General features: G+C 44.1%; 4 protein-coding genes and 1 pseudogene across 4 annotated transcripts in view; 1 reads left to right on the top strand and 4 right to left on the bottom strand.

Annotated features, from left to right (window-relative positions):
• The first annotated feature begins 563 nt into the window (after positions 1-563).
• LOC120059118 (probable glutamate receptor) lies at positions 564-7,474 on the top strand. Its single transcript, XM_039007934.1, has 10 exons — positions 564-2,115; positions 2,292-2,377; positions 4,110-4,141; positions 4,269-4,448; positions 4,635-4,858; positions 4,971-5,068; positions 5,204-5,421; positions 5,595-5,814; positions 6,011-6,255; positions 6,373-7,474. Exons 2-10 carry the CDS (start codon positions 2,308-2,310, stop codon positions 6,475-6,477), a joined length of 1,392 nt encoding a protein of 463 aa, XP_038863862.1. The 5' UTR covers positions 564-2,115; positions 2,292-2,307; the 3' UTR covers positions 6,478-7,474.
• Positions 7,475-7,787: 313 nt separating this feature from the next.
• On the bottom strand, positions 7,788-34,889 carry LOC120020401 (annotated as a pseudogene).
• On the bottom strand, positions 33,912-88,680 carry LOC120059126 (ski oncogene-like). The gene is made up of 7 exons (XM_039007948.1): positions 87,498-88,680; positions 38,209-38,322; positions 37,594-37,697; positions 37,121-37,389; positions 35,880-36,163; positions 35,496-35,726; positions 33,912-35,350 (listed from the first exon to the last, which is right to left on the bottom strand). The coding sequence occupies exons 1-7, from the start codon at positions 88,395-88,397 to the stop codon at positions 35,156-35,158; spliced, it is 2,097 nt and encodes a 698-aa protein (XP_038863876.1). The 5' UTR covers positions 88,398-88,680; the 3' UTR covers positions 33,912-35,155.
• Positions 88,681-92,444: 3,764 nt separating this feature from the next.
• On the bottom strand, positions 92,445-105,507 carry LOC120024452 (transmembrane protein 51-like). The gene is made up of 3 exons (XM_038968701.1): positions 105,299-105,507; positions 95,237-95,713; positions 92,445-94,203 (listed from the first exon to the last, which is right to left on the bottom strand). The coding sequence occupies exons 2-3, from the start codon at positions 95,620-95,622 to the stop codon at positions 93,780-93,782; spliced, it is 810 nt and encodes a 269-aa protein (XP_038824629.1). The 5' UTR covers positions 95,623-95,713; positions 105,299-105,507; the 3' UTR covers positions 92,445-93,779.
• Positions 105,508-116,207: 10,700 nt separating this feature from the next.
• The window catches only part of LOC120024459 (kazrin-like), a 160,710-nt gene continuing 132,738 nt past the window's right edge, over positions 116,208-144,179 (bottom strand). Inside the window, exons 4-9 of the mRNA XM_038968711.1 lie at positions 136,992-137,189; positions 121,240-121,376; positions 118,781-118,951; positions 117,439-117,619; positions 116,698-116,831; positions 116,208-116,381 (exon numbers count right to left, since the gene is read on the bottom strand). Of these exons, the coding sequence (XP_038824639.1) occupies positions 116,208-116,381; positions 116,698-116,831; positions 117,439-117,619; positions 118,781-118,951; positions 121,240-121,376; positions 136,992-137,189 (995 nt within the window). The remainder of the gene's footprint in view (positions 116,382-116,697; positions 116,832-117,438; positions 117,620-118,780; positions 118,952-121,239; positions 121,377-136,991; positions 137,190-144,179) is intronic.

Raw genomic sequence — 144,179 nt, forward strand, 5'->3', positions numbered from 1 at the left:
CAGTAACTGAATACCCTGATGCCTGTCTGCCTGCTTTATATAGCATGTCACGAACACGTGACTCACCTTCTGTAGGACCGAACCATTTTCGTGAATGTGGTGGTTGTACCTAATAAACTGGTCACTGAGTGTATAAATACACATCATTGGTGCCAGTCTGCAGCAAGTTTGTGCAAGACAAGAGGCTCACTTGAACGTGTGCATTACATTCTATTTCTGGACAAAATAGCCACACAGCAAAAAATATTTGGCCTACTGATTTTACTAGTCATCTGCAATCTCAAACAAATGATGTGTTTTTCTGATATGCGATTAATTTATCTAAAAGTAATTTGGTATTACACTACAAGATTTTAGAACCTGCGAACCTTACACTCGAGAGTACATCTCGGCATCCAATCACGGCTCGAGACCATTGCACACGTATTTTTCTTACCAATCAACTGCTCGTATTATTTTCTATTTTTTGCTTACAGCTGAACATAAGACATAGTTGGGTTGCGGGGCGCTAAATACCAAACCGAGTATCCCGACTGTCAGCCATTTTATCCGTTCAACAACATTTGCAGTCAACACTATTATTGTGAACTGATACGCAACCGATAAAAACAATGGCAACAGCACAACCGGGGCACTATAGCCAGGTTAACACTGCACAACTGTACACTTGCAATATCGGCTAGATTGCCGCAATATGTGCGTCCTCGTATGTGTACGCAGGCTACAGACCCTTCAGTATAACTAGGTTAGCGCAAAATAGCTTGCACATAACTAGCTCGACATGACGAACGCCACATCTTATGAAGCAAAAACAAACAAATCAGCCAAAATGTCGGAAGTGTTTACCTTGTTTAACGTGATCCTATGGTATGCGCGAGCCAGAGAAAGGTAATATTAGGTAGCTAATGTTGAAATACGACCGAAACGGACCTCCTAATAACAAGCTATGGCATTGCTAGCCGGTAATTTCAGGGGCGACAGCGTCATCTTCAGCACTTCAGTCCTCCATGGTGACTTCAGACAAATGCTCAAACTCGACCTGGTTACATATCTGTGATTTAGACTTTTTCAACTGGAAATACATACACTAATTGTTACATAAAATTATGTAAGATGTGTCAGGTTGATGTAGCTAGCTAGATATTCAGTCAAGATGGCTTGAAAAATACGCCCCTTTGGGGGGAAAAAAACTAGCACAGCCAATTGTGCGTCCTATTTTTGCCGCGTACACAACGCGCATTCGATTATGATTGGCCAACACAGAAAACCCATTGCATCGAGTTGTAACGGGAGCACATATTAGCGCAAATCGTTGAGAAAAGCTCATCGACCTTTCTTGCGCGCCTTAACTTCATTATCGACGCACAACAGTATTTCACACCTGTTACGTCCAGTACAGTGCTGCTTAGAAGTTGTATTCCTTTTGATACGTTGGTTACGGTTTAAAAAAATAGGTGAACCACGTGCATAATGTAGGCTATGCCTGTATGCATAGCCTTTTTCTGCATAGCCTTTTTCTGCATAGTTACTTAACTTGTCACAATTTATTGCATATACAAAAAAATTGATATTGATTAATGAAGGGGCAACATATCTGCAGCCAAGAGTTAGACATGTAAGAGGAATAGCGCCATGCAAGTGACCTAGCCAGTTCCCTTTGCTGTTTACACTACACACATTCCCACCCCCTTTCGTTTGTCAATGTTTTTTTTAAAACCTTTTCTTTATTATTTGTTCAGGAGCCTATAGCCTTGCTCTGTAAACAGGTGTGAACCTGGGGCTGACTTCAAACCAGTTACAAGCCATTTGGCAGATTATAAGATTTTTTCTCAATTATAACAGCCTGTGATACAGGCTTGGATATGGGTGATTCTGTGTTTGAATCTACCAAACATATTATTAAGTGACACATTCACAGGACAAACTCTTTGTCTGTCCCCCACCCCCCTTTAAAATCTCTTTCTCCACCCACAAAAAAGTCCATTGGCTGTTTTAGCAACTATGTTGTGTTGGGATGAATATTTCTCATCATCATTTGCTCTAGTTCATCAGGATCAGTTTATAGTTGGAAGGTTCAACACAGCAGACTCAATTTACAGCTAACAATCCTGTCAGGTATGGAGATATTTTTCATTTGTTTATTGTCATAGATTTAATATGTCCATGTTTCATACCTAGGGCATTTTTTGTCAGCTGTTCAATTGTATTCCTTAATTTGTTCCCTGAGTTTTTTTGTTCTCTGAATTTAATAGTTTGTAATATCAATCACATTGATTGTTTTACATCATTAGGATCAAAGGTGAAACCATGAGGGTGCTGGAGGGTGTTGTAGTGTGCACCGTGGTGCTTCTACTGTCCCTAGGGAGCTGTGCTGCAGGTAATGCAATGTTTAATAACATACATCCTACTGTGCTTAGAAACCTAGTGAGTGGTTTGCCTGTTTGTCTGTCACTTAAGCAAACAAAATTGTGTAAAACAGGAATCTTGACATGCATGGGATTCACCGTAACCTTGTCCCAGATCTGTTTGTGCTCTTACCAATGCTGTTATTGTCTGGCGGTACAGCAAAAACATTATATTGTTAATAACCTCTAAAGAGCTGGAGCAGAACATTGCGGATTTGTTTGGTATGACAATGAGTGACAAGGAGTTGGCATCAGGGGCGGACATAGCGATTTGGGGACCCATTTCAAAATTCTGTTGATGGGCCCCCTAACACCCAAAGGAGACATTTCCCCCATAACTGTACTGCTTGATTATTATTATCCCACAATTAAAAATGAAATGTATAAGGCCTATAAAGATGTTGAGTGAGTGGCTCACTGACATTTGTGTGAAAAATATATAACCAAAATAGTCCAAAATCAGTCAGTGTGGGCACCTTGGGCAGCTGGGGTCCATTTAATTAGAAACCTATGAAACATAGCTAATAGCTAAGTCCACCTATTGTTGGCATGATGACACAAACAAACTGGGACTCTGGCTAAATTCATGTGAAAATGACATACTATATCTGTACTTTAGATGTTTTTCTTTAGCCGTTTGACCAGTCGTTGCACTTGTATCCCTGTCTGGTGGCAGTGTGACAGTGGATATGCTCATTTTGGTGCCAGACTCCTCATGTCCTCTCTGCTTGACATGGTATAGTTTCTCAGGCCTTGACGAGTCATAAATGGGGAGACTGTCAGCTGGGCATGGCATCAAAGTGAGGGGCCGCATCCTGTCTGGCACACACACGCACCATACCCCACTCTGATAGAAAAAGAAGAGAGCCAGCTGACATGATCACAAAAATCCTTGTGTTTAAGTGTAGCCAAATAGTGACAGGGCCATTGAGAGCTTGTATGTGTGTCATATTTTGAATAGGAGGAGCTGATGTGTGTGTCAGGATCGCCCTATGGTATTGATGGAGCCCTGAGGCCTTAGCCTGAATCAAGGCTTTTGATACTCTTTGACTGCCCTCCCACCCCATTGTGATGGCTTGAATTAACTCACTAACTGGTTTATGGCTGTAAATAGATCTTGGGGGTTTTCAACATTTTCAAGAGGGAAAAGAGAGTTGCCAGATCTCTGGGATGCCGGAAACCAGTGGTGATGAGTAAGAAGGCATCAATGCACCCCCACATTCACCCTCACTATCTGCAAAGGGGTCACTGGCTTAGGGTATAAGGCCTAAAGAAGGCCACAACACAAAGAGCTCTTTGATTCAGCCTGCTAAATTGTGAAGGCACTCCAATTGCACTCAGAGTGAAAGAAAAACTCAGTGATGTTAAACCAGTGGGACTGGAAAGACGCTTTGGCAATATCTCAATGCCGATGGAGAAGTTCTGCTATAGCCTGCTGCCCGGTTCCCTCTCCTCTGTCTCTTCAATGTGTCAGCATGTATGTTGTTGTCCTCATGTGTATATGCCTTTATTCAATTGACATGATGTATTGATGCATTGATGCTCTTAGAAAGCACTCAAAATGTTCCACTGTTGGAGATGCTGCGAATCCTAATTGATTTAACTAAAGATGTAATTGGACATGTTCAAATACAACTTCATTTGGATGTGGGTGCTCTGAATCAAGATAACCTCTATATTTTACTATATTTTTTCCTTTATCAGTGCGACCAGACTTGACAATCACTACAATAAAGGTAGTAAGATACCTGTTTCTGACACTATACTTTATTGCTTGAAAGCATTTTATACTCAAATTCAAGACATTCGCTGCTGTATAAATATGATTACATCAGAATGGTTCCTTTGTGTCCCATCTTTCAGCAAGATCCATACACCATGTCCAAAGGCTCTCAGCTGGAAGGGTACTGCATGGACCTGCTGTCTGAACTGGCCAAGAAACTGAGCTTCAAATACAATGTGCACCTGGTGAAAGATGGGTCCTATGGCAGGCAGGATGAGAGTGGGGCCTGGAACGGGATGATCGGTGAGGTGGTGAGAGGGGTGAGTAAAGCTAGCATTTTCATACATAAGTGATTATAGTACAACAAAAATCTACTCACACATCTGCTTATGATAGATACTGTACAGATGTGACTATAACCATGTGTGATGTTATTAATGCAGATAAAAAGCAAATGTATAATGTACTAGTCCATAAAATATTAATATATATTCTTATCCCTATAGGAGGCAGACCTGGCGATTGCTCCTCTGACCCTTACTGCTGCCCGGGAGAAGGCTGTGGGGATGACCAAACCCTTCATGCAGACAGGCATCAGTATTCTCCTGAGGAAAGACATCTCAGAAGAGGCTGGCTTCTTTGACTTCCTTACCCCCTTCTCAGTAGATACCTGGGTGGGGATCCTCGCTGCGTACCTGGGGACTGCTGTCTGCTTCTGTGTAGTAGCCAGGTGAGTTGTTATTGTGATGAACTTTCGTCAGAAAATACATTTATCGTGTGCCTGACGGGAGCCTTTTACAAGTAGAATTTAAAGACGGTTACACAAAACTTTTTCAACACAGACTCAGTCCGTGTGAGTGGAGTCAACCCCAGACTGAGAAAAACAGCTTCACTCTCAGCCACAGTCTGTGGTACACTGCTGGAGCCCTCACTTTACAGGGTAACTAACAGGGATTTAACCAGGCATTTCAACCAATAGCTTACCCACAGCAGTACAACATAAGAGCTTAGGAGGAGCTCTATATGGGTCTGTGGTTTGGTGTTCTGATTTAGTATTCCTTTATCTTATTTTCAGGTGCCGGTCCACACCCCAAAGCTTTATCAGGACGCATTATCTGCTGCACCTGGTGGTTGTTTGGTCTGGTACTCTTGGGCTGCTATTTCTCCAACATCAGCACCTCTCAGGGCTCAGACTCCAATTCACTGATGGTGAAAGGGTTTGAGGACCTGGCCAACCAGCAAGGGATTGAGTATGGGACCCTGTCTGGCTCCTCTACGCTTGCGTACTTCAAGGTGAGGCCAGTGTACCCCGCCACACCCGGCCCTCCTATATCCCTCTTTTTCCCTTCACTCTTTACCATCAAAGGATTAGGCTCACGTGTCAGTGTCTCAGTTCTGTCAGTTCTCTCAGCAGCATACTGACTTTCTCTTCCTCCTGTCTGTGGTTTTTCTTTTCCTTGGTGTAGAACTCTAATAACCCAACCTACCGCAAGATCTATGAGCACATGGAAAGAACCAAGAGTTTTGTGTCGTCAATGGATGAGGGTGTTCGCCGGGCAAAGGAGGGCAACTTTGCCTTCATTGGAGAGTCCGTGTCACTGGACTTGGCGGTGGCACGTCACTGTGAGCTGATCCGTGTCCATGAGGTCATCGGCATGAGAGGGTACAGCATTGCATGCACCCTGGGTGAGCCATGTAGTCTAGGCTGATAGTGAGATCTCATGCAACACATTTTGACTGAAACTTTTAAAAACTGTTCCTGTAATCAAAATAGCAAGGCACCCAGATACTCATGCGATCCACATATTGGCTTATGGCTGATTTTACGACCTTATGACAACAAGCCAGCTGACTTGCAAATGGTACTGTTTGTGTCATTCAGGTTCTCCCATGCTGAAGAACCTGAGCGTGGCCATCCTGCAGCTCAGTGAGGCGGGAGAGTTGTCCTACCTGCGCAGTAAGTGGTGGGCCAGCAGCTGCATGGCAGACCCAGCCAAGGCCTCCTCCCTGCAGCCCCACAGCCTGAAGGGCATGTTTCTGGTGCTGGCCCTGGGCCTGGGACTGGGGGTGCTGCTGGCTGTCCTGGAGCTCACCGCCAAGTCCCGGAGCGGTGCTGGGGAGCAGAGGGTGAGCTAGTCACTGCTGGTTTAACACTGGTGCATTGTGTGAATATTTCATATGAATGGATAAGCAGATTTCCTGGTCAAGATCTCTCTAAACATCCATACAATTTGCTCCCCACAGAAATCATGTTGCACAGTGTTGTCTGAAGAACTGAGTCAGCGTTTCAGGGGTACCACCACCAATGAGAAGAGAAGTGAGGAAACCACAGACAAAGAAAAAGCATGAGGAGACATGATAGTATATGATAATATATACAGCCTGACAAAGCAAATGTCTCCATGCAGGTCTTGACATGAGTCATGGCTTGTATACTTCTTTTCATTTTCAATACTATCTACCACAGTGAGACAGAGTATATCAGAAAGGCTTCCAGACTGTTATATGATATATGTTTATTAACAGAGTGATACATAACATAGTGAAGTCAATTAACAATACTACTGAAGTACTATGTTTAAAAATAATTATATGATAGCAGAGCATTTTACCGAGAAAACCAACATGTATATTTACTGTTACAAAACATGTAATGTGTACTGATTTATAAATATTTAAGGGGAGTGCAAAAAAGAAATTAAACATGAAGATCCAAGTCAAGTCATCTGTAAATTATGAAAAATGATCCGTTTCAAAGAGTTTACATTTCAGTACTTTGGTTCGGAACAAATACTGAGAACAACAGATTACTGCTATTAATTGTATGATGCAGTAAATTTGTTTCAAAGTAGATTATACATTTACATATTGTAGATACTAAGTAAACCTAACTGTTTTTGTACAATTGGCAGCACACATTTTGCGCATTCCTTTCGAAACTATAAAACTTAGTTACATTTTTTGTTTATTATAGAACTCAACATAAATAAAAAAGCATTATGTCATAGAATGATGTTGATGTAAAAGTTACGGCACATCTTTCAATAAAACCAGTCTAATAATGAATATATGTTCCATTCTGTTTCAATCAGAACTATTTACCACTTGGTAATACATTCTATTTACAATACATGCATCTTGATGTAAAATCAAAATACCCACATCAAAAAGTAGGTGATTACATTATACTAATAAACTTGTTTGGGCTCCTGTAATGATCCTGCGTGTGTAGCTGACAGTACAGACCACGGTGGTACATTTTGTTCCATGTATCTAGAATCTAGATACATGCAAGGTAATGCTATATGTTTAGAGTGTATTTCATACTCTTATGTTTAATCCAATGCTGCTCACTGCTGTGATTCTTGTAATTGCTGACTACTACCACATGGAGTAAATAAAATACATCAAATAACATTATCATTCCAGGTCATCAATCAACATCGATTTTGTACTGTCGAATGATCTGAGCATACAGGTACAGATTTCTACTAAACACATTGTGACTCATTCAAAACAATACATCTTTAACACTGGCATGCTCTCTAGCTGGGATACAATAAAACAATCTAATAAGATTCACTCTTACCATCAAAAAAGAGTGGTGAACTACAGCGCATCTCCCTTATCTTCTGGTTGAAGAGGGAGTTTGTCTGGCTCTACAGGGTGCCCACTTCTCTCTGCTCACCGACTGGCACACAGGAGGGCAGGGGCTCCAGACTCAGACTGTCTATACTGCCACCACTGCTGGAGTCACTGTCAGATAGGCAGAGGCCATTGGGTACAGGCTTCACCTGGTGGCCATAGCTGCCATGGTTATGGGGGGGAGGAGGGTTCTGGGGGGGGGGGGGGGGGGGAGTCTGAAGCTGCCAGTGCACAGCAGCCCTGCGGTTAACCGCCGGGGAGAGTGGCGAGGCGTGCGGCTTCCGTGCAACACTGCGAGAGTGGGCCTTGATCCTTAATGTACTGCAGGGGAATTGGCTGGCTGGGGTCTCCAGGGTCCGTCTGACTCTGACAGGGGAGGATAGGAATACCTGTGTAAGAGTGCTGTTCATTGACTACAGCTCAGAATTCAACACCATAGTACCCTCCAAGCTCATCATCAAGCTGGAGGCCCTGGGTGTCAACCTCGCCCTGTGCAATTGGGTCCTGGACTTTCTGACGGGCCGCTCCCAGGTGGTGAAGGTAAGTAACAACATCTCCACTTCGCTGACCCTCAACACTGGGGCCCCACAAGGGTGCATGCTCAGCCCCCTCCTGTGCTCCCTGTTCACCCATGACTGTGTGGCCATGCACGCCTCCAACTCAATCATGAAGTTTGGAAATGACACAACAGTAATGGGCTTGATTACCAACAATGACAAGACAGCCTACAGGGAGGAGGTGAAGGCCCTCGGAGTGTGGTATCAGGAAAACAACCTCTCACTCAACGTCAACAAAACAAAGGAGATGATCGTGGACTTCAGCAGAGGTAGCACCCCCTATCCACATCGAAGGGACAGCAGTGGAGAAGGTGGACAGTTTTAAGTTCCTCGGCGTACACATCACAGACAAACTGAAATGGTCCACTCACACAGACAGTGTGGTGAAGAAGTCGCAACAGCGCCTCTTCAACCTCAGGAGGCTGAAGAAATTTGGCTTGTTACCCAAAACCCTGACAAACTTTTACAGATGCACAATTGAGAGCATCCTGTCAGACTGTATCACAGCCTGGTACGGCAACTGCACCGCCCTCAAACGCAAGGCTCTCCAGAGGGTGGTGCAGTATGCACAACGCATCACCGGGGGCAAACTACCTGCCCTCCATGACACCTACAGCACCCGATGTCACAGGAAGGCCAAAAAGATCATCAAGTATATGAACCACCCGACTGTTCACACTGCTACCATCCAGAAGGCGAGGTCAGTACAGGTGCATCAAAGCTGGGACCGGGAGACTGAAAAACAGCTTCTATCTTAAGGCCATCAGACTGCTAAACAGCAATCACTAACTCAGAGAGGCTGCTGCCTACATTGAGACCCAATCACTGGCCACTTGAGGCACATGGGCTACTAACATCTTACTACACAACATATACTTAGTATTACTTTCTTAGCTACAGTATACATATCTCCCTGGCATATTACATAATTTATGCAGAAGCATACAATACATTTTTGGACTCACCTTGTTGTGCTGTACTCATTTGAAAAGGAAGGTGGTGCGGTGGTCCTTCGTGGGTAAATTTTGTCATCAAAGTCTTGCATTCTCTGGATTTATGGTATTTTCAAAACAACTGGAAACTGAAAAAAATAAGGTTGAATTATGATGACGTCATTGATTTTCAGGTCGTAGCTCTAGAAAGAGGTCAGATTTACAATTCCGAGTTGGCTGACCGTTAAAATCTTATTTTCCCAGTCGCAGCTCATTAATTCCCGACTTCCCAGTTGTCTTGAATTCACTGGTCAAGTTTTTGCAGTTCCGAGTTAATAGTTGTTTTGAGCGCAGCACAAATAATTTTTCATTGACAGTTTTTCCAATGTTGAATGTTTATCATTTTAAACTTTTTAAATGCGAATGACTCTATTTTAGCCCTTGGCAACGCAGACGCTCGTTGACGCGAGTGAGCAGTGTGGGTGCAATAATTGAATAACATAGATTCCTACATTTATTTTGCGACGCGAGCGGTGTGGTCAGCCTATGACGCAGATAACGCTGCAAGTACTGCCTCTCCCATCTCCTCATTGGTTTATAGAAGCAGATACCCACGTGCCATCTCCTCATTGGTTATACCCACGTGAGTGATTGAAAGACGAACTGTTGCCGGTCGTCGTGGTAATACTATGAAAGTTTAGATGCCAATCACCATATAAGTTCAACGATGAAAAGGCCTGGAAGGAGGAGAGATGACTAGAAATGATTCAGTTGACCGTTTTATGTGTGGATTAATTGTCGGGGGACAATAAGAGGACCTTATGCATTTCAGGTAAAATAACAACCTAATGTTTATATCCCAGGACAAATTACATAGCAACAGCAAGCTAGCTAAATAGGACAAATTAGCTAGCAAGTGCAAGCTAAATTGCCATAAATGTTTCATGCTTTTCGACCTATCCCCAAATTAATGTCGTTGGTTCAGAGTTTGTTTTGATATTTTAACCTGTGTGTCGTGGTCACGATTGGTGTAGGGGGTCAAAATATATTTATGTACGATGGCGCACAATGGCCCATGTGTGCATGTGTGCAGCCGGTTTGGGTTCTGTGTCAGAAATAGAACTGATTTCTATTTTAGACCTTGGCAACGCAGACCCTCGTTGGCGCGCGCGAGCAGTGTGGGTGCAATAATTGAATAACATACATCTCTAAATTTATTTTGCAACGCTCGTGCAAGCAACGCGAGCGGTGTGGTCAGCCTATTAGGGGCAGTTTTCTCTAAATGTATTACCCTGACGGAAAAAATAACATAAGCGTTTAGACATTCATATAATGCTTTTAACCTTATGTCTGTCAAATGATCCATAAAGACCCTAGGTACGTCTATGTATGAGTTGTTTAAGTTGCACCTTATTATTTTCCCAGTATTTACTTTATCAAATCTCTAGTACTCGATTATACACACATACCATTTATCATTCTTTTTTTGTTCATGTCTTCACAGAATCAATATATAACGTACGAAATCTTAGGTACTCACATTAATGAATCACTCCGTTTCCAACAACTCCTCATCCATACACTCCCAGCGGAAACCAAAAACGTTTGTTTCTCGGACGCTGCCCTATGGGAATAATTCTCAACGGTTCTCTAGTCTTCCAGAAATTATAGAATAACATCTAGCATTAATAAATGGATCACTAGTCACTATTGTCACGCCCTGACCTTAGAGATCTTTTTTATGTCTTTATTTTGGTTGGTCAGGGCGTGAGTTTGGGTGGGCATTCTATGTCTGGTGGTCTATGTTGTCCTTGTTTTGTATTTCTATGTGTTTGGCCTGGTTTGGTTCCCAATCAGAGGCAGCTGTATATCGTTGTCTCTGATTGAGAACCATACTTAGGTAGCCTGTTCCCACCTGTGTTTGTGGGTAGTTATTTTCAGTTTAGTGTGTGTCGTCACCTTACAGAACTGTTCGTTTGTCGTTTTTGTTGTTTTGTTCAGTGTTCAGTTGATTGATTAAAATATGAACACTTACCACGCTGCACCTTGGTCCTCTTCTCCTTCTCCTGACGACAATCGTTACAGGAGGCAGCCAGAGCGGAGCGGCAACACTATGAGGAATTGGCTCGAGGTAACGGGCATGAGAGGCAGCCCCAGAATTTTTTGGGGGGAGGCACACGGGGAGATTGGCGGGCTCAGGTAGGAGACCTGAGCCAACTCCCCGTGCTTACCGTGGCGAGAGAGTGACTGGGCAGGCACCGTGTTATGCGGTGAAGCGCACCGTGTCCCCAGTGCGCACGCATAGCCGGTGCGCTACATCACAGCTCCTCGAATCGGCCGGGCTAGAGTGGGCATCGAGCCAGGAGGGATGATGCCGGCTCAGCGCATCTGGTCTCCAGTGCGTCTCCTCGGCCCGGGGTATACTGCACCAGCCCTACGCACGGTGTCCCCGGTTCGCCAGCACAGCCCAGTGCGGCCTGTTCCAACTCCAAGCACTTGCCGGGCTACAGGGGGGATCCAGCCAGGACGAGTTGTGCTAGCTCTGCGCTCGAGACCGCCAGTGCGCCTCCACGGTCCAGTGCATCCGGTGCCTCGGCCAAGGACAAGGCCTCCTGCATGTCTCCCCTGCCTGGTGAGTTCTGTGCCTATGCTAAGCCCTAACCCTCCTGCATGTCTCCCCAGCCTGGTGAGTCCTGTGCCTTCTCCCAGAGCCAGGCCTCCTGTGTGTCTCTCCATTCCAGTGATGATCCATGGCAAGAAGCCTCCAGTAATGATCCATGGCACGAAGCCTCCAGTGGTGATCCATGGCATGAAGCCTCCAGTGATGATCCATGGCAAGAAGCCTCCAGTAATGATCCATGGCACGAAGCCTCCAGTGATGATCCATGGACGAAGCCTCCAGTGATGATCAATGGCAAGAAGCCTCCAGTGGTGATCCATGGCACGAAGCCTCCAGTGATGATCCATGGCAAGAAGCCTCCAGTGATGATCCATGGCACGAAGCCTCCTGTGATGATCCATGGCACGAAGCCTCCAGTGATGATCCATGGCACGATGCCTACAGTGATGATCCATGGCACGAAGCCTCCAGTGATGATCCATGGCACGAAGCCTACAGTGATGATCCATGGCACAAAGCCTCCTGTGATGATCCATGGCACAAAGCCTCCAGTGATGATCCATGGCAAGAAGCCTCCAGTGATGATCCATGGCATGAAGCCTCCTGTGATGATCCATGGCAAGAAGCCTCCTGTGATGATCCGTGGCACGAAGCCTCCAGTGATGATCCATGGCACGAAGCCTCCAGTGATGATCCGTGGCACGAAGCCTCCAGTGATGATCCATGGCACGAAGCCTCCAGTGAGGATCCGTGGCACGAAGCCTCCAGTGAGGATCCGTTGCACGAAACCTCCAGTGAGGAGTTGTGGCACGAGGCCTCCAACGAAGGACGTTAGCCCGGAGCCTCCAGCGTCGCCCTCTAGTCCGGAGCCTCCAGTGACGCCCTCTAGTCCGGAGCCTCCAGCGTCGCCCTCTAGTTCCGGAGCCTCCAGCGTAGTCCTCTAGTCCAGAGCCTCCAGCGACGCCCTCTAGTCCGGAGCCTCCTGCGACGCCCTCTAGTCCGGAGCCTCCAGCGACGCCCTCTAGTCCGGAGCCTCCAGCGACGGGCTTTAGTCAGGAGCAGCCAGAGTCTCCCTCCTGTCCGGAGCAGCCAGAGTCTCCCTCCTGTCCGGAGCAGCCAGAGTCTCCCTCCTGTCCGGAGCAGCCAGGGTCTCCCTCCTGTCCGGAGCAGCCAGTCTCCCTCCTGTCCGGAGCAGCCAGAGTCGCCCTCCTGTCCGGAGCAGCCAGAGTCGCCCTCCTGTCCGGGGCCCGCTGCGAGGGTCCCCGGTCCGGGGTCGGCGGTAAGGGTCCCCGCTCCAGAGGCGCCACATAAGTGGGCCAAGACTAAGGTCCACGTCCCGCACCAGAGCCGCCACCGCGGTGAAATGCCCACCCAGACCCCCCCCCCCCCCCCCCCCCATAGGTTCAGGTTTTGCGGTCGGAGTCCTCACCTTTGGGGGGGGGTACTGTCATGCCCTGACCTTAGAGATCCTTTTTATGTCTCTATTTTGGTTGGTCAGAGCGTGAGTTAGGTGGGCATTCTATGTCTGGTGTTGTCCTATGTTGTCCTTGTTTTGTATTTCTATGTGTTTGGCCTGGTATGATTCCCAATCAGAGGCAGCTGTATATCGTTGTCTCTGACTGAGAACCATACTTAGGTAGCCTGTTCCCACCTGTGTTTGTGGGTAGTTATTTTCTGTTTAGTGTGTGTCGTCACCTTACAGAACTGTTCGTTTGTCGTTTTTGTTGTTTTGTTCAGTGTTCAGTTGATTGATTAAAATATGAACACTTACCACGCTGCACCTTGGTCCTCTTCTCCTTCTCCCGACGACATTTGTTACAACTATATACAATGCAATCTAAATAATTCCACTTTAATAATGTTCACATATCTTACATTACTCATATCACATGTATATACTGTATTTTATATAATCTATTGCACCTTGCCTATGCCGCTTGGCCATAGCTCATCCATATACTTACATTAACATATTCTCATTCTCCCCTTTAGATTTGTGTGTATTAGGTAGTTGTTGGGGAATTGTTAGATTACTTGTTATGTCACGTTCGTTCTCCTCCTCGTCTGAGGAGGTGCATGGATCGGACCAATACGCAGAGTGATATGAATACATCTTCTTTTATTAGAGACGAAGACGAAACTAACAATATACAAACTAATACAAAAACAATAAACCACGAACGTGAAGCTACAAACGAAAGTGCACACACAGCTACTAACGTTAGACATAGACAATTACCCACAATCACCTAAAGCCTATGGCTGCCTTAAATATGGCTCCCAATCAGAGACAACAATAAACAGCTGTCTCTGATTGAGAACCAAACCAGGCAACCATAGACTTTCCTTAACCTCTCTACTGAACACAACCCCATACACTATACACAACCCCCTAAACAATACAAAACCCCCTAAACTAGACAAAACACACAAACATCCCATGTCACACCCTGACCTAACTAAACTAATAAAGAAAATCAATATAACAGAGGCCAGGGTGTGACAGTACCCCCCCCAAAGGTGCGGACTCCGGCCGCAAAACCTGACACAGAAGGGGAGGGTCCGGGTGGGCCTTCCTATGGCGGCGGCTCGGGTGCGGGACGTGGACCCCCCTCCACCATAGTCCCTACCCGCTCTGGCGGATCCTGGCTGGCTGACGGCTCTGGCGGATCCTGGCTGGCTGACGGCTCTGGCGGATCCTGGCTGGCTGACGGCTCTGGCTGCTCATGGCTGGCGACTCTGGCTGCTCATGGCTGGCTGGCGACTCTGGCTGCTCATGGCTGGCTGGCGACTCTGGCTGCTCATGGCTGGCTGGCGACTCTGGCTGCTCATGGCTGGCTGGCGACTCTGGCTGCTCATGGCTGGCTGGCGACTCTGGCTGCTCATGGCTGGCTGGCGACTCTGGCTGCTCATGGCTGGCTGGCGACTCTGGCTGCTCATGGCTGGCTGGCGTAGTATAGACCAGATCCTGCTCCCATTGCCATAAATCCTGTGTATGTTCCTGCTGCCGCTTGACACGCTGCTTGGTCCCGTTCTGGTGGGTAATTCTGTCACGTTCGTTCTCCTCCTCGTCTGAGGAGGTGCATGGATCGGACCAATACGCAGAGTGATATGAATACATCTTCTTTTATTAGAGACGAAGACGAAACGAACAATATACAAACTAATACAAAAACAATAAACCACGAACGTGAAGCTACAAACGAAAGTGCACACACAGCTACTAACGTTAGACATAGACAATTACCCACAATCACCTAAAGCCTATGGCTGCCTTAAATATGGCTCCCAATCAGAAACAACAATAAACAGCTGTCTCTGATTGAGAACCAAACCAGGCAACCATAGACTTTCCTTAACCTCTCTACTGAACACAACCCCATACACTATACACAACCCCCTAAACAATACAAAACCCCCTAAACTAGACAAAACACACAAACATCCCATGTCACACCCTGACCTAACTAAACTAATAAAGAAAATCAATATAACAGAGGCCAGGGTGTGACATGTTAGATATTACTGCACTGTCGGAACTAGAAGCACAAGCATTTCGCTACACTCACATTAACATCTGCTAACCATGTGTATGTGACAAATAAAATTTGATTTGATTTGGTAGGTGTTGGGTCTGGAGAATGACCTCGGGGTGAAACTGGGACTGGGCCTGGGGCTGAGGCAAGGACTGAGGTTGGTGGTGGAGCTGGGGATGGGGCTGGAGCTGTGTGTGGTGTTGGGGCTGATTCAGATGTTCTGACAGCCTGGGCTGCAGGTTCACTGATAAGCTTTATCAATGGTTTTCCTGTTCTGTCCTCAATCTCAGGTGGGTCAGGCCACTCAGGCTCAAAAGCATGGAAAGACTCAGGCTGGTCCTCCAGATCTGGTCAGGCTGCCTGAAATGGCTGCATTTGGCTCACTGGTTCTGGACTCTGTGGCTGAGATGACTGGAAAACATATTCCGGCTCTGGGCTTGTTGCTGTGATGCACGCGATGGACGCCCCAGAGTTGGAGGGTGGATGACATGCAGACGAAGAGGCCCTTCCTTTTCCTCTCCTTCGGAGAATCACCCTGGATTTCCTCCTCCAGAATTTGCGCCCTGTGAGCTCGCTTTAGTGGTTCACTCTGAGCCCCTCTGTGGAGGTAGTCTATGCTTGCAGGCGTCAGCAACATGCTGCAGTTCCCGCTGCTGTAACGGCTGTCGTAGTCGTTCTCCTCCTCAGACGAGGAGGAGCATGGATCGGACCAAGATGCGGATTGGTAAGTATTCATTATTTAATGGAGAAACAACAAACACTACAAAATACAAAAACCAACAAACGTGACTAACCCGAAACAGTCCTGTGTGGCCCAAACACTGACACAGGAACAAACACCCACAAAACACAAGTGAAACCCTGGCTGCCTTAGTATGATTCTCAATCAGGGACAACGATTGACAGCTGTCTCTGATTGAGAATCATACCAGGCCGAACACAAAATCCCAACATAGAAAATCAAACCTAGACCAACCCACCCAACTCACGCCCTGACCAACTAAAACAAATACATGACAAAGGAAAACAGGTCAGGAACGTGACAGCTGCTCTCCTGGTATCCACACTTGATATGCTGACGATCCAAATGTCTTCTGTCTGATGAAGTAGAGACTTGATTACTTCATGAAATAATATCTCCAGCTACCTTACCTGGCATCATGCTGATGAAGGCTATGGTCCTCTGTCCAATAATCATGGTCAAAAACCTAGAAAGGCACCAGTGCAATCTGTGATGTGTGAAGGGTGAAGACCAGGGTCTCCTCCCACATGGGGTTGAACCCTGCAATGGCACAGGGAAAGAACAAGACGATTAACCTCAATTGCATTTCCACAACATTTTACGTGCTTTTCATTCAACAGAAATGTAATAGAACATCAAAATGCTTACTTGAATGAGCATCTTCTTCAAATAAAATACAGAAAATAAATAGCTGTTGAAATAGAGCCCTTTCCTGCAGTCAAATGATGCAGTTGCCTCATGGGTGGAATGTTATTCATATTTGTTATAATTTCATAATTAATAAACATAAATTTAGTCTAAACGCCAAAAATCCAGTGTCTCTATGTCAAACAGTTTTGTTATACAGTATTTCAGTCTTCTGTTATGTACTGTATATAAAGTGTAATATTGGGATGCAAACTTAAAATTGAATACATTTCAACTCTATATCTGACATGGTAGAGGTGTCTACATTTTTTAAGCCCATAACCATGTGTGTGTGATATATACTTTTGTTTCAAAGTAAATTTGTTTAAGACTATCACACACCGTGTGACCCTGATTTAGCCCTCTGCATTAAAAGGTTGGTCAGGTCAATGCTCATCAACATCATCCAACACCCTTGTCTGCTGCTTACAGCAATCAATAGGCAGACCAATAATCTCCACCTCTACAAAAGGATCAATCATCTACAACAACAACAACAAAGAAGAACCATCTTCACATACAACACACGAGTGACAAGACTAAATGCCTTGTAGTATCCTTGGGCTCCCGAGTGGGGCAGCGGTCTAAGGCACTGCATTTCAGTGCTAGAGGTGTCACTACAGATACCCTTGTTCAAATCCAGGTTGTATCACAACCGGCTGTGATTGGGAGTCCCATAGGGTGGTGCACAATTGGCCCAGCGTCGTCTGGGTTTGGACGGTGTAGGCTGTCATTGTAAATAAGAATTTGTTCTTAACTGACTTGCCTGGTAAAATAAAGGTTCAATAAAAAAAAGAGGTCAATTGAGGTTGTCAGATAGGTCTCACCTCCCCTCAATCCACCAGCAGCTGCTGCCCACTGATGATCTTCAGCACCAGCTGAGTCTTCTTTTGTCCTGGCAGAGGGTCCTCCACTGTAGGGTTAAAGAAACCTGGGCAACACAGAAGGTAACATTCAGCCAGCAAACTCTTAGCTCAAGAAGCAGCTGCTGTATATTTCTAGTGTTAAACTTTATAATCAGTTTGGTCATATGCTTTAATTAAGCGATAAGGCACGAGGAGGTGTGGTTTATGGCCAATATACCACGGCTAAGGACTGTTCTTAGCACGACGCAACACGGAGTGCCTGGATACAGCCCTTAGCCGTGGTATATTGGCCATATATCACAAACCCCGGAGGTGCCTTATTGCTATTATAAACTGGTTACCAACGTAATTAGAGCAGTAAAAAGAAAAGTTTTGTCATACCCGTGGTATATGGCCTGATATACCACGGCTGTATTCCGGGCTCGAACCACCCAGTTTATAAGTACAATTATAAACTGGGTGGTTTGAGCCCTGAATGTTGATTGGCTAAAAGCCGTGGTATATCAGACCGTATACCATGGGTATGACAATTATTTTATTTTTTTACTGTTTTAATTACGTTGGTAACCAGTTTATAATAGCAATAAGGCTCCTCAGGGGTTTGTGGTATTTAAGTGATAATGCCCTCGAAGCCGGTGTTTGGAGGATAAATTGGCAAACGTGCCAATATATCCTCCAAACAGCGGCTTCGAGGGCATTATCACTTTTATACAACAGGTTACGAACATATTCAAATAATGATTGACAGATTTTAAGTAAAAACATTAATCTGATGAATTTATTCATACTATTTCATCCTTCCACAAGATATAGTCCCGAAACAAATCTAGGGTTGCTACCCAAGCCGGCTGGTCGTTTGTTCTATTGGTTCGGTTGCCAGAGATGCGACCCAGTCGTTCAGTCTTTTTGTTCTGTATCTATGGACGCGACCCAGTCGTTTGTTCTAAATGTTCCATTGGCATACTGGCTGGCAACGTTCTTATCCCTTGCTTGCCAGCTAGCCAACTACGGCTAATTTACAGTCACGTCAAACAGTGGAGACAGAATAACAACAGTAGCTGCATTTTTTCCCCCGGTGTTGACCTTTTCTGCCTGCCCTGACCCTGAGCCTGCCGTCCTGTACCTTTGCCCCACCTATCTGGATTACTGACCTCTGCCTACCCTGACCCTGATCCTGCCCTTGACCTGTCTTTTGCCTGCCCCTGTTGGATTAATAAACTGGTGTTACTTCGATGTTGTCTGCATCTGGGTCTTACCTGAAACGTGATACTCGTCCCTACCCCTACATGTTCATTACTATGGGACAGCTGGAGAACGAATTTGAATATTAAAACAATATTGCAAATGTCGGAGAGACAGACAGCAAGGTTGATAGAAATCTCCGCTGATGAAAAGTAAATGAAAAGAAATGTGAGATAATGTCTACATGCTTATTATAATGGAGATCTTCATAACTTCCCTGCCTTGGCTGATGAGAGAGTGGATTGCGCAGTCAGATGGAACAGAGTAAATAGGCATTTTAACATCATAGATTTAGCCGGTGGTAACTTGTGGAATAGACCCTGGCTGGAATTGTCAGCCTGTGTAAAAGAGGCGAAGTCAGGTGCAGGAGAGTAGCGTGATGTAAACAGGCGCACTTTATTAAAGTTCCAAAACGAGAGCACAACATAAATCAAATGCGCTCAAAAACACGGAACATAACAAAAGTAAAGCGCGTAAAAAGACACCACAGCAACATGAAACAATTACACACAAAACATGATGGGAAACAGAGGGTTAAATACAAGTAGCTTAATTGGGGAAATGAAAACCAGGTGTGTATGGAAACAAGACAAGACAAAGGGATATATGAAAAATGGAGCGGCGATGGCTAGAAAGCCGGTGACGTCGATCGCCAAACGCCACCCGAACAAGGAGAGGAGCCGACTTCAGCGGAAGTCGTGACAGGAATGAGCTTTTAACCAATCAGCATTCAGGATTAGACCCACCCGTGGTACAAATGGCCAATATACCATGGCTAAGGGCTGTATCTAGGAACTCTGCTTTACATTGTGCCTAAGAACAGCCGTTAGCCGTGGTATATTGGCCATATACCACACCCCCTTTGGCCTTATTGCGTAACTATATGGCCTCAACTATACAGCTAGTGGCAGCTACCTGTGTTTTCTAATAGTACCCACCTCTATTCATAAGGGGCTTCAGCAAGTATCCACATTTGCCATTGTTTGAGAACTTGGCTCTGTTCAGTTCAAGCATGCGTCCCTCTGTTTGGTAATTCAGTGCAACTGAAAATATAAGATAAGATAAACCACAGGAAATACATTTTGGAGTATGAACAAGGCAGTGCGTTTAGATGTTTGCCTCTAAACTGCCTTGTTGAATGCCTGCAAAAAGCAAAGCACTTTTAAGGTATTGTATGAGCAGGGTCTCTTATCCATATGACATCATGTGTTCCAGGAAGGCTGTGGGTTGGCGTTGCTGGAGTCCACACGGTATCAGTTGTCTCTGGTTGAAGCGCACCAAATGAGCTGGCTTCAGAGCCATGATCTGGTTCACAATGCTCTCATTGAGGGAAGACACTTGCCAACTGGTCATATACTGTACACTGCCAACCAGAAAACACATGTGTGTAGGTTCACACCCACTGACAACCAGGAGGTAGAAAGACTCCCATGCTGAGAGAACTTGTGATATCGCTGTGCATGTTGAATGAGGAATAAATTATTTTGTCTGAAAATGGATACTCCTCCCCACCTTGTGTTTCAATGTCATGGACCCAGTCAGCCTTGGTGTACTTAACGAGGTCAAACAGGACTCGGGATAACCTCATTGTCTTCCCTTTCCTGAGGGCGAATAGGGGATGGGCAGACATAGCTGGATGCAGGGGTCAATCTAACACACCATTTTCAAAGTTAAAGTAAATGGTTTGATAATAGTATGTCACATTTGATTGGATTTACTTGTTGTTGTACACAATTTTGTTGTTGTACACATTACCTTCTTTTCCCCCCTCTAAATGCAATATATGAACAGTCAGCGTTTAGTGCAACAAGGGTCTTCCAGAAGGGGACATTTGTATTCTAACCAGAGCATGGAAAGATGTTAGAGCAGTAGAACACTGCCAGGGAATCACACAGGAGAGCAGATGTAGGCTGTAGAGGTTTTGTACCTGTGGACAATATGTAAGAAAGGTACTATCTTGTCCCTTAAGGTAAACTATTTGCTCTTTTAAGGTACGAACTGCAACGGTACAATTATGTACCTATAAATAATGGTACAATGGATACACCTTACAGGGCACCACTATAGTGACAAGTGTTTGTACCCCTTAAAACCTTTACTTAATACCCATCCCGGATCCGGGATCCTCCTCATCAAAAAAGCTGACTAGCATAGCCTAGCCTAACGGGACAGGGATATCATATAATATAATTTAATGAAATCACAAGTCCAATACAGCAAATGAAAGATAAACATCTTGTGAATCCAACCATAATTTCCGATTTTTTAAATGTTTTACAGCGAAAACACAATATGTATTTCTATTAGCTAACCACAATAGCCAAACACACAACCGCATATTTTCACCATGTTTCCACCGCATAGGTAGCTTTCACAAAACTGACAAAATAGCGATAAAATTAGTCACTAACCAAGAAACAACTTCATCAGATGACAGTCTTATAACATGTTATACAATACATTTATGTTTTGTTCGAAAATGTGCATATTTGAGGTATAAATCATAGTTTTACATTGCAGCCACAATCACAAATAACACCAAAGCAGCCAGAATAATTACAGAGAGCAACGTGAAATACATAAATACTCATCATAAAACATTTATGAAAACTACATGGTGTACAGCAAATGAAAGATAAACATCTTGTGAATCCAGCCAATATTTCAGATTTTTTAAGTGTTTTACAGCGAAAACACAATATATATTTCTATTAGCTCACTACAGTAGCCAAACACACAACGCAATTTACTCCCCGCAAAAATAGCTTGCACAAAACTGACAAAATAGAGATAAAATTCATCACTAACCTTGAACAAATTCATCAGATGACAGTCTTATAACATCATGTTATACAATACAATTATGTTTTGTTCGAAAATGTGCATATTTAGAGCTACAAATCCTGATTATACATTGTGAATACGTAGCATCGATTCACCAGAATCTCCGGAGATATTTTGGACACTCACCTAATCTGACCAAAGAACTCATCATAAACTTTACATAAAAATACTTGTTGTATGGCAAATGAAAGATACACTGGTTCTTAATGCAACCGCCGTGTTAGATTTTTAAAAATAACTTTACCATAACATACAGCTTGCGTTATTGCGAGACAGCGCTCACCAAAACGGCGGAGAATAGGACTCAACATTTTACACAGAAATACGAAATAACATCATAAATGTTTTCTTACTTTTGCTGAGCTTCCATCAGAATGTTGTACAAGGAGTCCTTGGTCCAGAATAAATCGTTGTTTGGTTATAGAATGTCCATTTCTTCTGTCGAATTCGCGCCACAATGCTAGCCAAGGTTGCTAACATTCCCATCCTCTCTTGACGCAAAGAACGGAAAACTCCAAAAGTCCCAATAAACGTTGAATAAACTGATAAAACTCGGTTGAAAAAAACTACTTTATGATGTTATTATCATATGTATGAAATAAAATCAGAGCCGGAGATATTCGCCGTGTAAACCGAACGCTTTTCAGAAGACAGTGTCGAGCTCCGCCGCGCGCCTTCTAAGACAAAGAAAATTCCGGACCTGTCACTCCAAAAGCTCTTGTTCGGCCTCAGATCAAGCTAGACACCCCATTCCGCGTATGAAGTGCATGCATATCGATAAATAAAAGCCAGGTGAATAGGCAGGCCCTGAAACAGAGCCTCGTTTTCAGATTTTTCACTTTCTGTATGGAAGTTTGCTGCAAAATGAGTTCTGTTTTACTCACAGATATAATTCAAACAGTTTTAGAACCTTGAGAGTGTTTTCTATCCAATAGTAATAATAATATGCATATTGTACGATCTAGAACAGAGTACGAGGCCGTTTCATTTGGGAACGATTTTTTCCAAAGTGAAAACAGCGCCCCCCTATTGACAAGAAGTTTTTAAGTACAATTCTGTACCTTTTTTTCTGAGAGTGAATGATGATAATGACTACATTTACACACTAGTAAAGGTGGTGAAGGGAGTTTGTGATTTGCATTTGTGCTGGTGAGGAAAGAATAATTTGCATGCTGGAGGGAATGGTGAAGAGGAGAGATGTTAATTTGCATAAACATGATTGGAAAGCGTGGTGTGGTGAAGCGAAGACTGGGTGGGGAGGGAGGGAGTTGTATGAGAGAATCAGCTGACCTTGCGTTTGAAGCTGCCCATGATATACCTGCGTTTCTTGGGTTTGGGCTCATCTGCAGTACCAGCTGTGTTGCCCTGAAATAGTAAAACATATTCCAGATTCTAGACGGCCTGACGACTTAAACTGAATTAATGCTCTATGTTCGCTGCATACTTCAGTCTGAGACTGCCATCATTGATGTCGTTTGTGATGACATCAAAATGGGCTGTTGTACAAAACAAAGTCATCAGCAATTGGACTATCTCTAACCATTCAAAGTATCAAAGCCAATGACACGTTTTCAAAATGCGCTTTACCCAAGCATGTTCTGGCTCTGGCCCAACCCATCGGTTTCTGGGACCAATCAGAACTGTTAGAATGTGTCTGAATTCTAGAAATCGTCTGGGAGGTAATCAGATCCAGACTCATTGCGGAGAAGAAACTAATGTATGTGGGCATGGCGGAGCGTTTGGCTGGAGCAAGGACTTTGGGTAGCCAAGCAAGACTCCCTGCAGAAACAATCAGCCACCAACTATCAGCTATCAGCCATCTGCTATCTCACTGTCTGATGGAATACCCAATGGCTTCAGCATCATCTTATGACAGAGCACCTGATAGTATCATGTGGTATAAGACATAGCTACTTTATTAGTCCATGCCAGATGGGAGGGGATCTGTCCCAGCCAGATCCCCCCCATACACTGCAAAACAGCAATCAACTGAAAAAGTTCCAGAAATTGGGCTATTATGCCACCTAGAGGGACTTAAGGAACACAACAAATGTCCTGGGATATTTTTACTCTAAACATGTATATTTTGCCCTCAGTCTATTTTAGCCTAAACAGTAGTAACAGTCTTACATCTGTGTTCATCTGGATGTCATCTTCATTCTCATCTTCCTCTTCCCCACTGTCTTCATCCGACACATCCCCTACCTCTGCATCACCGTCAATGTTAGCTGGGAGCTTCTTTCCCTACCTTATTATTTCAACAGAAGATGTTCAGTAATGTTATATTTATTGTGGTAACATTTCATGATTTGGAAATTATCGCTATAAAAATGACTGAGTGCTTCCATTGGTTGAACAACAAATTGACAAAGAAAAGATGGCTCTACCTTGACTAGAACTTTCCTTTTCAGGAGCTCTGGGGAGGGCAGCTTTCTGAATTCATTCATATTGACCGTAGACAGGTCCACCTTGTCCTGGAGTACCTCCATCAGAGACTCAGCCATCTTCTTCTGCTGGGGCACTGTGCAATGGTTCTCTATGGATAGGATAACTGGGTACCTGGGGATGTATGACACAACCATAGAGATAGATACTCTAGTGTTTTAGCATGCAGTGCCATTGAGGACTTTCACAATTTTTAAGTAGTCAACTGGGTTGGACTTCCTATGGGTTAAGGAAGGATCACATAATTCCATCCAGGTCATCAGGAGTGATCAGCCAATGAATTATACTTTTGAGCAAACATTCCACATCTGGAGGTGGCAGTAAATCGCCAACCTTTGCTTTATACCTGTTCAAACAACACACTCTACGTGGCAGTGTACATCCGTTCAGTTTGTTTACCAACTCATAAAAGTAGTAGAAGACGAAAATGAACTACTTCAAAATGGAGATGGCCTCAATGGTGCTGCACATGCTCTCACATACGCCAGAACGGGACAGATACAATGGTGCTCCACATGCTCTCACATACGCCAGAACGGGACAGATACAATGTTGCATCCTCTAACTATCTCTAAGGTCTCAACATATTGGAATATAAAGTGAGTTGCCCATGAATGGTTTGCTATTGCTATCTAAACCTGGGCTGGATATGGTGACAAAATGAAGGTACTTACTGATTCTTTGTAAAGGCATATTTGTTATTGGTTTCAATGAAGTCTTTGAGGAGGATCTTGGATGTCAGTGTGTAGCCATGATAAATAATAGATTCCCTGTCTGGTCCATCCAAGCAGTCCACTGAGAGACACGGTGAGTGAGTGAGTGATCGGGTGATCGAGTGAGAGATCAAGTGAGTGATGAGGATGGTATGTACTAGTAAGAGAACAGCACTGCAATGTTTTCAGTGGGGAGGCAGTTAAAGGGTCAGGATAGTGCCTAAGCTTACCTTACACACAGCGACAGCCAGCCTGGAGCACGTTGGCATACATGTCTACCCTGGACTCAGACAGAAGGTGTGGTGGGACGAGGCTATGAAGTAGTTACACAAGGGCTGGGTCATGTCCTGGTGCACATGATGGTGGTCTGGGTTAAAGATATCCCCTGCAGGTTGGTGAAACCTTATGCAAGAATTGTGACGCGTGACCTTTCTGTCATTGACATTCTGTTTTGTATTTTGATATTTCTGTGGGCTGTGATACTTAAGTTACAAGTGCTTGTGTCATGAAAATCATTACCATCGATGCCCAGAACTATATTCTGTAGGGTTTGAGCACATTGCTCAAACTGACCCATTATCTCCAGACAATAATCTATGGTGACACCCACCATCTACCACACAGAAAAAGAAGAAAAGAAAAGAGAGAGCAATAATGACTGAAGAATGTAAAAAATATCTTACATATTCTGCTTTAATTCAGTTTTACCTTCTGTTCAATTTCCATGAACCAGACAAGGTCATCTGCACGTAGACATCATCTTATAGAAGGTGCAGAATTCTTCAAACGCTAACAAACACTGGTTATCGTCTGTGTCTGCTCCCTGAAAATGGAAAGAAAATGTTAATGTTTAGGTTTAGGGTTAGGGTTTAGGATTAGGTTTAGGGTGAGAAGAGTTGGGTTTAGGGTTAGGGTTAGGGTAAGAAGAGTTTGGTTTAGGGTTAGGGTTAGGGTAAGAAGAGTTTGGTTTAGGGTTAGGGTTAGGGTAAGAAGAGTTGGGTTTAGGGTTAGGGTTAGGGTAAGAAGAGTTGGGTTTAGGGTTAGGGTTAGGGTTAGACTGGGACAGTGCTTTTGCTGCTGGTTAGATTTATGTCACTGTTTGTCTAAGATAAACACAGAAAACAAATCCTCTAAAGAACACAACTACTAATACACATTCTACTTGCACAGCCACTGACTGACACAAAACAACACTGTGTTTGACATGAGGAGTTAAGATAGACAGAAGACAGGTAATGTAATGGAACACACTGCACTCAAAGTGCCTCAGCATGGATTACTGGAGCATAATGCTGAACACATACAGTTTTACAACGACAGCCATCTGTTATTTTCAGTGGTGGCCATATGCCCTGGGCTTCCTCTAGCGTGCTCCTCCTGTACAGCGACCAACCTGCGCTCTCTCAAGGTACGGCTAGGAAACTCTGACACACGACATCACATCCTTCATACTAGCTCCAAGCTAGGATTGGAGATCAAGTTGTCAGGCCAGGATCTTTGACCCATAAAACCCGTTTGGAAAAGTCTTGTCATCAGTAAAACTCTGTTGCTGACTTTTAAAGTAGCCTAGGGCAGTGGTTCCCAACCTGTGTTCTGACGGGGGCATACGTCATTTGTTGTTGTTATTGTTTTAAAAAAAATCATTTTTAAAATAATGCTTTTCTTTAAAAGATAATATTACAGTTGGGAGTATAAATGCTATTATAAGCAATTTTGCATTAGTTTTCACAATACAAATTGTTTATAATAATAATAGGCCTTTAATCTGTTACATTCACTAATAGAAATGACTCTAAATTTACCAGACAGGATATTTAATGGAAAGAAATTTGTGATTCTGCTATGGTCGTCCTCATGAGTTATGACAGTGATTTGGTGGGTACATTGTGTGCAGAACCATGTAAGGAAACCTGAAACGCAAGCTCTTCCAAAGTAGTTATAAGAGATGCTGGGTTTTGTTTTATATATATTTATCCACATGATAAATATAATTATCTTCTGTAAAACTACTGTATTGTAATGAGAAACATTGAGATACCCCAGATCTTGGATCATCTGAATATGATCTTATCTTAAACAGCTCTCTGACTTTCTGCCTGGGTAGGTTCACCTTGAGTTTGTGGATCAGCTGAAGAACCTCTCCAAGGCTCAAATTGCCATCCCCGTTTTTGTCTGCCTCTGAGAAGGTTTGTTGTAACCATGTGGAATAAGAGTTAAGGATGAGACACGGAGACCAGTGACCAATGACATCAAGACATTACTTTTAGTGTGTATCAAAATGCATCCTATGTGACATGACATCCCTGGAATTACATGTGTTGCTACACATGATTTTTCACTAATGTTGGAAAGTATCCTAATCTAATAACCACAGGCTGATGATATTCAGGTCCTATTCTATTTGTCAAATGTGTGTATTCATTGCTCTTTTAGGGCGGTCTATAGTCTATATTCACCAATTGTTCATGAGGCTACAGGTGCCCTACGAGTGACATGCTCCACAGTAACAGAGTAAAGGATATTGGTCCCTTTTGCGTTGTCTCTTCGCCAGACTGTCTTCGGCACTGATGCCAGCCATGGGGTTATTCAGGCCAGTAATCCAGGTGTGGGCCTCATCTCCAGGTCAAGAGACTCCACATGGTCGCCATGGTAAATACTGAAGCAGCAGTTGGGGTCAAAGCGGCTGTCGGCATAGCGCTGGAAGATCTCAGATCTCTTCCCGTCACACGCCTCATAGATGGATTTGGGAGTGGGGAGAAACAACATTAAAATGAACGGGAATGAAATCCAGGTCGTTATTGTAAAATAGAATGTGTTCTCAATGACTTACCTGGTTAAATAAAGGTAAAGAAAATAAAAATAATAATACAGCAGTAAATTGTCTGTAATAACCGATTTCATCAACCCGGACTCAGGAATAGATGTAACATAGTAAACAAAAATCCAGGACATTCAAATGATTATGATATGTTATGGTACGTATTAATTTGTGGATGTCCATCATTCATTTCGTATGATATGTTTCGAATTCCAAATTGTAAAATATGTTACGAATTTGCAATACGTATGATATATTACGAATTCCAATTTGTTGTACGAACGTTAACTAGGTGGCTAATGCTAACATTAACTAGGTGGCTAACGTTAGCGAGGCTAGGGGTTAGGGTCAGGGGTTAAGGTTATGGTTAAGGTTAGGATTTAGGTTAAAGGGTTAAGGTTAGGGTTCTGGAAAGGGTTGAAAGTAGCTAAAAAGTAGTAAGCTAATCATCTAAAATGCTAAAGTTGTCCGTGATGAGATTCAAACACGCAACCTTTGGGTTGCTAGATGTTCCTGTTATACACCTACCCATCCACCCCAACCAACACACCATCCTTTCATTTCTGCCTTAACTAACCTTCTTTCTTATGTAACCATACTAAACATAACATATCATTCTGGTCTAATCTATATGAGTAATTAGGTGGTAGCTAATACACACATGCAGTATCGTCATTTGCACATTGAGTATGGAATTGGACTGGTAAATGGTTGCATGTAGACAAAGTGGAAATACAAGAGTATTCCTCAAGTACTAGGCTGAAACCCTATCTGAAACATTCCTTGTGTGACTCACTTTAAGCCTTGCTTCCTGGAGGGCGTCCAGCGGATGCAGGACTTGTGTTCATCCAGGTAGAAGAACCTGACCAGCCGCATATTCCCTTTCAGTTTGGTCATCTGGGTGCCAGTCTGCATGGTGCACATACACCTCTCCGCTGCAGACAAGCCACAGGGAGGGAGGAACACATACACCTCTCCGCTGCAGACAAGCCACAGGGAGGGAGGAACACATACACCTCTCCGCTGCAGACAAGCCACAGGGAGGGAGGAACACATTCACCTCTCCGCTGCAGACAAGCCACAGGGAGGGAGGAACACATACACCTCTCCGCTGCAGACAAGCCACATGGAGGGAGGAACACATACACCTCTCCGCTGCAGACAAGCCACAGGGAGGGAGGAACACATACACCTCTCCGCTGCAGACAAGCCACAGGGAGGGAGGAACACATTCACCTCTCCGCTGCAGACAAGCCACATGGAGGGAGGAACACATACACCTCTCCGCTGCAGACAAGCCACAGGGAGGGAGGAACACATACACCTCTCCGCTGCAGACAAGCCACAGGGAGGGAGGAACACATACACCTCTCCGCTGCAGACAAGCCACAGGGAGGGAGGAACACATACACCTCTCCGCTGCAGACAAGCCACAGGGAGGGAGGAACACATACACCTCTCCGCTGCAGACAAGCCACAGGGAGGGAGGAACACATACACCTCTCCGCTGCAGACAAGCCACAGGGAGGGAGGAACACATACACCTCTCCGCTGCAGACAAGCCACAGGGAGGGAGGAACACATTCACCTCTCCGCTGCAGACAAGCCACAGGGAGGGAGGAACACATTCACCTCTCCGCTGCAGACAAGCCACATGGAGGGAGGAACACATACACCTCTCCGCTGCAGACAAGCCACAGGGAGGGAGGAACACATACACCTCTCCGCTGCAGACAAGCCACATGGAGGGAGGAACACATTCACCTCTCCGCTGCAGACAAGCCACAGGGAGGGAGGAACACATACACCTCTCCGCTGCAGACAAGCCACAGGGAGGGAGGAACACATACACCTCTCCGCTGCAGACAAGCCACAGGGAGGGAGGAACACATTCACCTCTCCGCTGCAGACAAGCCACAGGGAGGGAGGAACACATACACCTCTCCGCTGCAGACAAGCCACAGGGAGGGAGGAACACATACACCTCTCCGCTGCAGACAAGCCACAGGGAGGGAGGAACACATTCACCTCTCCGCTGCAGACAAGCCACAGGGAGGGAGGAACACATACACCTCTCCGCTGCAGACAAGCCACAGGGAGGGAGGAACACATACACCTCTCCGCTGCAGACAAGCCACAGGGAGGGAGGAACACATACACCTCTCCGCTGCAGACAAGCCACATGGAGGGAGGAACACATACACCTCTCCGCTGCAGACAAGCCACAGGGAGGGAGGAACACATACACCTCTCCGCTGCAGACAAGCCACATGGAGGGAGGAACACATACACCTCTCCGCTGCAGACAAGCCACAGGGAGGGAGGAACACATACACCTCTCCGCTGCAGACAAGCCACAGGGAGGGAGGAACACATACACCTCTCCGCTGCAGACAAGCCACAGGGAGGGAGGAACACATACACCTCTCCGCTGCAGACAAGCCACAGGGAGGGAGGAACACATACACACACGTGGTTAACATCAGATGGCCTTTGTGCTCATACAGTACAGATCTTTCTGTCCCTGTACTGTACTTTTGTGCCCTAAAAGAATAGCATTTGGGCCCACCATTACAACAACAAAAAAACATGTCAAATTTGCAGTTTCACATGTGAACATCTAATTTTCACATGTGAAATCACTTTTTCACGTGAAATAGCTGTTTTCACATGTTGAGCTTAAATTCACATCTGAAACTATATTTTCACATGTATTAAATTTAGAGTTCACATGTTAACACCACCCTTTCACATGTAAGGAGAAAAACTTGTTTTCACTTTATGTGAATGGCAGTTTCACGTGAAAAACTTTCTCATGTAAAAATGTCATGTTCATTTGTGGAATTGCAAGTTCACAAGAGCATTAGTGAGGTTGAGCACTGATTGAGCACGCAGTCAGCGTTCCAATTCATCCCAAAGGTGTTCGATGGGGTTGAGGTCAGGGCTCTTTGCAGGCCAGACAAGTTCTTCCACACCGATCTCGAGAAATCATTTCTGTATGGACCTCGCTTTGTGCACGGGGCATTGTCATGCTGAAACAGGAAAGGGCCTTCCCCGAACTATTGCCACAAAGTTGGAAGCACAGAATCGTCTAGAATTTCATTGTATGCTGTAGGGTTAAGATTTCTCTTCACTGGAACTAAGGGATCTAGTGTAACCGATGTGAAACGGCTAGCTAGTTAGCGGTGGTGCGCTTTAATAGCGTTTCAATCGGTGACGTCACTCGCTTTGAGACCTTGAAGTAGTGGTTCCCCTTGCTCTGCAAGGGCCATGGCTTTTGTGGAGCGATGGGTAACGATGCTTCGTGGGTGATTGTTGTTGATGTGTGCAGAGGGTCCCTGGTTCGCGCCCGGGTCGGGGCGAGGGGACGGACTAAAGTTAAACTGTTACACTAGCACGAACCATGAAATACAGCCCCAGACCATTATTCCTCCTCCACCAAACTTTACAGTTGGCACTATGCATTCAGCCAGGTAGTGTTCTCCTGGCATCTGCCAAAACCAGGTTTGTCTGTCTGACTGCCAAATTGTGAAGCGTGATTCATCACTCCAGAGAACGTGTTTCCACTGCTCCAGAGTCCAATAGTGGCGAGCCTTACACCACTCCAGCCGACGTTTGGCATTGCACATGGTGATCTTAGGCTTGTTTGCGGCTGTTCGGCCATGGAAACCCATTTCATGAAGCTCCCGATGACCAGTTCTTGCACTGACGTTGCTTCCAGAGGCAGTTTGGAACTCGGTAGTGAGTGTTGCAACTGAGGACAGATGATTTTTTACACGCTTCAGCAGTCCCGTTCTGTGACCTAACACTTTGTGGCTTAGCCGTTGTTGCTCCTAGAAGTTTCCACTTTACTATAATAGCACTTACAGTTGACCGCAGCAGCTCTAGCAGGGCAGAAGTTTGATGAACTGACTTGTTGGAAAGGTGGCATCCAATGACAATGCCACATTGAAAGTCAGTGAGTTATTCAGTAAGCCCATTCTATTTAAAAAAATGTAACCTTTATTTAACTAGGCAAGTCAGTTAAGAACAAATTCTTATTTACAATGCGGCCTAGGAACAGTGGGTTAACTGCCTTGTTCAGGGGCAGAAGGACATATTTTTTACCTTGTCACCTCAGGGATTTGTTCTAGCAACCTTTTGGTTACTGGCCCAGTGCTCTAACCACTAGGCTACCTACCACCCCTATTGCCAATGTTTGTCTATGGAGATTGCATGACTGTGTGCTTGATGTTATACACCTGTCAGAAACTAATTTGAAGGGTTGTCCACATACCTTTGTATATATAGTGTATTAAATTAGCGCTGTCAGTAAAATTTGAAATTTCAGTGCAACATTTTTTTAAATCAAATTTTCGGAATGCGTTCAAAATGTACTGAAAACATCCAACAAAAATTAAAGCTCAGTTTGAGCAAATTATGCTTTTCACTTGAATTTTTTTCTTCTTTTGTAAGGGTATATACAGATGTAAGATCTTAATTTGATCAACCTGTTGCAAAGGCACTTTCCTGCAATGCAGGAAATGACAAACTGTAGTGTATTTAAAGTTTTAAAAGGCTTCTGAAGTTTGTAATTTCCACCTTGAACATATTTTGCTCCAACATTGACTAATTGATTGATTGAGTCTACTGTAGGCTTATCTACAGTTGACTTTGTCTTTAAAACTGAACTGGCTTCCATTAGGACCTTCTGTCCCATGGGCCGTGACATGTTTGTATAGTATGTATGTTTTGTATTGTAATGTTGAGCATGACAGTAAGAGCAGGTAACCTTCCTCAGCGATCTGGAGTAGAGAGAGACGTGCTGCCCGCTCGTCTGTATCACTCAGTATAATCTCCAAGCATTGTCTGGAGTCCATACCCATCATCTATGCATGTTACCTGCATTTTCCCTCTGTTATGATGGGAACCCACAGATTGTTGGTGGTAATTGAAAGTGTTATAATATTCAGCGCCATTACTTTTTCCACATTTTGTTGTGTTACAGCCTGAATTGAAAGCAGATTAAATGTAGATGTTTTGGTCACTGGCCTACACACAATACAACATAATGTCAAAGTGGAATTATGTTTTTAGAAGCGTTTACTAATTAATACAAAATGGAAAGCTGAAATGATTGGCTTGTTGATTGGCTTATGTTTGTTTCTGCATACTGTATGTGTGTGTGTTTTTGTCTGAGCATTAATTGTTTGTGCATTTTGTCCCATATCCACAGAGGACAAAGAAGTTACATATTGCGCCTTTAAATTGTCCCTGTTTCTTAGATATGATTACATAACAGTGTTACACTTTGTGTAACTCACTGACAGTAGTAAAATATAAAACACACCATTGAATATGGTTGATTTGATTTTTAATGGGTATTATACAGGTTTTTCAAAGAAAAAATCTACACTGAAACAAGCGGCAAAAACAACCCCCACTTACAAACCAAAACTACAGCAAGAGCATAAACACAATGTATAATGTTATTACATTGTACCCAACAGGTATTCAGTGGGGAGATAATAATAGTAACTGGTACATGAGACATAAAAGTATTTTTTTCTACAATACATAAGAGAGCACCTAGGGATGAAACCCAGAGAAGTTGTAATATTTATCCTAATTGGAGCTTTAGCATTGGGAAACCTGATAAAGGAATTGATGCTGAGATATCGTCTTCAGGTATCGATTTTGGTCTGGGTTTTGGTACACACTTAACGATACATCAAATGAGATACATTTTCTGAAAATTGTCATTGAAGAAAGAAAATAAAGAGGACATTTTAAATGTTCTCTCTCTGTTTTTGTCTCCATCTGACAAAGATCACTGATCAGTCAATTAGCAATATTTCCTCTTCTTTTTTCTACCCATAATTCATTGTAATAAATGCACATTGATTTCAGATGATATTGAAGGGGAACAATAATGAAACTAGAATATCAACATTTCAAATATAGAGTTTCTATTGGTTTCAAGTAAGAGTCAAAATGATATTCATATGCAATTTAGGTGTGAAGCAAGCAAACTTATTGACAAAAATCTTATTTACAAAATCATCCTTAAACGTTGTATTTACACAAGAGGTCATTAAATGATGTTGTTCAATTCTATGTTCATGTTCATTTGTGAGTTGAAAAACAGAAGAGGGAGTTAAATGCACAATGCAATTTTATTTTTTTAAAGTGCAATTACTTTTAGTAAAGTAAAAAAATATATCCATATTTTGTATATGTAGAAATGTTGTTCATATAAACAGCACATGTTGCTTTTTCAAAGAGCCCTAAAACCAGTGACTAAAAAGGTATGCTGCTTATAATTGACAAGCAGGAAATTATTTCAGGATATAAATTATTTTACAGTACTCGATACAAAATTGGAAATACCTCAATTCACCAAAGAGAAAGAGAAAGCTTTATCAAAGGTGTTTTATGTGGGCGGAACTCCATTTTAGCATGGACAAGCACATTTAAACATTTGTCACATGGTTTGGTTTCATACACAATATGCTGTATCTCAAAACAATTAAAAAACAAAACATATTAAGTTGTATAAGGATTGTAAAAAGTAACACTTTCATAAAATATTTAAGATGAGAACAAAAAGGTGGCTGGAACTGATTCCAGACCACACAATCCCAAATACTTCAGGCTTTAAATACAAGAACACAAATACACACGGTAGAGAAGCTGGTATACATAGGCCTATATGTTTGTATGTGAATGTGTAAATATGTATGTGAGCGTTGCCTGTAGGATAGCAGTGCTGCTCAGACAACATTTCCTGTACAACATCAAAATGAAAACATTAGAATTAAGCAAACTGATCGGTTGAATGAAGTAAATAGTGGTCAACTGGTGTCCATTGTTTTCAGTGGTTTGTAATACCTTAAAGTGTACCGAGATTGTGTGGCACAAGCAAGAGTTACATCTGCTGCTGTCATTTCATGAAAACAATCACTCCTCCTTTATATTCAAGTAACATTATGTAGCTATATTTCTACATTTTTAAATAGCTTATACCAAAATAAAATCGTTAAAAAGCTTCAGGAATCTGACTGAGGGCTCTAAAGTCACTTGTGAGGTGTCTTCTATGTAGTTTATTTCTTATCATCTGTAGGCTGTACGTCATGTGTATTCATGCTTCTATCCAGTTCACCCTATGAAGTTCATATATTATTATAATAATGTCCATTTCTATCCTATCACTAACCATATCAGTAATCAGAAGATTTATTTTTCATACTATGAAAACATATTGACTTTGCTCCAACAAACATCTTTAATTTACTGAATTTCTTTCCCTTAACAAGAGGCGCAATTCAGTCTGTATCCAGCTTCTTCCATTACGTCTTTGACTCCAGTACACTGCATGCATCTTTAGGATCCATTGGGGTGTTATGTCTGTCTGTGTGTCTCTGTGCTAGTGTGTTCGGGGTTCATGGCGTTGTCCTGTGGGCCTCCCAGCTGAGCCTGCAGGTCCTTGACCACCCTCTCCAGGCTCTGCCGCGCCTCCCTCTCCTGCTGCAGCTCCTCTCTCAGCTGCTCTCGGTCTGCCTCCGCCTGATGCAGCTGTACCTGCAGCTCTTTAATCTGGAAAGGAACGTACACATCAGTCAGGGAGCATATACAATGACTCAATTACAGTTCATTGTGTATGTGTATGTGTGTGTGTGTGTGATTCTTTTTGTATGATATCCTAAGTATATAGGCTATATCATTAGGATCTTGGTCTTACCTGTATGGAGTACTTGGATCGCAGGCGTTCAGCCTCACAGCCTTTGTCGCAGACCCGTAACTGTATCTCTCTCTCCAGCTCTCTTTTCAGATGGCCACGGGACTCGTCAGCCTCCCTCATCTTCCTGTCCCACTCCATGTGCAGGTGATCTATCTCTTTCCTCAGATTGTGCTTGGCCTCGATGGCCTCTCGAAGACGCCCCTTCTTGGACACCCTCACAAACTCCAGCTCCTGTGGGGGAATAAAAATATATATATGAAAACAGTTTCTTTATGTGTATAAACATAATCTTTAAGACACTTAAAGATTTTCTCTACACATAAAGAAACTGTTTTCCTTTTTGTGCCAAAGGGGGCCATTTTGGATCTTGAGTGTGAGGTTTACCTGCTGAAGACTAAGTTTGGCCTGCAGAGCAACCCCCAATTTCTCTTCCTGCTTCACTCTCATTTGAATAATCTCCTGCAGGAACTTCTCCCTGGCCTCCTTGGAGTCCAGGCATCCATACAGGGTCTGTCTCAGCGTGTCCAGCTCTGGGCATGACGGTTCCCTTGGTAATACCAGCCGGACTGGGCCCTCCAGAGGCCTCACGGTGGTCTGAGGGGTCAGGGTCTGGTACACACTGGAACAGGCAGATGGAGGGGATGCCAAGGAGGGGACCAATGGTGGGTCTGACAGACAGAAAAATAAAACATTATGTTAAAGATCCAATGTAGCCATTTTACCTCAATACAAAATAATTTCTGGGTAATAATTAAGTATCTTACTGTGATTGCATTCAATCAAAATGGTCAGAAGGAAACAAAATAGCTTCTTAGCAAAGAGCAATTTCTCAAGTAAGAATTTGCTAGTGTAACCAATGTGAAATGGCTAGCTAGTTAGCGGGGTGCGCGCTAATAGCGTTTCAATCGGTGACGTCACTCGCTCTGAGACCTTGAAGTAGTTGTTTCCCTTGCTCTGCAAGGGCTGCGGCTTTTGTGGAGCTATGGGTAATGATGCTTCAAGCAAGCGTGGCTGTTGTCAATGTGTGCAGAAGTTCCCTGGTTCGCGCCCAGGTAGGGGCGAGGAGAGAGACGGAAGCTATACTGTTACACTAGGACTGTCTGGGAGTGGTCTGAGTGGGGAGGGGAAAACTGAAAACTAGCTGTTATCGGCAGAGATGTTTGGAACTCTCTTTCTTATTGGTCTATTAACTAATCACCAGGCAGGTCGAAACTCAACCCTTCCAAAACAGGCTGACATTTAACCTATTACACGAAAATGGTATAAACATAACTTTCACAATTTCATAGTATTATTCCAACCTCATATTGTGGATATATATATAAAACAGAGGAAATCACATTTTTGACTGCACTGCTGGGCCTTTCATAGCGGGAAGCCTAAAAAATGTATTGGCGCAGCAGCGACATCTGCTGTTAAGCAAGTTGAGAATGCACTCTGTGCTCTGTACTGCACAGACCAACCACTAGATGGTGCTCTGTCACAGGGATCAGGCCATCTAATCATAGCCTTCTCCAGTAGTATTAGCTCGGGTTAGGTTGCCTGTCCTTGAGAGTTGGAGTAATTTGTGTCATGGTGCCCTATTTCTCCTACCGAATGTCTGAACAACAGTGTGTCATACTCACAGTCATCACAGTCGTCCACCTCAATCTCCCTGTCAGTCTCCATGTCCTCCACACCGTTGGCTGTGTTATTAGTGTTGGTGTTGATGTGGACAGGTCTGGGCCCAGGCTGGGATTCTCCACACTGTGGTGCTGGTCTGGAGCTGATGTGCTGGTCTCCCCTGGCTAGAGACTGACTGTGGCCCACAGGGGCCTGCTCCTCTCTCTGGTAGGCCAACAGAGCTGGGGCCACATTTGGCACTACAGACGTGTCTATGTTTTTGTGGATGAATCTGTTATGACAAGAAAATACAAGTGACCTTAATTACTGTATTTCAACAATATAAAGTAAGGGAGCATAGCAGCGGACAATGTAGTTATTGGTCCTCATTACATTGTAATCCCTTAGGAATGTTACAGCCAAACACCCCTTTAGTGTGGTGTGGTGAAATGGATGAGTGAAACTATGACAACATGACTGTCTGTCTCTGACTGACCTCTCATTGTGACTAGTAGACTTCTCCTTTTCAGCAGATGGACTTCTGGAGGACCAGGGGCGGAAGGCTGACGACCTCTGTTTCAGCTGGACCCGTTTCAGATCCTGACAAAATATAGAATTCATTTAATACAGTGAAATGGGGAATTTGAAAAACATCCCTGGAAAGGAAAAGTGAAATCTTATTGCATAAGGCAGACAGGTTTGTTAAAAAGACTATTGACAACATTAATTATCTAACTGTATAAGGTAACACAGTCAATTAGACAAGGACTCTGTATAAAGACATAGGATCTTAATTTGATCACTTTTGTTGATGAGAATTTACCTGCACGGCAGGAAATGCAAACTTGTTGTGTATTCAAGGTTTAAAAAGGCTTCTAAAGTTTGTAATTTCCACTTAAAAATGTCAGACTTCATTTTCCCTAATGAAAAATGTATCAACCCCAACAATTTTCCCCCATCAATTATAATCCACATAATAATTAAAATGTCCTGTTGCTGCAGGATTATTTTCAGAAAACAGTCTCACATTAAGATCCTACATCTGTAGGATCCCCTGACATTGGAAAAAAATCACATTTCACACAAAAAGTGAAGAACATGAGCTACTAACCTTGTTCGCTGACTTTGATAGAGATTGTAACCAATCAGGTTGCTTCTCTTTGTCAGCTGATGGAGAGCGTAGTTTCACCAGTTTGGACTTTTTGGCTGGAACTGGGCTGTGAGACTAGATAGGAAAGAGAAAGGCTATTAATTATCAACATCCACAGGAATTTACTGGAGTAGTCTGCAATACACTTCCTCATACTGTACAAATCCCCCATACATTCACATCATTTAGCAGTCACTCTTATCCAGAGCGACTTACAGGAGAAATGAGGATGAAGTGCCTTGCTCAAGGGCACATCAACAGATTTTTCACCACGTCAGCTCGGGGATTCGAACCAGCATCCTTTTGGTTACTGGCCCAACACTTTAACACAACATCCTCTTCAGAGGTGTGTGATACTGTACATCATCTCAGTTGAGGTGTATTCCAGAGAAAACATCCATGTGTCATACAACATCAGCTAGTGGACCTACGTCAGTGTGTGAGGGCAGCAGTAGATGTGTCTATAAGAGGTCTGGCTGTGAATAGTGAGCTGGGGGCTCTGTTCTGTGTGTGTCTAGGCTGGGAGTAGCAGACAACCAGGCTGGTCTGGATGGCAGCCAGCAGAGCTACACCATACCACATCATTAGGTGGAGTGGAGCTGCTCTCTGCTCTGTGTGGGAGAGAGGGCTGAGAGAACTATGAAGAGCAGAGTAATGGCGCTGGAATCTGATGGACAACTGGAGTAAAATGTTCTGCCAGTGCTGCTACACATCGGCACGGATCGTAGTCACGCAATGTTTCCCGCTTCACTCTGCTGAGCAAGATGATGCTACTGTTAGGAGACTACCTAACATAACATCTCTCTCTCTTCTTGTCTCTCTCTCTCTCTCTTCTTGTCTCTCTCTCTCTCCCCCTTTTCTCTCTCTCTCTCTCTCTCTCTCTCTCTTCTTGTCTCTCTCTCTCTTCCCCTTTTTTCTCTCTTTCTCTCACTCTCTCACTGAGCAAAGGGGCCACACATAGCGGCATGTTTGGCCATGTGACAATGATCCAGGAAGAGGCGGTGTTGAAACAGGTTCTGTGCAGCACTGGGGCCCTGGCTCCAGTGGTGAGACAGAGTAATCTAGCCCCTACCCTCAGGTCTGCACTTGTCAGGATGAGGATATACTTACCTAGGCAGTGTGAGAGGTCTGCGTCAGGATGAGGATATGTTTACCTAGGCAGTGTGAGAGGTCTGCGTCAGGATGAGGATATGTTTACCTAGGCAGTGTGAGAGGTCTGCGTCAGGATGAGGATATGTTTACCTAGGCAGTGTGAGAGGTCTGCGTCAGGATGAGGATATGTTTACCTAGGCAGTGTGAGAGGTCTGCGATCACCTAGAGATGGAGCCGGAGGGGATGGCTGTCGTTTTTTTACGGGCTCCTAACCAATCATGCTATTCTGTGTTTTTTTTCGTGGTGTTTGTAACTTTTTTTCTACATAATGTTTCTGCCACCGTCTCTTATGACCGAAAATAGCTTCTGGATATCAGGACAGCGATTACACACCTCGGACAGGACGAAGATTTTTCCTGTAATGATTCGGAAGTGAAAGATTTACAGCTCCTCCCGGACCAGGCCCAAATCCCCATCATTCACATTAAAAGCAGACGCCAATACAGTGGGCGCAGATCTGGGTGCTTGGTGAGAATTCGTCGGCGAGTGGAAAATCCGCCTTCACCATCCGTCCTACTGGCAAACGTGCAATCACTGGAGAATAAACGAGGACATGGATAATATACAGTTGGCTGGGTTTTCCGTGCATCGGCAAGACAGAACAGCAGAGTACCTCATGATAAGTTGTAGACCATACTATTTACCAAGAGTGTTTTCATCTATATTATTCGTAGCTGTATATTTACCAACACAAACCGATGCAGGCACTAAGACCGTACTCTACGAGCTGTATAAGGCCATAAGCAAACAAGAGAATGCTCACCCAGAAGCGGCGCTCAAAGTGGCCAGGGACTGAAATCCGGCCACAATCTGGCCATAATTATATCCTCCTGATTCCTGCTTACAAGCATAAACTCAAGCAGGGAGTACCAGTGACTCGCTCAACACGGAAGTGGTCTGATGACGTGGATGCTAAGCTATAGGACTGTTTTGCTAGCACAGACGGGAATATGTTCCAGGAATATGTTAATCCGATGGCATTGAGGAGTATACCACATCAGTCACCGGCTTCAGTATCGACGACGTCGTCCCCACTGTGACCGAACGTACATATCCCAGCCAGAACCCATGGATTACAGGCAAAATTAGCACTAAGCTAAAGGCTAGAGCTGCCGCTTCCAAGGAGCGGGACACTAATCCGGACGCTTATAAGAAATCCCACTATGCCCTCAGACGAACCGTCAAACAGGCAAAGCATCAATACAGGACTAAGATTGAATCCTACTACACCGGCTCGGACACTCATCGGATGAGGCAGTGGTTGCAAACTATTACGGATTACAAAGGGAACCCAGCCGCGAGCTGCCTAGTGACACAAGCCTACTAAAAGAGCTAAATGTCTTCTATGCTCGATTTGAGGCAAGCAACACTGAACCATGCATGAGAGCAGCAGCTGTTCCAGACGACTGTGTGATCACGCTCTCCGTAGCCGATGTGAGTAAGACCTTTAAACAGGTCAACATTCTCAGAGCATGCGCTGATCAACTGGCAAGTGTCTTCAATGACATTTTCAACCTCTCCCTGATGACTCTGTAATAACTACATGTTTCAAATAGACCACCATAGGCCATGTGCCCAAGAACACCAAGGTAACCTGCCTAAATGACTACCGCCCCGTAGCACTCACGTCTGTAGCCATGAAGTGCTTTGAAAGGCTGGTCATGGCTCACATCAACACCATCATCCCAGAAACCCTAGACCCACTACAATTCGCATACCGCCCCAAGAGATCCACAGATGACGCAATCTCTATTGCACGCCACACTGCGCTTTCCCACCTGGACAAAAGGAACACCTACGTGAGAATTCTGTTCGTTGACTACAGCTCATAGTGCCCTCAAAGCTCATCACTAAGCCAAGGACCCTGGGACTAAACAACTGGATCCTGGACTTCCTGACGGGCCACCCCCCAGGTGGTAAGGGTAGACAACAACAGATCTGCCATGACAACTGCGTGGCCACGCACCCACAACTGTGTGGCCAGGACAACAACCTCTCCCCCAACGTGAGCAAGACAAAAGAGCTGATTGTGGACTACAGGAAAAGGGGGGCCGAGCACGCCCCCATTCACATCAATGGGACTGTAATGGAGCGGGTCGAGAGCTTCAAGTTCCTTGGCGTACACATCACTAACAAACTATCATGGTCCAAACACACCAAGACAGTCGTGAAGAAGGCACGACAACACCTATTCCCCCCCAGGAGACTGAAAAGATGTGTCATGGGTCCCCAATCCTCAAAAAGCTATACAGTTGCACCATCGAGAGCATCCTGACTGGCTGCATTACCGCTTTGTATGGCAACTGCTCAGCATTCGACCGCAAGGCGCTGCAGAGTGTAGTGCGTACGGCCCAGTAAATCACTGTGGCCAAGCTCCCTGCCATCCAGGACCTCTATACCAGGTGGTGTCAGAGGAAGGCACTAAAAATTGTCAAGGACTCCAGCCACCCTAGTCATAGACTGTTCTTTCTGTTACCGCATTGCAAGCGGTACCAGAGTGCCAAGTCTAGGTCCAACATGCTCCTTAACAGCTTCCATCCCCAAGCCATTAGACTGCTAAACAGTTAATCAGATGGCTACCTGGACTATTTGCATTGACCCCCTTTTTTACGCTGATGCTAATCGCTGTTTATTATCTATGCAGAGTCCCTTTACCCCTACCTACATGTACATATTACCTTGACTGTACCCCCACACATTGACTCGGTACTGGTACCTCCTGTATATAGCCTCATTATCGTTAATATTTTCTTTCTTACTTAAAAACAAAATCTGCATTGTTTGTTAAGGGCTTGTAAGTCGCCTGTTGTATTCGGCGCATTTGCTCAGTTCCAGCCATTATTATGAGCCGTCCTCCCCTCAGCAGCCTCCACTGACGGGGAGGAAGTTGTCAGTCAGGTCTCACACTGCACTGACTGCCTCAGTCTACTGTACGACGGCACTCAAGACTAAAACATGCCACAAAACCTTGTCATTTCTAGCTGTGCCTCTGGCCCATAAAGCTATAATCACACAGCAGTTGTGTTATCACAAGGCCCAAGTGCATACGGCATGACTGTGGTTGTCTGGACACTCATCTCATGTCTCCCTCCCTGACTCACACATGTCTGTTTCCTCTCTAAGTGTCTAACCACATACACACGCACATACGCAAGCACACACACACGCAGTCAGAAGCAGACATTGAGGTTAATTTTCAGGGGCATTTAACCCAGACCTCTAGCTGACTCCACGATGACTCGAACCCTCACCTGCTTGTGGTTTTCTAAGAAGCGAGGAGTGGTGAAACCGGACTCTGTAATTACTGCCATTGCTGTTGTTTTCCCAACAAAAGCTTTCTGTCTGGTACTATTTCTACCCTGAGGTTTGCAGCTCCAGGAAGACGTAGAGCCTCAGACATCATAGAGCCAGAAAACAGACCCTCCCAGACACCACAAGGGACCTGCTGGCTAAATCTGACACTGATCTCACAGGAGAGAAGCCACATAGGCGTTACGCAGCACCACATTACAGCCATAACCAGACCACACAGACACAGCATCACAGCCATAACCAGACCACACAGACACAGCATCACAGCCATAACCAGACCACACAGACACAGCATCACAGCCATAACCAGACCACACAGACACAGCATCACAAACATAACCAGACCACACAGACACAGCATCACAGCCATAACCAGACCGCACAGACACAGCATCACAGCCATAACCAGACCACACAGACACAGCATCACAGCCATAACCAGACCACACAGACACAGCATCACAGCCATAACCAGACCACACAGACACAGCATCACAAACATAACCAGACCACACAGACACAGCATCACAGCCATAACCAGACCGCACAGACACAGCATCACAGCCATAACCAGACCACACAGACACAGCATCACAGCCATAACCAGACCACACAGACACAGCATCACAGCCATAACCACACCGCACAGACACAGCATCACAGCCATAACCAGACCACACAGACACAGCATCACAGCCATAACCAGACCACACAGACACAGCATCACAGCCATAACCAGACCACACAGACACAGCATCACAGCCATAACCAGACCACACAGACACAGCATCACAGCCATAACCAGACCACACAGACACAGCATCACAGCCATAACCAGACCGCACAGACACAGCATCACAGCCATAACCAGACCACACAGACACAGCATCACAGCCATAACCAGACCACACAGACACAGTATCGCAGCCATAACCAGACCACACAGACACAGCATCACAGCCATAACCAGACCACACAGACACAGCATCACAGCCATAACCAGACCACACAGACACAGCATCACAGCCATAACCAGACCACACAGACACAGCATCACAGCCATAACCAGACCACACAGACACAGCATCACAAACATAACCAGACCACACAGACACAGCATCACAGCCATAACCAGACCACACAGACACAGCATCACAGCCATAACCAGACCACACAGACACAGCATCACAGCCATAACCAGACCACACAGACACAGCATCACAGCCATAACCAGACCACACAGACACAGCATCACAGCCATAACCAGACCACACAGACACAGCCATAACCAGACCACACAGACACAGCCATAACCAGACCACACAGACACAGCCATAACCAGACCACACAGACACAGCCATAACCAGACCACACAGACACAGCCATAACCAGACCACACAGACACAGCCATAACCAGACCACACAGACACAGCATCACAGCCATAACCAGACCACACAGACACAGCATCACAGCCATAACCAGACCACACAGACACAGCATCACAGCCATAACCAGACTACACAAACACAGCATCAAATCAAATCAAATTTTTATTTGTCACATACACATGCTTAGCAGATGTTAATGCGAGTGTAGGGAAATGCTTGTGCTTTTAGTTCCGACAATGCAGTAATATCCAACGAGTAATCTAACCTAACAATTTCACAACAATTACCTTATACACACAAGTGTAAAGGAATGAATAAGAATATGTACATAAAAAAATATATGAATGAGTGATGGTACAGAACGGCATAGGCAAGATGCAGTAGATGGTATAGAGTACAGTATATACATATGAGATGAGTATTGTAGGGTATGTAAACATTATATGAAGTGACATTGTTTAAAGTGGCTAGTGATACATTTATTACATCAGTTTTTCCATTATTAAAGTGGCTAGAGTTGAGTCAGTATGTTGGCAGCAGCCACTCAATGTTAGTGATGGCTGTTTAACAGTCTGATGGCCTTGAGATAGAAGCTGTTTTTCAGTCTCTCAGTCCCAGCTTTGATGCACCTGTACTGACCTCGCCTTCTGGATGATAGCGGGGTGAACAGGCAGTGGCTCGGATGGTTGTTGTCCTTGATGATCTTTTTGGCCTTCCTGTGACATCGGGTGGTGTAGGTGTCCTGGAGGGCAGGTAGTTTGCCCCCGGTGATGCGTTATGCAGACCTCACTACCCTCTGGAGAGCCTTACGGTTATGGGCGGAGCAGTTGCCGTACCAGGCGGTGATACAGCCCGACAGGATACTCTCGATTGTGCATCTGTAAACGTTTGTGAGTGTTTTTGGTGACAAGCTAAATTTCTTCAGCCTCCTGAGGTTGAAGAGGCGCTGTTGCCCCTCTTCACCATGCTGTCTGTGTGGGTGGACCATTTCAGTTTGTCTGTGATGTGTACGCCGAGGAACTTTCTACCCTCTCCACTACTGTCCCGTCGATGTAGATAGGGGGGGGGGGGGGGGGGGGGTGCTCCCTCTGCTGTTTCCTGAAGTCCACGATCATCTCCTTTGTTTTGTTGATGTTGAGTGAGAGGTTGTTTTCCTGATACCACACTCCCAGGGCCCTCACCTCCTCCCTGTAGGCCGTCTCGTCGTTGTTGGTAATCAAGCCTACCACTGTAGTGTCGTCCGCAAACTTGATGATTGAGTTGGAGGCGTGCATGGCCACGCAGTCATGGGTGAACAGGGAGTACAGGAGAGGGCTGAGAACGCACCCTTGTGGGGCCCCAGTGTTGAGGATCAACGGGGTGGAGATGTTGTTACCTACGCTCACCACCTGGGGGCGGCCCGTTAGGAAGTCCAGGACCCAGTTGCACAGGGCGGGGTCGAGACCCAGGGTCTCGAGCTGATGACGAGTTTGGAGGGTACTATGGTGTTAAATGCTGAGCTATAGTCAATGAACAGCATTCTCACATAGGTATTCCTCTTGTCCAGATGGGTTAGGGCAGTGTGCAGTGTGATTGCGATTGCATCGTCTGTGGACCTATTGGGGCGGTAAGCAAATTGGAGTGGGTCTAGGGTGTAAGGTAGGGTGGAGGTGATATGGTCCTTGACTAGTCTCTCAAAGCACTTCATGATGATGGAAGTGAGTGCTACAGGGCGGTAGTCATTTAGCTCAGTTACCTTAGCTTTCTTGAGAACAGGAACAATGGTGGCCCTCTTGAAGCATGTGGGAACATGAGACTGGGATAAGGATTGATTGAATATGTCGGTAAACACACCAGCCAGCTGGTCTGCGCATGCTCTGAGGACGCGGCTGGGGATGCCGTCTGGGCCTGCAGCATTGCGAGGGTTGACACGTTTAAATGTTTTACTCACGTCGGCTGCAGTGAACGAGAGCCCGTAGGTTTTGGTAGCGAGCCGTGTCAGTGGCACTGTAGTGTCCTCAAAGCGAGCAAAGAAATTGTTTAGTCTGTCTGGGAGCAAGACATCCTGGTCCGTGACAGGGCTGGTTTTCCTTCTATAGTCCGTGATTGACTGTAGACCCTGCCACATACCTCTCGTGTCTGAGCCGTTGAATTGCGACATCACAGCCATAACCAGACCACACAGGCACAGCATCACAGCCATAACCAGACCACACAGACACAGCATCACAGCCATAACCAGACCACACAGGCACAGCATCACAGCCATAACCAGACCACACAGGCACAGCATCACAGCCATAACCAGACCACACAGACACAGCATCACAGCCATAACCAGACCACACAGACACAGCATCACAGCCATAACCAGACCACACAGGCACAGCATCACAGCCATAACCAGACCACACAGACACAGCATCACAGCCATAACCAGACCACACAGGCACAGCATCACAGCCATAACCAGACCACACAGGCACAGCATCACAGCCATAACCAGACCACACAGACACAGCATCACAGCCATAACCAGACCACATAGGCACAGCATCACAGCCATAACCAGACCACACAGGCACAGCATCACAGCCATAACCAGACCACACAGGCACAGTATCACAGCCATAACCAGACCACACAGACACAGCATCACAGCCATAACCAGACCACACAGGAACAGCATCACAGCCATAACCAGACCACACAGACACAGCATCACAGCCATAACCAGACCACACAGGCACAGCATCACAGCCATAACCAGACCACACAGACACAGCATCACAGCCATAACCAGACCACACAGACACAGCATCACAGCCATAACCAGACCACACAGGCACAGCATCACAGCCATAACCAGACCACACAGACACAGCATCACAGCCATAACCAGACCACACAGGCACAGCATCACAGCCATAACCAGACCACACAGGCACAGCATCACAGCCATAACCAGACCACACAGACACAGCATCACAGCCATAACCAGACCACACAGACACTGCATCACAGCCATAACCAGACCGCACAGACACAGCATCACAGCCATAACCAGACCACACAGGCACAGCATCACAGCCATAACCAGACCACACAGACACAGCATCACAGCCATAACCAGACCACACAGACACTGCATCACAGCCATAACCAGACCGCACAGACACAGCATCACAGCCATAACCAGACCACACAGACACAGCATCACAGCCATAACCAGACCACACAGACACAGCATCACAGCCATAACCAGACCACACAGACACAGCATCACAGCCATAACACTTTCTGCATATATCCTCCTAGCCTGGCTGCACACCACATGCATGACTACATTACCCTCACTGTGCTCCAATGCAATCCTAAACTACCCAACATGGCCCCTCTTAGAAGGGAGTGAGTGAAAGAGTGAAAGAGATAAAAATGGAGGGGGAGACTTCCTCTCTGGAGTTTGCTTTGGCGAGGGCCCCTATGGGAACGGAGTAGTGAGTGCGAGGGAGGGGAGGGCTAGGGGAGGGGAGCGGGACCACAGAGGGAGCACTGAGCTGGAGGAATGTATACTTGAAGGCCAAGTACAGCCTCCTCTTAAAGAGTCCATTCAAGCATTGCCCTTTTCAACTGGCTATTGTAGGATATTTATTTGACAAACCATAATGAGGGACTAAACAGGGCCTAACAGTGCCCAGGGCAAAGCAGACATGCTTTATCTGGAAATTACAGTCGTATTATGGTGTGGTAATACTGTGATAAACTCACTGAGAAAATGTCCACATGGGCAAATCCTCCTTACAGCACTATAACTGTCAACAGACACATAAACAACATGTATTCCAAGTGGACTATCTGACCGTTGGTATACACCAATATATTGGAGCATGATAGGAGATGGGAATGTTGTTTAGTTCATTTGACATGATGGACTTGGTTTATTAATACAACTACAGTGTCATAGTCAAATACAAACTGCTGGTTGAGGACTGTAGAATGCTCCAACAACTCAAAAATATCTAGGTTAAATTTAAAGTACAATGTGGGTATGATTAATTACATTTCATCAGTCCCGGCTAATCCTTCAGTTATTTGCTGAAGCACAAGATAGAATTTCAAATGAAATGATCTAAAAACAAAACACTCAGCCTGGACGTTTCCTCAGCTGAACTTCCCCGGGCTTCCATCACACAAAACCACAGCATGCTGGATAATAGCATAGTATTATGTACACAGCCTCAACACACAACAGTTTCACCTTTCAGACTCCTCCCCCTACTAAACCCCTCACTGTAATCCTTGGATCTGAGTGTGCTTAGTAGGGTGCTGTCTCATTCAAGGGCACACCAACTGGCACAGCTCAACTGGGTAACAACCTTAGTGGGCAGTGAATGAGTGAGCAGAGGTCTGGGGTGGGTGGTCCTGGGGAAGCCCATGGGCCTCTATTCAGTGCTTTATTCAGTGTTCTCTACTCAGTGTTCTATTCAGTTCTCTATTCAGTGCTTTATTCAGTGCTCTATTCAGTGCTCTATTCAGTGCTATATTCAGTTCTCTATTCAGTGCTCTATTCAGTTCTCTATTCAGTGCTTTATTCAGTGCTCTATTCAGTGCTCTATTCAGTGCTCTATTCAGTTCTCTATTCAGTGCTCTATTCAGTTCTCTATTCAGTGCTCTATTCAGTGCTCTATTCAGTTCTCTATTCAGTGCTCTATTCAGTTCTCTATTCAGTTCTATATTCAGTTCTCTATTCAGTGCTCTATTCAGTGCTTTATTCAGTGCTCTATTCAGTGCTCTATTCAGTTCTCTATTCAGTGTTCTATTCAGTTCTCTATTCGGTGCTCTATTCAGTTCTCTACTCAGTGCTCTATTCAGTTCTCATGGTATGTAGAAAGGAAGATATCATGATTTATATTATGCCTGGTGGTTACCTCCTAACTGACAGCTGGGCTGCGCTTAGCTGACTGGTGTCAGACTTACAGCTGGGCTGGGCTTAGCTGACTGGTGTCAGACTTACAGCTGGGCTGGGCTTAGCTGACTGGTGTCAGACTTACAGCTGGGCTGGGCTTAGCTGACTGGTGTCAGACTTACAGCTGGGCTGGGCTTAGCTGACTGGAGTCAGACTTACAGCTGGGCTGGGCTTAGCTGACTGGAGTCAGACTTACAGCTGGGCTGGGCTTAGCTGAGTGGTGTCAGACTTACATGTGCATGCACCATGCTACCAAAACTTCTGAGTGTCTAGACTTCCTCCCTCATCATTCAGCAGTCTGCTTCCCCTTCTAATTCACATGATCTGAGCTAAAGTGAGTCAGGGTGACACGGCTGTCCTAGCGTGACAACAATAGAGGATCCTGGGAGGTGAGTTGAGCTGCAACAGCATGACAACACTGTGACATTCTGTACAATATGGCCACACCGGCACCGTGCCATATGAAACACAGAGAGGGGAGGGATGACGTGAGAAGAGAACAGCCTTGAAGCAAAGCAATCTTGATTGGATTGTCCTAATTGTCTTTGGGAATCGAGAGAGGATAGAGCTGACGACTGGACAAACTAAGACCTCGTCTGTTCATTACCAAGTAAATGATCATATCTGACCTACAGCATCCAACAGCAGCATGTGTAACACATATAGCCCAGTGGGAGGAGGAAAGGTTCTATCAATATATCCCCAGACTTCCCACACTCCCTAAGTGAGCTGTCGTGGACACATCAACACTGCAGGGTGTGCCGGTCTGTAAACAGAGGAACCAGGCAGGCTTTAATATCCCTGCATGACCAGGACAACAGTGGACTCCTCTTATGTCCTGAGCAGGCAAAGACCGGTGTAACTAAGACAAAGCAAATCCAATTCAGGTCAAATATAGCAACCATGACAACATCACATGTATCCATATTCATTTTCTCATTATGGCTAAAACAGCTGACCCCTTAGAAAGAACTGAGGAAGGACTTCCACTACAGGAAGATGGGTGATTAGTTCTTCCAAAAGCTGTAGGCCTAATCAGAACGTGCCTAAAAATGAACTGGCAAAGATATCATCACAGATGACATGTTATTAGTATTAGGATGTTTGGTATGGCTCTAAGTCACAGACATCTTTGGACATGAAGCGTGTTATGTGAGTGGTGTATAGTTTAGACAGACGTCAAATTCACAGAATGCCTGTCGGAGCAGCCCGTAGGGACTGTGTCTGTCCCAATTTAAAATTCAACAGTGCACCATTGGTTCTATGTGAAAATTCAACAGTGCACCATTGGTTCTATGTGAAAATTCAACAGTGCACCATTGGTTCTATGTGAAAATTAAACAGTGCAGCATTGGTTCTATGTATGCTAGAACATGTATTGTAGTACTGTGGAATATACACTACTGTGTTTGAATGCCAATGAGGGCATACAGACACACAATACACACACACACACACACACACACACACACACACACACACACACACACACACACACACACACACACACACACACACACACACACACACACACACACACACACACACACACACACACAGTGTTTTCATGCTTCTATTCACATTTAGCACACTTACAATGTAGGAACAGCTGTAGTGCTAACCAGGAAGCCAGAGGGGATGATGGTTGGTTAACGGGAGGGAGAAAGATGACATAACATCCCTTTATAACATCTATTAAGGCGCTCATAGGGCTTAATGCACACAGACAGTCAATGCAAACCTACTGAAAATCATGTATTGATGTTAGGGGAGATTTGGGTGAAAATGTGAGTTGGTGGGGAGGGGTGGGGTGGTGTGGCGTGGGGAGGGGTGGGGTGGTATGGGGTGGGGAGGGGTGGTGTGGGGAGGGGTGGGGTGGTATGGGGTGGGGAGGGGTGGCGTGGGGAGGGGTGGTGTGGGGAGGGGTGGTGTGGTGTGGGGTGGGGTGGTGTGGGGTGGCGTGGGGTTGCGTGGGGTGGGGAGGGGTGGCGTGGGGTGGGGTGGCGTGGGGAGGGGCGGGGTCACCAAAAGTTTGAATACCACCGCCCTAACGTCTCCTGCCTGAGAACCTGAGTTTCCACAGTCAATCTGACCCTTCAACATGAAAGACTGTCTGCTCTGCTGTAGCAGCAGTAAGCACACAACCCCCGCCACGAGACAGTACATCCAGTATCGGACTGCCTGAGTTTTAATCCCACAGATTAGTACCAATGCCAAGGCAAAGAAGTCAGAAAGACGATTAAAATGTCACTGGGTAACCTCTCTCAGCAACCCAAACTGTTACAGCTCCAAATACACAGACCATTATATCACATATACCAGGTTCCAAGCAATTTCATTAGGGTGTGAGGACTCCCCCAAACAGAGGAGCTACACTGTGACTACACGACAGTACAGTGTGTCAGGTGGCAGATTGATGATGGCGAGACTGCTACTTAGTGAAGTTGGGGTTAACCCTGGCCCTCTGGTATCTGAGTGATTGACAGACCAAATGGTCAGTCACTTAACGGAGTTAAGTGTGAGAGTGACATCCCTGTGTGTCACCAACTGGACTGAAGTGGGTTCACGTGCTCACATTCACAATGAACTAAAATGAGTGAGAAGGGGATGGAAACACTATATTGTGAGTGTCTAGCATGCCTCCTCTTATACTCAACTTTTCTTGCAGAATTCTTGTGTCAAGTCCCCACTATGTGAATGTTATGTGAGGAGAAAGTCAACATGAGAAGCAACTTGCTTCCCAGAAACCATTGTGTCTGACGGAGTGTCTTAAGGATTGCTTGTGCCATTCCCCTCAGTCTCTATTTATGCTGCCATAATCTCTCCCCACACAGCCGCCCATTGGTCAGTCTAGCGTAGACTCTAGAGCACGCTGCACAGATAGGTCTTGCAATTGGCCAGCTGGCTGCTGATGCCATTTATTTGAGTTTGTCCAAAATGTGTTATACCATTTTATAGTAAATCATCATTGTAGTGAGTGTCATCTACAATTCATCAAATGGATTAGAAATGACCAAGAAATGAAATCAACAAAATACAAATAGTAAACAGTGATCAAACATGAGAAGGTAAACGGAGAGAGAAAGAGCAGTACTTGGAAGCTGACCTGAGGTTTGGCCTGAGCTGGAAAGCTGAGGCCCATGACCACATGGTCCCTGGCAGGCCAATGGGGAGGAAGGCAGGTGGCAGGTTTATTTGGGAGGAGGAGGATGAATGCCAGGGAGAAGTTAAGAGGTGTGAGGGGACTGAGGACTGGCCGGGAGGATGGGGTAGAGGGTGGGGTGAAGTTAGGGTCACTGCTCAGGGTCCCATATGATGTCATTTCACAGACACAGTGTCTGCCCTGGGAACTGGGCTTGAGGTAACTGCCTGAACGAAGGTGATAAATCCTAGTGATATTTATAGACGCCATTCAAGCTGTTCTGTTTCAGTGCAGGTCCAAATACATCAAACATGTGGCTAAAGTTACAACACAACAACTCTGTAAAATGCACACTTCCTGATAGGCTACATGAAATGCACTTATATTTCCCTCACTAACTTTAAGCATCAGCTATCTGAGCAGCTAACCGATCGCTGCAGCTGTACATAGCCCATCTGTAAATAGCCCACCCAATCTACCTACCTCATCCCCATATTGTTTTTATTTACTTTTCTGCTCTTTTGCACACCAGTATTTCTACTTGCACATCTTCATCTGCACATCTATCACTCCAGTGTTAATTTGCTAAATTGTAATTACTCCGCTACTATGGCCTTTTTATTGCTTTACCTCCTCATGCCATTTGCACACACTATATAGACTTTTTTTCTATTGTGTTATTGACTGCACACTTGTTTATTCCATGTGTAACTCTGTGTTGTTGTTTGTGTCACACTGCTTTGCTTTATCTTGGCCAGGTCACAGTTGTAAATGAGAACTTGTTCTCAACTAGCCGTCCTGGTTAAATAAAGATGAAATAAAAAACTCCAATGAGTTATTAGGTCAGCCTCTGATGTTGTGGCTGTAAACTATGTGGCTGTAGGAGATGGGTCTAGCTGTATTTGTGTGCTTGGAGATAGATATGTGATTGGTTTATTATTTTGAGTACAACCTCTTAAACATAGTGTTTCTCTAGTGTGTTTTGACAAAACAAACACTACTAATGGCTCCATGCAGAGTGACAGGAAACATTCTAAATGTGAAGCTCTCCACTCAGAGCACTATGGAGCCCCAGCATGTGGCTGTGAGGCTGAGGGGAAATTAGAGTGCCAGGAAAAAAATACTACTCCAAAAACCATTATGTGTGTGTTACCAAGTAACTGCTGACCAATTTTCCAAAATACAGAAGCCCTTTACACTCATGTTGAAAATGGCAGATTTGGGCACTGATAAGGACATAAAAAGGAGCGCAAAGGCTATACAGAAACATGCTATAAATGATATCAGCGCTCAGGCTGAGCACTTCACAGTGCTGTATGGGTTTTGACTGACTGTAACGCTCGTCGTGGGTGGAAGAAGAGGAGGACCAATGCGCAGCGTGGTAATTGTCCATATTGTTTTAATAAGAATACTGAACAAAAACAATAAAACGACAAACGAACAGTCTTGTACGGTGAAGCAGAACACAGAACAGAAAATAATCACCCACAAAACACAATGAAAAACAGGCTACCTAAATATGGCTCCCAATCAGAGACAACGACTGACACCTGCCTCTGATTGAGAACCATACTAGGCCAAACACATAGAAAATTACCTACAGAAAAAAACATAGAAAAACAACATAGAATGCCCACCCCAGAAATACTGCTTTGATGTCATACAAGCAAGCCAAACACCCATGCAAATGTGCACTTCACATTTCCGTATCATAAAACTCATGTCATATACAGTGTCAACGTTTATGATCACTATGTTTGATGTACAACTACAAGATGGCATGGCGTCATATCCTGGGTTGTCCTGAACAGAATTAGTCTATTGTGAAGAAAATTTGCCGCAGAACACGCACCTGAATGCAATCATGCCTAGTTAAATAAAGTTTCAATAAAAAATACAAAAACAGTTCCTCCACGGCACAGTTAGGAGAGCTCAAAACAGCACCTTACAGCTGAAGACTATTGTTTGAGTCATAAAAGTGCATTGAAATGAATTGTGCACACTTTGGAAAGGTGTCTGGCCATTTGGAGACACCAGTTAGTCCTCTCACTCAAACCCTTGTCATTTGTCTTATGTTGCATCTACCCCACCATTTCCAGGAATATTCTTATCATGTTACTGAATGTATCCAGTGTATTTTCACATTTCGTTAACAACAAATGCAGTGAAAAGTACAGTAAATGTAAAATGCACCTAAAATCAACAATGTCATATTTGAATTCAGTCTTGTGTCAGGTGAACATTTTCCCATAATCTCCAAACTGTTCCCTTTCAATTACTACCATGCTTATGCATTTTCCTATTTCCTCTGTAAGAAACATTTCAATTTAGCCTTATCCATATTGACCAATTCCCACGAGAGTAAAGGGTTAAGGTTTATAGTCTATGTATGTCCTGCTCATTTACACCTGACTTGCAAGATGACTAAAATGTAACAGGGTGAACACAGCACTTCTATGGCTGTGAAGCAACATTCGACAGAGATCAAATAGCATTTCACTTGTTTCCACATGCTCAGGGAATTGTCTCTGAGGGAAATAGGGGATAAGAACACCCACAACATCCGTTCCTCAGATGGCACATTCCATACGTAAACACGTGGCTTTTTTCTCCATCCTCCCCCATTAACAGGAAGGCAAGATCTGCTCTCAACAAATATGGGTGAGAGGGCCCAGTCTCGGAGCCTCCATAAAACAAATATGGGTGAGAGGGCCCAGTCTCGGAGCCTCCATAAAACAAATATGGGTGAGAGGGCCCAGTCTCGGAGCCTCCATAAAACAAATATGAGCGTTCTAAAATGGAAAGCTAGGGGAGGGGGGAGGGATTGGATGGACCACAGCATCGCTCAATTCATAGCAATGCTCCGTCTGCTCATGACCCTGAAAATACTTGGAAATGTATTTTTCCTGGATGATTTTATTGCACTCTTCTGAATCTGGGGCCAGTGTTTTTCTCCATAGCAACCACAAAACAGTGGAGCCCAGCTAAGCTCTGACTCAACCAAAGAACTCTACAAAATCCCCATTTCAACGCCAGGGTTTTCCCCAAGCAGAACAGAGCAGCAAGCACTCCCAGAACCTGACTCCAGACAGCTTTAAAACACGGACTGTACGATTGCAGGAACCATGAATGGAGACACATGTTGAAATAAACACATGCACTGTGCACTGGTACTGTATGAGATGGGGTTGGGGGGTCGAGGGGGGTGGGTGTCGTCATAATATCCTGTGAACTCAGGTGCTTGGTGTGATGTGGTGCAGTCTGTATTCAGTCTGTATTCCTCTATTGAGGTCAACAGGACTAAACAGTAGGTCTGGGAAGAGAGGGAGGCAACAGCTGGTCACTACAGCTGACCCTGGGGAACTTGGTCACTCAGACAGGCTAGCTGAAGCTTAGAGCTGCCCGGCCGGCCTGGCCCGCAGGAGAACAGACAGACAGGCCAGCACAGTATTACATAATTGTCTCCTGTCTCTCTCAGCTCAGCACTGAGCTGTACAGACACAGGTGCTTTATGGTTTAATGCAGTCTGTGCTGCCTGCGATCCAGCCAGGGATTACAGACAGCCAGGCAAGCAGGCACAGGCCTGAGGAGAGGGCATGGTGTAAGTATATAATCTCTCCACAGCCTCCCTGGGCACTGGCTACTAACTCTCTCCCATCAAATCCAGTCTGACCTGGTAGCTGAGCTCTGACCAGTGACCATGGACAGCTGCCAAGCGTCTGCAGACTCAGCTACTACAGCCCTCAATGGTGTTATGTACAAGGTAGAGGGAGAGAAACTGAAAACAGCCAGTATATGATCTAGACCATTTTTACTCCAGATTTAAACGCATCTTTTGAATTCTCCTATAGGGCTATTATGCACTGTATATGAGATTTTTTTTTTTTAACTGCTGTGAAAGATAAGTGTGTTTCTGTGCTGTCAGTACAGTATTCCTCCCCCTAGTCAGCCATGAATCATACTTATCATTTAGCATGCCAACCAGCCAGCCAGCCAGCCAGCCAGCCAGCCAGCCAGCCAGCCAGCCAGCCAGCCAGCCAGCCAGCCAGCCAGCAGAGGATTTCGACCGCTGAATGCTGATTGGAGAGCAGTCAGCCTCTGTGCTCTTCTTGTCTTGACTAGTTAAGGCGGTTCCCTATGAAAACAGGACAGGCCTACTTCACTGTAACAGAAGAATATACCCAGCTAGCACATAATGTTCTGAGAATCAAATGTTTCTTAGAGCTTGGTAAGAGCATGGTTGTCCAATGGTTATTTTGCATTACAAGCTTCCCACAACATAATGGGATTGGTGCAGGATACTTCTGAGCACATTTAAGGAACTTACATTATTGGTATTTCATTACTTTAACAGAATGTTCCCTAAAAGTTGAAATATGGCTACGTTTAATTTCAATTTTGATAATGTTCTAGGAACGTTCTCCAACTGGTTTGACATTGGGAATGTTCTCAACTAATTCAGAGAACGTTAAGAAACAACATTCTTCTGTGGGAATTTCAGTACTTCAGCATAACGTTTCCCCATGGTTCTATTTAAAGTCATGTTCTCAGATTGTTCCGAGACCATTAAGAAAACTTTCCATAAAAACCACAAGAAAATGTTAGTGACTTTCAGAAAACATTCTAAGAATGCTATTTAAAAACATACATTCCATTCTCAGAACGTTAAGAAAACTTTCCATAAAAACCACAAGAAAACTTTAGTAACATTCTGAGAAGCATATGTTTCTTAGAGAAAACATTTAAAGTTATTTAAAAACATATACACTAAACAAAAATATAAATGCAACATGTAAAGTGTTGCTACCATGTTTCATGAACTGAAATAAAAGATCCCAGACATTTTTCTATATGCACAAAAAGCTTATTTCTCTAAAATGTTGTGCGCACATTTCTTTACATCCCTGTTAGTGAGCATTTCTCCTTTGCCAAGACAAACCTGACAGGTGTGGCATGTCAAGAATCTGATTAAACAGCATGATCATTACACAGGTGCATCTTGTGTTGGGGACAATAAAAGGCCACTCTAAAATGGGCAGGTTTGTCACACAACACAATGCTACAGATGTCTCAAGTTTTGAGTGCAATTGGCATGCTGACTGCAGGAATGTCCACCAGAGCTGTTTCCAGAGAATTTAATGTTAATTTCTCTACCTAATGACTTTATTTCAATTGACTGATTTCCTCATATGAACTGTAACTTAGTAAAATCAATGACATTGTTGCATGTTGCGTTTATATTTTTGTTCAGTATACATTCCGTTCTCATCAACAAAACTCTCTCTATCCTCGATCTTGTGAAATGTTTCAGGTGTCTTGGCAACACCCACTAATTGGCCACACCTGACTTTAATGAGTGCTTATTTCCTTTAAAATGGGGTCTGTTTGAATAGACTGAAATGAACAGCTTTATATGAGTAAAAAAACTACAAGTACGTTCCCACAACTTCCAAGGAACCAAATATGTTGGCTGGGTAGTGTGCTGGCTGGGTAGTCTGCTGGCTGGGTAGTGTGCTGGCTGGGTAGTGTGCTGGCTGGGTAGTGTGCTGGGCTTGGATTTTCAGCTGCTGCTGGGGCTGTAGGAGCAGCTGTGAGGCAGTTCACTTACTGTGTGGAGTGTGGGTCACTCACCTTTTAAAGACTTTACAAAACATAGAATCAAACATAATTATACATTATTTGTTGTATTAAAGGTTATTGCGAAAAGGCATGTTAAGCTGCCAGCTTTCTCTTTCTGTCTCTGTATGTTTCTATCCCTCTCATAGCGAGTAGAGAGGAGAGGCCCGACACAGGAACTTAATAATAACTTTCAACAGTCTAGCCAGGAGGCAGGAGGCCCAGACTGCGGCTGTTCCCTCCTGCTCCTTTCCCTCCCGATGCTGGGCCCCACGCTCCTCCTTACACCCCCTCCTCCTGGCCTGTGTCTGTTCCACAGGCCTGATACATTCTGCAGACAGGCCAGCGCTCTTAAAGAGACACAGGCCACATTTTTCTCCCCTGAATCCCTGCAGTGGATGTACCCACGAACTCAGAGCAGAGGCCATTATTCCCAGCCTCTTACTAGAGGACCTGCTCTTTTCCTTTCTCTAAATCTTTTTCTTGGAACTCAAGAGATCCCAACAAGACATGAAAAGTGAGGGAGAAACAGACTGAAATATGTTAAGAGTCTCTCAGTGGATATCAGGCATAATTATTTCACTGCAGCAGCTTTTGAGGGAGCCTTTGATGCTTTACTTTAAAAAGCAGGAGAAGGCTTGTCAAGTGCAATCAGCAGTCTTGGCCATGAAAGTGTATTTGATGCCATTATTATGATAATCATTAGGGACAATCCAATACACTTTATACCATGTTATGTGCTGTTACCATGTTGTGTTGCTACCATGTTGTGTTGCTACCATGTTGTTGTCATGCTGTGTTTCTACCATGCTGTGTTGTTGTCTTAGGTCTCTCTTCATGTAGTGTTGTGTTGTCTCTCTAGTCCTGATGTGTGTTTTGTCCTGTATTTAATTTTTTAAATGTTTAATCCCAGCCCCCGTCTCCGCAGAATGCCTTTTGGTAGGCTGTCATTGTAAATAAGAATTTGTTCTTAACTGACTTGTCTAGTTAAATAAGGGTTAAATAAATCAATAAACAAATCAGATGTCCTCAAAAAGCAACTGTTGCCATCCTGGGGTTGGCTATAAGATGTAGCTCTGCCCTGTAATGAATCAACACATGTTACATTACTACTGGCGGCTATACAGGACGAGCATAAAGTATCTTGTATAATATTTAACTAGACAATTCAGTTAAGAACAAATTCTTATTTACAATGACAGCCTACCCCAGACAACACTAGGCTAAATGTGCACTGCCCTATGGGACTTGAAATCACAGCCAGATGTGATACAGCCTGGATTTGAACCAGGAACTGTAGTGACCCTTGTTGCATTGAGATGCAGAGCCTTAGACCGATGTGCCACTCATGAGCCCTATATAAAGTGCAGCTACATCAATCCAACAGATAAAGTTGCACTCTGCATCCAAAGTGATGTGGTGAAGGTCTGGCCACCACACCATAGACCTCCCAGGAAATGCATCACTGCAGTACAGACAGGAGACACAGACACACCCCACATATTCAACACACACGCCATGCCTGCAAATAGGTATGGTTGAACTTTGATTCGAATTAGTTCAAATCTAACCAAATCATGTTTTATAAGCTAACCATATAAACCACAACACTACATGTGTTGGGTAAACTGTGCGACACTGTGGGCTGTATACCACAGTGAGGAAACGATGAAACATTTAATGGGGTTGAGTGACACAGAAACCTACAAGGGCGTGCCCTGCTAAACACGCTGTCAGCCCTTTTCTTCTTTGGATAATGCAAACTGTGTGGGAAGCCAAGGGTCTGGATACTCAACCCAACAGACAAGGGAAAGAGGTCAAGCTGCCTCCAAACTAATTCAAATAGCATCTATGTTGAGTTTATATATATATATTTTTACTTTCCCGTGAGGAGGACTGACTGGAGGACTTCTCTAAATTTGCATTGAGACAGAAATCTGGAAATACAGAAAAACCCATCAACATAAACATGGTTTAGGGCTTTTTCCTCGCATAGCAGAAAGAACAAACATCCTGATGTGAACTAAATATGCTGTGCTTCGATAAAAGCCAAATGTCTTGGAGTGGCTAAGGGGTAAGGGGTTAACATATCTAAGCTCTGCAGCGTTACAAAATATGAAGTCTCTATAGGAAGTATCAGTACCAGAGTCAGCACAGAAGAGTCAGCAGCACGAAACTCCAGCTCTCTGAAATGATAACCCCAATCTGGAAAACCAATAAGCAAAGCATCCAGCTACAGACGGGCCAAACAGTTCCACTTCAGGCTCTTAAAGCAGGAAAAGAGACATCCAGGAGGAACACATAACTGAGAATCTCAGGACTGTCCTCATCTCAGAAAATGTCCATGAGAGAATCTCACAAACCCGTTTTCATGTGCAACAATGCTGTGATTTAATCTTGGTCCGATGTGTAAAGACAACAGCTGGACTTCTACTAGATTGCCTCTATGATAAAGATGACTAGACCGTGTCAGGTTTTGGCCAAGACTGTTCGGGTTTTGGTCACTAGATGTCCCCATTGCACCTTTTTTGTACCTTTTGTTTTTTCTTGCTCTAATTATTGTTTGCACCTGTGGGTCGTTCCCTTGTTAGTATTTAAACCCTGTGTGTTCCTCAGTTCCTTGCTCAGTGTTTGTAAGTTAGCACCCAGCCCCAGCCCAAGCCTTGTTCTGTACAGATATTTCTCTTATTGGATTTTCCAGAGGTTCTCTGGTTTAGTTCTTGTGTATTATTTGAGTAGTCTTTTGAGGTTTGTTTTTCCCTGCTGTTTTTTACCACTTTGTGGAGTTTCTTTTTGTATTTTGGAGGATTTCCATTTTGTGCCTCTTGGCTTTATTTTTGGACATTGTGGATTTAGATTCTTTGCCTGAAGATTTTGTTCTTTAATTAAACCACCATCTCTAGTACTGCTGTGTCTGCTTCATCTTCTGGGTTCTGACGATTATTAGTGACTGTTTCTCGCACCGGGTCCTGACAGACCGGGAGGCCATTGAAACGAAGCTGTCTGTTCATTACTCAATGGAGTACAGAGAGCTTTGCGAAGCTGACACATACCCAAACAACACTAACCCATTGAATCATCAGTGTTTACGCATCCATATCATTCTGCACCATCTGTGAGACTGACTGAGGGATGGTTCTCTGCCTGATATAACAAGCTAATAGTAACAGAACAACAACAAACAACATGCACAGCTACAGTACAATATTGAGCACTACAGCACTCATAAAACAAAGTCTCTCAGGTACAACATTTGTCTAAAACATTCACAGCAACAACAAAGACTCTCTTCTCATTTACATCTACACTCCTTGAACTGACTGCTGAACCAGTTACCACCTCCCTTCACCTTTCCACCAGGACTTTAGGAAAGGAAGAGAAAAGAAGGCAATGAACTTCTGACCTGTCCTACAGACTATGGAGGATGCGCTGAAGCTTGGGGGCAACTAGAGTCCGCCATCCACACTCTGTCTCTCTCACCCTGCCGTCCTATAAAACCCCACTAAAAACCTCCTGCTCCCCATTTTATGGCTGCCAGATGGTAGGGAGGCCATCTTGCCGCTGGACTTGCCTCTCCAGTCTAGTAAAAACCAGTTGACCTTGGCAACATAAAAACTGGCATTTATGAAAAGGGCTTGGAACAAAACACACAAACATCCTGCCACTGAAACAATCAACGCCATTTAGTCTCGCAGAAAGAGGCACATTTAAGAGGAGAAAACTGCATGTTTTCCACCAGATGTAGAGGCTACACCCAGGTACAGCTTTATGTGAAGGATTTTACTGGCGTGCCTTGGTTGTGAATACAAGTCCTTGGCAGCCTCTAAAGTTCTCCCTGAGAAACAAAACAAAACAATATAGACCACCACTGCGTAGTGGTCTATATTCAGGTTGGAGATGAAAAGCCAGTCTGGCTCATGTTTCACTACATTCTGTTCCAGTGTTGACGTCACCTCTCTAACAAACACACTTCATTCTTATCCACCTGGGCTAGAGGGATTTAAATGAGCAATCTGGAGATTATTGTAGCGCACATTTCAGCTCTATTAACACTGTTTTAAAAGCAATTCATTTGATAAAAGTAAAGTTTTGGTCGAAGTTTTACGAAATTGAATCACAAGTTAATAATAATTTAAAAAAGGCAAACATCATGCATTGAGCATGATAAAACTTAACAAGTGAACCAGAAACCAAATGCACGAGCTGATTCCCATCCCAGTATAGTGGCTGTGTTGAGTTTAGTGTAGTCTGAGAAGGTTAAAGGGCACGGATGCCGCTATATAAAAGGGTAGGTTCAACCAAAGGCTTCCTTTTACTGCTAATCAATTGACGTGATGATCTGCTCTTCCAATAACAACGGTTTCCCCCTTCCTCACCTCAGATGCTCCTCCTTCTCTCTCCTTTATTTGTTTTACTAGTTGGAAACTAACATGTATGTCCTGTAATTCAACCTGACCTCCAGGCAACCCCTGGCCCTACCCCTGCCACGGCTGCCTAAGCCATTAGGGTTAGCTGTGACTTCAGGCTATTAGTGTGATAAAAGTTTACTGTCACTCCAGCCACTCTACAAGGCTGCTGTTAAAACGCCTGTTGGATTCTCAACTACAGATGCAGGATGTTAATTTGATCACCCAGTTGCAAGAGAACTTTCCTTCAAAGCAGGAAATGTAAAACTTGTAGGATATTTTAGTTTTAAAAACGGTTCTGAAGTTTGTAATTTACACTTTGAAATTCAGACTTTATCAACCCCCTCAAAAATGTCCATTAATTATAATCCACATAATAATCCACATTTTCTGTTGCTGCAGGATTATGTGTAGTATATGGGACCTCTCTTCCACACTACTAGCCCAAAGACATCCAGATAGCTAGTTTGTTTGGGTGCATTTGGTCAATAGATACACATGCTATAAATTAGTCAAATTGTGCGAATTTCAAAACAAAGAACTGCACTGATTGTTTTCACTGCATCGGGGTCACAAGTGTTCAAGTACTGTACCTTCTAAAAGGCGGTAAAAAACTGAAACTTAACATAAGTGGATGTGTCTCGAGAGTGATTTGAATGTTTCTGGGTTTAGCTGTGTATGTATAAAGGGGGATGGGGGTCTGTGCTGTGGTGCTGTGTTTCTCCTGTACTGTCTGAGTTGTGGGAAGCCAAGCTATATAACTGCAGCCTCAGCACTTCTCTCCATTTTCTCAAGTTTCAAGCCAAGTGAGAGAACAAAGGCAGTGAGCTAAGCTGCTGCAGAGGGAATGAGGACAGACAGACAGACCGCGGCATACAGAGCAGAAGATGGTGCTCTCAAAAACCAGTGCTGCCTGGTGCAGTCAGTCTATGACAATTCTTCTTCACACTCAGACAACGGAATAAAACCCACCCAGTAAACAAACGGACGTTGAAAAGGCGTCTTTTAGTGGTCTTTTCCAAATGTGGATTGACGTCAGGTGCATTTTAGTTACTGAATTTAAGGTGAAAATATGTATTTTCCGGATGTCAAAAATAGATATTTTCCGGATGTTGAAAAGACGCCTTTTACAGATTTTGAAAATAAGTATTTTCTGTCATTGATTATATGGCCAAATTTCAACTGCACATACATGTACATTCTCAATGAAGTAAGCATTATATCACAATAATAACTTTTCAAGCCTCTTAATATAGGAAAGAGGAGGCAACTGAAGACTGCAACAGAATATTTATTATTGCGCCCATCAGTCACATGCACTTATATTAGCTTTTTCAAAAGCTTTAAAACGGGCAGCGATGACATTCAAAGTAATCCTACCCCAAGAATAAACCAACAGACTACTCAATTACAATAATATTTTCTGTAACGGTTACAGAATAAAACATTTCTTGCTATGACTGTGATATGATGTTGTTAATCTATCTTGGTTGAATCCACTGACTGTAAGTCGCTCTGGATAACAGCATCTGCTGAATGACCAAAATGTAAATGTATAAATACAACTTGAAAACCATGCTGGCTATTATTCGAATGAGCTCCCCAAACACGTACATATTTGGACGGTGCGGACCAGATCCAAAAATGAACGAATCATAGAGGTCTCGGTTATGTTTGAACATCACAGTACAGTACGGCACAGTTTAGTACAGTAGAGCACAGTAGAGTACAGTAGAGTATGGTACATAAAGAGACCTAAGACAACAACATAGCATGGCAGCAATACATGACAACACAGCATTGTAGCGATGGCCGAGTGCAGCAAGGAGCCAAGGTAAATTGCTAGCTAGCATTAAACTTATCTTATAAAAAACAATCAATCTTAACATAATCACTAGTTAACTACACATGGTTGATGATATTACTAGTTTAACTAGCTTGTCCTGCTTTGCATATAATCTATCATCAAGTTCATTTATCATCAAATCACAGCCTACTTCGCCAAACGGGTGATGATTTAACAAAAGTGCATTCGCGAAAAAATCACAATCGTAGCACCAATGTACCTAACCATAAACATCAATGTCTTTCTTAAAATCTATACACAAGTATATTTTTAAGCATTCATTCAAACAGCACTTTCCTGCGTTTGCCAGCAGCTCTTCGCAATGCTTGAAGCACAGTGCTGTTTATGACTTCAAGCCTATCAACTCCCGAGATTAGGCTGGCAATACTATAGTGCCTATACGAACATCCAATAGTCAAAGGTATATGAAATATAAATGGTATAGAGAGAAATAGTCCTATCAATTCCTATAATAACTACAACCTAAAACTTCTTAACTGGGAATATTGAAGTCTCATGTTAAAAGGAACCACCAGCTTTCATATGTTCTCATGTTCTGAGCAAGGAACTTAAGGAACTAAAGGAACTAAAGGAACTTTAGCTTTTTACATGGCACATATTGCACTTTTACTTTCTTCTCCAACACTGTGTTTTGCATTATTTAAACCAAATTGAACATGTTTCATTATTTATTTGAGACTAAATTGATTTTATTTATGTATTATATTAAAGTTCATTATCTTCATTCAGTATTGTTGTTGTCACGATCGTCTTGAGGATAATGAGTGGACCAAGGCGCAGCGTGTGAAAAATACATTCTCTTTATTAGAGACGAGTGAAACACAAAACTAAACAAAACAACCGTGAAGCTACAAACGTAAGTGCAAGACAAAAGCTACAAACGTTCTACATAGACATAGACAATTACCCACAAAAGCCTACTGCCTATGGCTGCCTTAAATATGGCTCCCAATCAGAGACAATGAATGACAGCTGTCTCTGATTGAGAACCATTCAGGAGTAACAGATGTATAATGTCACAGGCAACCATAGACATACCTAGACACCTACACTCAAACACAAACCCATCTACTCTACCTAAACCCCCTATATCATACAACCACCCAAGACGAGACAAAAACACACAAACATCCCCCCTGTCACACCCTGACCTAACCAAACTATTACAGAAAACAAAGATAACAAAGGCCAGGGCGTGACAGTTGTAATTTTCATTATTACAAATATATATATATAAAAATTGGCTGATTAATCGGTATCGGCTTTTTTTGGTCCTCCAATAATCGGTATCGGTATCGGCGTTGAAAAGCCAAGCTAACTACAGTACAGTAGAGTACAGTACAGTATAGTTTAATTCAGTATAGTACAGTACAGTACAGTGCAGACCAGTATAGATTAATTCAGTAGAGTAGAGTACAGTTTTGCTCAGTATAGTAGAGTACATTAGAGTAAAGTAGGGTACAATACAGTACACCAGAGATGTGGACTCGAGATACATGACTTGGACTCGAGTCTGACTCGAGTCACAAATTTGATAACTTGAGACTTGACTTCACAGAAAATAAAATAACCTGAGACTCGGGACTCGACTTTGACTGATGACTTGAAATGATCTTGCCAGGTTTTGTAAAGTTTGCCACTCGTATTGTGGCACAGTCTCAGTGGAGTATGCTACTGTCCACGCAGCCAGAGACAGTATTGCACTTGTAAAAAACTGATTGGCTAGTGAAACGCACACTCTGCCCTCTGATTGGACCAGCAAACTGTCAATCAACAGTGGCTTTGCTTATTCATAGGCCTACAGTATCGCATCAAATTTTGTTGAAAAAATATTCTGTTTCAGAACTAATAAATTGTGCGTCTTGACTGTTGACCAATGACCAGTCATCAGCATTGGCATGACCAGAAAGAGATTGTTTCATTTTCTCCGGTTTTGCGTAGCCTGCCTACCTATGTAAATATTATCCATATAAAATGTAGTTTAGCAATCTGCTATGGATGCATCTTGCCAGAACAATAGGCTACCTGGTGATTTCATTGATCATTTTCCTATTTCAGATAGGCCTAGTTTGGGTGGGTTATAATTCTAGACCTCAGTGGTGGTACTGGCTATATGTCTGAAGATAGCTGGAACATCACACTACCTTCAATACTTAGCTATCGGATGAAGATGCAACATTTTCAGGCAAATTAATTACAGTATGATCCTGTAACCATGTTCAGATTTGAAGAAGACTGAAGCTATTTCAGCTACAGTGTTCTTAAAAACTCAACATGTCTACTTCAGAAGTCTGATGGAACCCTACGGCTGAACCCAGATTGACATTTCAGAGCCATAATGTTCTATCTGCGCTTGCACCCCCCTACAAAAACTGGTTTTACACATGTCTCAGGATTTTGATACTCGGTACATTAGGTGAGGACCTTAATGGGTTATGAAAGAAGAATTCACTACAAAACAGTTTTGAAATCTGGGATGTGAAAACCTAAGATGCTCAATATCTCAAAACTATGCTTTTCAATATCTCAGAACTATGCCTTTCAATATCTCAGAACTATGCTTGTCAATATCTCAGAACTATGCTTTTCAATATCTCAGAACTATGCTTTGTGTAGATAGTGCTTTGCACAAGATAGTCAGAACACATCATCAAATACATTAAGAAATGTATTATAATAAGTGGGTTCCTGAGTGGCACAGCGGTCTAAGGCACTGCATCTCATTGCAAGAGGTCTCACTACAGTCCCTGGTTTGAATGCAGACTGTATCACATCCGGCTGTGATTGGGAGTACCATAGGGCGGCGAACAATTGGCCCAGCGTTGTCCAGGTTTGGCTGGGGTAGGCCGTCATAGTAAATAAGATTTTTTTTCTGAACTGACTTGCCTAGTTAAATCAAGGTAAAAAAAAAAGTAGAAATAATCTGATAAATTATTGTCATCACTGAACAACGATGTGACAACATCGTTTACTTTAAGATTTCTGTTTATTTTGCGTGCGTGCCATTATTACTGGGTAGACTAGCTAGACCATACTTAGCGGGAGATGGCAAAGATGTGTTCTGATTGGTTCGTCTGTATTTGTTCAGGCTTGTGATTGGGAGTGATGCAAAGTACTTAGGTAAAAATACTTTAAAGTACTACTTGTACTACTTGTACTTGTATCTGTACTTTAATTTACTATTTATATTTTTGACAACTTTATACTTTTACTTCACTACATTCCTAAAGAAAATTATGTACTTTTTACTTCATACATTTTCCCTGACACCCAAAAGTACTCGTTACATTTTGAATGCTTAGCAGGACAGGAAAATGGTCTCATTCCCAGACTTATCAAGAGAACATCCCTGGTCATCCCTACTGCCTCTGATCTGACAGACTCACTAAACACATGCTTCATTTGTAAATTATGTCTGACGGTTGGCGCGTGAATAAAAACAAGAAAATTGTGCCGTCTGGTTTGCTTAAGTAATTTGAAATGATTTATACTTTTACTTTTACTTGTAAATACTTAAGTATATTTTAGCAATTACATTTACTCTTGATACATAAGTATATTTAAAACCAAATACTTTAAGACTTTTACTCAAGTATGATTTTACTGGGTGACTTTCACTTTTACTTGAGCCATTTTAGATCAAGGTATCTACTTTTCCTCAAGTATGACGATTGGGTACTTTTTCTACCACTGGTGATTGGATTGTGTAACAGTATAACTTTAAACCGTCCCCTCGCCCCGACACGGGCGCGAACCAGGGACCCTCTGCACACATCAACAACGGTCGCCCACGAAGCATCGTTACCCATCGCTCCACAAAGGCCGCGGCCCTTGCAGAGCAAGGGGCAACACTACATCTAGGTTTCAGAGCTAAGTGACGTAACTGATTGAAACGCTACTAGCGCGTACCCGCTAACTAGCTAGCCATTTCACATCCGTTACACTCACCCCCCTTTCAACCTCTTCCTTTTCCGCAGCAACCAGTGATCCGGGTCAACAGCATCAATGTAACAGTATAACTTTAAACCGTCCCCTCGCCCCGACACCGGCGCGAACCAGGGACCCTCTGCACACATCAACAACGGTCGCCCAAGAAGCATCGTTACCCATCGCTCCACAAAGGCCACGGCCCTTGCAGAGCAAGGGGCAACACTACATCTAGGTTTCAGAGCTAAGTGACGTAACTGATTGAAACGCTACTAGCGCGTACCCGCTAACTAGCTAGCCATTTCACATCCGTTACAATTGCAGATAGAACTTTAAAGCGTGAAGTTCAGGTAGCCTAGTGGTTAGAGCAGTGGGCCAGTAACTGAAAGGTTGCTGGATCGAATCCCTGAACTGACAAGGTCAAAATCTGTTGTTCTGCTCCTGAGCAAGGCAGTTAACCCACTGCTCCCTGGTTGTTGTGGATGTACATTACAGCAGCTCCCTGCACCTCTCTGATTCAAAGGGGTTGGGTTAAATGCAGAGGACACATTTCAGTTGTACAACTGATTAGGTATCTTCCTTTCAAATGGATTTTTGCAGATAGAACATTCTAGTTTTACATACTTTTTCAAAACTCTAACTTCACAGACATACTCTACGAAGAACCAGCTAAAGATCTATTATAACTAATTTCTCACCTAAAATGTCAGATAGAACCTTGTAGTCCCAAGGTCTTGATTTGCAGTTCAACAAGATTGCATGTATAGATTTTTTTTACTTGACTTGAAAAAACTTGTGACTCAACTCGACTTGCTCTTAGAATGCACGACTTGAACTTAACTCGAGACTCGACCCGTTCTACTTGAGACTCAGACCTTGTGACTTGAGACTTGCTTGTGACTCAGATAATAGTGACTTGGTCCCACCTCTGCAGTAAACTATACTCTACTGTATTGTATTGTAGTATATGTAACAGTATAACTTTAGTACGTCCCCTCGCCCCGACCCGGGTGCAAACCAGGGACCCTCTGCACACATCAACAACGGTCGCCCACGAAGCATCGTTACCCATCGCTCCACAAAGGCCGCGGCCCTTGCAGAGCAAGGTGCAATACTACTTCTAGGTTTCAGAGCAAGTGACGTAACTGATTGAAACGCTAGTAGCGCATACCCGCTAACTAGCTAGCCATTTCACATCCGTTACATATACTATACTTTTCTTTACTGTACTGTGTACTGTATTGTAATGTACTGTACTCTGTGGTGCTCTACTGTACTGTATTGTGCTGTACTGTCTACTGTATTGTAATGTACTGTACTCTGTGGTGCTCTACTGTACTGTATTGTGCTGTGCTGTACTGTGTACGGTATTGTAATGTACTGTACTCTGTGGTGTTCTACTGTATTGTATTGTGCTGTACTGTGTACTGTATTGTAATGTACTGTACTCTGTGGTGTTCTACTGTACTGTATTGTGCTGTACTGTGTACTGTATTGTAATGTACTGTACTCTGTGGTGCTCAACTGTACTGTATTGTCCTGTACTGTGCTGTAAAAACTTAAGAAGCATAGATGTCTATGATTGGTTCAGATTTGGTCCTGTCCGCACTGGACCAAATCTGAACCAATTATAGACGTCTATGTTTGGGCCAAATATATGCCCTGTCCAGACCGGACGTCTGTGGACATTGAAATCAAGGCCGGTCCAGATCGGACAAAATCTGAACCAATTATAGACGTCTATGTAGGTGCCAAATAAAGGCTGGTCTGGACCGATCCGATTCTGAACCAAATATAGACGTCTATGATTGGTTCAGATTTGGTCCTTGGACGGTGAAATCAAAGCCGGTCCAGACTGCAACAATTTTTTTTTTTTTAAACACGCCAAGACAGGACCAAAAAAAGAGGTATCAGTTGGTAAATGCTTAGTGGGCATGCATCCGTTTTCCAGTAAGACTTCAATTCTGCTCTGGCTGCCCACAGTGCAGATGTAAGATCTTAACTTGAGCTTGTTTACTTCAGCAGGAAGATAATCCTGCAGCAACAGGACATTTTTTGTAAGGGAAAATCAAGTCTCACATTTATTAAAAGTGGAAATTACAAACTTCAAAACCTTTTTAGACATCAAATACACAAACACATATTTTGCATTGCAGGAAAGTTATCTTGCAACAGGGTGATCAAATTAAGATCCTACACCTGTATTTTCTGGAGCTGATTGCTCCAGAAAACTTTTTTTCTGATATTGCAAATGACCTTGAACATAATTAAATTGGCACTAAAGCCTAATAAAGCATTCACTCGATGAAAGATATAGGTATCTTTTTCATAATAATTTAGACAACTTACGTTGAAAAGCTCTAATTGTGCTGTTTGAGACTTGCCTCAGCTAGAAAGGCAGTTTTGGGCAAATGTTGATAAGCTGAATGTGTGCCTGTGTTCATGTTGGTCCATGCCAGCCCCGCTTCATCAAGGCCCAACCCAGTACATCACGTGTTTTCACTCTGCACATAGGGTGGAAATGACCTCAGCGCAGTAAAAGATGACAAGGCGCTAGCACTGCTCCCCAGATGTGAGGAGAAAAAGAGGAGGAAGGAGAGAGAAAACCATTCGCCTAAAGAATTTACTGCAAACCCCTGAGGAGCCCTGTGATTGAGGGTTCAAGTCCAGTTCCAGAGGTTCCTGGTCTATCTCAGCAGCACTCAGCCGCAGGGAAGACATATCCTGCTGAGGCGCGCACGTATTCACAATCACACACACACAGACACAAACACTCACACACACACACACCCACACACTCACACACACACACACTCTCACAAAGACACACACACTCACAGAAACACACTTACTCATACAGATGTGCACAAGCAGACACTTACTCACAGATACACACCCAGACACACACACACACACACACACACACACTCTCTCATACATGCACTCTCTCTCTGACACACACACACTCTCAGAAAGACACACACACACTCACACTCTCACAAAGACACACACACACTTACAGAAACACACTTACTCATACAGATGCGCACAAGCACACACTTACTCACAGACACACACCCACACACACACTACTCAAAACCCCACTGTCACTCCGTCTGCACTCCACTGCACCTGCCAGCCACACAAAATCCACTCCTTCCCACTGTGTCCGGCCAAGGTCCTTTATCCCATTTAGTACAGCCTGCACCCCAACAAAGGAAGAGAAATTAGGGTGCCGGCTGATGAGAAGGCGACTAATCCCTCTGGAAAGGCTCATTCTATCATCAGCCTGTACAGTTGAGCAGCTGAAAGGCCTGAATTAAATATGGACATGCAGAGATGGGAGTCTTTGTGGAGATGAGCTCCAACATTGCCCTGTCATAGCCCTGGAATAATTCATACATTCCATGTGTGACACAGACTGACCTATTGTTGTGTCTGTCATGGGTTCATCTGCAATTTCACTACTGTAACTGTATATCATTGTATTAACAATGTACCCAATCTTTCAATAGTGAAATCGGAACGTTCCACATCGTCAAGATAACCCATCTCTTAATCCCTATTCACTTACTCCCTCTCAGGAGACCTTGCTTCATCTTCTCCATTGCCAAAGAGCACATTACATCCAGAAAGGTCAGGTCACTGCAACCTCAATAGGAGTTGGATACTCTGCCTCTGCTCTTCACTATGCAGCAGATTAAGCTGTTGGTGCCAAAAGAGGAGGTGACTACCCAATTTATGATGATAATCTGAAAAGCAGCTTGGAGATTTTTAAGGTGATGTAAAAGCTAACCTCTGCCCTAACACTGTACAATTCCCTGCCTTAAGACACTGGGTTTATAAGTCTCCTCATTATGGGATAAAGGGCAAGTCTCCATCCAAGCTCTATTTCAGGCTGAGTCAGTCTGTGTCTGTCTGCGGTCCCGCTGACTGGCTGGAAATAAAGCCAGCCAGACTCCCATCAACGCCACCGGCTCACACAGCCCCACTGGGCAAACCAGACAGAGGACGGGAGCTCCAGTTAAGGGCCCCACCCTGGCAGCGCCACAGAATGAGGCCATCTCATCATCTAAGGCCCCTGCAGAGGGAAGACGCTCTCTCTCTCTCTCTCTCTCTCTCTCTCTCTCTCTCTCTCTCTCTCTCTGAGCCTATAGCATCCCCAATTGGTGTGCCTGTCTCTCTAAATGCGAAAGCCGCCATGTCAGAAATGGAGGGAGGGAAGAAAGGGAGTGAGGGAGTGTGTGGAGGGATTAAAGGAGAGACAGAGCCCTGCTCTGGTGAGTAATCAGGAGTGACACGTCTGCAACGACACATCAAGGCTTTTGAATGAGGGCACTTCCTGTCAGAAACAGGAAGAACAAAAGAGAGAGAAAGGACGGACTAGTCAGATGCTTTGCGGTAAAGAAGGAGACAGTAATGGGAGTGACCATGACAGACCAAGAGGGCCTGTAATACTGAATAAACAAGTCTAACTCAGCCCAGTACAGACCAGTAGAATAAAGACACCTGTGCTAAATTCATTTGATATGTGAGCCTGCCTGCCTATCTGCCTGCCTGTCTGCCTGCCTGCCTATCTGCCTGTCTGTCTATCTGCCTGACAATCTGCCTGTCTGTCTGTCTGCCTGCCTATCTGCCTGCCTGTCTGCCTGCCTGCCTATCTGCCTGTCTGTCTATCTGCCTGACAATCTGCCTGTCTGTCTGTCTGCCTGCCTATCTGCCTGCCTGTCAGCCTGCCTGCCTATCTGCCTGCCTGTCTACCTGCCTGCCTATCTGCCTGCCTGCCTATCTGCCTGCCTATTTGTCTGACTATCTGCCTGCCTGCCTGTCTGCTTGCCTGCCTGCCTGTCGGCCTGCCTATCTGCCTGCCTGCCTGTCTGCCTGCCTGCCTATCTGCCTGCCTGTCTGCCTGCCTGCCTATCTGCCTGTCTGTCTATCTGCCTGACAATCTGCCTGTCTGTCTGTCTGCCTGCCTATCTGCCTGCCTGTCAGCCTGCCTGCCTATCTGCCTGCCTGTCTACCTGCCTGCCTATCTGCCTGCCTGCCTATCTGCCTGCCTATTTGTCTGACTATCTGCCTGCCTGCCTGTCTGCTTGCCTGCCTGCCTGTCGGCCTGCCTATCTGCCTGCCTGCCTGTCTGCCTATCTGCCTGTCTGTCTATCTGCCTGACAATCTGCCTGTCTGTCTGTCTGCCTGCCTATCTGCCTGCCTGTCAGCCTGCCTGCCTAAATGCCTGCCTGTCTACCTGCCTGCCTGCCTATCTGCCTGCCTGCCTATCTGCCTGCCTGCCTATCTGCCTGCCTATTTGTCTGACTATCTGCCTGCCTGCCTGTCTGCCTGCCTATCTGCATGTCTGCCTGCCTGTCTGTCTGTCTGCCTGCCTATCTGCCTGCCTGTCTGTCTGCCTGCCTATCTGCCTGCCTGCCTGTCTATCTGCCTGGCTGCCTATCTGTCTGTCAGCCTATCTGTCTGTCTGTCTGTCTGTCTGTCTGTCTGTCTGTCTGTCTGTCTGTCTGTCTGTCTGTCTGTCTGTCTGTCTGTCTGTCTGTCTGTCTGTCTGTCTTCCTGCCTTTCTGCCTATCTGCTTGCCTGCCTATCTGTCTGCCTGCCTGCCTATCTGCCTGTCTGTCTGTCTGCCTGCCGGCAGCGCTGTTATTGAGCATGTAGAGATGATTTTAAGAGCACACATGGGCTCACAGCTTTTCACCAATAGACAATAGCTGCTCTGCGCATCCCAAAGCTTTTACCAGACAAAACTAGCACAGAAGGAAATAGCCTAGCCATGTGGTGATGTGGTTAATAGGACTGGTTGTCTATTAGTTTGCAGGGGGTGGATGAGCAAAGACATCGCAGTATGAGAGCAGAGTATGAGAGCTGCAGTATGAGATATCAAATGCACTGCCTTCAAGGCAGAGCAGAAACACAACATAGTAGCCTGTCTGGATAGGATATAACAGAGTATATACACAACATAGTAGCCTGTCTGGATAGGATATAACAGAGTAGATACACAAGAGAGTAGCCTGTCTTGATAGGATATAACAGAGCAGAAACACAAGAGAGTAGCCTGTCTTGATAGGATATAACAGAGTAGATACACAAGAGAGTAGCCTGTCTTGATAGGGTATAACAGAGTAGATACACAACATAGTAGTCTGCCTTGATAGGATATAACAGAGTATAGATACACAGCATAGTAGCCTGCCTTGATAGGATATAACAGAGCAGAAAGGCAGAGAAATTAGTCTCCCACTCCTTCATTCAGAGCAGAGATGGAGCCTAGCTGTCTGGTCATCCTGACATCACAGTCATCATCACCCTCTCTCTTCATTTGCAGAGGGACAGGCAGGACAGAATGACTGCAGATGGATGGCAGCCTTCTGGGCAGTAAGAATGGTGTGCTTTCTATGTTCTGTAGTGTAAAATAGGAGTTGTAGGGAGGAGGAGAAGCTCTGTGCTGTAGGGAGAAGGAAAAGGTGGTGGGAGGTTCGCTGTATGTGGTGTAGTTGGAGGAGGAGGTGGTTGGAGGTCTGTGTAACGAGGTCTGCTGTATGTGGTGTAGTTGGACGAGGAGGTGGTTGGAGGTCTGTGTAACGAGGTCTGCTGTATGTGGTGTAGTTGGAGGAGGAGGAGATGGTTGGAGGGCTGTGTAACGAGGTCAGCTGTATGTGCTGTAGTTGGAGGTCTGTGTAACGAGGTCTGCTGTATGTGGTGTAGTTGGAGGAGGAGGAGGTGGTTGGAGGGCTGTGTAACGAGGTCTGCTATATGTGGTGTAGTTGGACGAGGAGGTGGTTGGAGGTCTGTGTAACGAGGTCTGCTGTATGTGGTGTAGTTGGAGGAGGAGGAGATGGTTGGAGGGCTGTGTAACGAGGTCAGCTGTATGTGCTGTAGTTGGAGGTCTGTGTAACGAGGTCTGCTGTATGTGGTGTAGTTGGAGGAGGAGGAGGTGGTTGGAGGTCTGTGTAACGAGGTCTGCTGTATGTGGTGTAGTTGGACGAGGAGGTGGTTGGAGGTCTGTGTAACGAGGTCTGCTGTATGTGGTGTAGTTGGAGGAGGAGGAGGTGGTTGGAGGGCTGTGTAACGAGGTCTGCTGTATGTGGTGTAGTTTGAGGAGGAGGAGGTGGTTGGAGGTCTGTGTAACGAGGTCAGCTGTATGTGCTGTAGTTGGAGGTCTGTGTAACGAGGTCTGCTGTATGTGGTGTAGTTGGAGGAGGAGGAGGAGGTGGTTGGAGGGCTGTGTAACGAGGTCAGCTGTATGTGGTGTAGTTGGAGGAGGAGGAGGTGGTTGGAGGGCTGTGTAACGAGGTCTGCTGTATGTGGTGTAGTTGGACGAGGAGGTGGTTGGAGGTCTGTGTAACGAGGTCAGCTGTATGTGGTGTAGTTGGAGGAGGAGGTGGTTGGAGGTCTGTGTAACGAGGTCTGCTGTATGTGGTGTAGTTGGAGGAGGAGGTGGTTGGAGGTCTGTGTAACGAGGTCAGCTGTATGTGGTGTAGTTGGAGGAGGAGGAGGTGGTTGGAGGGCTGTGTAACGAGGTCTGCTGTATGTGGTGTAGTTGGAGGGCTGTGTAACGAGGTCTGCTGTATGTGGTGTAGTTGGAGGAGGAGGTGGTTGGAGGGCTGTGTAACGAGGTCCGCTGTATGTGATGTAGTTGGAGGAGGAGGAGGTGGTTGGAGGGCTGTGTAACGAGGTCTGCTGTATGTGGTGTAGTTGGAGGAGGAGGAGGTGGTTGGAGGGCTGTGTAACGAGGTCTGCTGTATGTGGTGTAGTTGGAGGAGGAGGAGGTGGTTGGAGGGCTGTGTAACGAGGTCAGCTGTATGTGGTGTAGTTGGAGGAGGAGGAGGTGGTTGGAGGGCTGTGTAACGAGGTCAGCTGTATGTGGTGTAGTTGGAGGAGGAGGAGGTGGTTGGAGGGCTGTGTAACGAGGTCTGCTGTATGTGGTGTAGTTGGAGGAGGAGGAGGTGGTTGGAGGGCTGTGTAACGAGGTCAGCTGTATGTGGTGTAGTTGGAGGAGGAGGACGGGGTTGGAGGGCTGTTTAACGAGGTCTGCTGTATGTGGTGTAGTTGGAGGAGGAGGTGGTTGGAGGTCTGTGTAACGAGGTCCGCTGTATGTGATGTAGTTGGAGGAGGAGGACGGGGTTGGAGGGCTGTTTAACGAGGTCTGCTGTATGTGGTGTAGTTGGAGGAGGAGGTGGTTGGAGGTCTGTGTAACGAGGTCCGCTGTATGTGATGTAGTTGGAGGAGGAGGAGGTGGTTGGAGGGCTGTGTAACGAGGTCAGCTGTATGTGGTGTAGTTGGAGGAGGAGGTGTGTATTCTATAGGGAGGAGGAGGAGGATGTATCTGTTGTGCAGGGTAGAGGAGGGTGGAGAAGGGAAACCTACAGTCTCTCTGCTCTGCTGAGTGTAAGTCTGTGTGGGGAGGCCTGCCTGCCTGCCTGTCTGTGTTTGTTGTGCTGCTCAGCTCTGGCACACTCCTCTCAGCCCACCAGCCAGAGAAAGAGCACCAAGTTCTTATTTAGCAGAGGAAGAGCAGCTCTGCTTAGCAACCACATCGGCCCTCCAATCACATGCCTACTGTATGGAGGAGACTCCAGCCTGTGTGTGTGTGTGTGTGTGTGTGCGTGCGTGCGTGCGTGCGTGCGTGCGTGCGTGCGTGCGTGTGTGTAGTCTTTGAGAGAACTCTGAATGCTGCCTGGGACACACACTCAGTTAAAAACCATATTTCATGCAAACCAGACTTTCTAACCTAGTGATTACAGAATAATGTTGGTTGCTAACAGATGCTTTCCTCTCCGTCTTGGATTGTTTGAATTCTGAACTGAACCTGCAGTGAGAGTTAATCTGTTCCAATACATCCTAAAAGAAATGATGTATATCCTGGAGAGCAAGGAAGTAGTAAATCCTTAAAACATTCACTACTTTTCCTATTCAGTTACTGTAGCGTAGCCTACAATTTGCACCAGCTACAACTGAAATGATTGCAAGATTTGTGAGCATTTAAATCCATCATTTGGAACAAATGCTGTCTGAACATTGAGCAGTCTTTTTGGTTCAGCTACGTGAGCTAATCCTCCTGATAGCTTTGGGGGTGGTTGGTGGGCGGAACGTAGGCGAGAGCAGCATGCCCATTTGTCATATGGCACCAGCAGGCCCTGCTCTGTTCTGTTCTGGCTGGAGCTACATTACTGTAGCACTGGTCTGATAGATCAACAAACACAGACTAGTACTGCAGGTTAGTTCAAAGGCAAACCAAGATGGACATAATAAATAAATAAAAAATTATACTGTCTGTGGCTTCAAAAACTGTAGACAGAAACTTTCATCAGAATCATCAGAATATTACTAAGCCTTGTGTGTTGCTGCAGCAAGCCAGTCTGGAAGACATATTCTCATATTTCTAATTCCTGTTCTCTAACAATCAAATAATGAAAATTCCAGACAAAGTTAGCAGTAACTAAGTTAGCAGTAAGGCCAACCAAACATGAGGGAAGAGGAACATTACAGTTTCCCTGTCTGAAGAGGTCAAACTTAGACACTAGACTCAGATTCATCACTCAGACCCCCGACGAGCCGTCCAGATGTTAATTTTCATCCAAACCGAGTCAGTGCATTCCAGGAGTGTTCCAGGATTAAAACCTCCTCCTCCTCCCAGCAGCAGGTGCAGGCTCCAGGATTTTCGCTATCCACACAGCTGAAGCAGAGTCTTAATCATGTATCTCATAATCACGAGGCTATCGCAGATGAACTGATGATCATAAAATAACACCAAACCCCATCCAGGCATCTGTTCTCAGCAAGTCTACAGTCACAGCCACAGCTAATCTCCTCCACCTCTCCACCTCCTCCTCCTTCTCCTCACTAATCTCCTCCTCTCCACCTCCTTCTCCTCACTAATCTCCTCCTCCTCTCCACCTCCTTCTCCTCACTAATCTCCACCACCTTCTCCTCCTCCTCTCCACCTCCATCTCCTCCTCCTCTCCACCTCACTAATCTCCTCCTCCTCTCCACCTCCTTCTCCTCACTAATCTCCTCCCCCTTTCCACCTCCATCTCCTCACTAATCTCCTCCTCCTCTCCACCTCCATCTCCTCCTCCTCCCCACCTCCATCTCCTCACTAATCTCCTCCTCCTCTCCACCTCCTTCTCATGACTAATCTCCTCCCCCTCTCCACCCCCTTCTCCTCACTAATCTCCTCCTCCTCTCCACCTCCATCTCCTCCTCCTCTTCACCTCCATCTCCTCACTAATCTCCTCCTCCTCTCCTTCTCCTCACTAATCTCCTCTTCCTCTCCACCTCATTCTCCTCACTAATCTCCTCCTCTCCACCTCCATCTCCTCACTAATCTCCTCCTCCTCTCCACCTCCTTCTCCTCACTAATCTCCTCCTCTCCACCTCCTTCTCCTCACTAATCTCCTCCTCCTCTCCACCTCCATCTCCTCACTAATCTCCTCCTCCTCTCCACCTCCTTCTCCTCACTAATCTCCTCCTCCTCTCCACCTCCATCTCCTCACTAATCTCCTCCTCCTCTCCACCTCCTTCTCCTCACTAATCTCCTCCTCTCCACCTCCATCTCCTCACTAATCTCCTCCTCTCCACCTCCTTCTCCTCACTAATCTCCTCCCCCTCTCCACCTCCTTCTCCTCACTAATCTCCTCCTCCTCTCCACCTCCTTCTCCTCACTAATCTCCTCCTCTCCACCTCCTTCTCCTCACTAATCTCCACCACCTTCTCCTCACTAATCTCCTCCTCTCCACCTCCTTCTCCTCACTAATCTCCTCCCCCTCTCCACCTCCTTCTCCTCACTAATCTCCTCCTCCTCTCCACCTCCTTCTCCTCACTAATCTCCTCCTCTCCACCTCCTTCTCCTCACTAATCTCCACCACCTTCTCCTCACTAATCTCCTCCTCTCCACCTCCTCCTCACTAATCTCCTCCTCTCCACCTCCTTCTCCTCACTAATCTCCTCCCCCTCTCCACCTCCTTCTCCTCACTAATCTCCTCCTCTCCACCTCATTCTCCTCACTAATCTCCTCCTCCTCTCCACCTCCATCTCCTCACTAATCTCCTCTTCCTCTCCACCTCCTTCTCCTCACTAATCTCCTCCTCTCCACCTCATTCTCCTCACTAATCTCCTCCTCACTAATCTCCTCCTCTCCAACTCCATCTCCTCACTAATCTCCTCTTCCTCTCCACCTCCTTCTCCTCACTAATCTCCTCCTCTCCACCTCATTCTCCTCACTAATCTCCTCCTCCTCTCCACCTCCATCTCCTCACTAATCTCCTCCCCCTCTCCACCTCCTTCTCCTCACTAATCTCCTCCTCTCCACCTCCTCCTCACTAATCTCCTCCTCTCCACCTCCTTCTCCTCACTAATCTCCTCCCCCTCTCCACCTCCTTCTCCTCACTAATCTCCTCCTCCTCTCCACCTCCTTCTCCTCACTAATCTCCTCCTCTCCACCTCCTTCTCCTCACTAATCTCCACCACCTTCTCCTCACTAATCTCCTCCTCTCCACCTCTTCCTCACTAATCTCCTCCTCTCCACCTCCTTCTCCTCACTAATCTCCTCCCCCTCTCCACCTCCTTCTCCTCACTAATCTCCTCCTCTCCACCTCATTCTCCTCACTAATCTCCTCCTCCTCTCCACCTCCATCTCCTCACTAATCTCCTCTTCCTCTCCACCTCATTCTCCTCACTAATCTCCTCCTCTCCACCTCCATCTCCTCACTAATCTCCTCTTCCTCTCCACCTCCTTCTCCTCAATAATCTCCTCCTCTCCACCTCATTCTCCTCACTAATCTCCTCCAACTCTCCACCAACATCTCCTCACTAATCTACCTCCCCCTCTCCACCTCCTTCTCCTCACTAATCTCCTCCTCTCCACCTCCTCCTCACTAATCTCCTCCTCTCCACCTCCTTCTCCTCACTAATCTCCTCCCCCTCTCCACCTCCTTCTCCTCACTAATCTCCTCCTCTCCACCTCATTCTCCTCACTAATCTCCTCCCCCTCTCCACCTCCTTCTCCTCACTAATCTCCTCCTCCTCTCCACCTCCTTCTCCTCACTAATCTCCTCCTCTCCACCTCCTTCTCCTCACTAATCTCCACCACCTTCTCCTCACTAATCTCCTCTCCACCTCCTCCTCACTAATCTCCTCCTCTCCACCTCCTTCTCCTCACTAATCTCCTCCCCCTCTCCACCTCCTTCTCCTCACTAATCTCATCCTCTCCACCTCATTCTCCTCACTAATCTCCTCCTCCTCTCCACCTCCATCTCCTCACGAATCTCCTCCTCTCCACCGCTTTCTCCTCCTCCTCTCCTTCTCCTCCTCCTCTCCACCTCCTTCTCCTCACTAATCTCCTCCTCTCCACCTCCTTCTCCTCACTAATCTCCTCTTCCTCTCCACCTCCTCACTAATCTCCTCCTCTCCACCGCTTTCTCCTCCTCCTCTCCTCTCCTTCTCCTCCTCCTCTCCACCTCCTTCTCCTCACTAATCTCCTCTTCCTCTCCACCTCCTCACTAATCTCCTCCTCTCCACGGCTTTCTCCTCCTCCTCTCCTTCTCCACCTCCATCTCCTCACTAATCTCCTCCTCTCCACCTCCATCTCCTCACTAATCTCCTCCTCTCCACCTCCATCTCCTCACTAATCTCCTCCTCCTTTCCACCTCCATCTCCTCACTAATCTCCTCCTCCTCTCCACCTCCTTCTCCTCACTAATCTCCTCCTCCTCTCCACCTCCTTCTCCTCACTAATCTCCACCTCCTTCTCACTAATCTCCTCTTCTCCACCTCCTCCTCACTAATCTCCTTCTCTGACTGTCTAATGTTAAACACCACCTTTAAAGAATGTACACCACATCAACAAACACTGTACCATCTATTTGTCATAGGTTATGAATAATGGTATGAGGTCTACTTGAAGCTGTACTTTCAGGTGAGTGCGCATGCTTTTGAAGCAGACAGACAGTGACCAGTCAGTGGCGACTGGCTGCCCTACATGGAAAAGGATGCCATTGATACAGACAGACACAGCAAAGTGCTCAGTCATAGGTTTCCCACCCTGGTAGAGGCTGTGAGTTAGAGCCATTTTACCCACGCACCACCCAAAGAAACAAGACATTTAAAAAAGGAATGGCTGCACTTAACAGCCTCTGAAAGGCAGGGCTCTGGAACAAAGGAGGTGGCTGGTCTTCAGCACCCCTCACCATGACAGAGCTCCAGCTGACGGCCTTTTAACAGGGGGTCAGCCTTTGGAGAATGGAGTGCGAGACCCCTGTGAGCTCCTCACACCCCTCTTTCTGACACTCTGCCTCTCACTCTCCTTCAATCACATATAATATGAGATGATGCACTTTAGTTAGCCATGTTTTCAAAAGGGTTTACAGACGAGGCAATTGAACAGACTCAGAGCTCCTTATATTGAATCCTACCAACAACACTCTGGGCTGGATGCATTATCCACTGAAATATTTGTTTGCTTAGGGACTAGGCTATGGTTTAGGTTGAACTGGAGGCATAGGTTGGAGATGCTGGGACTGAGTTTGGCTTGGATGGTCCGTTTAGGGGAGGTGCTGGTCAGTGAGGAAGTGTGTGTTGGGTCAGTGGTGGTCAGACAGGGGTGACCGAGGGCTGGGCCAGGGGCAGGGAGGATGAACCATGTGTGCTCTCAGGGCTTCCCAGAGGTTAGGAGACAGATAGGTGCGGAAATGAGCCGGCAGTGAGCTCATTTGAATCCCCCAGCCCAGCTGATCCAGGCATAATACCACTCACATGCACATACTGCACACACACTCATATACACCCCCTCACACACACATGAATACACATACACACAGACACATACAGACAACACTGTCTTTTACCCCTACCTACATGTACATATTACCTCAATTACCTCAACTGCCTCATAGCCCTACACATTCACTCTGTACTGGCACTCCTTGTATATAGCCTCATTATTCTATTGTGTTAATATTTCCTATTTTCTCTGCTTATTTGGATTCTTTTTGTATTTTTTAACTCTGCATTGTTGGGAAAGGGCTCGTAAAGTAAGCCTTCGGTAAAGTCTACACCTGTCGTATTCAGCACATGTGAAAAATAACATTTGATTTGTCTTGCTAGCCATAAGTGACACAGAGCAATACATAAGCACACAGATGTAGGGCTTTACACAAAAATAAAACACACACCGTCCCTCTCCACCTCAGAGTACAGTACTCAGTTTACTGGTTTGGTCCCAGGTTTGAGGCTCATTTGATGGAGTGAACAGAACGATGGGATGAGAAATTGGCCTGACATGAACAAGTTTAATATCCCTTCCATTAAGTTTGGACTACACGGGTCTCCAGAGTCCGCTTCTTCTCTACACTCATGCACAAGATTGATGTTATTGCTCTTACTTGTAAAGCTTATACTAAGAAATATTGGACAATGAGGGGGGGAAACATATTTTAGTCATTCCTCACAAAACCATATTTTATGTATTTCCCTAAATAGAAGAACAGGTGGAATTCATATTTCAGAAAAGCAATCAATATCAGTTTTTGTACCTTTGATATTTGGTTATTTATTTGAATTGTGGGGTTTCATAAGATAATTTGTTTGTGTTGTATGCTGGTGTACTTGTTTCCTGTATGATAGATACTGTGGTACTATGTGTTTTTGTATTTACGTGGTTGCTAGGCTAGATCGTAATAATGTTTGTTATTTGTATTTATTTATTTGCTGTGTCTCTCTGTCCTTTATCAGACAGCCATCTGGCCAGTGAACTGGACACAAGGACATCTGATTGGACGCTGTAAAAAGAGTGGGGGTGAGTGGGGTCAGTCTCTGTGGATAGAGGTCAGATGTCACAGCTTTTTAACAACACATGTTAAGGCCCTGCCCCACTGGGCCCGTATCTCTTCAATGAGAGTCTACAGCCTGTTTTCTTCCAATCTACCCCCATCTTTACATTAGGCAACGGCTAAATGACCCAATGCAGGATTCGATTTAAAACAGACACAATGGACTTCTGACAGGGGCGGACTGGCCTGGGCTGGTCCATTTTTAGCCCAGTTGGCCTGTCTAACTGAGGTTTTTAGCGCAGTGTGGGGGCATCAACGGGGGGAAAATGGGCCAGTGTGTTAGAAATGTGTCATGACTTCCGCCGAAGTCGGTGACATTCCTTGTTCGGGCGGTGTTCGGCGGTCGACGTCACCGACCTTCTAGCCATCACTGATCCATTTTCCATTGGTTTTGTCTTGTCTTCCTTCACACCCGGTTCCAATCTCATCATTACATGTTGTGTATTTAACCCTCTGTTTCTCCTCATGTCCTTGTCGGAGATTGTTTGATTGTATGTTTTGTGCAAGTCATGTGTCGGTGTGCGACGGGTTTTGTACCCACTTTTATTATTTTTTGTATATTTTGGTTTTTGGAGTTTTATGAGGACTTATTAAACGACTCCGTTTATACCAAGTTCGTTCTCCTGCGCCTGACTTCCCTGCCACCAACACAACACATTACAGAATGCCAGGGACGATTTCTGGTCCCAGTCCGCCACTGACCTCTGGTGTCATCCCCCTCAATTCCCTGTCTGCTTTGTACCCGAACAATGTAGAAACCCTGTTCAACTTGTTCTACAGAACTTTGGAAATGTTTATAATTGAATGACCTATTATCTCAATATACTTTATCTTTTTATTCAAAGAAAATACTCAAAAATAGCAAAAAGGTCATTTTTATCTGAACCTAGTTTACAGAACTGTGTACAGTAGTGTAACTGAAGGCCCAAACAGACAGACATGATCCTGGGTGAGGTCTGACCCAACACACACCCTGACATGAATGTGGGTCTGAGGTCGGTTGATAACATTGTTGTTGTTTTATGGGTAAGCGAGCCAGGGCTGTCAGTCCAGCCTCTCAGCAGCTTCCCCTGTCAGAGTGATGTGTGGGAGCACTGGTGTGCAGCTCCCCAAGGACCAGGCCTGGCTGTCTGCTAACTGGGACACTACTGACTGTGAACCAAGGCAGGCAGACACACACGCACAAGCACACACCACAACCCCACACCACCCTATGCCCCCTGAAGCAGAGACCTCACAGTTTTGAAAATATGAAACACTGACCATATATCATGTCATGATGACTACAGTTAGGACAGCAGCAGTAAGGTGGTGGACATTTTGACACACATACATTTTTTCTTTAGGTCCAAGCCACTGTGAAGTTTTGAATGTCCATTTCTTATGTGGAAATGACACAGATTATGTAAATGTATTATTAAATGTGCATTAACTGTGAGATTTTGAAAACTGTAGAGGGCACAATGTTACTGTGTCTCAAAAGAGAGACATTGGAAGCCGTTTTACAAGCAATTTAGAAATTAAGAATATAGACTACCGTTCAAAAGTTTGGGGTCACTTAGAAATGTCCTTGTTTTTTAAAGAAAAACACATTTTTTGTCCATTAAAATAACATCAAATTGATCAGAAATAGAGTGTAGACATTGTTAATGTTGTAAATGACTATTGTAGCTGGAAACGGCAGATTTTTAATGGAATATCTACATAGGCGTACAGAGGCCCATTATCAGCAACCATCACTCCTGTGTTCCAATGGCACGTTGTGTTAGCTAATCCAAGTTTATCATTTTAAAAGGATAATTGATCATTAGAAAACCCTTTTGCAATTATGTTAGCACAGCTGAAAACTGCCGTTCTGATTAAAGAAGCAATAAAACTGGCTTTTTTTAGACTAGTTGAGTATCTGGAGCATCAGCATTTGTGGGTTCGATTACAGGCTCAAAATGGCCAGAAACAAAGAACTTTCTTCTGAAACTCGTCAGTCTATTCTTGTTCTGAGAAATGAAGGCTATTCCGTGGGAGAAATTGCCAAGAAATTGAAGATCTTGTACAATGCTGTCTACTCCCTTCACAGAACAGCGCAAACTGTCTCTAACCAGAATAGAAAGAGGAGTGGGAGGCCCCGGTGCACAACTGAGCAAGAGGACAAGGAAATTAGAGTGTCTAGTTTGAGAAACAGACGCCTCGCAAGTCCTCGACTGGCAGCTTCATTAAATAGTACCCGCAAAACACCAGTCTCAACGTCAACAGTGAAGAGGCGACTCCAGGATGCTGGCCTTCTAAGCAGAGTTGCAAAGAAAAAGACATATCTCAGACTGACCAATAAAATTAAATATTAAGATGGGCGAAAGAACGCAGACACTGGACAGAGGAACTCTGCCTAGAAGGCCAGCATCCCGGAGTCGCTTCTTCACTGTTGACGTTGAGACTCACGATTATGCATTCCTGTCTCTTCCATAGCAGGCTTAAAAGAAACACAGACTGGTAGATGCATAATGGATTATGGTCATTGTAGTTAATTACCATGGTTTATGTGCTAACCTATGTAGAATATTGGCCTGTTGGAAACTACAACTCCCTACTACATCGCACAGTTCAGGCTGGATGTGATTTATCTCTAGAGAAACCATGCAATATGCGCATTGAGCTCACTGGAGAGAAAAAAACTCAATTTATTTAAAATATTTGAACTGACGTCAGTCAATTAGTTGTTAAAAACGGAAAAATAATCTATATTTCGGTTGATCGCTCAGAACTAATATTCAACCAAGCCTCTCTTGGTCGAGGTAGACCTCCATTAATTTATAATAATTCCAAATTCCACAATTCCAAATTCCACAATTTCCTGTGTAGGAATGATAATGAAATGTAAAGTGACTGAGAGGAATATTGAAGAGACATAGCCTGTCTCCTATTCATAGTGTAGTTGTTACACCACGGTGAAACATAGTGTCCAGTCATTAGCAAAGTCCCACTCAACAGCTGCTGTGAGCTGAGGGAAACAGCCACCATGTCTCCCTGTCCTTTGTCCACTCTGAACATCTGTGAGCATCGCGTGGAGCCAGGCAGCACAGCCATAGACCTCAGGCAAGTGTTCACCCTGAAAACCTTCTACCACCCTGCATTCAATGGGCTCAAGTTCGCACGCACGCACGCACGCACGCACGCACACACACACACACACACACACACACACACACACACACAACCTATCCTGATCTAACACACATTGTAATAACCCATAGTTCATTTAACTCTTATCCCCTAACCCACCTTGTGGCCCAATAATGGATTCCCCAGCCCCCCTCCCTTCTCTGACACTAATAAAATCTGTCATATGAAGATGCCCTTGAGTTACACTATGGGGGTTCCAAGGAGAGTGGAGTGGAGGACCACTCAGGGTGTGAAAGTTTGAGGTTCTTTTGTTTTCAAAGGAACATTTTAAAACAACCTTTTTAATGTGAATTTAAACCAATGTACCTGCACTGCAAAAAGTCAGAGAGGAAAACATTGGAAATAAATCATGTGTGTGTGAATGTGTGTGTGTGTTTATGTGTGTGTGTGAATGTGTGTGTATGAATGTATGAATGTGTGTGGAGTGAGTGTGTGGAGTGAGTGAGTGAGTGAGTGAGTGAGTGAGTGAGTGAGTGAGTGACTGAGTGAGTGAGTGAGTGAGTGAGTGAGTGAGTGAGTGAGTGAGTGAGTGAGTGAGTGAGTGAGTGAGTGAGTGAGTGAGTGAGACCAATAGAACAGGGCAGGGGAAGGGGCCATTATATACAGGTTGGTCATCCCTACTGTACATTGTCAGTTGCAAATGTAACAGTGATGGAATGACTCAATAGTGTGGGCTAAATGGCATGCAATAAGATATCATATTCAGATATCCTTAGTTGTTCTTAACACGCAACTGTGTAATAGGGCCATTATTTCAAAACACTACCATTGATTAATGAATAACAACACATTAACCAATAGGTTATCACAAATTATAAACTGGGTGGTTCAAGCCCTGAATGCTGATTGGCTGACATCCGTGGTATATCAGACCTTATACCACCAGTATGACAAAACAGTTATTTTTACTGCTCTAATTACATTGGTAGATTAAAAAAAACATGAGCTGGCGCACACTCAGAATCATAGTTTGTGTGGAGGTGCTGACTAAGACGAATAAACTATCAAAATAAAGAAAGTCGCACACTCCATGTATAATCTCCCAGCAATTTAATGGGTATTTACCAACGTTTCAGCACAGTGATGCCGAAACGTTGGTAAATACCCATTAAATTGCCTGGAGATTATACATGGAGTGTGCGACTTTCTTTATTTTGATAATTACATTGGTTACCAGTTTATAATAGCAATAAGGCACCTTGGGGGTTTGTGATATATGGCCAATATACCATGGCTAAGGGCTGTATCCAGGCACTCCGTGTTGCATCATACATAATAACAGCCCTTAGCTGTGGTATATTGGCCATTTACCACACCTCCTCGAGCCTTATTGCTTAATTATACAACGGGTGGGTTTAATCCTGAATGCTGACTGGTTGCTTCTCGGGCATTATCACTTAATTCAATGTTAATGTATGTCATCAAATATGTTAAAAGATATTTTAAACACAAACTTAAAAAAAAAACTTGAACAGACTTACACGGCATGATTTGTTTGAGAACTTGTTCACGAAGTCAAATTTGCCTTTCATTTCTTTGAGGTTCTGATCCAGGACAGCCTTCTCTTCTTTCCCTGTATAGTCCGGGTCCAGGAGAACATAGACCCGCCAGTTAGCCGAGTCGAACCCCCAGTGAACTGTCCGGTTCTCTAGTCTTTTGTGACTATGGACCACAAACTTGTGAGTGGGGTACATGAGTCTGCAGTCCATGCATTGGATACAGGCGGTATTGGGACTGGTATACAGTTCTGGGACAAATAACCCTTTACACCTACCAAAACATTCGTGGTATACTTTGAAGCTTTTTTCCGTCCTCTCCAACTCTAGGGAGCCAGACAGCTCTTTGTTGCAGTGAGGAGGGTAGATACCACAGTAAATGAGGGCATTGCAGAGGCGCTCAGCATCCGTCTGGGTGATCAGTCCGCATGATGGGGCAGAGAAGGGCAGGATACCCACGACTTTGAGGATCTCCAGCTGGTCCGCAGTGCACCGGGAGCAGTAGATATGCAGGTCGTCGCACACCGAGTTTATCTGCTGAAGCGAGAAATCCCGCAGGACACTGTTGAGAATCTGCGGCAGACACAGCCGTTTCTCGCCGCCGACCACGAAACAAGAAATTGTCTCGCGCTCCAGGACAGTTTCGCACCTTTCGATGGAGCGGTCGGATGGAATGAACAACGGCCCCGACAAAACCTGGGGTGTCAGGGGAGGCATGGCCAGCATCAGTTCAGCTGTTTTTCCATCTTTGTTGAAGAGAATTTCCTGGTGCCACCGAGCGGAGAACGCCGCTGGTCCACCAAGGGAGCTCCTGGAACTCAAATGAAACTGCTTCAGAGTTTGCTGAAGTCCGGGATGAGGCTGAAAGCTTGATGGAGCCTCCATGTTTTTGCCACTAGAGAAGTGAGTTCAAATTTACGCGATCTATTTTAATCAGTTGTCTTCAAAATCCACCAAAAGAGCATTTCCATGTCACTAGAGAATGTCACCACCGGCCCTGGTCGTTATCTGTTAAAAAAATGAGGATAAGACACTATTGAGATGAAATACTCTTAACTCTCCCCAGTCCACAGATAAGAAAGATAAATCCGTCGGACCACTCACAAAAGAGCGTCAAAACGATACAATGTTTATCTTCTCCAAAGTAGTCTCTGGTTGTAATGTCTATGTCTAGTCTGCACGATGTGATCTCAAATATGCCAAGTCTGAGCAGTCTGGCGTTCTCTCGCTCTCTCTCTTTCCCCTCCCTCTCTCTCTCTCTCTCTGTCTGTTTGTTTGTGTCTGGTTCAGTCATTGAATCCCGGCCAGGAATGTGACTGACTCCCCGGGCTGGCTGTTCCCTGAACGAGTTGTCCCTCCCCCTCATACCATGGCAGCTGCAGCAGCAGCCACAAAAACCTAGTAGACTGGAAAGTAAGGGTGGAGTCTGACCTCAATGGGGAGAATACATTAATCTCAATTGAAACTATTAAAACTAGTTCCAATGAGCCTTTATAATGCATGAATGTACCCATGGCAGTGTTCATAAATATATGTGTGATACCACAGTCTTGGTGTCAGTGGTATCTACATTGAGTGTACTAAACATTAAGAGCACTTGCTCTTTCCATGACATAGACTGACCAGATGAATCCAGGTGAAAGCTATGATCCCTTATTGATGTCACTTGTTAAATCCACTTCAGTCAGTGTAGATGAAGGGGAGGAGACAGGTTACAGAAGGATTTTTAAGACTTGAGATAATTGAGAAATGGATTGTGTATGTGTGCCATTCAGAGGGAGAATGGGCAAGACAAAGGATGTAAGTGCCTTTGAACGAGGAATGGTAGTAGGTTCCAGGCGCACCGGTTTTTGTTAAGAACTGCAACGCTGCTGGGTTTTTCATGTAGAGTCCATGCCCCAATGAATTGAGGCTGTTCTGAGGGCAAGGGGGGACACATCTTTTTTGTTGTTGTTGCCTAAATAAAATTTTCTTGCTGGCTCTCTTTTTTGATTATTGACCTGTGGAACACTCTCCATGTATCTACAATTATATATACATTTGATAAGTAAGAAATGGGCTTTTCAGTTTTTTTTTTTTTTATCTCACAAGACTTAGATTAGACTCAGATTAGTAATGGGGGTTAGTTGTAACAGGGTTATTTGTATTGCAGTGTACCTAAAATTATATTGTATTTTATATGGTATTTAGACACATTCACATAATGATATCAAATTTCAAAGTGCTGTTATTGTGAAGTAGAAACATCTAGGAGCAACAATGGCTCAGCCGCGAAGTGGTAGGCCACACAAACTCACTGAAAGGGACTGCCGAGTGCTGAAGCGCGTAGCGCTTAGCACGTAAAAATCGTCTGTCCTCTGTTGCAACACTCACTACTGAGTTCCAAACTGCCTCTGGAAGCAACGTCAGCACAATAACTGTTCATTGTTGGGAGCTTCATGAAATGGGTTTCCATGGTCGAGCAGCCGCACACAAGCCTAAGATCACCATGTACAATGCCAAGCGTTGGGTGGAGTGGTGTAAAGCTTGCCGCCATTGGAGCAGTGGAAACGCATTCTCTGGAGTGATGAATCACACTTCACCATCTGGCAGTCCGACGGACGAATCTGGGTTTGGCAGATGCCAGGAGAACGCTACCTGCCCCAATGCATAGTGCCAACTGTAACATTTGGTTTCCTGTTTCAGCATGACAATGCCCCCATGCACAAAGCGAGGTTCATACAGAAATAGTTTGTCGAGATCGGTGTGGAAGAATCACCCAACATCGGTACCCGACCTCACTAATGCTCTTACGGCTGAATGGAAGCAAATCCCACAGCAATGTTCCAACACTCGCTAATGTAGGAACATTGCCTTTACATTCCAAACACGCTGTAACACTGACATACCGCGATACGGATTGAATAGAGCCCTAAAATAGTATTTTCATAAATAAGCAAAAGGAAAAGTGTTACATTTAGCCCCGGTCTTCCCTAGCTCAAACATGATCTTACAACGTTTTCCCCCCACAGTGCTAAACATAAATAAGTACATTTAGTTATCAAACCCTAATCTCCAAATGAATAGTTCACACAAAATATTACTATTATTATGAAATTGTTTAATAGTCACATTAGGTTAAATTATTTCAATTGGGTATTTTGGGTATTTTACAGACACCTGCAATTACAGCAAATCCTAGGGGGTAACACTTTAAAATAACTTTCATGAATATTCCATTATGGATGCTTAGAAATGTTTATACATGTTCAATGCTTATGAATTGTAATTATTTTCCGCTAATGCTTAGGCCTATAAATGCTTAAACTATTAATAACTATTTCATTATTTGTAAACATGTAGGCCTGTTAAAGTTATAATAAAGTGTTACACAAATATTTCTATGGTCAGCTGCCAAAAGTCTTTAATAGTCTACTATTTAACAGGCAGAACGACATAACAGAATAAGTTGAATATTCGATGAATAATTTGTAGATATAGCCATGAAAAGTAGGACCTCATTGTGCTTTTGGAAAAACGTGTACTACAAGTTAGTGTACACTATAGGTTTATGTAGGTTAATGTGAACCCCTGAAATCAATAAGAAGCTATGATTAGCGTCCTATGCTGAATTATTTGGTGCATAAAATATATATTTCCTTAACACTTCAGATAAGATTTGTGTTACTAGTTCATTATGCCAATTATTTTGCTAAATATTTTGCAACAGAAACATTTTACTCCAATTGGAAAACCTTTTGCAACAAAAACTAGCGTTTCAATGGTCAAATTCAGGTAGGTCCCTCCCGGTTACGTTCTGCTTGCTTCCGTTTAGTTCTTGAACGGTAAACAGTTTCCGTTGGAAGACAATGAGTACACACCAGGACGATGTTCAGTACCCAAATGTTGAACGTTACAGATATGCAACGAATAGAGCCGAGTCGATTCTTTATTATACGTCAGAGGCGTGTTTGTTCCTCATAGCGTATTACTATCTGAAAATTCCAAAACGTTGGGTCTTGCTGAACGCACCCCAGTTTGATGACAATATTTTGTGGCTTTTCCCCTTTGTGACGCTCTACACATGATATAACCAGGGGGTTTTCACTACGCCGATGTTTTGCAACAGAAAACGTTTACTCCAAACGGAAAAAGTTTTGCAACGAAAACGATCGTTTCTATTATACAATGCACGTAGTTCCTGGCCTATTACGTTCCGTTTGCTCGGATTACTTGCGTTTGGTTCTTAAATAGTTTCCGTTGCAAGACGTAATGAATCCATCCCTGGGCCCAGTTTCCCTGGTTTGACGGCATGGTCAGGAATAAACTTGCACCCAGTCCTTCACTTTACGTGGGTTCATTAAAATACCACTAGAGGGTGCTAAAATATAACTTAAGAGCCGGAAAAATAGGAAGCCATAGGAATTTTATGGCAATATAAAAAAATGACAATCTTATTATATAACCGTAGGTCAAAGAACATTCTGGGCAACATATTGTTTGTTTACACATGTAACGTGAGAAGGTCAAGATTGAAATATTTAATGTTCAGTGTGAGATTGTGATGCATCTTTGATCCATACAACACAAACAACTCAGTCAATTTTATTTCTCAAGAATCCCCAAATAAAGATTTGCACGTTAAAATAAATACATTGATATTTAACATTTTTGAAAACAATTACCCCAATACCTTTCATTACTTATTTAAATTTGTGTCAATACAGAAACAAGCACATAAACGCAAACCAATTCTACAGACCAGAGGTCATTCATACAGTGCTATCTATTGAATTTGGTCACCTACACTAAGTACATATACAGTACACCCCCCCCACTCATTTTTTAAAACTAGGAAAGTCATTTAAGAACAAATTCTTATTTACAATGACTGCCTACCCTAACCTGTGTGACACTGGGCCAATTGTGAGCAGCCCTATGGGACTCCCAATCACGGCCGGTTGTGATACAGCCTGGACTCGAACCAGGTTCAGTAGTTACGCCTCTAGCACTGCCTTAGACTGCTGCGCCACTCGGGAGCCCAATAGTTCAATTTTTTCTCCTACAGTGTCAGATGTCAAAAAATCTTTAATAAATAACTGCTGTTAAATTCTAAGAACATTATGCTTCTCCAATGATCTTCCCAAACATGGTTTTAGTTAGTTGAACTGGGTCAGTACTAGAAAGGTACATTCATTCACGGTCCACATAAGTAAAGAAACCTTGAAGCAATCTTATCAAAATGCTCTTAACGCTGTAAAAATGTGCATAGTTAGATAAATTAGCAGAGATAAAGTCTTACAGTTTATTTGGACTTCAGGGTATTCTACCTGCTATTCCCTTGAATGTAAAGCTGACGAGACAACACTTATTCCCTTTCATTGTTGCTGCAGTTATAGAAAGCGGACATTTTCATGATTCACATTCAATACTCTCCAACTGCCAAACGTCAACACAGAGGACAGAGGCCAGTCAACATAAAGGTATTTCATTATTCCTTGGCTTCAGCATGTCCTCTACATAGTAGTACTATAAAACACATTCTCAAAAGTTGTGCCATTCTTTGTATAAACTGACATGAAACTACCATTTTCATAGGGCATTTGTTTCCAGTAGTCCATGAGCAATCACAGTGTGGGGGGACAAACTGATGACATGGATTGTTTCCTAATAGGCACATCTGCTGATACAATACAATGACCAAGGCACTGTTATGACACCATTTTATGCATTCCATCTGAAAAGGTTAAGGACATTTTCTGGATGTCAAGATGTATTTGTGCACAAGATAAGAATAAGATAGCTAATTATCTTCAAAACACAGCCACAGTGTTCTAAACAGATAGCATAGTGCACATAAAGAAGCCCTGGAATAAATATGCCATTAAGCAGATTTCAATAAACAAGTCAAGTTAGAGCAGAGAAACATCTTGATTCAAAGCAACAATGTCAGTGTCTTGGTCTCAGTGTGAAGGAAGAAGACTCCCAAGCCAGGCCTCTGGACTCAAGGCCCGTGTATCCACAAAGTGTCTCAGAGTAGGAGATCTGAACTAGGATCAGTTTTGCCTTTCAGTTCATAATGAATAAGATTGCATGGACAGATCCTAGATCAACACTCCTACTCTGAGATGGTATGTGAGTTCAGGGCCTATATTCACAAAGCATCTGTTATAATGGTTCTGCTTTCCAGAAATGGTATTATTATTAGTCCATCTGATCCAGCAATAGTGTTGTTTTACTCAACATTGAAAAACAATGCTTGTAGTCCTCCCAAGCCCGAGGGCGCTGTCAGAACTCAGGCATCTTATCGTCATACTGTGGTGGTGGCGTGATGGGTTCAATGGTCACCTTCACATCAGTAGGGTTGTGGACTTTAAAACGGAAGTCCTTCAGATGGAGTTTCTCTGACTTGATTCTGCGTACCCTGAGCGGCCGTAGTATCCGGCTAGCCCGACTGCTGCTGCGGGTGGGGGGGTTGGCTGCAGCGGCGGGGGTGGGCTGGGGATCCAGGGCCGGAGTAGTGGGAGGAACATCCTCTGAAGTGACTGCTCTTGGTCCCTCCCCCTCGTTTTCCACAGCACTGATGAGGTCTTCGTAGGAAGGCAGCTGGGAGGTGCTGTGGCGTAAGTTGCTCTGGCGTATGGGGTACTGGCCACTGGTGACCGCCTCCTCATAACTGGGCACGTCGTAGGCTGGTGCTGGCTCCCCTGCACTACAAAAGAATGTACAAGGACGGCGGTTTAAAATAAGCAACATTTTAGCCATCATTTACATTTCATGTTTTTTTTAAGGATACTAGAAAAGCCTAAAATAGCTAAGTACTGCTTCTTAACTGATCATAATCACAAAAACATCTATTGCCAGAACAATAAGAGGTTTTGTAATGATATGTTTCTGCTATTGTTGTAAACCTCACGAAACCTCACTAGCCACACCGGCCAGTAGTGGTAATAAGTGCACGAAACCTCACTAGCCACACCGGCCAGTAGTGGTAATAAGTGCACGAAACCTCACTAGCCACACCGGCCAGTAGTGGTAATAAGTGCACGAAACCTCACTAGCCACACCGGCCAGTAGTGGTAATAAGTGCACGAAACCTCACTAGCCACACCGGCCAGTAGTGGTAATAAGTGCACGAAACCTCACTAGCCACACCGGCCAGTAGTGGTAATAAGTGCACGAAACCTCACTAGCCACACCGGCCAGTAGTGGTAATAAGTGCACGGCGTTCAATGTTTCTTTTTCTTTTTTCCTCTAATGGACTTTTATTCCTTAATTACTAGTGGTATGTACTGGTATGACATTTGGTGCTAGTTTTGAGAGTACAAAACATTAAGGACACCTGCTCTTTCCATGACACAGACTGACCAGGTGAATCCAGATGAAAGCTATGATCCCTTATTGATGTCACTTGTTAAATCCACTTCAACCAGTGTAGATGAAGGGGAGGAGACAGGTTAAATAAGGATTTTTAAGCCTTGAGACAATTGAGATATGGATTGTGTATGTGTGTCATTCGGAGGGTGAGTGGGCAAGACAACTCAATATTAGGAATGTTTTGTACACACAGTGTAGATAAACTGGTGCTTTAACATCTATCAATCAAAAGGGAGGCATGTTGCAGGCATCATCCTAGAAACTAGGTTATATGGGTTAATAGTGAAAACGAAGCCTCTTTCAACCCCTTCTTGGATGATTAAAATAAGTCACTGTTAGTGATTATCTAAATTGTTTAAAGCACTCACATCTCTCCTGCCTCCCCAGCCACATGGTCCACAAAGGGGACCTGTGTCTCCTGTCCTCTTTGGCTCCCCCTCCTCTTGTTCCTCAACCCCAGGTAGATGGACAGCAGCAGCATGGCCACCCCCGCCCCCACCAGCACATAGGCTATTGATGAGGTCTTCGCTGTTTCCCTGTCCTTCTCTCCATCCCCAGCATGGTCCACTGGTACAATAACACTGAAGTTGCCCGGAGGCTTGGTTGTCCGGGGAGCATCCCCGGGCACCACAGTCCACACGATCATGACGATGCCCAGGGCTATGAGCCCCACCCCCAAGGCACACAGAGCATATGAGGAGCCAGACCGGCTGCCCCCATAGCCGGAGCTGTCTGGACCGCCACTGGAACACATCACCTCCCCACGTGGACCCACCAGAAGTGTTACACAATCAGATACAGCAGACTGGGTAGAGGAGGCTCAAGGGATGAACCGTAGACCTAACCTGCAATGTGGGAGAGAGGAAAGTTGTTTTCACATTAAGGAGCAGGAATGTAGCAGCACAATAAAACTGGCAAAGGCTCAGACTAGCTGAAATCAGATGACAATGAACAACTTCCTGGAATAGACACAATGTGGCTGGGAAGGGGGCCAAAGCCAGAGAAGTTCATGGAGGGTTACATTAACCTGTGTTTTAGTTATTCACAAATATATTTTACATGATAAAGAGCCGCTGGAATAGTGCCAATCAAAGAGAGCTGAATTAATCATGTGAATGAGCCAATCATTGACCAAAAAGCACCAGGAAATAATGTAGGCCTATACTATTGTAGTGAAGTTCGAAGAAATCTTCCTCAAAACTACAAAGTCCAAATTAAAGGCTAGCCCTGTGATTTGAAATCCATTCAAATGTATTGTTGGAGGTAGTGTGCATGGCAACTTAATATATACCATGGTAATTTATCATTGTCCTGTCTTTAAATACTTCACTTTGTGAATGTGTTGGTATTTCGAGTGACAATATATTACCCAAACAATGTCCTGAACATTTCTTTGTGGGTCTAGCCCTCCTAAATCATGCTAAACCAACACTACACTTTGCTCAGGCTGTGTTGAGGTTGTATTACTATAGTATAACCAACAGAAGATTCTAAACTGCTGGCACTTCCATTTGTTTCTTTTCCGTTTACAACTAGAGCATTTCACATTGTAATTGTCAGGAAGAGCATTTCACAGTGTAAATGGTAGATATTCACAAAATGACTGTCTCATAGTGATACCTCCATATCATGCTATGAGTCACTTAACATGGATTCAGCAAACACTGACAGTACTTATTCCTTTTAGCTCCTAATGCAGCAGAGGGCCCCTAAACAAAAACACACAGAAATCTGTCACTAAATAAAATAAATAAATATTCCTGATATGCAATGTTTGGTGATAAGTGTATTCAACATAAATCATTGAATGCATAACTGTCTAAAATACATGTATGCCATTCACACGTACCTGTCAGCTAATATATTAAATGGTTTGACTTGTTGGATCACTAGAAGAGATGCTTCAGGTGGAAATAAAAGACCGGTGGTGAAAAGTGTGAACAGCTTTGCAGTGCAGGTCTTAATATGCACTGAAGACACACTATCCAACAAAACCTTAATGTGAAGGATGGCAGTTGAAGGCATGCACTGCACCTATCACATTAGCACAGACAAGTATTGACATGAACGTTATGGTACAGTGAAGCATCAGAAGCATGAATGTATGAAAAAGCCTCCTATAGCAACAATGTTCTTGGTGTGCTTTCAAGGTGACAAGCAATCACATTACACTAAAGTAGCCTTTAAAGTTTGGGTCGTGACGCACGGACCTGTTAATGGTGGGTAGCGATGTGTCAGAGTAAATGTATAATTATTTAATTACTAATCATTAATTACTGGAAGTGATTTGGCCAAGTGCATCTGCGCTCTCTGCTTAGCAGCGGTCTCTGCTCAGTTTGGCATCTGCGTACGCGAGAGAGGGAGGTGCCTGTGTGTTTCTTGAAGATCACGCCGCGACACATACAACGCAGCCGATGATGCGCTGTCTGCCACTCACTTGTCATTCCCACTCGCCATCACTCACCGTTGTTATCAAATGGACTCATGCTAGCCACAAGGTCTGACTGAGCTCAATTGTCATGAAACACATATACAGTGATGAGTTTCTCCCTCTTTCATACACATTTTAAAACGAGGAGCGCACACAATGTGTTTTGTGCGGGGAAGTGCATAGTAATGAGTCTCTCAAAACGAACAAATTAATAAAACGATATGTCCTGACCAAACATCCACAGCATGGTGGTAAACCCAGGGAGTTCTTTCAGAACAGGGCATAATGCTTCAGGAAACAGTGCTTCTGACAGTGGAAAAGTCAGCTAGCAAGGCATTGTTGTCATTTTATAACAGGTAATAAGCAGAAATAAGAGAGTACTAACTCTCATAGTAATAGATGGGAGTTTCTCTTTCAAGCAATCCCCTGGCCTTGTACACAGCTAATAGATAACGTTCACCAAAGCAAGCTAGCTACTGAGTGCAATCCTAGTAACAGTACAGAAGATGAAAAATGTTCAGGCCTACTGTAGGCTGAAAGAAAGTCCAGGTTGGAACTGTTGCTGTTAGAATACATGTAATAATTTTGTATTCTTAACTGGAATAAACTGATTTGAAGCAAGATGCTGTTAGAGGCAAACACACTCACACAGTTCTGGGTTGTTCATCTACAGCAGGAAGCGGTCTCCTGCCTGACTGAGAAAGCAGTAGATGTTCTGGTCCAGTTTGGCACCACATACCTATAGGAGTCAGGGTTCTCAACTCTGACATACTTAAAAAACAAGTACAGAAACAGTTTCAAGGCTGACCATGACCTCAGTGTTACACTGTCAAAAACAGAGCCCAGAATAGACATGAAAACTTCAACCAGCCACACACCTCTCATTGGGATTGTGTGTGTGTGTTTTCTGGTCTACATCTGTGTGATGTGTTAAATCAGTTTATTCCAGTTCAGAATGAAAATTGTATTGTATTTTAACAGCAACAGTTCCAACCTAGACAGATATGTAAGAGTTTTTTTTAATGGGGAAAATAAACATGAATACATATTTCATTTCATTGTTATTGTCTATATTGCATTTGTTTTAGGCATAAATAAGGGTAATGAAATGTACTGATATTTATGTATAGTCGCATATTTTCCTAAGCTTGGGTCCCAGGAAAACACAGAATTTCTCATTTGGGTGCCAGGCTGGAAAAAGTTTAAGAACCCCTGCACTAGTCAGGTGCTCTACAACAAATACAGACGTTGCAAAAAGTGCAGTCATCGTGCAAGATTCTGTACAACAACAGACTCAATGAGAATATTCTATTATGCCAAGCCAGAGTCCCCTGTTTCAAGGCACTTAAACAGTAAGTTAGCGTGTGGCACAAATCAACAACAAAAAATTCTCACGTACACAGTTTCCAGCAGGTATAAAAGGTGCAGTGAAATGCTTACGTGCTAGCTCCAACCCTGCAGTATAATAATAATCAAGTCAAAATTAAAACAAATAAAAAGTAATTACAGGAAGGTAGTATGCATAGTAATACAACTGATATGTACACAATAGGATATACACAGAGGATACAAAACATTAAGAACACCTGCTCGTTCCATGACAGGCTGACCAGGTGAAAGCTATGATCCCTTATTGATGTCACTTGTTAAATGCACTTCAAAATCAGTGTAGATGAAGGGGAGGAGACAGGGTAAAGAAGGATTTTTAAGCATTGAAATTGAGAAATGGCACATTTTTTGCCATTCCGAGGGTGAGTGGGCAAGACAAAAAATGTAAGTGCCTTTGAACGGGGTCATGAAAGTGTCAGCCAGGGATAACTGTTAATTAACATAAAAACATTTAGCATCTCCTGGCTTCCTACAAGCCACTGATGCAGACCTTTGGAACCTCTACATTTTAAATAAGTCTAATAAATCCATGTAATATAGCCTACACCATCACAATAAATCCATTATTTATTTTAGACAAGTCTAAAGAAACATATGTAGAAAATGTAGTCTATTTCAGGAGAACAGAATAGCATACTCTGAGTTGTCCTTATGTTAGGTCCTGATGTGGCCATGCCATATGGCTGTGGGCTAAACTAGTTCATTTAGCAGACAAGATTTGCTTTGAATTCCGTGGCATTATTTTATAGTATGAAGAATATATCTGAACATAGCTGAGTAAAATAGAAAGGCTATTTTCTCCAAACAATTTGAGGGAGTGCACCCATTCTGCGCTGAGCGTTTAACAAAGAAACAGGTACTCTTACACTATATGCTTAGAGTTTATGTAACTTTAGTTGTGATGTTGGGCTATATGTTTTGATTTTAATACATTCTAAGGCTGCATGATGCGACTAATGATGATTTGAAAAAGTTGCATGAAAAAGGCATAAGCTCTGCTTTGTTTCTGCACAGGCTGTACACACTTCAGTCTCATTCAACATTTGACAAGAACTTGATAATGCCTAGAATTTCCCGACTGCATCCCCTTTGTGTAGCCGTAATGCCCCCTAAAAAAATCCATGCCTTTTGCAGCCAGTGGCCGTTGTGCCCTTGGGCTGAATATAATCATTATAATTCCCAACTCCCTGCTGCGTGCCGAATCACCTCTCCTTCATGTGTTCGGGTCTTTCGCACAGGCTACAAGTGAAGACAGACACACCGGGGACGCAACTGAGCGTGTCCTTATTCAATTTCGAGGCGCATATGGAAGATATTGGAAGAACTGTCCACATTTACTTTGTCAGCCAACAAGATAAGTAGGCCTAATGAACAGCAAAAGCACTAGACTACAGTATGTCAATCTACCATCTCCCATAGTGCAAAAGTTGACCTATTCTATGCAATAAATAAATATTCCAAAACATAGTCTGGGACAGTTGTGGGATGCAATAGATCCCAAATGAATACAACCACTAGCGTCAAAAAACCTGTTTTAAGCAATGAGCCTGACGCAACAGATCAGAACATTTAGCTTAAAATGTTGATAAACTATTAGGCTATTTCTTCACATAAGCGCAGCAATACACACAGGGCAGAAGGCTAAAGCGCGAATGTTCCATTAGCAGGAAAACACCATTCTCAAAAGGGACCACAATTGCAATTACGTATGTAATGCTTTTATTATAAAGGTGCATTTTTATGGTGAAAATTATCTTCCCTTAACTTGAAACTCACGCGCTGTGTATGTATGCCAGTTAGGCTCTAGTCTATACCCGTTGTAAAGTGGATTAATGGGCTTCATTTTAAAAAGTTATTTGGCCACTTTAGTTGTGATACAAACCTTATCAAAACATATAGGCCTATGGGCTAGGCTACATGAGGTGTGCGACTGAGTTGAAAAAGGTGGCAAAAAAAAAAAAAAGCATGCAATGTTTCTTGCCTTAAGCTGGGCATCATTCACAAGTGATCGGCTAATATTGTCACCCATCAGACTATTCTTGATTTAATTGTGTTTTTACATATACTAAATAATGTGTGAAGTTTTTTTTGATTGGGAATGGACCATTATCATGCACTCATCTCAAAATAAGGGCAACACGTAATTAGCGAATGGAGGACACTTTTCCTGTGGTTCATTTTCATGCCAGCCAGGTAGGTAGGCTTTACTGTTGTAAAGAGAAGCAATGTGTTTAATATTAGGAAAGTTGAGAAATATAGTAGGCCTAGCTGACGGGATCCTCTTTTTAAGAGGGCATCACTCTTTTTTCTCACGCTATTGCATAGCCTATAGAAATGTTGTGCAACATGAGCTCAGGAAGTGCTTGATTAGATTTTCGATTACATTTGCATTGATGTCAGAGTGATTAGAGTGACAATAGAGTGCTGAGTACCAGGTAGTTAACAAGTTTGGTAGGCTACTAATGACCATCAGCAGCATCAGAGCTTGGAGAAGCCTAATTACCGTGACTAAACAGTCATGTGGAGTTTGACTACCTTTATGACTCATGGTGTGGCTGTAATGCTATTATGGTGACCATATTACCGGTTTGTATCAAGAACTGCAACGCTGCTGGGTTTTTCATGCTCAACAGTTTCCTGTGTGTATCAAGAACAGTCCACCACACAGATGACATCCCGCCAACTTGACAACTGTGGGAATCGTTGTAGTCAACATGGGCCAGCATCCTTGTGGAACGCTTTAGACACATTGTAGAGTCTATGGACCGACAAATTGAGGCTGTTCTGAGGGCAAAATATTATGAATGCTTTCCTAATATTTGGTATTCTCAGTGTACATCCAAGCTTAGAGCACAACCTCCCTCTACCTTGATACAAATGTAATGTTATGTCACAACACTGACCGTAATAAGATGTCACAACACTGAAGGTAATGTCAGATTTAAGTGATAATGCCCTGTTCGGTTGCCAGACGCGACCCATTCGTTCAGTCTTTTTGTTCTGTATCTATGGACGCGACCTAGTTGTTTGCTCTAAATGTTCCATTGCCATACTGGCTGGCAATGTTCTTTTCCCTTGCTTGCTAGCTAACCAACTACGGCTAACTTCAATCACACAACAGTGCAGACAGAATAACAACGAAGTAGCTGCATTTGCATAAGCTGATTTCTAGTGACATTTATTTGGATACATTAATAACAATGAGCTAATGATGTGCGATTTCACCTGGCATAGAAAATGTGCTCTCACGTCAGGACACTTTGAGAGCTAGCCAACAACACAGCTAACACAATGCCTTCCAACTGAAGCTGGAAAGACAAACTAGCTTTGTTTGACATTTCTTTCTATGTATGTATGCATGTATGTATGTACAGTTGAAGTCGGAAGTTTACATACACTTAGGTTGGAGTCATTAAAACACATTTTTCAACCACGCCACAAAGTTCTTGTTAACAAACTATAGTTTTGGCAAGTCGGTTAGGACATCTACTTTGTGCATGACAAGTCATTTTCCCAACAATTGTTTACTGACAGATTATTTCACTTATAATTCACTGTAATCACAATTCCAGTGGGTCAGAAGTTTACATACACTAAGTTGACTGTGCCTTTAAACAGCTTAGAAAATTCCAGAAAATGGTATCATGGCTTTAGAAGCTTCTGATAATCTAATTGACATCATTTGAGTCAATTGGAAGTGTACCTGTGGATATATTTCAAGGCCTCCCTTCAAGCTCAGTGCCTCTTTGCTTGACATCATGGGAAAATCAAAAGAAATCAGCCAAGACATCAGCATTTTTTTTGTAGACCTCCACAAGTATGGTTCATCCTTGGAAGCAATTTCCAAATGCCTGAAGGTACCAAGTTCATCTGTACAAACAATAGTACGCAAGTATAAACACCATGGGACCACGCAGCCATCATACCGCTCAGGAAGGAGACGCGTTCTGTCTCCTAGAGATTAACGTACTTTGGTGTGAAAAGTGCAAATCAACCCCAGAACAACAGCAAAGGACCTTGTGAAGATGCTGGAGGAAACTGGTACAAAAGTATCTATATCCACAGTAAAACGAGTTCTATAATCGACATAACCTGAAAGGCCGGTCAGCAAGGAAGAAGCCACAACTCCAAAACAGCCATAAAAAAGGCAGACTACGGTTTGCAACTGCACATGGGGAAAAGATCGTACTTTTTGGAGATATGTCCTCTGGTCTGATGAAACAAAAATAGAACTGTTTTGCCGGACATGATGGGTAGATTAACAAGATGTTTATCTTTCATTTGCTGTATTGGACTTGTTAATGTGTGAAAGTTACATATTTCAAAAAAATATTTTTGAATTTCCCACGCTGCCTTTTCAGCGGAATGTTGTCAGGGGTTCCGCTAGCGGAACGGTTAATGGCTGTCATAGGAGAAAACTGAGGATGGATCAACAACATTGTAGTTACTCCGCAATACTATGCTAATTGACAGAGTGAAAAGAAGGAAATAAAAATATTCCAAAACATGCATCCTGTTTGCAACAAGGCACTTTTTTATTTAATTTAAACTTAATTTAACTAGGCAAGTCAGTTAAGAACAAATTCTTATTTACAATGACGGCCTAGGAACAGTGGGTTAACTGCCTTGTTCAGGGGCAGAACGACAGATTTTTACCTTGTTAGCTCGGGGATTTGATCTAGCAACTTTTCGGTTACTGGCCCAATGCTCTAACCACTAGGCGACCTTACAGTAATACTGTAAAACATTTCTCTAAGCAATTCACTTTTTGTCCTGAATAGAAACATATGTTTGAGGCAAATCCAATAAAACACATTACTGAGTACCACTCTTCATATTTTCAAGCATAGCAGTGGCTGCATCATGTTATGGGTATGCTTGTAATCGTTAAGGTCTGGGAAGTTTTTCAGGATAAAAAGCTAAGCACAGGCAAAATCCTTGAGGAAAACCTGGTTGTCTGCTTTCTACCAGACATTGGTAGATTAATTCACCTTTCAGCAGGACAATAACCTAAAACACAAGGCCAAATCTACACTGGAGTTGCTTACCAAGAAGACAGTGAATGTTCCTATGTGGTGAGTTACATACAGTTTACTTAAATCTGCTTGAAAACCAATGGCAAGACTCGAAAATGGTTGTCTAGCAGTAATCAACAACCAATTTGATAGAGTATTGAAAATAAAACACATAAATATCTAATTTACATAAGTACTCACATGTCCGAGTCAATATAGGTTAGAATACCCTTTGGCATTGATTACAGCTGTGAGTCTTTCTGGGTAAGTCTCTAAGAGCTTTACACACCTGGATTGTACATTATTTGCCCATTTATACTTTCTAAATTATTTAAGCTCTACCAAATTGGTTGTTGATCATTGCTAGACAACCATTTTCAAATCTTGCCATAGATTTTCAAGCAGATTTTTCAAGCCCTTTGAACAGGGTATGGTAGTAGGTGCCAGGGGCACCGGTTTGTCTCAAGAACTGCAACACTGCTGGGTTTGATGGTCAACAGCTTACTGTGTGTTTCAAGAATGGTCCACTATCCAAAGGACATCAAGCAAACTTCACACAACCGTGGGAAGCATTGGAGTAAACATTATCCAGCTTTCGACACCTTGAGTCCAAGCCTAATGTTACTCCTTAGTCCAAGGACCTTGCATGTTCTGTTTAAAGGGCGAATTGGCTCTGGAAGACAAAACAGACAGATCCTCCATCTCAACATGAATTGATTCTCAATTGTGGTACAGTTCTAGAAACATAAATCCCTTTACTTCCATATCACATCAAAATAATTTCACAAATGCAAAACACACACACTTACTGTACATGGTTTAAGCCATTTTTAACACAGTTGCAGCCGACAGTATTTTTCAGTGACACCTTTGTGGAGTCTCGTCTTCCATTTACACACGTGTTCGGAGATGCAGATAGCTAATTAGCACAGCTAGTCCACCATCTTCCATTCGATTTCTTTAAACAAGCGCTGTAACATGGAAATATGGCCTTGTGGAAACCCTATCCCTATAAGAAAGGTGTGTATCAATTGAACTTAAAAATATATATATATTTCTCGCTGATATGAAAAATAAGGTCCTTATGCTTCCAAAACCATACCTTAAACAATGTGTGTTAATGTTCAGACTGAGCGTTGCGCCTCCTAACAAAACACCCCCTTACAGAAGACGCCTTTTCCAATGACTCTTACTTTGTGAAAAATGTAATCTAACAGACTCATTAAGGGCTAGCTTCTAAGGAACATTTACACGATTTTACAGGCTGTGTATATACCAATTAACTGTATTACATCATGATTAAATCAGACTACTACCAACTTAATGTAGCAATTTGACTACAATTCTCCGTCCCGAATCCCAATACAATGTATCGCTGCCAGCCATTTGAGCGAAGGTGTTTGTAGTGGGGAGGAACTGAAATCATGTTAAACTCTGTGGCATTAGATCACTTGTAACTCTTGACATCTTGCCATAAGAACTGTGCCATTTGTGTTATCAGATAACACGGTCTAATACTTCACAGAGAATATAATAAAGTCAGTCTGAACACTGCTCAAACTGTCAAGGTGATTTGCAATTTGAGACGGCCTTACCTTAGTCTTTCCAGCCGTGAACGCCCAATGACTTCCCTCCCAATCGAATACCTGATGTATCGCAGGTGTCTTCAAAATTATGATATTGCTACCCCAATATCCAGAATGTAATCCTGCTATTTACACAATCGAAAATATGTATTAACGTGTGTATTTCCCGCGATGGTAGTCCCTAAAGAATTCAGGGAATATGTTAGACAGGAACTTTGTCCAACTTCCCCCCTGTTGTAAAGCGTTAACTCTTTGCTCCTTGGTCATAGAGCACGTAGGCTCACTTTTTATAGGCAACCTGGTCTCATAGATGAGACGTAACATAGTAATCTGTGACCGTCAAATTAGTATATGTTACGTTTTGTATTTGGTATGGTTACATAAGACAGAAGGTTACTTAAGGAAAAAACGAAAGTAGGGTGGTTAGTCAGGGTGGATGGGTGAGCGTATAATGTGAAAGTCTAGTAACCCAAAGGTTGTGTGTTCAAATCTGATCACAGACAACTTCAGCATTTTAGATAATTAGCAACTTTGCTACTATTCAACTACTTAGCATGTTAGCTAACCCTAACCTTAATAACCTAACTCCTAACCTGCTGATAATATTGGCTGGAACGAAGCGAATGGAATTGGATCAAACACACGGAAACCATGTTTTTGATATATTTGCCATTCCACCCATTCCTCTCCAACCATTACCACAAGCCCGTCCTACCCAATTAAGGTGCCACCAACCCCCTGTATACTTTACCCTAACCACTAGCCTAGCTAACATTAGACACCTAGCTAACAACAAATTAGAATTCGTAGCATGTCATGCATTTGTAAATTCGTAACATATTGTATGAATTGCAATTCGTAAAATTTCTTACACAATTAATGATGGACATTCACAAATTAATACATACCATACTAATTGGAGTGTCCTGGATTTAAGTCTACCCTGTTTACATTTTTTTATTTAACTAGGCAAGTCAGTTAAGAACAAATTCTTATTTACAATGACGTCCTACCCCGGACGACGCTGGGTCAATTGTGCGCCGCCCTATGGGACTCCCAATCACGGCCAGGATGGATTCGAACCAGGGTGTCTGTAGTGATGCATCAAACACTGAGATGCAGTGCCTTAGACCGCTGCGCCACTGGTGAGTCCAGATTGTATGAAGAGCATTGCGTATGCTGGAAATTCCCCATAAAACTCAAATAAACTTGTATTGACAATTCTATTCCCCCAAATAGGCCTGTCTGAGAAGTTCCTGAGCAGACTAAATTAAAATAAAATTAGAACTACTCGATTTTCTTGTGCTTATAATAAACTGAAATAAAGTTCATTTTAGATAGCATTTATATATTTTATTATTGAGTACACTAAACACAAGTGCTCCATAATGTTAAAAAAATTCAACAGTGTCACAATGTACATTATTACTTAATAAGCATCTATTTGAAAACATACAATATAAACTCTCTTTCTCATTTAATGGAAATTGCCCCTCTGTTCTGTTGTCAGTAGTCTGACTTTATATGGATGGGAATTGCTTGTTTGAAAGTAGATTGTGACACCATAACAAAGTCAACAGTATAGTGTGTGTTTTCCGTAACACATAAGCCATTGATGTTCAAACCACATCTCACAACCACAGTTAACTAGTTTGAACTAGTCTAATGTTCCCGCTTTGTATCTCTATATGACTGTGTTCACTAGGGTGCTGGGGTGACGCCCATAGCTGACAGACTTGTCAGAGACATGGCTGTGGAATGCAGTGGTGAAATATACTGTTGTACTGTTGTACGGTATACATCAGGGGTGTCAAACTCATTCCATGGAGGGCCTAGTATCTGCGGTTTTTCATTTAAATTAAGACCTAGATAACCAGGTGAGGGGAGTTCTTTACTAATTAGTGACCTTAATTCATCAATCAAGTACAAGGGAGGAACAAAAACCTGCAGACACTCGGCCCTCCGTGGAATGAGATTGACACGTGCTCTACATACTGCATACAGCTCATGCACTCTTGCTACAATCATGTGTGGTAAAGATAATTTAGTTATTGATAATAAAACAAAGATTTCCCTTGACATTCTGTCCTGTGAAGACATTCTAAACTATGGTATTATTTAACTGTTCCTTTGTTTGAGGTCCTTCATTTTCTGCAATGCAAAATGTACAAACATTTACAACATTGTAATCTCTGTGACACAGAGAGACATAGCTAAATCTTTACCTTCTAATGAATTGATTAGTAATATTGTAATAGAGTATGTTCCCCATATTTACAGTGACACATGGAAGTGAAGTGCTTTTATTGCTTTCAGTAAAGTTAAGAATATTTATGACAAACATATCAAACTGTAGTCTGTATTTTTATTACATTTTTTACCTTTAACTCTGCATTGTTGGAAACTGACCTGTAAGTCAGCATTTCATTGTTAGTCTACACCTGTTGTTTACCAAGCATGTGACAAATAACATTTGATTAGGTTTTTATCTGTACCTCTTAGCCACATTTGAGCTATTTGAACAAAGAGAAAGCTCTGCTCCCCCACACCTAATTCTCTTCACGGCGTTGTCTTTAACACAAGGCCAGTTAGTTATCTCTCACAATATAGAATGTAATGATAAAATGATGGCGGGTTCCAAAGAATAGGTTTCAAGTTCCAAGTAGTGGTCATCTGCAACTTTTGAGCCAGGAAACCCAGGCATGCCAACATCAGACCCCTGCAGGGGGAGGCAGGCCAGACAGTGAGATACAGGAAACCCAGGCATGCCAACATCAGACCCCTGCAGGGGGAGGCAGGCCAGACAGTGAGATACAGGAAACCCAGGCATGCCAACATCAGACCCCTGCAGGGGGAGGCAGGCCAGACAGTGAGATACAGGAAACCCAGGCATGCCAACATCAGACCCCTGCAGGGGGAGGCAGGCCAGACAGTGAGATACAGGAAACCCAGGCATGCCAACATCAGACCCCTGCAGGGGGAGGCAGGCCAGACAGTGAGATACAGGAAACCCAGGCATGCCAACATCAGACCCCTGCAGGGGGAGGCAGGCCAGACAGTGAGATACAGGAAACAGGGCAAAGACATCAAAGAACCAGGACATCAGGCGTACATCTTCCTTCCATGTGTCCTCCTCGCAAGGCTACATTTTCATCAACATCAGGAACAGACCACTTTCAGCCTCCATGGACTTGGGATGGTTTGTTTTAATGCCCAGAAGTGACTTTTTCTTTTACGCGTCAATATTTTTTTGTTTGATATGCGGAAACACATTATTAGCGTATTGTTTCTTGATAGATGTTACAACAGATGTCTTGATAAAGAAATGTTGTGATGTTCATTCTTAGAAAGGAAACATGGCACCAGTGCTGCCATGTGGAATTTTGAATGTTACCACATTTTCAGAATTTTCCCGATTCAAACATAAGGCATTACATCCACTGATCTATTGACATTTACTGTAGAACAAAAGAAAGAAAATGTCTCTAAAATTGAAAAAGATTTTAATTCCAAAAATTAAGATGAAAACTTAGACTGTCATAAAGCAGGTATTATGTTGATTCTGAGTCCAACCACCAGTATCCACCTCAGGCTAAATGGAAACTGCATTGAAATCCTTGGTGGCTCTGCATAGTTTAGACATTGGTGATCTCAACACTGTTGTAGGTGTGCATGGGACTGCCCTTCGTCCTGGGCACAGCCTGCACCCGCGCCTCTCTGGGCAGAGATCCACAGCTGCCATGGTAACCAAGGCCCCGTCCAATGGCGGTCTTTGGGCTGAACCTTAGAGGACTCTGGGAAAATGAAAGGAAGAATGAGTCACAAAGCAAAACGGAGCTTTTACCCAGTGGAAAAATACAGCCTCAGTTTGAATATCCGCAGTACAAGTTTGAATAACTACCATTTTTATAACATGTATTATTATGAGTCTTCTTGAATGAAATTGTTATTAAAGTAGTTTCTTGCTACCTTGCCTGGTCTTCGTCTCATGGACACACTCTCGTCATTATAGCGGCTAACAGCAGAAGGTGATTGTGGTGGGGTTCCCGACGCGTCACAATCCTGCTCAACACTACTATGCCTGCAAGTAGTAGGAAGGAGGGGAGATTTAATTGAGCTCACTGCTGTAAACACTTCCTCAACAAAACATTCCACTTATTACTATTGCTAAGGAGCTTAAAACCATAAATGATAGAGCAAGACTAATCACCTGGCAGGGATGGCGAGAGCCTTCATCTCCTCATATAGGTGCCGATGGAGCATGTGTTTGTGGCTGGGGATTCCCAGGGCCCTGCCCATGGCATCTGCATCAAAGGAGGGGTCCAGAGCCAGCACAGCACCATGGACTCCCCTGCCATGGAGACTGTCAGCATACTCCTGGACAGTGGGACATAGAAACAGAATGTTTAGCGAGACAGAGGAGGTTTTCCGATTTATTCAAGAACAACAATGGCAAACAAGCAACTTGTCTCAATTTTACTCATCCTCCCCTATCAGGATGTAAACAGAGTATACACCAGTCTATTGACCCCAAAACGGAGACAGTCAGAACGGAATCCAGGTCTATTCTGATGTTTCTGTTGTAGGAGAAAGACACACTTTTAGGTCTATGTCTCTGATCCACTTCATGACTCTGTGGCAGGTCCAAACTACAGGATCCTGGTGCTGGTGCTCACACTGGGCCCGGCGAGCCTGCAGCACCTGCACACCAACAACACACATACAGTACTGTTACTGTACGGTTACAGTACTGTTACTATAAGATTACAATACGGTATTGTTACTATACGGTTACAATACGGTACTGTTACTATACGGTTACAATACGTTATTGTTACTATACGGTTACAATACGGTACTGTTACTATACGGTTACAATACGTTACTGTTACTATACGGTTACAATATGGTAATGTTACTATACGGTTACAATACAGTACTGTTACTATACGGTTACAATACGGTACTGTTACTATACGGTTACAATACGTTATTGTTACTATACGGTTACAATACGGTACTGTTACTATACGGTTACAATACGGTACTGTTACTATACGGTTACAATATGGTACTGTTACTATACAGTTACAATATGGTATTGTTACTATACGGTCACAATACAGTACTGTTACTGTACGGTTACAGTACTGTTACTATAAGATTACAATATGGTACTGTTACTATACAGTTACAATACAGTATTGTTACTATACGGTTACAATACGGTACTGTTACTATACAGTTACAATACGGTATTGTTACTATATGGTTACAATACTGTACTGTTACTATACAGTTACAATAATGTACTGCTGCTATATGGTACAATACTGTATTGTTACTATATGGTTACAATACTGTATTGTTACTATACGGTTACAAAATGTTACTGTTACTATACGGTTACAATACTGTATTGTTACTATACGGTTACAATACGCTATTATTACTATACGGTTACAATACGCTGTTATTACTGTACGGTTACAATACGGTAATGTTACTATACGGTTACAATACGGTAATGTTACTATACGGTTACAATACAGTACGGTTACAATACAGTACAGTTACTATAAGGTTACAGTACGATACTGTTACTATACGGTTACAATACAGTACGGTTACAATACAGTACAGTTACTATAAGGTTACAGTACGATACTGTTACTATACGGTTACAGTGCGCTACTGTTATTATGCAGTTACAATACAGTACTGTTACTATGTGGTTACAATACGTTACTGTTCCTATACGGTTACAATACGCTATTGTTACTATACGGTTACAATACGTTACTGTTACTATACGGTTACAATACGGTAATGTTACTATACGGTTACAATACGGTAATGTTACTATACGGTTACAATACGTTACTGTTACTATGCGGTTACAATACGGTAATGTTACTATACGGTTACAATACAGTACTGAAACTATACGGTTACACTACGTTATTGTTACTATACGGTTACAATACGGTAATGTTACTATACGGTTACAATACGGTAATGTTACTATACGGTTACAATACGTTATTGTTACTATACGGTTACACTACGTTATTGTTACTATACGGTTACAATACGGTAATGTTACTATACGGTTACAATACGTTATTGTTACTATACGGTTACAATACGGTAATGTTACTATACGGTTACAATACGTTACTGTTACTATACGGTTACAATACGGTAATGTTACTATACGGTTACAATACAGTACTGAAACTATACGGTTACACTACGTTATTGTTACTATACGGTTACAATACGGTAATGTTACTATACGGTTACAGTACGATACTGTTACTATTCTAACCACAGCAACACAAGTACACAGTGAGGAGAGGCTGAGTGGTCACTCTAATGTCACAGTATTGGTAATATGACTACAGTTCTGACCTCTTTGTTGAAGTTGATCAGTTGCAGGAGCTGTATAGCCAGGAGCAGGCTGTTTTGGTGGGACTCTGTGGTGACGTTCAGGAGTCTCTCTAGGTCTCGTCGGCTGAGGGAGTTGAGCACCCGACCATCCACCAGTTGATTTTGGAAGGCTTGGGAATACTGTGGCAACCCGACATCACTCAACCAAGATTTGGCAACCCAGTGATGGTCCATTTCTGCAGCCTTTGATAGCCTGAAAGTTTAGGCGGTCACACTTAGTAATGTGTGTGTGTGTTGTGTGTGTGTGTGTGTTGCAGCTTACCCCTGGCCAGCCTCTGCCTCCCTGTAGTCCTCAATGGCGAGGCGTAGCTTCCTGCGGTGCATGGGCTTACTGATACCCAGTCCCAGTTCCAGGTCCTCGTCTGTCAGCCCCAGCAGCACCTGTAACCAGGGGACACCCATCCAGAGCACTCTTATCAATATACACCTGCACTGAAAGTCACTCTTACACTAAGGCACACACACACATGCAAGCATGGACGAGGGAATACTACATTTAATGCAGATGCTATGAGGAAGGAAAGCATGCTGAAATTCCTGTTTTACTGGGAGGACGAGGGATTCTTAGAAATAATGTTACCATCGTTACAGGTTGTATAAAAACAAGTCCTGAAATTAGGCTTAAAGTGGATGTGTACTTGTTACATGTTGAAGCGTAGAGGCCGTACCTTGCCACTTTTGACGTTTTCCGTGCAAGCACGGATATACATGGGCATTGCCATGACAACCTCCAGCCAGGCTTGTACTGCCCCTGCCTTCCACAGTGACATGGGCATGTTCCGAGTGAGCTCCGCCTGCTGGAGGCGGTCCAGCTGCTCCTCTCCATCTGATAGGCTGTGCTGTTGTGTCGATAGGCTGGAGAGGCTGTCAGAGTCTGTCAGGATTGGTCAGGGGAAGTAGGAGTACAGGACAGGAGGGGTTTGGGGTCAAAGGAATTGAGAGGCAAAAATGACTCATCCAACTCAAATTTAAAGGCCCAGTGCAGTCAAAATCAATTTTTTTCTGTGTTTTATATCATATTGTACAACAGGTGATGAAACTAACACTTTAAAAGTGTAAACACTTTTGATCAGTGTTATTTTCTGATGGTTGCTAGGTGAAAATACAATCTACACAGGACCTTCTTATCAGCAGGTTTTCATGGGCGAGAGTTTCGGCTTTCCATGGTGTCAACGCCATACGCTAAATTGGTTAATAAACTAATAAAGAGTTCCAAACTTCCCTGCCAATAACAGCTAGTTTTCCGTTTTCCCCTCCCCACACAGACCACTCCCAGACAGTCCCAGCAAAATTATTGCTTTTAAAAATAGTTTCATGCTAAAAAGATACTTTGGCCCATTTTAATGGAAATGTATTAAAGGTACCCAGAAATGATTTGATATTGGTATAAAAACGGCTGCATTGGGCCTTTAACTGTAGAAAAGGGAGGAGGATATATATATCACTGTATACCTAGGATATTACTAACATCCCTCTGAAACATTGACATGGCTACAATATTTACCGTCTACTGAAACCTATTGGATTGTTTGGCAACTCATCAACCTGGAATTATGTCCCCCGTAGCTAACATCTAATGTCATTTCATGACAGCAGTATTATCAATTGAATGGCAGAGGGTCTCACATATGGACAGGACCAAGAAAGCATAAAACAGCTTTGGTACTAGTATGAACAGTCAGTCACTGCTCTATACAGCCGTTAGATGGTGCCAGAGTAATTCACCACAGCAGAGTATTATTAAGGTCTCTATTATCTGACAGATGACTTATTAGATGCCATAATATGATGACATTACAGAATAACTCATCACACTACAAATTGGATATTACAGATTGAGAACAGGTGCCACATCTGGGCAGGTGACTCAAGCACTGACAAATCCAGGAAAACATTTTTAAATGGTACAATGAAAACTATTAGTATGCATTTCATAAAGACAGACCTTTCTTTAGTTCTAGTGTTCAGTGAATACTGTGTGAGTAGGGTTAAGGTTTGCAGTTAAATGGTTGAGTTTGAATGATCTTGTGGGGATGGAATGATTTTTTTGTCACTATAGGCAAATATTAGAGATTGAGACACATTAAAAATACATGGGTCACATTATTCATAAAACTAACTGCTGCTGTGAATTTACCACCTGTTTATCCAAGTCTTAAACAAATAAGTAAGCGGCAAAATCCAGGAGGATTAGCAAGTGTGTCTTCTGCCTTGTTCACATGCTGAGAGTGAGGCCTACATAAATACAATCTATGAATTTTTCAGTAGGTTTTCAAAAGACAGCGCAGGAGGTCATTTTCCTTCAGGAGCATAGTTTTATGAATGATCTCCACAGTGTGGAAACAGACACTTGGTAATTCACAGATGAGGAGTTATTTTTGGGGGATGGAGGGATTCATGCCCCCTGAGAGGGAAAGAGACACCAAGACACAAGAACAGATTACACATCGAACAGAATAACACCACATGGTTATTTAGTTGCTGGTTTAATTTTAAAATATGATTTTATTTGAATCATTTATCATATTCATTTTTGAAGATGTTAAAGCTCCTCATCCTCTGCCAACATTTGAAGACAGGTCAGGTTATCTTACCCTTGAAGTTACTTCTTGTTCTTTAAATAAAATACTTTGAAAGATTTTCTCTTTTATGCAACATCTCCTAAATTACAAAACATGAAACAAATTATCATCATAATCACAAATGTAAGAAATTAGGAGGGTTGTATGGTAAAGAGCAAAACAAAAACTGTCATTGCATCCAGAATGATGCAAGAGAATGAAAATGGGAACGGGTTATGTTTTAGGTTAGGGAATATGAGGATGCTTGAGGTTGCTCATTTCACTGCTAACTAATGGATTCCTAACCAAAGCAGCAGAGGTAATCATGCAGGGGTTTTACTGCACAGTCCTATGCTTACCGTTGGCACGTTAGATAGTTGTCCATTTTAAACTCAATAAGGACAAAAGCGATCTTACAAGGCAGTGACACACATCTACTCTGACTCTGTTTTGTTAAAGATTTAACTTGAACCTTTGGCACTTTAAAATGCTTTCAAACCGTGTGTGTGTATCAGATACATTGATACATTTGTGTGTTTTCTACTTTTTTACTACCATTGTTTTTGAAACCTTATTTTGGTTTTCAGCTTTCAGTCTGAGAAATGCATATGGATCGATTTAACACATCTACAGGCCTGGCAGGGTACCATAATTCTTTAACAATTGATCCGATTGTAACGGTCAGTGTCTATCAGAAACATTCAGCATGGGTAGAACAGAGCAGGAGGCCTACACAAACAAGCACATATCAATCCTCTACCGATCTAACATTTCTATACTCCTAAACATGTATCTATACAAAGCACACTATTCACATCAGACACTCTGGTACTCACAGCATCATCCTCTATAAGGCTATCCTTTTTGTCGATGCTGCCCAATGAGCTATTTAAATGTGTTTTTCCTCCCCTTTTATCCATTATGACAGAATAAGCAATAAGGCCGGCTCCCCCCAGCTGTAGCAGTTTCACTTGTTCTACACTACAGTGTCACAAACTCCTTACTGTTGCTGTACAGTGGGATGTTTCTTGTCCATTGTTAACTGGAATATCAAATGTCCTTCTGATTGTCATATTCTTATCATTTTCTTTCAGTTTCACTATAAGAAACATGGTCTTTCCATAGACTTCAATGTTGATCACTAAATGATACCACGGGTCCAGTGTTCTTCTGTTCGTGGATAACATCATGGGTTATACTAGTGTGCTTCTTCTCCATTCACAATGTGGAGGGTATTCCTCATTCATATCTTCATGAGAATATAAAGAATTGGCCAACTAAGACTGGGGATGGGAAAATTCTAAATAAAAAAGTATGATATAAGCAACTATAAAATAAAACAGTTGATAGACAAAAGACATTTACAAACACTAGGTGCCGATTTACTACTATTAACATATTCACACCAGTCCTTCATGTCTCCAGTTATAAAAAACACATATATATTAAGATAAATAAAAGATTACATAGCATGAACATGTCCACACATAATTATCTCATGTATATATTTATATGCATGTAAACATATATACATATGCATACATGTACATCTATAAATATATATTTAATTTACATACATACATTTTTGAGGATAATATACATTTTCTGGGGGCAGCAGTTGTCTCAGGTTTTTCTTGTGGGCACATACGGCAACACACCCGCACGCATGCACATGGTCACACACACACACACACACACACACACACACACACACACACACACACACACACACACACACACACACACACACACGCACACACACACACACACACACACACACACACACACACACACACACACACACACACACACACACACACACACACACACACACGCACAGAGAGAGACAGAGACAGACACGCACATCCGCATGCACACAACCACACATAAATCCACACACACCATCACCAGTCGGCATCCTCCTCTATGTAATAATCAGGGATGGATGTACCATCAAACAGGCCCGGGTCCATTGACTTGCGCTGCTTGCCCCGAGCAAACACCCGGGAGAGGGAGCCCAGACACATCTTCTCCTTCTTCTTAGTCTTACGCTTCTGGTCCTCCAGGTCCTCCATAGACTAGGCCAGGGGAAGGAGAGGGCAGTAGGGGGGAGAGAGGAAAGAGAATGAAAGGGGCAGAGGGGAGTAGGACCGAGAGAGAGAGTGCAGAGGACAGACAGACATTCGGGTTAGTCAATGAAACAGGAGATTCTCACTCAAACGACTTGCAGATTCAATCACAGAACTACAATAACCAATACTGCAACAGAACCAAACCAACTGAAAGAGCAGGTAAAGACAAACAGACAGACAGACGGAACAAAGAGGAGTAAAGGTACTTATAGAGAATTGCGGAGGTGTGATTACTTGGTCGGGGGTGCCAGGCAGCTCTTACATTACAGAGGGAGTGTGTCCGATGGCGGGGGGAGTTGATGTCACTGGGGGTGGACGACCGATCCCCGTCAGCTGCTGACGCGTCCGAGATGGTAGAGGGCTGGCGGGAGTGACAGGGACTGACCCTGACCACCGCTGGAGAGGAGAGACACACACATTAGTCACCTCACACTGAGCCACTGTAATGGTTGTGCTGTTTGTTTGTGTGTGTGAGAGAGTGGTCCTCTGTAGCTCAGTTGACAGAGCAATGGTGCTTGCAACACCAGGTAGGTTCGGTAACCAGGACCATCCATACTTAAAATGTAAAATACTAAAAGTATTTGGTTTTAAATATACTTAAGTATCAAAAGTAAAAGTATAAATCATTTCAAAGTCCTTGTATTAAGCAAAAGAGACGGCACCATTTTCTTTTTTTACGGATAGCCAGGGGCACACTCCAACATCCAGCCATCATTTACAAAGGAAGCATGTGTGTTTAGTGAGTCCATGACCAGGGATGTTCTCTTGATCAGTGCATGAATGGGACCATTTTCCTGTCCTGCTAAGCACTCAAAATGTAATGAGTTCTTTTGGGTGTCAAGGAAAATTTATGGAGTAAAATGTACATTATTTTCTTTAGGAATGTAGTGAAGTAAAAGTAAAATTTGTCAAAAATATAAATAGTATAGTACAGATACCCCAAAAAACAACTTAAGTAATACTTTAAAGTATTTTTACTTAAGTACTTTACACCACTGCCTACCCTGGCGGTCCACAGTGTGTCCGTGGTAGAGTGTTTGTTGGCTCTGGCGGATGGCAGCGGTGAGGGGCAGGTCTCCCTGCATCGCCCACTCCTGACTGCCGTTCACCACCGGCTCTGAGGGCATGGCCAAGGACTGGCGCTTCGGCACGTCCTTAGTCAGCGTGGCCAGGGACTGTTTTGCCTGCCATAAATACACACACAGGGCGGTAAGATACAGTGGTACAGACACACGCACATACAGTACATGCTTAGAGGCATGTATGCACTGATGCACCATACACACATACACTGAGTGTACAAACACCTCCTCTTTCCATTACATAGACCTGCTCTTTGCGGCTCTTTCTATGACATAGACTGATCAGGTGAATCCAGGTGAAAGCTATGATCCCTCATTGATGTCACATGTTAAATCCACTTCAATCAGTGCAGATGAAGGGAAGAGACAGGCTAAAGAAGAATTTAAGCCTTGAGACAATTGAGACATGGATTGTGTATGTTCGCCATTCAGAGGGGGAATGGGCAAGACAAAATATTTAAGTGCCTTTGAACGGGGTATGAGAGTAGGTGCCAGGCGAACTGGTTTGAGTAAAGAACTGTAACGCTGATGTTTTTTTTACGCTCAACAGTTTCCTGTGTGTATCAAGAATGGTCCACCACCCAAAGGACATCCAGCCAACTTGACACAACTGTGGGAAGCATTGGAGTCAACATGGGCCAGCATCCATGTGGAACGCTTTCGACACCTTGTAGAGTCCATGCCCTGGTGAATTGAGGCTGTTCTGAGTGCAAAAAGGGGTGCAACTCAATATTAGGAAGGTGTTCTGAGTGTTTTGTACACTCAGTGTGTATAGACATAGGAGCACTGCTACACCTATAGGTGTAGGCACGTGTTTGGAATTGCAGGGTGTGTTGAAATATGTGTGGGATTAGATGGAACAGATCATTCCATCAAGGTTAGCATAATTCTCTGGCTGGGAGCACTTGACAGAGACAGAGATATGGGCTATTCTAGCTCTGAGAAATCTTATCAGCTACTGCTGCTGTGTGTAGTGAGGAGTTAGAGGAGCCCCACAGAGTAGGTGGACTGACTGGCTGTTGTTGGCTGACTGCTGTTGTCTGGCAGTGGAGAGGGATTAAGGACATGGACTGAATAATGAGTCCATCTGTCAGTCAGGCAAGACAACAGACTCTAAAGGGTACCTTAACAAGGAAGAAAATGCAGGAATTCCAATTCAGAGCAAAACCTGTGGGTGTCAGTGCATATTGGTGTGTGTGTGGGTGTGTGCATGTGCTCATGTGTGTGTGTATCAGTGTGCGTGTGTGTGAGTGTACGTCTCACCATGGTGAGTTCAGCCTCCAGCTCTTTGATGCGGTTCTCCTTAATGTCCATGTGAGAGCGCAGGATGCAGGCCTGCTCTGTGGCCTCTTTGGCCTGCCTCCTCAGATCCCATTTCTCCCTCTCCAGCACGTCCTTCTCCTTAGCCAGGGCCTTCACTGCATCCTCACTCTCCTACAGTACAGAACACAGATACTGTCAATCTTCACACTCCCAGCATTTCCTAAAACCAGTGTGTGAGCACATGACTGCTCAATGAAGCCCTGGTGTGTTAGTTATCCTATTTTCAACTGTTTGGAGAGTATCTGGCTACTGTATAGTGGATGTAGTGTACATGTTGGTGCTGGTTGTAGTTGAGCATAAATGTGAGTGGTTTTTGGGGGTATCTGTACTTTACTTCACTATTTATATTTTTTACAACTTTTAATTCACCACATTCCTAAAGAAAATAAATGTACTTTTTACTCCAAACATTTTTCCTGACACCCAAAAGTAATTAAGACATTTTGAATGCTTAGTGGGACAGAACAATGGTCCAAGTCGCACACTTATCAAGAGAGTATCCCTGGTCATCCCTACTGCCTCTGATCTGGTGGACTCACTAAACACACATGCTTTGTTTGTAAATTATGTCTGAGTGTTGGAGTGTGCCCCTGGCTATCCGTAAATAAAAAAAACAAGAAAATTAAGTATATTTTAAACCAAATACTTTTGGACTTTTACTCAAGTAGTATTCTACTGGGTGACTTTTACTTGAGTAATTTTCTATTAAGGTATCTTTACTTTCACTGAAGTATTACAATTGGCTACTTTTCCCACGGCTGCTGGTCGTAGTTGAGCGTAAATGTGAGTGTACCTTTCTGTGCTGGTCGTAGTTGAGAGTAAATGTGAGTGTACCTTTCTGTGCTGGTCGTAGTTGAGAGTAAATGTGAGTGTACCTTTCTGTGCTGGTCGTAGTTGAGAGTAAATGTGAGTGTACCTTTCTGTGCTGGTCGTAGTTGAGAGTAAATGTGAGTGTATCTTTCTGTGCTGGTCGTAGTTGAGAGTAAATGTGAGTGTACCTTTCTGTGCTGGTCGTAGTTGAGAGTAAATGTGAGTGTATCTTTCTGTGCTGGTCGTAGTTGAGAGTAAATGTGAGTGTACCTTTCTGTGCTGGTCGTAGTTGAGAGTAAATGTGAGTGTACCCTTTCGGTGCTGGTCGTAGTTGAGTGCTCTGTACCTTTCTGTGCTGGTCGTAGTTGAGTGCACTGTACCTTTCTGTGCTGGTCATAGTTGATAGTAAATGTGAGTGTACCTTTCTGTGCTGGTCGTAGTTGAGAGTAAATGTGAGTGTACCTTTCTGTGCTGGTCGTAGTTGAGAGTAAATGTGAGTGTACCTTTCTGTGCTGGTCGTAGTTGATAGTAAATGTGAGTGTACCTTTCTGTGCTGGTCGTAGTTGAGAGTAAATGTGAGTGTACCTTTCTGTGCTGGTCGTAGTTGATAGTAAATGTGAGTGTACCTTTCTGTGCTGGTCGTAGTTGAGAGTAAATGTGAGTGTACCTTTCTGTGCTGGTCGTAGTTGAGAGTAAATGTGATTGTGCCTTTCTGTGCTGGTCGTAGTTGAGAGTAAATGTGAGTGTACCTTTCTGTGCTGGTCGTAGTTGAGAGTAAATGTGAGTGTACCTTTCTGTGCTGGTCGTAGTTGAGAGTAAATGTGAGTGTACCTTTCTGTGCTGGTCGTAGTTGAGCGTAAATGTGAGTGTACCTTTCTGTGCTGGTCGTAGTTGAGCGTAAATGTAAGTGTACATTTCGGTGCTGGTCGTAGTTGAGCGTAAATGTGACTGTACCTTTCGGTGCTGGTCGTAGTTGAGTGCACTGTACCTTTCGGTGCTGGTCGTAGTTGAGCGTAAATGTGAGTGTACCTTTTGGTGCTGTTCGTAGTTGAGCGTAAATGTGAGTGTACATTTCGGTGCTGGTCGTAGTTGAGCGTAAATGTGACTGTACCTTTCAGTGCTGGTCGTAGTTGAGAGTAAATGTGACTGTACCTTTCGGTGCTTGTCAGGGTTGAGCGCACTGTACCTTTCTGTGCTGGTCGTAGTTGAGTGTAAATGTGACTGTACCTTTCGGTGCTGGTCGTAGTTGAGTGTAAATGTGACTGTACCTTTCGGTGCTGGTCGTAGTTGAGTGTAAATGTGACTGTACCTTTCGGTGTTGGTCAGGGTTGAGCGCACTGTACCTTTCTGTGCTGTTCGTAGTTGAGAGTAAATGTGATTGTACCTTTCTGTGCTGGTCGTAGTTGAGAGTAAATGTGATTGTACCTTTCGGTGCTGGTCGTAGTTGAGAGTAAATGTGATTGTACCTTTCTGTGCTGGTCGTAGTTGAGAGTAAATGTGATTGTACCTTACGGTGCTGGTCGTAGTTGAGAGTAAATGTGATTGTACCTTTCGGTGCTGGTCGTAGTTGAGAGTAAATGTGATTGTACCTTTCGGTGCTGGTCGTAGTTGCGTATGAAGTCTCGAAGCTGCTCCTCCCGGCTCTCCAGTGTGGTGTACAGCTGCTGCATCTGGTTCACCAGGTCTGCCTTCTCCATCTTCAGACGCTTACGGTCAGACTTCATAGCTGTGGGGGAGAGACAGACACAGACAAACACACACACACACACACACACACACACACACACACACACACACACACACACACACACACACACACACACACACACACACACACACACACACACACACACACACACACACACACAAAAATACTTTAAAGTAGTACTTAAGTCATTTTTTGGGGTATCTTTATTTTACTTTACTATTAATAGTTTTGACAACTTCGACTTTTACTTCACTACATTCCTAAAGAAAATAATGTACTTTTTACTCCATACATTTTCCTTGACACCCTAAAGTACTCGTTACATTTGGAATGCTTAGCAGGACAGGAAAATGGTCCAATTCACACACTTATCAACATGTACTTTTGATACTCAAGTAGTATCTTATTGGGTTACTGACTATTACTTGAGTCATTTTCTATTAAGGTATCTTTACTTTTACTCAAGTATGACAATTGGCTACTTTTTCCACCACTGATGCCAAAGAAGCACCACAGAGTAAATTATGTAAGGATCAAAGAAGGTAAGTGGTAGAGAGGCACTTAGTCATTCAAAACACGTAACCACACAGACTGATGTGGGCACTATGTTCACTAGTCTTCTCCCAAAGACGGCTTGGCATAGTGTCATTGGCTACACAGGCAGCATGTTTAAAACAGCCAACTTCCAGGGTCAAGGTTTTCTTTTCAGTATAAGAGACCATAACTCCGAACCTGTATTGAGAGGTTATGAGACCATACATAATGACCTGTACTGAGAGAATGAGACCATAAATAATAACCTGCATTGAGAGGTAATGAGACCATAAATAATAACCTGTATTGAGAGGATATCAAAATAGTGAAGCCTCGACAGGCAGACTAAGATTGTGAGTCATGATAGCAAAATATTCCTGAATCTTTCTATCAGGAAAAAGGAGAAGCTGTCCTCTCTATAACCGTAACCGTCATTACTTGAGCTTAAGCATTCCCAATGTTCTGCCTTAACCCTCCTCAATCAATATTCAAACCTATTCTTCAATAGTTACACCAGAGAGCGCTACAGTAATGAGAACGCTGCTTGCCACCTGTTGCTCCCTGATCGGAAGACAGAGGAGAGAAGGAGGGATAGATGGGGGAGGTTGAGAGATGAAACAGAAGTGATTGGTTAGTCTTCTTTATGTGCCGTCGCTGCCGGCATTCTACACACAGCCAGTCTGCCTTAGCAGGGGATGGGGTTTAACACATTCAAACCAGTAGCTCATGATAGCACAGACGTCATCCACGTATTCCTATGGAAAACTATCAATGCCTCATGAAGCGGGAAGTATTTGAATTTGAAGCGCGTCATATTGCTGAATGGGGCTGAATGGCACAAAAAAAATCGCAAACGATCATGGGGAAAGTGGCTGTAACTAGCAAAGAGTCATGGTCGATGTCGTCGTTTTCATCCTGCCTGAGAGAGTCAACCAGGAGCCTCCTCGTAGCCTGCCGGCCCGTGATTGGTCTGTGTCAACACATGGTCCTGTGTGACGACAAATGTAGTCAGAATGACTCACTATTTAATGAAATATTTCGATTTGTATCAAACTTTAAAATAGTTCAGAATGGGAATTGAACTTGATCATAATAAACACATTTTAGAGCCCAAAACAGACATCTAATTTCATTTGGGCTATTCTGGTGATCCCGTTTACATACAGTAGCCTTCCAAGGGCAGACCAGGGGCCTCGTTTATCAATCATGCGTAGGCACAAATCTGTCTATAAACCATGCATCGGATCATTTCCATTTAAAGTGTATTATGTATCATTGGGCGCATTCGAGCAGATCACTTTTTTAAAGATGTTGACCAACATTGGCCAGCGCCTTTCAAAGTGTGTTGCATTATGGATATAATTTTTTTTAGACTCAACTGCAATCAATTGAAAAGTCAGAAGCAAAGCATTAAGGGAGACAACCCTGTTCTGTTAATTTGGAAGCGAAAGACACTACATGCTCACAAATGGTTGATGTCACCACTTATCATTGGATATTATCAAAGCAATTTTATCTGTCTGGGAAACCAGCCCTTAATGAGCAAGTACAGTACCAAGTGCATTTGACTGTTAGGCATATTGTTTACCCAGTAACTTATTTGAGTGTACAAAACATTAGGAACACCTTTCTAATATTGAGTTGCACACCCTTTTGCCCTCAGAACAGCCTCAATTCATCGGGAATGGACTCTACACAGTGTTGAAAGCATTCCACAGGGATGCTGGCCCACATTGAATCCAATGCTTCCCACAGTTATGTCAGGTTGGCTGGATGTCCTTTGTGGGGCACACATACACAATCCATATCTCAATTGTCTCAAGGCTTAAAAATCTTTCTTTAACCTGTCTCCTCCCCCTTCATCTGCATTGATTGAAGTGGATTTAACAGGTGACATCAATAAGGGATCATAGCTTTCACCTGGTCAGTCTATGTCATGGAAAGAGCAGGTGTTCCTAATGTTTTGTACACTCAGTGTATAGTCTAATACTGTTCTGTACAATGTGTTTTGTCCTTCATGTGATTGAATCAAATTCTGTTCTTTACATGCTTACTGACAACAGCAACATAAAGGTTGAGAAGTACATAAACACACAACAGACTGTAGTGATGCTGACATGCAATCAATTATCATAGAGTAAGAATCTTTGTGGATAATTAATAATGAGAAAGGTACAAGGGCATGAAGTAATGGCAAACAACCGAGCATTTCCCATATGCTGCAAAAATACTTATTTCTTATGTTGTCATTCTAGTAGCCTGGGCACTCACTGCCTGGTTCTATTTTCAGAAAACCATTGCAAAAATACAAAACATGTCTTGTGACTGTTAGAAAGAGCTCGGGCTGGATTCTAATGTCCGTATCATCACGATATTCATTGCTTGGAACATGTTGGTCATATTTGGCTACATGCAGGAGAAGTGGTATTTTAATAGCGTCAACTTAACAAAGGTGAATGCCATTGTCGTGTTTCCTCGAAACAGCAGAAGTTGTTCAACTTGCTGTCTTTGCATATGTACCTCGCCCACTTTACTTGTTGACTTCCGTCTACAGTCGGCTACTTTGGCCTTACCACTCAAACGCGCCCAATATGAACATTTGCTTGAGAGTGTGCATAAATGTATGCACAGTCATGTATGTACCGTGCCAAGTAGTAAAGTAAGGGATTTGCTTGTCAAGCATAGAATGGGGAAAATATATGTCACAAATGTGAGAAATTGTGAGAGTGAGCCTAATAATTATTTCCATGGTGAATTCATGCAATATACCTTGACAGGCTATATATAATTTCACCACATCAGTGCATTTGTTACGATAATAATTCATACAAAGTACATTAATTTGTTAAATTAGAGACACGTGTGAAAGTTAAACTATTGTTGAAATACTATAAAATAATGATATAATGGGAAAATGGAATGAGAGGTGTCTGATCTTGCTTGTTACAGTACGTTTGGTATGGTTACACAAGACAGATGGTTATTTAAGGCAAAAACGTAAAGTAGGATGGGGGGCGTATTACGCGAAGGTCTAGCAACCCAACAGTTGTGAGTTCGAATCTCATCACTGACAACTTTAGCAATTTAGCTAATTAGCAACTGTTTAACTACTTACTATTTTTAAGCTACTTTGCAATTGCTTAGCATGTTATCTAACCCTTTCCCTAACACTTTTAGCTAACCCTCACCCTAACCCGTTTAGCTAACCCTTCCCATAACCCTAACCGTAACCCTGACCCCTAACCCTAAACCCTAGCCTAGCTAACATTGGCCAGCTAGCTAACGTTAACCACCTAGCTAGAATTCATCACATTCCATACGTTTTGCAAATTCGTAACATATAGTACGTTTTGCAAATTCGTAACATATAATACGAATTGTATTTCGTAACATATCATACCACTGTTGGGTGATGGACATCCACAAATTAATACATACCATACGAAACGTAACGTATCATACTAAATGGAGTGTCTCGGATTTACATACAGAAGGAACAAAAGGAACACCTCTGGACAAAAGGAATACCTATGTGAAAATGCTGTTCATTGACTACAGCTCAGCGTTCAACACCATAGTGCCCACAAAGCTCATCATTAAGCTAAGGACCCTGGGACTAAACACCTCCCTCTACAACTGAATTCTGGACTTCCTGACGGGCCGCCCCCAGGTGATAAGGGTAGGCACCAACACATCTGCCACGCTGATCCTCAACACAGGGGCCCCTCAGGGGTGCGTGCTTAGTCCCCTCCTGTACTCCCTGTTCACCCACGACTGCGTGGCCAAGCACAACTCCAACACCATCATTAAGGTTGCTGACGTCACAACGGTGGTAGGCCTGATCACCGAAACGATGAGACAGCCTATAGGGAGGAGTGTCCACATCACCAACAAACTATCCTGGTTCCCCCTCAAGAGACTGAAAAGATTTGGCATGGGTCCCCAGATCGTCAAAAAGTTCTACAGCTCCACCTTCGAGAGCATCCTGAACGGTTGCATCACCACCTGGTATGGCAACTGCTCGGCATCCGACCGTAAGGCGCTACAGAGGGTAGTGTGTATGGCCCAGTACAACTTGGGGTCAAGTTTTCTGCCATCCAGGACCTACATACTAGCCGGTGTAAGAGGAAGTCTCAAAAAATGGTCAATACTCATAGACTGTTTTCTCTGCTACCGCACGGCAAGCAGTACCGGAGCGCCAAGTCTAGGTCCAAAAGGCTCCTTAACAGCTTCTACCCCCAAGCCATAAGACTGCTGAACAATTAATCAAATGGCCACCTGGACTATTTACATTGACCCGCACTTTGTTTTTACACTGCTGCTACTTGCTGTTTATTATCTATGCATAGTCACTTTACCCCTACCTACTTGTACAAATGACCTCAACTAACCTGTACCCCTGCGCATTGACCCGGTACAGGTACCCCCTCTATATAGCCTCATTATTGTTATTTTATTGTGTTACTTTTAATTTAAGAAAACTGAAGAAAATATTTACTAAATAAACTAAAAAAAAAAACATTTTTAAACTGCATTGTTGGTTAAGGACTTGTAAGTAAGCATTTCACAGTAAGGTATACATACACCTGTTGTATTCTGTGCATGTGACAAACTACATTTAATTTGATTTGAATAATACAAAATGCTCTGAGACAAGGTTTAAGTGCAGGGTGTGTTTTTAGAGACAGGTGGGACTCGTTCATTCTGTAGAACAGAAATGCTGGCCTATACCCTACAGTAGGGAGCTGTTGAGGATTGATGGCTTATTGGTGAGTGTTGCCTCCTTATTTGAAACACATTTGACGTTGCTAACACAACTAATTGACTTAATGGTCTTCTCTTTGTAGATATGTTTACATTTTTTACTGGTCAAACCACAATTGACCGAGACAAATAAAACATTTTGGTTGTATTCAACCTCTGACACTAACACCTCTATTTCAGTCACGGAAGACAGATTTTTTTTTTAGTTAGGTGGTTGTAGGCTATTTAATGCCGCACATGCATTAAAGGGATGCTTTTGACCATATGTCGAAGGTCGTGCATGAACACAGACTGAAAACTATTGATAGAGTTGAAGTCGGAAGTTTACATACACCTTAGCCAAATACATTTAAACTCAGTTTTTCACAATTCCTGACATTTAATCCCAGTAAAAATTCCCTGTCTTAGGTCGGTTAGGATCACCACCTTATTTTATGAATGTGAAATGTCAGAATAATTGTAACGTTCGTCTTGTGGTGATTGAACGGACCAAGGCGCAGCGGGTGATGAATACATACTGAATTTATTTACAACAAGACGAAAACACTAACGAACACTAGAACAAACTACAAAACAATAAACGAAGTCAACAGACTTGAAACAAATGAACTTACATATAGACGAAGAACGCACGAACAGGAACAGACTACCTAAAACGAACGAACAAACAAAACAGTCCCATGTGGAATACACTGACACAGGAACAATCACCCACAAACAAACAGTGAGAACAACCTACCTTAATATGGCTCTCAATCAGAGGAAACGACACACACCTGCCTCTAATTGAGAACCATACCAGGCAAACCATTAACCCAACATAGAAAACACATAACATAGACTACCCACCCCAACTCACGCCCTGACCAATTAAACACATACAAAACAACAGAAAACAGGTCAGGAACGTGACAGAACCCCCCCCTCAAGGTGCGAACTCCGGGTGCACCCCTAAAACTCAAGGGGAGGGTCTGGGTGGGCATCTGTCCGCGGTGGCGGCTCCGGCGGTGGACGAGGACACCACTCCACCACTGTCTTTGTCCCCCTCCTTAGCGTCCTTTGAGTGGCGACCCTCGCCCCCGACCATGGTCCAGGAACCTTCACCAACGCCCCTCTAAAATAGAGGAGACAACTCAGGACAGAGAGGTAGCTCAGGACAAAGAGGTAGCGCAGGACAAAGAGGTAGCTCAGGACAAAGAGGTAGCTCAGGACAGAGGGACAACTCAGGACGAATGGCAGCTCCGGACTGAATGGCAGCTCCGGACTGAATGGCAGCTCCGGACTGAATGGCAGCTCCGGACTGAGTGGCAGCTCCGGACTGGGTGGCAGCTCCGGACTGGGTGGCAGCTCCGGACTGGGTGGCAGCTCCGGACTGGGTGGCAGCTCCGGACTGGGTGGCAGCTCATGACTGGGTGGCAGCTCATGACTGAATGGCAGCTCATGACTGAATGGCAGCTCATGACTGTAGGGCAGCTCATGACTGGAGGGCAGCTCATGACTGGAGGGCAGCTCATGACTGGAGGGCAGCTCATGACTGGAGGGCAGCTCATGACTGGAGGGCAGCTCATGACTGTAGGGCAGCTCATGACTGTAGGGCAGCTCTGGCAGCTCCTGACTGGCTGGCGGCTCTGGCAGCTCCTGACTGGCTGGCGGCTCTGGCAGCTCCTGACTGGCTGGCGTCTCTGGCAGCTCCTGACTGGCTGGCGGCTCTGGCAGCTCCTGACTGGCTGGCGTCTCTGGCAGCTCCTGACTGGCTGGCGTCTCTGGCAGCTCCTGACTGGCTGGCGGCTCTGGCAGCTCCTGACTGGCTGGCGGCTCTGGCAGCTCCTGACTGACGGACGGCTCTAGCGGCTCCTGACTGACGGACGGCTCTAATGGCTCGGGACAGACGGGCGGCTCTAATGGCTCATGGCAGACGGATGACTCAGATGGCGCTGGGCAGACAGATGGCTCAGATGGCGCTAGGCAGACAGATGGCTCAGACGGCGCTGGGCAGACGGATGGCTCAGATGGCGCTGGGCAGACGGATGGCTCAGACGGCGCTGGGCAGACGAGCAGTGCAGGCGGCGTTGAGCAGACGAGCAGCGCAGGCAGTTCAGACGGCACTGGACAGGCAGGCAGCTCTGACCCGCTGAGGCGCACAGTAGGCCTGGTGCGTGGTGCCGGAACTGGTGGTACCGGACTGGAGACACGCACCTCAAGGCTAGTGCGGGGAGCAGGAACAGGGCACACTGGACTCTCGATGCGCACTATAGGCCTGGTGCGTGGTACCGGCACTGGTGGTACCGGGCTGAGGGCACGCACCTCAGGGCGAGTGCGGGGAGAAGGAACAGTGCGTACAGGGCTCTCAGGACGCACAGGAGGCTTGGTGCGTGGTGCCGGAACTGGAGGCACTGGGCTGGAGACACGCACCACAGGGAGAGTGCGTGGAGGAGGAACAGGGCTCTGGAGACGCACTGGAAGCCTGGTGCGTGGTGTAGGCACTGGTGGTACTGGGCTGGGGCCACGCACCATAAGGCGAGTGCGGGGTGCTGGAACTGGAGGTACCGGGCTGGGGCGGGAAGGTGGCGCCGGATATACCGGACCGTGCAGGCGTACTGGCTCCCTTGAGCACTGAGCCTGCCCAACCTTACCTGGTTGAATGCTCCCCGTAGCCCGTCCAGTGCGGGGAGGTGGAATAACCCGCACTGGGCTGTGTTGGCGAACCGGAGACACCATGCGTAAGGCTGGTGCCATGTACACCGGCCCGAGGAGACGTACTGGAGGCCAGATATGTAGAGCCGGCTTCATGGCACTTGGCTCAATGCTCAATCTAGCCCGGCTAGTGCGGGGAGGTGGAATAACCCGCACCGGGCTATGAACACGTACAGGAGACACCATGCGCTCTACTGCGTAACACGGTGTCTGCCCGTACTCTCGCTCTCCACGGTAAGCATGGGAAGTGGGCGCAGGTTTCCTACCTTCCCTCGCCACACTACCCTTTAGCCCCCCCCCAAGAAATTTTTGGGTGAGCCTCTCGGGTTTCCAGCCGCTCTGCCTTGCTAGCGCCTCATAATGCCGCCTCTCCGCTTTAGATGCCTCCAGCTCCGCTTTTGGGCGGCGACACTCCTCTGGCTCTGCCCAGGGTCCTTCTCCGTCCAGAATCTCCTCCCATGTCCATTCCTCCTTGAACCACTGCTGCTGTCGCTGTTGCCCGTTAACCCGCTGCTTGATCCGGGTTTGGTGGGTGATTCTGTAACGTTCGTCTTGTGGTGATTGAACGGACCAAGGCGCAGCGGGTGATGAATACATACTGAATTTATTTACAACAAGACGAAAACACTAACGAACACTAGAACAAACTACAAAACAATAAACGAAGTCAACAGACTTGAAACAAATTAACTTACATATAGACGAAGAACGCACGAACAGGAACAGACTACCTAAAACGAACGAACAAACGAAACAGTCCCATGTGGAATACACTGACACAGGAACAATCACCCACAAACAAACAGTGAGAACAACCTACCTTAATATGGCTCTCAATCAGAGGAAACGACACACACCTGCCTCTAATTGAGAACCATACCAGGCAAACCATTAACCCAACATAGAAAACACATAACATAGACTACCCACCCCAACTCACGCCCTGACCAATTAAACACATACAAAACAACAGAAAACAGGTCAGGAACGTGACAATAATAGTAGAGATAATGATTTATTTCAGCTTTTATTTCTTTCATCACATTACCAGTGGGTCAGAAGTTTACATACACTCAATTAATATTTGGTAGCATTGCCTTTCAATTGTTAACCTGGGTCAAACATTTCGGGTAGCCTTCCACAAGCTTCCCACAATAAGTTGGGTGAATTTTGGCCCATTCCTCCTGACAGAGCTGGTGTAACTGAGTCAGGTTTGTAGGCCCCCTTGCTCGCACACGCTTTTTCAGTTCTGTCCACCAATTTCCTATAGAATTGAGGTCAGGGCTTTGTGACGGTCACTCCAATACCTTGACTTTGTTGTCCTTAAGCCATTTTGCCACAACTTTGGAAGTATGCTTGGGGTCATTGTCCATTTGGAAGACCCATTTACGACCAAGCTTTAACTTCCTGACTGATGTCTTGAGATGTTGCTTCAACACATTCACATAATTGTCCTTCCTCATGATGCCATCTATTTTGTGAAGTTCACCAGTCCCTCCTGCAGCAAAGCACCCCCACAACATGATGCTGCCACCCCATGCTTCATGGTTGGGATGGTGTTCTTCGGCTTGCAAGCCTCCCCCTTTTTCCTCCAAACATAACCATGGTCATTATGGCCAAACAGTTATATTTTTGTTTCATCAGACCAGAGGACATTTCTCCAAAAAGTACGATCTTTGTCCCCACGTGCAGTTGCAAACCGTAGTCTGGCTTTTTTATGGCGGTTTTGGAGCAGCGGCTTCTTCCTTGCTGAGCGGCCTTTCAGGTTATGTCGATATAGGAGTCGTTTTACTGTGGATATAGATACTTTTGTACCTGTTTCCTCAAGCAAGGTCCTTTGCTGTTGTTCTGGGATTGATTTGCACTTTTCGCACCAAAGTACGTTCATCTCTAGGAGACAGAACGTGTCTCCTTCCTGAGCGGTATGATGCCTGCGTGGTCCCATGGTGTTTATACTTGCGTACTATTGTTTGTACAGATGAACGTGGTACCTTCATGTGTTTGGAAATTGCTCCCAAGGATGAACCAGACTTGTGAAGGTTTACAATTTTTTTCTGAGGTCTGGGCTGATTTCTTTAGATTTTCCCATGATGTCAACCAAAGAGGCACTGAGTTTGAAGGTAGGCCTTGAAATACATCCACAGGTACACCTCCAATTGACTCAAATGATGTCAATTAGCCTATCAGAAGCTTCTAAAGCTATGACATCATTTTCTGGAATTTTCTAAGCTGTTTAAAGGCACAGTCAACTTAGTGTATGTAAACTTCTGACCCACTGGAATTGTGATACAGTGAATTATAAGTGAAATAATCTGTCTGTAAACAATTGCTGGAAAAATGACTTGTGTCATGTACAGTAGATGTCCTAACCGACTTGCCAAAATTATAGTTTGTTAACAAGACATTTGTGGAGTGTTTGAAAACCGAGTTTTAATGACTCCAACCTAAGTGTATGTAAACTTCCGACTTCAACAGGTATATACTTATTTACATAAGTATTCAAACCCTTTGGTATGAGACTTGAAAATGAGTTCAGGTGCTCCATTGATCATCCTTGAGATGTTTCTACAACTTGATTGGAGTCCACCTGTGGTAAATTAAGTTGATTGGACATGATTTGGAAGGGCACACACCTGTCTATATAAGGTCGCACAGTTGACAGAGAAAAAACCAAGCCATGAGGTTGAGGAATTGTTCGTAGAGCTCTGAGATGGGATTGTGTCGAGGCAGAAATCTGGGGAAGAGTACTAAAATTGTTCTTCAGCATTGAAAGTCCCCAAGAACACAATGGCCTCCATCCTTCTTAAATGGAAGAAGTTTGGAACCACCAAGACTCTTCCTAGAGCCGGCAGCCCGGCCAAACTTAGCAATCGGGGGAGAAGGTCCTTGGTCAGGGAGGTGACCAAGAACCCTGATGGTCACTCTGACAGAGTTCCTCTTTGGAGATGGGGGAACCTTCCAGAAGGACAACCCTCTCTGCAGCATTCCACCATTTAGGCCTTACGGAAGCCACTCCTCAGTAAAAGCATCATGCTGGGATGTTTTTCAGCAGCAGGGACTGGGAGACTAGTCAGGATCGAGGGAAAGATGAACGGAGCAAAGTATAGAGAGAATCTTGATGAAAACCTGCTCCAGAGTGCTCAGGGCCTCAGACTGGGGCGAAGGTTCACCTTCCAACAGGACAACAACCCTAAGCACACAGCCAAGACAACGCATGAGTGGCTTCGCGACAAGTCTCTGAATGTCCTTGAGTGGCCCAGCCAGAGACCGATCTTGAACCCGATCGAACATCTCTGGAAAGACCTGAAAATAACTGTGCAGCAACGCTCCCCATCCAACCTGACATAGCTTGAGAGGATCTGCAGAGAAGAATTGGATAAACTCCCCAAATACAGGTGTGCCAAGCTTGTAGCGTCATACCCAAGAAGACTCGAGGCTGTAATCACTGCCAAAGGTCCTTCAACAAAGTACTGAGTAAAGGGTCTGAATACTTATGTAAATGTGATATTTCCGTTTTTCATTTTAAATAAATTAGCAAACATTTCTACAAACCAGTTTTTGCTTTGTCGTTATGGGGTATTGTTTGTAGATTGATGAGGGAAAACAACTATTTGATAAATTTTAGAATAAGGCTGTAACCTAACAAAATATGAAAAAAGTCAAGGGGTTTGAATACTTTCCGAAGGCCCTGTATATCTTAAAGCAATGCCTGTGTGCTACCATTTATGGAGCTCAACCTTGAAGGAACTGAGCCTAGACTAGAGCCAAGTAGAATGATGAACAGATCTAATTACTGACACTGTGGAAGGACAGATCAGGCAGAAAGTATCGACTTATATACACTACAGTTCAAAAGTTTGGGGTCACTTAGAAATGCTCTTGTTTTTGAAAGAAAAGCAAAAAATTTGATTTTCTTTCAAAAACAAGGACATTTCTAAGTGACCCCAAACTTTTGAACGGTAGTGTATGTCTACCTCACACACACACACCAAGACTATTATGACAGATAAGAAGAGATGACAGATAAGAATTCTATACCACACATAGTACATACAGTAGATAAACTTCAGTGGCGGTCATTGCTGTTAAAGATGAGGGAGGATTATAACTGTTTTAATGAACATGGCCTTATTTCTATTACAGCATATTGGATGACTGACATTCAAATTCCATTCACCCAGCTCAATGTAACAGCGATAGGTTTAGGCTACTACATGATACTTAAATTCTCCCTGTACCCATCATGAGGTTTCTACAACCTAGCCTATGAATGTAAGTTTCCAACGTAGGTGAACAGGTTGAGAGAATTTGTGGTAATCAAGATGACAGACAGTGACACATTCAATACCACCTTGCACACTCTTGCCTGCATCTAGTTGATCTCGGGTGTAATCAGTAGTCTAACAGTTGCAAACGAGAGTTTCTATTAGACAAATTCAGGTATGTTTATCCACATTTCGTTACATTTGCTTCCATTTAAGAAATGTTTTTCAACAGATTTGGCGTAATGAATACACCCCTGATCAGTAGTGGTGCACGACGACAGGATCTTTGGAGTCGACACCCCACCACTACTGATCACACGTAAGTACAGTTCACTTTCATAGCAGCCACATACAAACAGCTCATTGTATAAATAATCCCTTCTCTCATCTATCTACGCACTCTGCTCCTCTCACCTTTTCCCTTTCGCTTGTGGACTTCAGCGCACAACACATCAGCTGTCTGTGACCAGGCAAAAAAAACTTTTGAAGCCAAACCTTCATATTATGAGCGCTAACCGCTACACACAGCCTACATAATTTTCACGTCATAGTCGACATAGTTACTAGAACAAACGTGTTAGTAAACCTGCTATCATGCAGTACAGTGTAAAGTCAGCAGCCAGCAGTTTAGCAGTTACACCGGTGGGCCTGGGTGGCAATAAAATAATAAAAGCAAAAACGTACAGTACCTTGACTTGGAAGAGTTCCAGTGTCGGATAGCTATAGCCAGCTAGCTAACGTAGCATGCCTCTCTGTTTCAGCCAGTGTCACGCCCTGGCCATAGAGAGGCTTTTATTCTCTATTTTGGTTAGGCCAGGGTGTGACTAGGGTGGGCATTCTAGTGTCTTTATTTCTATGTTTTCTATTTCTTTGTGTTTGGCCGGGTGTGGTTCTCAATCAGAGGCAGCTGTCTATTGTTGTCTCTGATTGAGAACCATACTTAGGTAGCCCTTTTTTCCACCTGTCTTTGTGGAAAGATGATTTTTGTTTAGGGCACATAGCCTTTAGCTTCACGGTTTGTTTTTGTAGTGTTTGTTGTTTTGTTCGGCGTCTTTTTTCCAAATAAAGAGAAAATCCACGCTCACCACGCTGCACCTTGGTCCTCTTCTTTTAACGGCCGTGACAGAACTTCCCACCAAGAACGGACCAAGCAGCGTGGTAAGGAGGAGCAGCGTGTCCAGGATTCATGGACTTGGGAGGAGATCCTGGACGGTAAGGGACCCTGGAGGCAAGCTGGGGAGTATCGGCTGAGTCAGGTTGGAGACCTGAGCCAACTCCCTCCCGTGCTTACCGTGGCGAGCGTCGTACTGGTCAGGCACCGTGTTATGTGGTGGAGCGCACGGTGTCTCCAGTGCGCGTGCACAGCCCAGTGCGCTACCTTCCAGCTCCCCGAATCAGCCGGGCTAGAGTGGGCATCCAGCCAGGTCGGAGGATGCCGGCTCAGCGCATCTGACCGCCAGTACGTCTCTACGGCCCGGGATATCCTGCGCCGGCTCTGCGCACTGTGTCTCCGGTGCGTTTGCACAGCCCAGTGCGTCCTGTGCCTGCGCCCCGCATCTGCAGGGCGAAAATAACCATCCAGCCAGGACAGGTTGTGCAGGCTCTACGCTCAAGACCTCCAGTGCGCCTCCACGGCCCAGTGTATCCGGTGCCTCTGCCTAGGACAGGGCCTGTATGTCTCTCCAGCCTGGTGAGTCCTGTGCCTGCGCCTAGAACTAATCCTCCCGTATGTCTCCCAAGCCTGGTGAGCCCTGTGGCATCTCAACGTACCAGACTGCCCATACGTCTCCTCCCTCCAGTAATGATCCATGGCACGAAGCCTCCAGTGATGATCCATGGCACGAAGCCTCCAGTGATGATCCATGGCAAGAAGCCTCCAGTGATGATCCATGGCAAAAAGCCTCCAGTGATGATCCATGGCAAAAAGCCTCCAGTGATGATCCAGGGCAAGAAGCCTCCAGTGATGATCCATGGCACGAAGCCTCCAGTCCGGAGCCTCAAGCGACGTTCTCCAGTCCGGAGCCTCCAGCGACGGCCTCCAGTCCGGAGCCCGCAACGAGGGTGCCCAGTCCGGGGCCCGCAACGAGGGTTCCCAGTCCGGGGCCCACAACGAGGGTTCCCAGTCCGGGGCCCGCAACGAGGGTGCCCAGTCCGGGGCCCGCAACGAGGGTGCCCAGTCCGGGGCCCGCAACGAGGGTGCCCAGTCAGGGGCCCGCAATGAGGGTGCCCAGTCCAGGGCCCGCTACAAGGGTGCCCAGTCCGGGGCCCGCTACGAGGGTCCCCAGTTCGGGGTCGGCGGCGAGGGTCCCCGCACCAGAGGTGCCGCCAGAGGCGGAGGGGGGTTTACGTCCCGCACCAGAGCCACCGCCGTAAAGGAAGCCCACCCGGACCCCTTTAGAGTCAGGTTTTGCGGCCGGAGTCAGCACCTTTGGGGGGGTACTGTCAGAGGGTGAGAACCATGATGAGCCTCCTCAGTTTTGTATTGAAGTCAATGTACCCAGAGGAGGACAGAAGCTAGCTGTCCTCCGGCTACACCATTGTGCTACCCTATAGAGTGCTGCTGAGGCTACTGTAGACCTTCATTGCAAAACAGTGTGTTTTAATCAATTGTTTGATGACGTGAATATATTTAGTTTTTATTTAGTTTTCTCTAAAAAAGGATAACATTTGACATTTTATTTGATTATTCTTCTGAAATTCACTGAGGAGATTGGTCCTCCCCTTCCTCCTCTGAGGAGCCTTCACTGATAAACATATGGGGCATACCAGACGCATTTAGGTCAGATACATGTTTTAAAGGGATTGACTGATCGAGTGTTGAGTGATAAACTGATAGTAGGAATAGCAAGGTAGTACAGTAAGGGCAGGACTCAGGTAGGAATAGCAAGGTAGACCAGTTGGGTATGACTCAGGTAGGACATTAGGGTAGGACTCAGGTAGGACAGTAGGGTATGACTCAGGTAGGAAAATAGGGTATAACTCAGGTAAGACAGTAAGGTAGAACTCAGGTAGGACTAGCAGGGTAGGACAGTAGGGTATGACTCAGGTAGGACTAGCAGGGTAGGACAGTAGGGTATGACTCAGGTAGGACAGTAGAATAGGACTCATAGGACAGTAGGGTAGGACTCAGGTAGGAAAGTATGGTACAACTCAGCTAGGACCAGCAGGGTAGGACAGTAGGGTAGGACTCAGGTAGGACTAGCAAGGAAGGAAAGTAAGGTATGACTATGGTAGGACAGTAGGATAGGATAGGAGGGTAGGACTCAGGTAGTACTATCAGGGTAGGACTCAGCTAGGACTGTAGGGTAGGAGAGCGAGGTAGGGCTCAGGAAGGACTAGCAGGGTAATAGGTGAGCACCACAGGGTTCCCCCTGACCTTGTAAGGCCTCCTTGACGCGGTCCAGCTCCTGCTCCTTGTCTCCCATCTGCACGCGGAGCTCAGTGTCAGAGAGGAGGTGGGAGGAGCAGCCTCCTTGGCCCTGGGTCTCCTCCAGGTCCTTACTCAACATGTCCTTCATCTGCCGTAACAGGTGCACCTCTTCCTGCAGCTGGGCCACCTCCTCACGCAGCAACACTAGAGAGAGAGAGAGAGAGAGAGAGAGAGAGAGAGAGAGAGAGAGAGAGAGAGAGAGAGAGAGAGAGAGAGAGAGAGAGAGAGAGAGAGAGAGAGAGAGAGAGAGAGAGAGAGAGAGAGAGAGAGAGAGAGAGAGAGAGAGAGAGAGAGAGAGAGAGAGAGAGAGAGAGAGAGAGAGAGAGAGAGAGAGAGAGAGAGAGAGAGAGAGAGAGAGAGAGAGAGAGAGAGATGAAATAATGAGGAAGGGGTGGGGAAGGAAGAATGGAGAGGGAGAGTAAGGGAGAGATCAGTTGAGAAAATAGGGAGTAAGGACAACGAGATGGAGAATTATAATGAAAATTAAGGATGGAGAAGGAGAAGGGAAGAGTAGAAAGACAGGCAGACAGAGAATAAGTGATGGGGGTGGTGAGAGTTGTGAAAGTCAACAGGAAAACATTGAGAAGGAAGAGGAGTGAGGTGTGTAACAGGGTTACAAAGGGGAGAGGAGGTGTGTAACAAGGTTACAAAGGGGAGAGGAGGTGTGTAACAGGGTTACAAAGGGGAGAGGAGGTGTGTAACAGGGTTACAAAGGGGAGAGGAGGTGTGTAACAGGGTTACAAAGGGGAGAGGAGGTGTGTAACAGGGTTACAAAGGGAGAGGAGGCAGGTGTGTAACATGGTTACAAAGGGAGAGGAGGGAGGTGTGTAACATGGTTACAAAGGGAGAGGAGGGAGGTGTGTAACATGGTTACAAAGGGAGAGGAGGGAGGTGTGTAACATGGTTACAAAGGGAGAGGAGGGAGGTGTGTAACAGGGTTACAAAGGGGAGAGGAGGTGTGTAACAGGGTTACAAAGGGAGAGGAGGGAGGTGTGTAACAGGGTTACAAAGGGAGAGGAGGGAGGTGTGTAACAGGGTTACAAAGGGAGCGGAGCAGAAACAGTGTGAGTACGAAGCATAAGAAAATATTTAGAGTGGAAAACCCACAGCAACACCTCCCACTGGGTACACACCGGTTGAATGAATGTTTTTTTTCACGTCATTCCAATTAAATTACGTTGAACCAATGTGGAATAGACGTTGAATTGATGTCTGTGCCCAGTGGGATTCACGAGTACACACTCGTTATGCACGCACGCACGCACGCACGCGCGCACGCACGCACACACACACACACACACACACACACACACACACACACACACACACACACACACACACACACACACACACACACACACACACACACACACACACACACACACACACACACACACACACACACACACACACACACACACACAACAGTACTCACTCACAGCAGGCTGTAAGCTGAAGCCATGGGTGATGAGCGATAGAGGTAGACGAGGAGTGACAGTGTCAGGACAAATTGGCAGGGCTGCAGAGCCAGTGAGAGACAGTAGTTTGATAAGACTCTATAAAAAATATATATCTGTAATGCAAGCTCCGTGCCTTTCCACTGACAAACTGCGTCACAGTCCTCTGGGAGCAAGGGACTTAGAGCGATAAACAAGAGCAGGAAACCAAGGATACAACACAGAGAATCCGAAGACAGTAATTGGCACTGTATCTCCTAATACACAAGCACATTTACCAAGGCAAGAAACGCTGAACACAAAGATCCTGAACTGAACAGAGGAGTCAAGGCCTCCATTTCATAAGATACAAGGAATCGACTAGCTGAGGTTAGTTTAGAGCTTCTATTTCACCCCAGTAAGGGCCGGGCCGCACACCACAACAAAGACATTAACTTGTCATAATGAGTTATATTTTCACACTAAAGATTCTAGAATATATACAGTATCATGGTTCAAAACAATACACAATGTTTGTATGACTGAGCAGAAGTTATACCAACAGCAGAAATCAGCAGCCAAAACACTTCCAGCCCTAAGCAGGGTAGGGAACAGGGCTGGTTGGTACCTGGGAGACAGCATGTAAAAATCAGACAGTTTTGGCCACTATCCTTCCTCTAGTCAAAGATATCCAAGGGCATTGACAAGGCCTGAGAGCCGCAGTGTGTTCTGGCATTCATACTGTACTTGATGTACATTACACAGATAGGTGCTACGCATTGGTTGTGTACAGTAACTGAACCAGGAGATTGACTTGGCACTCGGGGATGTTGCATGACGATAGATAATAAATATTTCAAAACTTCACTGGCAAGTCTTCTCCGGTATGAGGGTGTAGGGGAGCTGTGTGCGAACAGAGAAAGAGTGTGTGTCAGGGCCTGTAGCCAGACGACGTGGGGCTGCAGAGACCCAGATAAGAGAGAAAGGGACAGTCCATCGGTCACTGTCGACTCTGGCTGTGGAGAGACGCACTAGGCAGCAACTCTGTATTGTACATGGCATAAGGAGGTAGTATCCTGGAGAGAGCAATCTTTCACAGCCTTCTTGCCGGCTAAATCCACTTATTCATCTGTTTACCTACAGGCTTTCTTATTTGTTGCAGGCGAGCCCAGCTGCCGTCTTTGTTAGCTGTGTAGAGCAGAGCAGCCAGACACAAGTAGAAGTATGCATCCCAGGCAGTTATGTGCTTTTCAGATGAACTGCAGTCGTAGTTTCAAGTGTTATTGTCACGTGCAGTACAGTGCCTTGCAAATTCCAAACCCAACAATGCAGTAATCAATATCAATGTAGTACCAAAAATAACACAAGGTAAAACAAAAACATGAAAATAAGAATAGTAACTGTGCTGTTATAGTTAACTGTAGAATTAACTGTTCTGTTAGAGTAATCTGTGATACTAACTGTTCTGTTATAGTAATCTGTGGTACTAACTGTGCTGTTAGAGTAATCTGTGGTACTAACTGTGCTGTTAGAGTAATCTGTGTTATTAACTGTTCTGTTAGAGTAATCTGTGATACTAACTGTACTGTTATAGTAATCTGTGGTACTAACTGTGCTGTTATAGTAATCTGTGATACTAACTGTGCTGTTATAGTAATCTGTGATACTACCTGTGCTGTTATAGTAATCTGTGATACTAACTGTGCTGTTATAGTAATCTGTGGTACTAACTGTGCTGTTATAGTAATCTGTGGTACTAACTGTGCTGTTATAGTAATCTGTGGTACTAACTGTGCTGTTATAGTAATCTGTGATACTAACTGTACTGTTATAGTAATCTGTGGTACGAACTGTGCTGTTAGAGTAATCTGTGTTATTAACTGTTCTGTTAGAGTAATCTGTGATACTAACTGTACTGTTCTAGTAATCTGTAGAATTAACTGTTCTGTTAGAGTAATCTGTAGAATTAACTGTTCTGTTAGAGTAATATGTGGTACTAACTGTACTGTTCTAGTAATCTGTAGAATGAACTGTTCTGTTAGAGTAATCTGTGATACTAACTGTACTGCTATTGTAATCTGTAGAATTAACTGTTCTGTTAGAGTAATCTGAGATACTAACTGTACTGTTCTAGTAATCTGTAGAATTAACTGTTCTGTTAGAGTAATCAGTGATACTAACTGTGCTGTTATAGTAATCTGTGGTATTAACTGTGCTGTTAGTAATCTGTGGTACTAACTGTGCTGTTAGATTAATCTGTGGTACTAACTGTGCTGTTAGAGTAATCTGTGGTATTAACTGTGCTGTTAGAGTAATCTGTGGTATTAACTGTGCTGTTATAGTAATATGTGGTACTAACTGGGCTGTTAGAGTAATCTGTGCCACTAACTGTGCTGTTATAGTAATCTGTGGTACTAACTGTGCTGTTATAGTAATCTGTGGTATTAACGGTGCTGTTAGAGTAATATGTGGTACTAACCATGCTGTTATAGTAATCTGTGGTAGTAACTGCGCTGTTAGAGTAATATGTGGTACTAACTGTGCTGTTATAGTAATCTGTGGTAGTAACTGCGCTGTTAGAGTAATCTGTGATACTAACTGTGCTACTATAGTAATCTGTTGTACCAACTGTGCTGTTATAGTAATCTGTGGTATTAACTGTGCTTTTAGAGTAATATGTGGTACTAACTGTGCTACTATAGTAATATGTGGTACCAACTGTGCTTTTATAGTAATCTGTGGTATTAACTGTGCAGTTATAGTAATCTGTGGTATTAACTGCGCTGTTAGAGTAATATGTGGTACTAACTGTGCTACTATAGTAATCTGTGGTACCAACTGTGCTGTTATAGTAATATGTGGTACTAACTGTGCTGTTATAGTAATCTGTGTTAGTATCAGGGTTGCTAATGTGGAAGATAAAAATAATAATAATACAAAATGTGAATAATCTTATTCCCATAGGTTATAGTACATGCAGTCATGGTATAACCTTCCATACAATGGAGAGTGTATAACAAATAACAAAGAACAAACAGCAAAAACATATACATGATCAAATACAAATCTTAGAATCAACTATTAAAGACTACCGGAACCCACTGGATTCTCCAATTACCTTGAATGAACTACAGGACAAAATAAAAACCCTCTAACCCAAAAAGGCCTGTGGTGTTGATGGTATCCTCAATGAAATGATCAAATATACAGACAACAAAATCCAATTGGCTATACCAAAACTCTTTAACATCATCCTTAGCTCTGGCATCTTCCCCAATATTTGGAACCAAGGACTGATCACCCCAATCCACAAAAGTGGAGACAAACTTGACCTCAATAACTACCGTGGGATATGCGTCAACAGCAACTATGGAAAAATCCGCTTCATTATCATTAACAGCAGACTGTCACGATCGTCATAATAACTGGACCAAAGCGCAGCGTGATCTGGGTTCCACATCTTTATTTCTATGGGAACCTCAAAGCAAAACAAAACAATAAACGAACAGAACGCAATGTGAAGCTACAATAATGCTCACAGGCAACTATACATAGTCAAGATCCCACAAAGCACAATGGGGAAATGGCTACCTAAATATGATCCCCCAATCAGAGACAACGATAAACAGTTGCCTCTGATTGGGAACCATACCAGGCCAACATAGATATATAATTCCCCTAGATAACCCACCCTTAATCACACCCCGACCTAACCAACATAGAGAATAAACATCTCTCTATGGTCAGGGCGTGACACAGACTCGTACATTTCCTCAATGAAAACAATGTACTGAGCAAATGTCAAATTGTCTTTTTAACAAATTATCGTATGACAGATCACGTATTTACCCTGCAAACCCTAAATGACAAACAAACAAACCAAAACAAAGGCAAAGTCTTCTCATGCTTTGTTGATTTCAAAAAAGCCTTCAACTCAATTTGGCATGAGGGTCTGCTATACAAATTGACCGAAAGTGGTGTTGGGGAAAAAACATACAACATTATAAAATCCATGTACACAAACAACAAGTGTGCGGTTAAAAAAGGCAAAAAACACACACATTTCTTCATACAGGGCCGTGGGGTGAGACAGGGATGCAGCTTAAGCCCCACCCTCTTCAACATATATATCAATGAATTGGCGAGGGCACTAGAAAAGTCTGCAGCACCCGGCCTCACCCTACTAGAATCTGAAGTCAAATGTCTACTGTTTGCTGATGATCTGGTGCTTCTGTCACCAACCAAGGAGGGCCTCCAACAGCACCTAGATCTTCTGCACAGATTCTGCCAGACCTGGGCCGTGACAGTAAATCTCAGTAAAACCAAAATAATGTTCCAAAAAAGATCCAGTCGCCAGGACCACAAATACAAATTCCATCTAGACACCGTTGCCCTAGAGCACACTAAAAACGATACATACCTCAGCCTAAACATCAGCGCCACAGGTAACTTCTACAAAGCTGTGAACGATCTGAAAGACAAGGCAAGAAGGGCATTCTATGCCATCAAAAGGAACATAAAATTCGACATACCAATTAGGATCTGGCAAAAAATACTTGAATCAGTTATAGAACCCATTGCCCTTTATGGTTGTGAGGTCTGGGGTCTGCTCACCAACCAATAATTCACAAAATGGGACAAACACTAAATTAAGACTGCATGCAGAATTCTGCAAAAATATCCTCCATGTAAAACGTAGAACACAAAATAATGCATGCAGAGCAGAATTAGGCCGTTACCCGCTAATTATCAAAATCCAGAAAATAGCTGTTAAATTCTACACCCACCTAAAAGGAAGCAATTCCCAAACCTTCCATAACAATTAATCACCTACAGAGAGATGAACCTGGAGAAGAGTCCCCAAAGCAAGCTGGTCCTGGGGCTCTGTTCACAAACACAAACACACCCCACAGAGCCCCAGGACAGCAGCACAATTAGACCCAAGCAAATCATGAGAAAACAAAAAGATAATTACTTGACACATTGGAAAGTATTAACAGAAAAACAGAGCAAACTAGAATGCTATTTGGCCCTAAACAGAGAGTACACAGTGGCAGAATACCTGACCACTGTGACTGACTCAAACTTAAGGAAAGCTTTGACTATGTACAGACTCAGTGAGCATAGTCTTGCTATTGAGAAAGGCCGCCGTAGGCAGACCTGGCTCTCAAGAGAAGACAGGCTATGTGCACACTGCCCACAAAATGAGATGGGAACTGAGCTGCACTTCCTAACCTCCTGCCCAATGTATGACCATATTAGAGACACATATTTCCCTCAGATTACACAGATCCACAGAGAATTCGAAAACAAACCCGATTTTAATAAACTCCCATATCTACTGGGTGAAATACCACAGTGTGTAATCACAGAGCAAGATTTTTGACCTGTTGCCACAAGAAAAGGTCAACCAGTGAAGAACAAACAACATTGAAAATACAACCCATATTTATGCTTATTTATTTTCCCTTTTGTACTTTAACCATTTGTACATCGTTACAACCCTGTAAAAATATACATAGTATGACATTTGTAATGTCTTTATTCTTTTGGAACTTCTGTGAGTGTAATGTTTACTGTTAATTTTTATTGTTTATTTCACTTTGCATATTATCTACTTCACTTGCTTTGGCAATGTTAACATATGTTTCCCATGCCAATAAAGCCCCTTGAATTGAATAGTGTTTTAGGACAGTTT

This window comes from Salvelinus namaycush, chromosome 2 (assembly GCF_016432855.1).
Source record: "Salvelinus namaycush isolate Seneca chromosome 2, SaNama_1.0, whole genome shotgun sequence".
NCBI lineage: Eukaryota > Metazoa > Chordata > Actinopteri > Salmoniformes > Salmonidae > Salvelinus > Salvelinus namaycush.

Coding starts and splice junctions, on each gene's coding strand:
- LOC120059126 (XM_039007948.1), bottom strand. CDS start 88,397: ATGGAGGCTCCATCAAGCTTTCAGCCTCATCCCGGACTTCAGCAAACT. Junction 38,323..87,497: donor TCTCAAACAAATCATGCCGT/GTAAGTCTGTTC, acceptor TTTCCTATCTAG/TCTCACAGCCCAGTTCCAGC. Junction 37,698..38,208: donor TATCAAAGTCAGCGAACAAG/GTTAGTAGCTCA, acceptor ATATTTTGTCAG/GATCTGAAACGGGTCCAGCT.
- LOC120059118 (XM_039007934.1), top strand. CDS start 2,308: ATGAGGGTGCTGGAGGGTGTTGTAGTGTGCACCGTGGTGCTTCTACTG. Junction 4,449..4,634: donor TCGGTGAGGTGGTGAGAGGG/GTGAGTAAAGCT, acceptor TTATCCCTATAG/GAGGCAGACCTGGCGATTGC. Junction 6,256..6,372: donor GCGGTGCTGGGGAGCAGAGG/GTGAGCTAGTCA, acceptor TGCTCCCCACAG/AAATCATGTTGCACAGTGTT.
- LOC120024452 (XM_038968701.1), bottom strand. CDS start 95,622: ATGTGTTCCAGTGGCGGTCCAGACAGCTCCGGCTATGGGGGCAGCCGG. Junction 94,204..95,236: donor GCTGGGGAGGCAGGAGAGAT/GTGAGTGCTTTA, acceptor ATTCTTTTGTAG/TGCAGGGGAGCCAGCACCAG.